The sequence below is a fragment of the Vipera ursinii genome, assembly GCF_947247035.1.
Source record: "Vipera ursinii genome assembly, chromosome: 1".
NCBI classification, from domain to species: Eukaryota; Metazoa; Chordata; class Lepidosauria; order Squamata; family Viperidae; genus Vipera; species Vipera ursinii.
Window position 1 is genome coordinate 24,159,081 of NC_139512.1, and position 144,179 is coordinate 24,303,259.

A 144,179-nucleotide genomic window follows, 5' to 3' on the forward strand; every position below is an offset into this window, starting at 1 on the left:
ACTGCTGTTCCAAGAGGCATATGCTGTGACATAAAGGGACCACCTCCTGAATTCCATCAGATGATTCTGTTCAATTGATTAGACTTGCAGCTGCCACCTTTGTCCAATTGCACAAGATGAGCAGAAATTAAGGATATCTGTCTTATATCTTATGAATGGTGGAATAGTTAAAACCTGGCTTTTCCAGAAGACCTTTGATGATTAAGGAGAAATAACCACTATTGTCTGCTATTGCTTATTGCTTTATTGTTTTTCATGATATTGCCTCTTGTACGGTGTTTTAATTTTATATTGTGTCTAGGGTCTTTATGGTAAAGCAGTCTATAAATCTTGTAAATAAAGAAATAAATATTACCCCAACAATCAAATGCTAAAGAAAAACATGAAAGTCAGTCCAAGGTACAAAATGGAGGCCCATCTACAGGAAGAACTTGGAACATAAAGCTGAGAAACATAAGTCAATAGTGGGCCTGTCCAGTAATCAGGTATGAAGTGGTCTGCCCATCAGAGGTATGTGCACGGGGAGTGGTGGGGGGGGGTCAACAAGAAAAGCAGCATTGTGTCAATAAGACATAACATCAACTCCTTTTGTACATGTATCTGTGATGTCATGGTGGTGCAGTGGTTAGAATGCTGTATTGCAGGCTAATTCTGCCGACTGCCAGCAGTTCGATTTGGGTTGGTAAACTGAGGACCCAGATTGTTGGGGCAATATGCTGACTCTGTAAACCACTTAGAGAGAGCTATAAAACACTGTGAAATGGTATATAAGTGTTGTTGCTCTTGCTATGTCATCATATATACAATACATACAGAAAAAAAATGAGGCTCCTGTTTTGAAGAAAAGGCTGGTTCCTGAAGATATCTCTGATGCCACAGTAACCTAAAGTAACCATTAGAACTGAGCAAATCCCAGCCACTCATTGGGTATAATGGTAGATTCATGTATCATTAATTACATTGTCAATTAAAGGTCCTACATCATGTCTATGGCAAAAAAAATGGATTGGGAGAGAGTAAAAACATTACCTCAAAACTGGAACAACTTAAGTTAAAAAATACACATAGCATGTATTGAAATCATTGGGAGTGGGAAAGAGGAGCTGACACTGATTGAAAGTTTTCATGTAAAGGAGGAAAGAGGATGTGACAATTGTTTCAGCAGATGGAGGTAAATATCTAATGTAAAAAACTCCTAAAACAATAGGACTTGGTCATCTCGAACATGTGCCAAGAACCATAACATAAACAGGAGCATGTATCAGATTAAAAATGACCTCAATAATATATTTCAACCCTGTTGAGCTGATCAGGGATTTTAGAATTAGATTAAATAACAACCAACCTCCACATAGAGAACTGTCAAATAGCATAAGGGGCCAAATTCTATCCCCAAAAATTACTCTGCTCTATCCCACAGATCCTACAAGTGCCAGCAGGTTTTTTTTTCTCACTGGACCAATTAATATTGTTGCATTCATTGCCAAAGTTGAGCTAAAGTACCTTTCTCAGTGGGGTGGGACAAGCAATCTTCCAGTATCAAACATAACTCTTAGAAACCTTTGGGTGATTGCTTTTAAGGATACATTAATTTAGATCTAAATTCTCTGTCTTGCCCTCAATTATGTCATTGCACAACAAAATCTAACTGCCTATGTTATACTATAGGTTTATTATAATGTTCATTATAGGTTCACTATTACAGAATTTCTAATTGGCTGGGGGAAAATCCATATACAATCCAGATTAAGGCGCACTGCCTTCATTCTCCATTTGCTTTGAATTCATGCTGAGCCTCAAGCAATAGCTCAGGCAAGTAGGCACCTAATGCTACATATTGAACAAAAATCAAATCAGAAGCCACAACAAATAGACAAGCCACAATTCAAGATTAAACACTAGAGTTCACTAATAATCAAGTAGATGGTATTGTTCAAGCAAAAAATCACTGAGATAACAGTTGTGTTAAGGCCTTTATCTGTGAACATGTTTAATCACTGCTCTGCCTGGCCAAAGTGTTTTGGGAATAATCCACCTGTCCCATTCCTGACCAATATCTCAGTACATTTTATTTGATCCCAATCAAGTTTCAACCTTAATTAGCCCAAAGCTGATATCTACTTAACTCCCGGCTTCCTCACATTGGCTTTTCTTCCTGCTAGACAAGCAAAAAAAAAATCCATCCTCCAGAGGCCATTATTCTCAGTTGATGCCCTCTTTCTATAACCATCCAACTGGTTGGCTGCTAAAATTCAGTACAAGGAGAAGTAAAATGGAGGGGAGGGGAGGGGAGGGGAGGGGAGGGAAGGGAAGGGAAGGGAAGGGAAGGGAAGGGAAGGGAAGGGAAGGGAAGGGAAGGGAAGGAATACGAACAAATTAGTGTTTGTTGATGGAGCACAGTGGTTGTCTTTGAAATGAAATTAGATTTTATTTTCTCAATCTAGTTCTTTCAGACAAATGGGAAGGAGAAAAGATAACTTGGACTTCATGTGAATTAATTGATTAATGGAGGATGGGGATACAATTGCAAAAAATGGAGGTGTGAAAATGGAGTAGGAAAAACACTGATTGGTTCAAATAGAACTGAAGGACTACTTTACAGCACAGGGAAACTGTCAATGTATGAACACAAATATATAGTGCATATTGGCATATAGTAAATTTACCTGCATTATATGAAGATATAATTCCATTTTTCCCACAATTCCCAAATAAGTTATTGCTAAGAGGAAAAGGCAATCTTGGCACCAGTCTTCCCATTTAAAAATCATTCCTAATAAAAGTTAAAACTGATCTGATTCCTCCATGTTGTTTTTGAAGTGGCTGACAGACCACTCAGAGACAGCAGGCTCAACATCAACAGTTTTCACTCATTGCAGATCAAAAATATTTTCAGGATGATGTTGGTCATACTCACATGAGTTTGGAGCTTGTGAATAGCACCTATTAATCATTGTTCAGCCCAAGATGGGTAATGTTTGGGCATAGAGTGTCAGACAATGAAGGCTCATATCCTTTAAATATTGCCCATAGAGCTTCTAATGTTCTTTGAATTAACCAATAGCTTTTTCCACTTCCCTCACAAAAAGGGATGGTAATAATGCTATAGTTCTCATAGCCACATACCACATCCACATACATGATTTGGTAGTTGTTGTTGTTAGTTGTGAAGTCGTGTCCAACCCATCGCGACCCCATGGACAACGTTCCTCCAGGCCTTCCTGTCCTCTACCATCTTCTGGAGTCCATATAGGCTCACGCCTACTGCTTCAGTCACTCCATCCAGCCACCTCATTCTCTGTTGTCCCCTTTTTCTCTTGCCCTCAACCTTTCCCAGCATTAGACTCTTCTCCAGTGAGTCCTTCCTTCTCATTAGGTGCCCAAAGTATTTGAATTTCAACTTCAGGATCTGGCCTTCTAAAGAGCAGTCAGGGTTGATCTCCTCTAGGACTAACCAATTTGATCGTCTTGCAGTCCAAGAGACTCGCAGGAGTCTTCTCCAGCACCATAGTTCAAAGGCTTCAATACATGATTTGGTATCATGTATATTTTGATATTTACGTGTATTGGTCTGATGCTTTACCAAACATCCTTACTGATAAATCCTTAGGGATGTAATTTCAAGGAAGGATTGTTTTTTGAAAATATTAGCAAATTCACCAGGCCATCCTGAGAAACCTTTATCTCTCCAATGATGCCAAATCATGCCAGATCAGCCTTGTAGATGGCATCAAATTTTAAGACTGTTGCATGGCTGCAAATTTGTATGTTATTAAAAATATATCCCGTGGAATGGATAATGTTTCTATGATTGGACAAATTTGAAAGTATCATCCATTTCTGGATTGAAAGAGAAAAAAGCTGGCTTTCAAGGATTATACTGAACTAGCGTTTTAGAAGATTGTAAATTTCATGACTGTTTGGTTTTAATATTCAGCTTAAAATCACCTTGATTGGAGCAGTTTATTAATTCATGAATGGATAAATAAAATTTTGCGTTGTAAGATTGGTAGAGGCCCTGGCAGCAACAAAGGTGGAGAAGACTGCCATGTAATAATATAATAATTAGAATGAGATAGGGCTAAAATAGAAGAAGGGGAAAAAACAAGGACAAAGTATTTTCACAAAGAGCTTTCCAGATAATATTTGTCTCCCAACTTTTAAAAATAATGATTTTTTGTGAAGTAAAAAATGAGAACAAGGGAGAATAGTACAATTTACTGTTATGACTATAAATGACTCCTGTTTTCATAACTGTATTTTACTGTATTAAGGGATATATTCCATTCTTCTTTTCTCTTGCTTTAGATTTGGGAATATCTATTTCCAAAATTTCTGAACTGTTCCCAAAAAGTCTATACTTTTGATGTGATCTGGAAAAGAACAGACCAGACTACAAAATTATTTTCATATCTTAATTTTTCCCTTGAGGCAAAACTTGCATGTTTGAAATGTGTCAGGGAATTAATTCAACAATAAATTATTGTCTGCACCTGGCAGGTTTTTGCCTTCTGGTGCTTCTCACTCTGTGGGGCATCTTTTCCACTAGCCACAGTCTCCAGCAAATGTCCAACACATGTAGCCTTGTGTTTAAGATATACATCTCTTTTCCCCACTGCTGCTGCAAACCTTACCCTATGCATGGCAAACTCTCTGCCTGTACTGAAGAACAGAACTGTCTGACAAAGTTTCTGAGAAAGCAGGAAAAACAAGCACAGTACCTAGTTAGATTTTCATTTGTGTGAAATGTTTGTGTTCATACAGCTTGATGTTCTCAAGATGGGATGGGGGAGACCACTCACTTTCACTGAAGTTCTAAGTACTCCAAAGCAGGGGTCCCCAACCTATGGGCCGCAGCCTGGGACCGGGTTGCAGGCTCTTGGCCAGCAGGCTGTAGAAATGGCTGGCTAGTGTACGCATGCATGGGCGTGCATTCCCCTCCACTTCCACTAGCACCTCCGGCCCATTTGCGCATGCACATGGACGCAAACAGGACCGCTAGCACCAGGCAGGTTGTGCAGCCCGTTTTGTGCATGCGTAAACAGCTGCACACACCTTTGGCGGCTAGTAGTCCAAATCGGAGACAAAATGAGCAATGTTAGCTTCATTCATTCCTAACTCAAAGATGTAGTTGAATTTTCTCCACTTGATTACTTCATGTTGGGTGGCTATATGTGGGAAATAACTTCATGGGGGGGGAGACTCTGCATTTTGATATGATACAAGAAGTTTATTTTTGATGTAATGTCTGTGACAGCTATTTAAGACATAACTCCTGCTGCATGCCTAATTCTCACATTTACCTACGTCACGGGTGTCAAGCTCGCCACATCACGTGATGTGTCGCAACATATCATGACTTTTTGCATTGCTGGCAATGGGGTGGGCGCGGCTTTGGTATGATGAAACTGGCCCGTGGCCCAGCAGTTTAACACCCCTGACCTACGTGATCACTTGTTCCATACCTATGCTGTATCCAGAAGGATCAGGGCTGAAGCTGCAGTACCCCCAAGCTATTCTTGGTGCTCCCTTATTTTCCCAGTTGCCTCTCTTTTTTACTCACAGTACACTAAAATGTGAACTTCTTGCTACTTTGAAAAGTTGGTGGGCTCAACCATAAAAAGACAATTTATTATAATGCCCAAGTAAAAGGGAGGCTCAGGATAGCATGGAAGAGGAGGCTTTGCACTCTAGAGTTGATCAGACCTAATTAATTATTGTGAAGGATGTCAAAAGGAATGCATGTACCAGCCTCTTTATTTCAAAAGAGAATGCATGGAAAATCATTTGAATTAAGAATAAATTTTAGTGTATTCTTGGGCTAGAAGGGATCTCAGTAGCCCTGCTAGCCACCAAAGGGGTGCACGGCCATTCATGCATGCGCATGGCACCAGACTTGATCTCATGTCTGAAGGCTACAGAAAGTGTCTGGATAGGCACAATAGGCTGACCACTGTCCAAAATTCCTTTGACTTGCTTGTGGGTACTACTTTCATTTTTGGCGGCAGTGCACTCCCACTGAAGGAGCAGGTTCATGACTTGATAGTTTTCCTAGCTAGATTGGACCAGCAGATGGAGTCCATGATTAGGCGATCCTTTACCCACCATAGGTAGTATGCCAGTTGCAGTCCTATTGGAGCAGGAGGCTTTAGTAATAGTAACTCTCGCACTTATCATCTTTAGGCAGGATTACTGCAATGTATTTTACATGGACTTTGCTTTGAAGATTAACCTAAAATGAAAGGCCATCTTTTGGTAAGAGAGACAGCATAAGCATATAACATCACTGCAGTGACTGAATAGGTTTCTAAGTATAATTCTATGTGCTGTTTTTTATTGTATAAAACTTTCATAACGTGATACCAAAATAAATACAGGACCACTTTTACTGAATTGAATCTGCCCACCTTTATGCTCAGCCCAAGTTGTCACAATTCAAGATATACATGGTGAAGGAAGGCAGACTTTCTTGATCACAGCTCCATCCCTCTGGAATAATCTCTCCCAAGATGTCCAAATTGCCTATACCAGTGATGGCGAACCTTTTAGAGACCGAGTGCCCAAACTGCAACCCAAAACCCACTTATGTATCATCGGGTGCCAGGTGGGCATGGCCCTTTGGGTGGGTGTGGCCAATTGGGTGGGCATGGCCAATTGGGTGAGCGTGGCTGCAGTGGTAGCTGCAGACTGGGTGGGACTGAAAAGTTCAATCAATCAATTCCAACTTTGCAAGAACTTTTTTTCCCCACAAGAAGTTGATTAATTGAACCTTTTTTGGGGGGTACATGGTGGCAGAGGGCTAAAGTGAAAAGGTTTTATAAAACCCAGCTGAAGGCCTAGGACTGGGGCAATGGCATGTGTACCCACAGAGAGGGCTCTGCGTGCCACCTGTGGCACCCGTGCCATAGGTTCACTATCACGGGCCTATACATTGCTGTCCTTAAAAAAGCTGTATACTTTCTCAGAAAGCCTTTGGACTGGCTTGGCTGCACTACTGCCTTATGGGGAAAATAATAGTAATAATAATAATAAATAATAATAATATTAATATTAATAATAACAACAACAAGAACAACAAAAACAGCAGCAGCAACTTTATCGTCACTTTGAATGTACACCAATCAGCATACATCAAAATGAAATTTCGTTGCATACAGCCTTCCATCCTTCCGAGGTAGGTAAAATGAGGACCCAGATTGTTGGGGGCAATAAGCTGACTTTGTAATAATGCCACTTGGGGGGGGCGAAAGCCCTAATAAGCAGGCATATACATAGAATGAAGGCTATTGCTAAGCACATTGATTTGTGCTTTAGATTGTAAGCCGCCCTGAGTCTTCGGAGAAGGGCGGGATATAAATGGGATTTAAAAAAAAATGGTCACCACCTCCAATATATACTCCTTGTTCGTGGCCAGCTCAAGTTTCAGATCGTCCATTTTAGTCTTGCGAATGATGGCAAACCAGACAGATGGAAATGGAGCTCTACGTGGATTAGCCCTCTAATTAGCTTGTATTCCTGCAGGACCGCCTCACCTCCTTTCCTTTTTCTGATCCTGACTCTTTCACCTTTTCCTTAAAGAGGCCTTACTTCTTTTTGCCCCTGGAGCATGCTGCCACTGCCACCAACTTCTCCAAAAGCCTCTCTCTCTCTTTCTCTGGGTCTGCCGACAGCCTCATCCAGTTCCTTTGTTCCATAAGGCCCAGGACCTCTCCTCCTCGGCCTCCTTTGGAAAAAGCCCTTATATGCAATAGAACCCATCACTAGCCAGCAGTCAGATCTTGCTGCTGGCAGAACAATTTCAAACAGCGCCAACGACTTTAAATGGTCTCACCAAGAGTTCTGAAACAGCTAGAAACTCACCATGCCAGCAAAGATTGTCGGTCATATGTTACCTTAGTTCCACCATGTTGCTCAAACACATCAAAACCTTCCTGATCATGTGGCCCATATCCCTTAATATTCCTCCCAAAACTTTTCACCTTCTAGAGCCAATGCAACCGCAGCCGATCCAGGCGCTGCCATCTTAGAACAATTGTTTATTTATCTTTATTTTTGGAAGTTTTATGGAATGATTATTCAATGTTTATATAGTGCTTTATTCATGATTGATATTCATGTTTTCAAAGTGTATAAATGTTTAAACTATGTATGTGAAACAGATTTTTCTCTAAGCAGCTACTCACCAAATAATCACCATTTTCATTCTTTCTTGAGTCTCCATATGATATACCTTCTCATCTCCATTCATTCATTTTCCTCCTGGATCTCATTCATTCATAATAATAAAACACAATTTTCCATAAAACTCATTGGTCACCATCTACAGGAATACATTTTGAAACTATCACTAATCATGGATTCCTATTTACATACATACACACAATGTGGACAACACCAATTCATATTAGTCCACAAACTATAGTTTTACTTCCCTCACATATTCAACTCTACGTCCAAAATCAGACTGTTTTCATTCAGACCTATTAAAATCTTCCCCTTTCACTAAGTTTTATAGATCAGTTTATTTTTTCTTTTAATTCATTAATTGATGCTTTTTACCATTATTCTTTGTATATTTCAAGTTGCAATCCTCCATGTGCTATGATTGTCACTAGACTGGACATCAAACCTTTCAATAATACTTTTTAGTAATCTAGGGAAGACATATTCCCAATCTTAATGCACTGCTGCCATATCCAATAGTTTCTGCTAAAGGAAAGGACAGTACATTTTCACCAGCATAAGCATGACCAAGTCCAGTTTACCCCAAGTATGTTTGTGCTAGTCTGTGCAAACTAGGAATTCTAATCTGAAGAATGTCTTGAAAGCTAACATAATGTTGCCTAGATTCCACCAATTTGCATTGCATTGGATCACACTTAAGATATTTTTCCCTAATTCCATTATAATGGCACAGACATGAAACTATGTCTTGAAGAATTTGTATCAATCCTCCAAAGAAAAAAGAACACTAGTGCTGTTTATTTATCATCTTTATATAGCTGCCCATCTCACCAATTTATGACTCTGGGCAGCCTACAATAAAAAGCTATAATAAACTATTTTTTTAAAATCAGCAATTAAAACACAAAATTATCAAGAATGGAATAGCAGTGAGAATTATTGTTAAGGGTAGTAAAACCATCTCACTAATTCACCACTACCTTGAGACCTACAAACCTGTTTGCACAGCCATATTTTAAGGGACTTTCTGAAGGATATCAAGGTTGGGGCCAGTCTCACCATAGGGAAATGATGTTCCACAGAGGAAGTGCCACAGCAGAAAAGGCCTGCCTTCTGTATCCCAGCAGATGTAACTTCTTAGCAAAAGTCTTCTGCTGGACAGATGTGACGGGCAGGTGTAATACAATGGAGGTAGTCCCTCAAACATTATTTTGGAGAGTGACTTTTTTTTTTGCCTCAGTGATGTGACCTACAAATGCTCTGAGTTGAGATCTGCAAAAATAGGGTTAGGGTTTGCAAGCAACCCACAGGTTAAAAATTTTCTTGTCTCTAATATTGGCCAAGATATATTTGATGGACAGAAAATATGTCAACTAAAATAATTAGATCTTTTCCATATTAATAGCTTCCACACACCAAGCTCAAATACTTTTTTTTTTAATCCCATTTATATCCCGCCCTTCTCCGAAGACTCAGGGCGGCTTACAATCTAAAGCACAAATCAATGTGCTTAGCAGTAGCCTTCATTCTATGTATATGCCTGCTTATTAGGGCTTTCAGCCCACCCTCCCAAGCGGCATTATTACAAAGTCAGCTTATTGCCCCCAACAATCTGGGTCCTCATTTTACCTACCTCGGAAGGATGGAAGGCTGAGTCAACCTTGAGCCTGGTGGGACGCAAACCTGCAATAATTACAGGCAGCTGGTGTTACTTAAGGAGGCATTAGCCCACTGCTCCACCAAGATACACAGAACTGTCTTTTGTTGTCACATGTGAAAAACTAATTTAGATTTTTCTTCTCCTTTTGGTCCAGGAATAGCAAAAAAATAAAAATAAATAAAAATAAAATCTATCACCTTGCAGTTCTGTTGCTGTTTGCCAGACACATCAATAAATATCCCCAAGATGTCCCCCACCATTGCATGGCAAAACATTTCTTCACTTAATAACTCTCTACACATGGCAGGCTACTCCACTTCAATCCATTACATCATTATTATCAAAGTCAAAAGGAAATTAATTGTGTTTTCCAAAGGCTTGGCAATGGGTCGGTTCTGTGCATCACCGACATCTGCTGTTTCTGTACATAGGTCATTCTCTGAAGCACAGCTTTTTCTTCTGACTTTCTTCTCATAACAGTTTATCATGCTATGCCGTTTGCCAGGGAAATAAAATGTGCAGTGAGATTTCTCACTGGTTCCATAAAAAAGTGTAAAGCTAACTCTAAAGCTGATAGCCATAATCTATATTTCACTTTCAAAATAGTTTTGCTGGTTTCCAAAAACAGGAGGAGGGGGAAAACTTCTCACCAAATCCTGTTAAGCAAAAATAACCTCTCCTGGTCTCTTTCTGAAATTTATTACCCTCTGCAAGCACTTTGTTTTAACAGATGGGGTTTTATCAGCAGGTTCTGTGGGCAGCTGACCAGTTTTCTTTAAGAATGGGGGAGAGCCTCTATTTGCTTGGGTTCTTATCTCGGTACTTAAAGCTATATTCTGAGCATAGTTTTATAGCAGTTTTATTTTCATTTACTGATACAAAAGATAAAGCAGAGGGAATCTCAAGTGCCATTAAATGTATCCAGCCTTCCTCATGTATGGTCATAGATGGAGAAATGGCTCCCCCCGCCTAGATTCATGAACTCATCAAATACAAAATAATGGAGCTGGAAGGGATCTTGGAGGTCTTCTAGTCCAACTCCCTGCTCAAACAGGCAACCCAATACCATTCCAGACAAATGGCTGTCCAATCTCTTCTTAATAACCTCCCACGATAGAGCACCCACAACTACAACTACAACCTTCCACTGATTAATTGTTCTGTCAGGAAATTTCTTCTTAATTCTAAGTTGGAATCTCTCTTTGATAATTTATCCATTCCTTCTTGTCCTGCCCTCAGGTGCTTTAGAGAATACCGTAGGTTGTCTCCCTCTTCTCTGTGACAACCCCTCAAATAAGCGAAGACTGCTATTATGACACCCTAGTCCTTCGCTTCGTTAGATGTATCTAGTTCCTGCAACAGTTCATTGTACCGTTTAGCCTCCAGTCCCCTAATCATCTTTGTTGCTGTTCTCTGTACTCTTTCTAGAGTCTCAATATCTTTTTTGTATTGTGGTGACCAAAACTGGACGCATAATTCCAAGTGTGGTCTTGTTGTTGTTAGTTGCGAAGTCATGTCCGACCCATCATGACCCCACAGAGAACGTTCCTCCAGGCCTTCCTGTCCTCTGCCATCTTCTGGAGTCCATTAGGCTCACGCCTACTACTTCAGTGACTCCATCCAGCCACCTCATTCTCTGAGTGTGGTCTTACCAGTGCAATATAAAGCAGGACTAATATTTTGGAAATCCTGAAAATTTTCAATATTTTGATAAAATAAAATAAAAGTGACTTTATGTAATTGGATTGTTACATAATCAACCTATTTTCGTGGAAAATGTGAAAAATGTGAGTATTCAAAATCACATGAAATATTCGTCCTGCTTTATATTGCAGTGTGGTCTTACCAGTGCAATATAAAGCAGGACTAATATTTCATGTGATTTTGAATACTGATTTTTCACATTTTCTATGAAAATAGGTTATGTAACAATCCAATTACATAAATTCACTTTTATTTTATTTTATGAAAATATTGAAAATTTTCAGGATTTCCAAAGAACTGACAGTGTATATAATACTAGCAACTTTCACCCCGTGTTGCTACTGCTGAGATCTCTAACTCTTTTGGAGCAAATCTGAAATCCTGTTGGACTAAAGCAGATATATCTGAACATGCTCCTCTATTACTGGACTATTGGTTATTGCCTTTTTCCCAGATTTGTAAAAGCAGGTAAAGCTGACTAAAGTTACAGCTGAGAAGATGATAGTTGCACTCACAGAATATTTTCACACAGAAAAACCAACAAGTTGAAAACTCGGAAGGACTGCAAAAACAGCATGGATGCCAGCCATAGAAAAACTGATCTGGAAGAAGAAAAATAACCGCAGATTGGAAAGGAGATTTAAGATCTTTTCTATACCATTAAAATTCTATATTACAATGTATTTTGTCATTCATTATGAATTATAGCAACAAAAAGGAGGAAAAAGATGAAAACCTCAGATATTCAGAGTGGGAGTCTTGTGTGTACATACCATTTACTACTGAATCTGAGGAACTCCCCGCAATGGATAAGTGAGCGGGTTCAAATAATGTCTCATGACTATACAGTGAGAACTTAGGGCAAGGAAGGGGAATGTGTGGCCTTTCAGATACTGCTGATTTCTAAGACTTGGCAGATCCAGTCAGCTCCTATCCCAGTAGTGCTGTTCTCTTTAGGGCTTTGCCTGTCTCCTTCCAAAAATAAAGATTGTTCTCTCCTGAAATCACTGGAGAGTGGAGCAGACAAGTGGATAGAAGAATTCTGTAATCCTTGCCACATCAGATTTGGCTCTTTGGCTTTATTTTTAATGGGGGAATGAAGGACATATATTTATTTTTCTTTCTTTTCTTCCTTGCGCTAGTGCAAGTGCTAGCTTCACTTTTTTTCCCGGCTCAACCAAATGTTGATCCATTGGTTGTGACAGGTATTGACCAATCAATTTGTCTCCTGAACTTGAGGTCGTGGGCTGAATGAAGAGTCACCCAGCTGGCTCTCATGCCTAAGGCAGAACCAGAATCACAGTATCCTGATTTCTACCCTGGTGCCTTAGTCACTAACTCTCCTACTGAAGAGCATATATATGCAGCAGAAAACACATAGCAACTATTTCAAGGCTGGGTTTAAAATCATAATTGAAACATATCATGCTTGTTGGGAGTGTCACCCAGCTGCATAAAATTCTTCCCATGAAGTCGCTTTGATGGGTCCCCAACCCTTTGTGTTACACTCTGCTAAGGACCACATGCCCTTCTAAAGTATGGCCATGGTTCAATTACTCCATCTGCGTATAAATTTCATAGTTATTTGAAACACATGCAAAATGTGGATACTGAAGTACTTTAAAATTGATTAAATATCTGACTCATTAAAGTCTAAAACCTGCAGCGCAAGAGGCCTCACTGGAGCGTTCACTTTGCATTAAGAATACTAATCTATGCCAACAAAAGACTATTCTCATTTTGCTCAAGCTTAAGGTGAAATATCTACACTGTAGTAGAGCCTGTTTTTATGAACCTGGACTTGCAAAAAGCTTGAAGAGAACCACATCGTCCTTTTATTTTCTTTGAAATGGGGGAACTGGAACTCAGAAGCCATCTCGGACAAAAAGCAGTTGGATGAAGCTCAGGATGAAAACATCATACAAAATACTACGAAACTGGTCATTTGAGTGGCAATTATTATTATTAAGGTTGGTCACATAGTCAGATTGTTAAACTGGATTTAGCATTTTTATCCGCCAATCGAGTCTTTCCAAGAGCCTTGGTGGAGCAGTGGGCTAATGCCTCCTTAAGTAACACCAGCTGCCTGCAATTAGTGCAGGTTCGAGTCCCACCAGGCTCAAGGTTGACTCAGCCTTCCATCCTTCCGAGGTAGGTAAAATGAGGACCCAGATTGTTGGGGGCAATAAGCTGACTTTGTATTAATGCCACTTGGGGGGGGTGAAAGCCCTAATAATAATAATATGAAGGCTATTGCTAAGCACATTGATTTGTGCTTTAGATTGTAAGCCGCCCTGAGTCTTCGGAGAAGGGCGGGATATAAATGGGATTTAAAAAAAATGTTGTTTGATAATATTAAAGATATAGGCACAGGATGCGAGCTGTCACAAGTAAAACTGCCTTTTGCGACTTGACTAATGGTGATTTTTATCAACACCAATACTGTTGAAGTGTTGCTCTAGTTACTTTGCAAACAAGATACCTATTACTACTGGCATTACCTTTGCTTTCTTTTGCCATGATCATTCTATTTCTATTTGCAGGTCTTTGTATTTTGTGATTTTCTCCAATACTTTCTTTTCTATTCTGTTATCCCCAAGTTCTGCAATATTCAGTAGCCAGATTTTTTGTCCTTCTTATCAGCAATTGTTAAGTCTGGGATGTTGTGTGGTAGATACTTGTAGTTTGAATTTTAAAGTCCCAGAGCACATTAGCTTTTTTATTTTCTATTACTTTGTCTGTTTTATGGTCCCACTAGTTCTTGCTTGCAGGAAAATGGTATTTCTTGCAAATATTCCAATGCACCATTGTTGCTTTGGCATGGCATTGTTTAGCCCCTCTGTCTCTTTCTTCAACTTTTCTGCTCTTAGCCAATCTAGGTCTTGTTATCTGCTTTGCCTAGTATTTTTTAAATATAGTGGCCATGTAATATTTTGACTTGCCATGTGTCTTTTTTATTCTTCATTTAGTCTCCAGGCACTACCACATCCACTATCCAGACTTTTTTGTTTCTCTTATTGACAATTGTTAAGTCTGGGGTGTTATGTTGCAGGTGCTTGTCTGTTTTAATTCTGAAGTCCCAGAGCAATTTAACTTTATAATTTTCTATGACTTTCTCTATTTTATGATCCCACCAGTTCTTGCTTACAGGCAAATGATATTTCTTGCAGATCTGCTACTTTGTCCTGCTGCTGCTTGTAGTCAGTCTGTGCGATCTTCTTACAGCAGCTTACCAAGTGGTCCACTGTTTCTTCAGCTTCTTTGCATAGGCGGCACTTATTATCTGTTGCTGTCTTCTCAATTTTGACTTTGTATGCATTTGTCCTTAAGGCTTGGTCTTGTGCAGCCAGAATTAGTCCCTCGGTCTCTTTCTTCAATTTTCCTGCTCTTAGCCATTGCCAGGTCTTCTTATTATCTGCTTTCCTAGCTATTTTCTAATGTACTGGCCATGTAGTGCTTTGTCTTTCCATACCTCTATTCTGTTCTTCATTTGGTCTTTCTTGTAGGCCAGTTTGGTCTCTCCAGTAGTCAGTAAGCCTTCCTGATATACTAATTTCAGTGCATCTTCATCATTGCCCTTCAGATATTCTTCCAAAGCCATTTTTTCTTCTTCAACCATCTGATGTACTTGCAGCATTCCATGTCCACCTATTTGCCTTGGTAGATAGAGTCTGTCAATGTCACTGCGTGGATGAAGGGCATGATTCATTGTTATTATTTTTCTGGTCTTCCTATCCATTGCTTTTAGTTCTGTTTGAGTCCAGTCCACTATTCCAGCTGTGTATCTAATGACTGGAATTGCCCAGGTGTTGATTGCCTTCACGGTATTTCCTCCATTGAGTTTGGACTTTAAGATCTTCTTCACTCTCTTGATGTATTCACCTCTAATCTTCTTCTTGACTTCAGTGTGCTTAATGTTGTCACCTTGAAGGTGGTACTGGTGGTGGTGGTTGTTGTTGTTATTTAGCCACTTTTGGTCTTTCCAGTATTCAGTAAGCCATCCTGGTATACTAACTTGGGTGCACCTATTCTCTGTCCTTCAGATATTCTCTTCAGATACTCTTCCGATGCACACTAAGCAGGGAGAGGATTTAAACTGCACTGGGACGGCTTTCCATTGCTTGAAGCAACTACAACATCTGTCTTTGTGCATTGTAGAAATGGGAAGGCCTGGAAAAAAAACTGGAAAAATTGGGGGGAAAACAGTGGTTTTTTTTCGTTTTTTTTTTCCAAACAGCTTTGGGGAAAAAGGGGGAAAATGGAGAAAAAAAACCCTCCCCCCCAATTTTCCCAGTTTTTTCCCCAGGCCTTCCCATCTCTAGTGCATTGTCAATCTCTATTCTTGATTCCTGGCTTGTTTTGACCTTGGTATGTTCCTTTCCATTGCTTGAAGCAACTACAACATCTGTCTTTGTGCATTGTAGAGATGGGAAGGCCTGGAAAAAAAACTGGAAAAATTGGGGGGAAAAACAGTGTTTTTTTCATTTTTTTTCCCAAATGGCTTCGGGGAAAAAGGGGGAAAATGGAGGAAAAAAACCCCTCCCCACCAATTTTCCCAGTTTTTTTTCCCCAGGCCTTCCTATCTCTAGTGAATTGTCAATCTCTATTGTTGATTCCTGGCTTGTTTTGACCTTGGTATGTTCCTGACCATGTCTCCAGCTTTTCAAGTTATTGTGTGGTACTGGATAACATACTGGCCTGCTTGGATTATGCTTTATTCTTGGACTCTAGTAAGCTTTTATCCCATTTCCACAACTCTTGTTCTATTGCCCTTTCCCTGCCTGTCTGCTGCCATCTCTACAGACAAGCCTCCTGCCTTTTTATAAGCCTTGCTGCATGCTCCACTCCTGCCATGGCATGTGTATTCCTGCTCAGCACCTCTGCAAGCGTCACCCCCAAGCACCTGTCTACACTTGCTGGTCAGTTGCAGGAACGTTTCCTTATCATCTTTGTTGCTCTTCTCTACATTCTTTCTAGGGCCTCAGCATCTAAGGATAATTTGTCATATCATTTGATATTTTCTACAATAATCATGACTCTTTGTTTCAATTGTTCTACAACCTCTGGATTTTTTTCCCTCTTCCAGTTCATGCTTCATACACAGGCATGATTGATTTGATTTTCTTATTCTTCAAATTTTCTTGTCTCAAATTCTTCATATTCTTTAAATCGATGTGAATTTTCTTCAATTCCAAAGAAATTTTCCATTTAGATTTTCCATTCTTAATTACTTCATTTCTTCAATAGTTATATAGACTGTGGTATACATCAACTGGCTCATTTGGGTCAATGTTTCAGTTGAAATAATTTTGACAGCTTCATTAGTTTTCCTCACTATTTTAGCCAGTCTTCTTGTAAATTTGATACAATTTTGGCAATCATAAACCTTCAGTTTCTTTCATTTGATAAGATAAACTTTTCTTAAAATTAACCTTAAAGATGCATAAATTCAGTGTTGAAGAAAATAAATTACACATCATGGCATATCTCAGCTACCAATTCAACTTATTAGAAAGAGAAAAATTAAACATAAAATACAATGCTTTGGACAGATCACAAAATGGAACTTGTCTGTTACAAACAGAGAAGTCTCTGCCAAAAGTCTCCATAAGTAAATGGGGGAGGGATTCAAATGATTACAAATCATAAGAAGATTCTAAAGAAAAAATACATCTTATGATTGAAATATCAATAAAAATTGAGATTATTCCTCATTCCCTGACTTCTACATACTGTTAGAGATTCTTAGGTTACACAGAAAGCGGAAATTAAAAAAACAAGGCAAATTGCTGACTAAAGATATTACCTACTTCTAAACAAATAGGTGGTGAAGCAAATGATCCTCTGCCTCATTTACTGAACTTCTCTGGCTACCTGTGATATTCCAAAATTAATCAGAGGCTATTGCAGACACATGGTAATCCTGTGTTTCTCTTAGCTTTGGTCCATCTCCTTTCTATGATCTATGCTTGGGTTGAAAAGGACAAACCTTTTATACCGGTATCTCCAACAGTGGAAGGGATTGGGGTAATCTGACTTTACATCTGACCCAAAGCTAAATCTATTCAGGGGAATGTCCACTTAGATATACCTAAGACTGCAGACTAAAATCTAGCAAGCAAGCTACATTCAAAACACATCTTTTAAGTTCATCCAAGTTACTGGCCATTGCTATAATTTGCACTAAAATTTCCACAGATTAATTATAACCAGATATCATACTATACAAGAGTAGACATTAATGTTCTTAGAGTTCCCATGAAGAAACTACACTATGAAGGAAGCTGGACATTGCACCATATCTGACAGAATAATTGATTTACTCTTTACTTGATCTCATTTCACCAGTGTCTTAATATTGCCTGCATCTTTTAAAAAGCACCTCCCAACGAACAAATCTGAAAAAGGCTCATATTCTGAGATAGAATCTTGGCAAATGTTAAAGAAGAAAGTAGGAGACACCCATGTAACAAATCAGTAATATAAACTCTTAAACTTTTTCACACAATGGATTCATGTGAATGTTAAAACACAAAGAGGCTACCATCGAGTTCTGAAATGCTCTATAAGTCAAAGGCCAGAACTGTGATCCCTTAGCAACACTTTCCTGTAAAATTCCACATACCTCTGTTGAAATTTAAACTAAACAAAAATTCAGGTAATATTGTTCAAATCCTTAGGAAAAATAATAAGTGGTAAATAATGCATTTCACAAATACTATGAATTATATAACAACCTGAAATCTGAGCTCTTTGAAATCATATTTTGCAGGGAACACAATGCCATTTGTGAAATTATAATCTCAAGAAAGATTTCAAATTGAATTCCACATCCGATTTACTTTCTAAAAAGAGAATTATTGGGATATATATCATAACACAACTGTTTAGTCCAAATATAGAATCAAAGATCTATTTCAATAAAAGGCATACTTAAGAATAATAATAATAACAATAATAATAATAATAATAATAATAATAATAATAATAATAATAATAATAATAATAAGAAGAAGAAGAAGAAGAAGAAGAAGAAGAAGAAGAAGAAGAAGAAGAAGAAGAAGAAGAAGAAGAAGAAGAAGAAGAAGAAGAAGAAGAAGTTGGAAGGGACCTTGGAGGTCATCTAGTCCAACCCCTTCTTTCTGGACATATCATGTAATTTTTTTTCTTCCTAGCATTCTCCAGTGAATGTAGGATGTGCTTTTTTTCAGTTCAACAAACTGTTGATCCATTGGTTGCAACACGAAATGACTAACTGGCTTGTCACCCAAGCCTGACAATGTGGGCTGACAGAGAATGACAGGAGCAAAGGCATCCAGCCAGCTTTCATGCCTAAGACTAAGGCAAGTCTAGAACCCAAAGTCTCCTGCTTTCTAGCCTGATGCCTGCACCACTAGACCAAGCTTGTCTTCCGTGTAAATTGATAAAACAAATGTAAATAAAATGTAAATTGTTAAAACAAATATACCTAAGTGCTGTAATAACATTACATTGTGCTTCATGACTGCGAAGGAATGAGGAATTCCATAAACCTCAAAAGTCAAGAACTCAAAAATATTCTAAGACCAGGAAGGAATATGTTTTGCATTTTAAATCATGGTATCGTAAGCTAAATTGAAAAGAAAAAGAGAAAAAGATCTAAAAATGAAATCCAAACTTATTCAGTGATTTCTTCTCACATAGATTTATTCTTCTGGGAAACATAGGAATGCTTAAACATTAGGATAGATATAAAACATTTTTCATTTTGTTTGTATAACTAAATAGCTATTGGATTTGCAGTCAGAAAATGTAGCAACTAAAGCAACACCATAAATTTAATCTACCATAAATAAAAATGATACTACCGTCTTTCCTGTTTGCCACAACAATGAATAATCTCACTGAGGCAAACTAAGGGAACTTTCAAACAACCAGCTTTTCCAGGCACAAACTCTTCTGATTCCATTCAAAAGTCCACTCTGAACTGTCCAGACCATTTCATGTTTTGAGAAATTGATGCTATGAGTAAGAGTTACACTAATTACCAGCCAATCAGTATTAATTCTTTTACAAAAGAACACATAGGACTGTCAGCCAGATCATGTGTGTTTCTGATCAACATGCTATCCTTTTCAAAATTACTAATGCTGGGATGCCAAGAATCGTGCGTTTGGGCTTATCTGACCACGTCAGCCACCACATCATTATGGATGGAGAATAGGAGGTACAAGTTTAGATGAGCTGTGATTTTCTTCTAATAAGAGCAGAGAGTAGTTAAAGTAAACATAACTAGGTTATTGGAATGGTTGTTTTAATAAGGTAACTTTCCCCAGCTGACAGAAAACCTATGGAAAAAATGATATTTTTCTCTTCTGCAAGCCTCCAGCTATAAGGACACCTGATTGCCTGATTGGAGAGGCATCTCACATTTAATATCAGTACTGCATTTCTGTCTACAATTCCCCTCAAATGGCTTGTTAGGTTTTAATAGTTTCCTATTATTTTACTAAGCAGTGTGTCTTGCATCACAGTTGCAATATTCTTGTGGAATGCAAGCAGAAGAGATAATAAATGTATTTGTTTCATTACAATATTTTTAAAAATGTAAAAACCATATAACAATGGCACCAACTATAAGCTGACCTCTCGCTAAAGTACACATTAATTATCCAGCTTAAGTCAAGCGGATGCTCAAGAAAAGGGGAGATAAAGTTACCCTCAGCTGGATACTTTGTAGTAAACACAAATGTAATATAAAGCGTACCAGAGTTTGTCAAGTGTCTGTCTGGATTTTCAGTTTTCATTAGTGCCCTAATTAAAACCACATTTCTCCACTGTGTTACCTATAACTAGAAAGGAATGAGAAATGAGGTTGTCAAGGTCAGTCACTCTTTGCTCTTTGTGTTGAGGATCTGCAGGCCATGAGCTGGATTTTGGTGTAAGCCAGAGAACTGGGCTGAAATGTCATGTTACAGCTAATGTTTTGCAGTTGAAAAGGCAAAGCTATGAGGTCACTTCCTTTAACTCACCAACAGAACATGTTTATCTGAATGGTATATGTGAGACAAGGAGGGGGACAGGCTGATGACAAGCGGAAATAGCAAGCTTCCTGAACGCATGTCTATGGATATTGTAAGCTCAAAAAAGGAGGGCAGGGCTTATTTTGACTAAGGTTAACCAGAGAAGTAGTTGGGCCAAGCCTGAAAGCTATAAACAAAAATAAAACTTCATTCATAGGTAGGAAGATGCAGTTGTTCCACATGTGTTTATTCCATATGACTACAAGGAAGGCTTGATCCCATTATTTAGCTCTTAAGAATTTCTGCTTGAGCAGGGGGTTGGACTAGAAGACCTCCAAGATCCTTTCCAACTGTTATTCTGTTAAGACTGAAGGAAAAAAGCTAGTGTCGCTACAGACTGTAGTAAAGGTAAAGGTAAAGGTTCCCCCGCACATGCGTGCTAGTCATTTCCAACGAAAGGGGCCGGTGCTCATCTCCGTTTCAAAGCCGAAGAGCCAGTGCTTGTCTGAGGACGTCTCCGTGGTCATGTGGCCGGCATGACTAGACGCCAAAGGCGCAAGGAACGCTGTTACCTTCCCACCGGAGTGGTCCCCATTTTTCTACTTGCATTTTTACGTGCTTTCAAACTGCTAGGTTGGCAGAAGCTGGGACGAGTAACAGGCGCTCACTCTGTTACACGGGATTCGACCCGCCAAACTGCCAACCATCTGATTGACAAGCTCAGCATTCTAACCCACTGAGCCACCGCGTCCCTTACATACTGTAGTAGACTATAGCAAAATTCCCTTTTCATTACAGCTTAATCTTACATTAAGGTTGTTCAACAGCTAGACTGTTCCCAAATATTTACTCTCATCTGAATTTAAATCTCTCAAGGCCTTACTTTCAGGAAGATTAAATTCAAAACAAGTCAAGATGGCTAGCACAATTCTGACTTTATAGGTACTGTAGAGACACATCACAAATTTGATTATCAAAGGCCTTCATGACTGCTCTATCAAATGCTAGTCTGCAGTGTATTTCTTGACTGCTTGTTCCTTTACTCTTGAGGGTTGATCTTAAAAGGAAGAAGCCATTCATCCCTTTGGTAACTTCATTTTCAGTTCTAAGGTTAGTTGTTCTACTTGTCATCTTTAGGAAATCACAATCATTGTTGTTTTCATATATACTGGCACAATATTATAGAGGCAATCTTTAATTATAATAATTTTTTAATATTTCCTATGCATTTCATTCAGAATGATCAAAACAAACTGTGAGCAACAGAAAGTTCCAATGTGTAGATAGGTGCATCTTGGGTAAGAAATGGAGAATTATGGATGCATAGAAGTGGAGATAACAAGTAATTCTGACCGCCATTAAAGTGCTTCTGCGGGCTGATGGCTATGCTTTGATATATCAGTACATTAAAAGAAAGCGTACATCAACAATTTCATTAACTGACTTTTTAGAAAGAAAATATACCTTAAATGCTTGGCATACTAACTGGTAGCAAGCCATGTATATATAGCTGAAAGAAACTTGAATAACATCAATAACAATATGGAAACATGTTCAAAATATAAAGGCAGTTTTACAAACAAAAGTAAAAAATTCAGAAACTATGTCTTCAGATATATTTTGAATGTTTTATGTTTTTGCTTTCATACAATTTCTTTTTAGTGCAAAATATGATTTATTTTAATGGTTGTTTTAAAAAATGAACAGTTTAACGTACATAAAATACAAATTATTCCAGTTTTTACACTCTCAAAATAAAGCAGATAAGTACATCAAAAGTTGCTGAATCATATCAAAGACCTGACATAGTCAATGGTTTAAATAATCTAAATATCTTATTTTTCTGTGTAATAGTAACAATTTTAAAATATGTTTTTAAAGTACTTACACTCATAAAGCAAGAGTGCCCTCTACAGTTGCAGATGCATTAGGCTAAAATGTTCTTCTTACAGCTATTTAATAAATGAAGCAGGACTCACGAAAAATAGTATGATTAATAAAAATATCATTGTAATATTTATAGATGTATCTTATTTGTGTCCATGTATTGATGCTGCAATGTTTGCATCTATGTACTATAATAAAATTCAGTGATAAACATATTGATAGGAAGTCTACAATCCTTTACCCACTTACTGGAAGTTAAGTTTCACTTAACTTACTTGATATATATGAAAATATACAGGTATATTTTGCTATTAATTGTGCTATTGATTTCTGTATTTAATCTAACTATATTCACAATATGTTCAGAAACATACCTTTCTTTATTAAATACATTTTCTGATACCAAATGGATTACACCAGGGGTGTCAAACATGCAACGTCACATGACTTTGTGACTTTTTTTCCATTGGCAGCAATGGGGTGTGCGCAGTTTTGGCATGACACATCCGGCCCATGGGCCGGCAGTTTGACACCCCTGGATTACACTGACTGCTTTAGCTAGTAAGCAGGCGAGACAGCGAGTTAACAGTTTAACTCTTTATTCAGAACCAGGCAAACAACATAAGAACATGACATCTATTTATACTGGCAGCTGTCGGCAGTTTAACCAATCAGGGGTGAGTTTGTTCCCGCGCCGTTTGTTTCCGCCAATCGGGGCCGTCAGGGTTTGACAGCTCGGAGCTGTCATCGGTAGCCGTGTTGAGCTGTCAGTTGGTTGGCGCCTGCGCAGTTCCGCCCGGCAGCTTTTGACAGCTGTCAAAAGCTGCCACGGCTTTTACCTCAGCCCTGTTAACTTCTAATATAACACAATGTGTGAATACATAATACACAACACTGACATTTTACAGGGAAGAAATTATATTGTTCTGACACTTAAGATAGCAATTTAGAGCCATTGGAGGCTCAAAAACTATAATGCAATGTCACTCACTGCCAGTATTCACTTGGTTTCTCTTCCAAGGACAACTACAATCAGGGCTTATTTTATTTTCTAGAAGAGGAAGAGGAAATATAAATTATGGGTTTACATCTATGGAATTTATCTGCAAATTTTAATCAGAACCACAAGCTAGATATTAGAAAAATGGAAAAGGGTTGTTATCTTGTCTGCTTGGGAAACTCAGTCACCAAAGGCTGGGGATGAGCAGAATCATAGCCAACAAGCCTGGATGATACCCTTTCACACAATAAATACATGGATTTTTAGGGCACCCTTGATATAATCTTATCTTGTAAGATGTGCAAATTTCAACTTCCAGATTGTTGCCATGTTTGAAAAATACTGTACCAAAGAAAATCATCTTTTCAGAAATAGGCTGCTTTTAAAATTAAGCACTTTTTAGTATATTCTGGAATCTGAAGTTCACACATCACTCTTTTTAGATTTTTTAAAATCCCAGTTTTATTCTATTTATAAATAATACTCCCTCCTCCTCCTCCTATTCTCCCCACAACCCTGTGAGATTGACTAAGGAGAGAGACAAAACACACTGGCCCAAGGTCAACCAGCAAGCTTTAATGTCTAAAATGGGAGAGAGTTGTTCTAAATCAGGGGTCTTCAAACATGGCCCTTTTATGACTTGTGGACTTCAACTCCCAGAATTCCTCCACCAGGCATGCTGGCTGAGGAATTCTGGGAGTTGAAGTCCACAAGTCATAAAAGGGTCAAGTTTGAAGATCCCTGTTCTAAATCATTCTTCAGCTTTGCCTCAAATATTTTTCTTTGTTTAGAGATACACCTCTACTTAAGTCTCATACCTTTGCTATTCAAAATTTGCATTAAAAAAACTATCTGTCTCTTGAACAATTCCTTCACCAGAAACAGATGTTAAATACTGAACTATTTCCTGCTTTTTATGAAAATGCGAGTCCCTTGGACTGCAAGGCGATCAAACCGATCAGTCCTAGAGGAGATCAACCCTGACTGCTCTTTAGAAGGCCAGATCCTGAAGCTAAAACTCAAATACTTTGGCCACCTAATGAGGAGGAAGGACTCACTGGAGAAGAGCCTAATGCTGGGAAAGATCGAGGGCAATAGAAGAAGGGGACGACAGAGAATGAGGTGGCTGGATGGAGTCACTGAAGCAGTAGGCGTGAGCTTAAATGGACTCCAGAAGATGGTAGAGGACAGGAAAGCGTGGAGGAACATTGTCCATAGGGTCGCGATGGGTCGGACACGACTTCGCAACTAACAACAACAACAACAACATGAAAATTTATCTCCTGACTCTACACATGTTCTCTTCAAAAGAAATCCATCGAGTTTGCGGCACGTGTTCCTGACGCCTAACCGAACTGAACTTCAGCTTCTCATCAATGTCTTTAAAGGTGCCCATTATACTGTATTCCGACTCTCAAAGTCATCATCCAATAAGAATCGTCCTTTCAAATTAAGGAAAGGAGACTCACTAGGGCAGGGGTAGGCAACCTCGGCTCTTTTATGACTCATGGACTTCAACTCCCAGACTCATGGACTTCAACTCCCAGAATTCCTGAGTCAGCATAGCTGACTCAGGAATTCTGGGAGTTGAAGTCCATGAGTCATAAAAGAGCCGAGGTTGCCTACCCCTGCACTAGGGCAGGAAATTTATTTATTTTTCCTGCAGGTTGATTGGCTAAATGAGGAATTTTTCGCGAGGGGTGGAATAGCAGCCGCCTCCTCGAATAAGTTTTTTAAACCGTTGGTGGGGAGCTGCGGCTCTTTGGCGGGAATTCGCTTCGCTGAGGTATGGGGTATCCTAGCAACACAGAGGGAGGGGAAGCTTCTGTTCGGCATTATTTTCTGCATTTTGGAGCAAAAACGTTTTCATTTCCTTTTTCCCCTGCCTCTACTTGAGCCTTTTTGCCATTGGAGTTGATAAGCGGGCCCGAGTCTGTTCTGAGTTTCCTTCGCCCACGGTAGGCAAACGTTATACTTTTTAAGTACTGTTAAATTCTGCTTCATTGATTATAGCAGGGGGTCTTCAAACTTGGCCCTTTTATGACTTGTGGACTTCAACTCCCAGAATTCCTCAGCCAGGCATGCCTGGCTGAGGAATTCTGGGAGCTGAAGTCCACAAGTCATAAAAGGGCCAAGTTTGAAGACCCCTGGATTATAGCCTAGACTAGAGGGTCTCTTTAAAACCATTAAGGTCTTTGTTGTGGAGTTAATGGAAGAAATAAATAAATAAATAAATGCAGGGAAGCCAAATTATAAATATAAATAAATGTAATAAATATATATATATATATAAATGTAATAAATAAATAAATGTATATGTATATGTATAAATATATATATAAATGTAATAAAATAAATAAATAAATTAGCAAGGAAAGTTTGTCTAACGTTTATCAATTTGGGCTAATTATTTGAAACGACTCGGGGACCTGAGGAGGCGTTCCAAGAGGCTCCCGGGCGAACCCAGATTTACCACTTCTTCTAAGGCGCCGCCCCCTCAGTTGCCTAACCCCGCCCCATTACAGGTTAGGGAATACGATTGGTGGATTATTCTCCCGCTAGCACTGACGTTCCAACGAGAGGAGAAACGAAGCCGGGAGGAATCCGCCAATGGCTGCCCTCCAATTGTCCCCTATGGAAGCTTAGGCGAAGCTCCTCATTACAGGCGCCGCATAAGAATCAACCCGAAGAATCAGAACAAGTTGCGAGCTGGTGAAGGGTTATCTTGGCCGTCTCGGTGCCCAGTAGAACTGAAGCATGGCGTATTTTTTTTCATATGTGAAACCACAAGCCAAGTTCCGCTTCTGATGAAAAAAATCCGATTTCCGGGAGCATCTGTTCCGATCATCAGATGCTGTAAGCCAGGGGTCTTCAAACCTGGCCCTTTTATGACTTGTGGACTTCAACTCCCAGAATTCCTCAGCCAGGCACGCTGGCTGAGGAATTCTGGGAGTTGAAGTCCACAAGTCATAAAAGGGCCAAGTTTGAAGACCCCCTGCTGTAAGCGGTGAGCCGTGTTTAGTGTTAGCAAGCTTACCAAAGCTTATGCTCACCGCTTACAGCATCTGATCGTGTGAGCTACCTGAAAATGTATGCCTTTTTATAAAAATGTGTTGGTCGGAAAAGGTGCTACCAGACTCCTTACACAGTATTCCATAAATCTCTTTTTATCACTTTTATTCCCGCAGACTACGGTTTCTAATGGCTTTGGTAATTTTTGTTTTAACGGCGTCTGTTGTTACGATTGCAGTTAATTTTGCATTTTGTGTCTTACTAGCTGCCCAGTGTCACATATGTGAGATAACTAGGGTAAATGTAAATAATGCATTTCTGCCAGTTGCAATTTCTAATGCTCGTTAAGCTGAAAAAGAATAGTATGATGGGAACGCGTGATATTCCCAGGGTAGCTAATTGGTAATAATTTGAGTTGTATTTAGATTTGATTCCATAAAAATGTTTTGGAACATGAAATGCAACAGCTGCATTTCCTCCCCCCCTCCCCCCCATCGTCTGGCTACCTTCTACAATTAATGTGTGATTTCAGGAAAGGCTTTAAAGAATTGCAAACAGGTGGTATGGTTGCAGTTTTGCACGATCAGAAGACCTTTCTGGAATTTATTTTATTTAATTGTTTTTGAAATTTATTTGCAGCTCATCTTGTATCCAATGAATCTGGGCAACTTGAAAGAAATTATAAGGAAGTAAATTTTATGCACAGCAAAGACCTAATTAAATAGCTCATATTTCTCCTGAAATTGAAATTTAGTTATTAGATGTTTGTTTTCTTCTCCCATCTACTATATTCTTACAACTAATTCTAACAAATGATTTATAATTCTTGCACTCCTTATTCCTTTCTGAAAAAGAATGAGCCAAAAATCAAGTCCTTTTATCATTCTCCAAAGCACCTGAAAGCAGGACAAGAAGCAACGGATGGAAACTAGTCAAGGAGAGAAGCAACCTAGAACTAAGGAGAAACTTCCTGACAGTTAGAACAATTAACCACTGGAACAACCGGCCTCCAGAAGTGGTGAATGCTCCAACACTGGAAGTTTTTAAGAGACTAGACAGCCATTTGCCTGAAATGGTATAGTGTTTCCTGCCTGAGCAGGGGGTTGGACTAGATGACCTCCAAGGTCCCTTCCAACTTTATTATTATTATTATTATTATTATTATTATTATTATTATTATTATTATTATTATTATTATTATTATTATTATTATTATTTATTCTAGTCACATACTTAATCTTTGTATCCTTAAGCTGGTTTCAGTGGTTCCTGGATCTGATCCATACTTGTTTCTTTTGCCATCAAATCTCAGCATTGTTCTGTTATTTTTCTCATAACTCGGTATATCCTAGTCTTTGATGCTCTTTTCTTCACCACTATAGCCATTCAAAGGTTACCAGGCAAACTACAACTATAACTTACCTTCTAATGTTAATTTTTGCCTTCCAAACTGAACATTCCTCTCTTCCTGTTCTTATTTAATTTGAAATATTAGAGGAAATCTTAATTTTAGTGGGCTTAAGAATTAAAAATAATTAAACATAGCAGGCCTAATCATAGTTACTTGTGGCCAGTTGTAAAGGCTTCAAGATATTAAAATTCTTGTGTGTGGAAAGGGAAATTAACGGGGTTATCCTGTGATAACTCATGCAGCAAATGTGTTAATAGCATAAAAATATTTTCTTGCAATCTTTCCTTGAGATGTGTGCAATGCAGGTAAATGAGTTTGACTCATCAGATGAGGAGCCCCTGGACAAAGAACAGACACCTTTTCAAGTATCCTGGTAAGTAGTGGAGAAAAAACCACGTTTTAAAATTTTTGGACCAACTTTAATATTCTGGCCATATCTGATTCACAGATTGTCTTTCTTTATTTACTCCATAGTATATAAATGATATGCCACTGTTTAATTTTCTGCCATCTTATTTAAGTGACAGTCTTCTGAACACTATAATAATTTTCATTCTGCTTTTCAGAAATTCAAAGTAATAACTTTGTAACAGAACTTTATAACATAGCCTGTTCTTACCTTTTCTATAAATTGACTAAATATATGGAAAGAATAAATATTTTTTTAAATTTTTTGTTTTTAAATTTTTTTGTACATTTCTTGGTATTCTTTGTTATAGTTCAGGGGTAGGCAACCTTGGCTTTTATGATTTGTGGACTTCAATACCCAGAATTCCTGAACCAGCCATGCTGACTCAGGAATTCTGGGAGTTGAAGTCCACAAGTCATGAAAGAGCCAAGGTTGCCTACCCATTATAGTTACAATTTTTTAATGCATTGCTCTATTCCCAACATTCATGTTAAGATGACCTATGTTTGAATAAGTGTATGCAAATGAGGCTATTATGTGAAAACTGTACCTGTAATGTGATTAGGAAGACTGATTGTGAGTATGGGACAATGATCTTATCCCAAAATAATGGACTCTAGAATCAGGGGATCAGTATAAGTCTTCTATTGGTCTACTATTGGTCTAATATTCTCTACTATTGGGATCAATATAATACTCCCCCATGTATTCAGGGTTCATGTAAATATTAAGATGAAAGTAAAGTTACAGAGGAGAATGCTTAATGGATGATTTCCAGCATTAGGCACACCTGTTGTAATCACAACCTGAATGTTTAAACCTTATCCATATTTTTAGCTCTCCATGTCTTAGATGTTTCTAATGCTTATAAAAATGTGATATACATGGGGGTGAATATTTTCACTAAGCTATTTTTCCATCCTTCGATATATTTATTACTTTTTTCCAAAAATGGAATCACAGAGTGTAAAGATTTCAAAAAATTCTGTAGACTGTCTAGCCCAATCCCTTGCCCAGTGCAGGAGTCCATTATTATTATTATTATTATTATTATTATTATTATTATTATTATTATTATTATTATTATTATTATTATTATTATTATTATTATTATTACAGCATTGGTGACAGATAACCATTCAGTATTTTCCCTTGTTTATTTATATCCCACCTTTATTATTCTTACAAATAACCCAAGGTGGTGAGTTCTTGAGACAGTCAAATTGTTGAAGATATATTTCCATTAGGTGCCCAGCTGAAATCCACTTCCATGTAGTATAAATGCACTGTTTTTTGCCCTGTCTTCTGGAGTAACTCTGAACAATTCTGTCCCATCTTATATATGACAGATATTCAGTTACCTGAATGTCTGTACAATCCCCATGATCATAAGAATATATATCATAAATAGAAAAATAATTGTATTGCAAGCATTTACTTACCTAACTAGATAAACAGAATGATCACAGGTAGGTAAAATAGCAGGGGAACGGGACTTCTGACTTCCTGCTGGCTTCCCCATTGTCTTTGCTTGCGGAAAGCTGGCAGGTAGCATCAGAAGTAATGATCATGTGACTGTAGAAATATTGAAATGCTCCCAAATTTGTAAATAAAACTGGTCTGAAATTTGGGCTAACCTGAGAATATACTGCGATAGTTTTAGTAGTAAACAAAATATGCAGATCAAATAATTACATTTCATATGAAATGTACACTGATTTTGGTTGCATATCTAAGTTTTTCTCTTAGGAAACTCATATGTGGGATTAGTGAGTAAATTTATCAGTTCACTCTTGTATATTTTATTTATTTGATTAAAATTGCCGCACTCTCGGTAGTTCATAAAGTAAAAAAGCATAGGACAAATCATACTTAAACAGTGCATGACATCAGCCACCACCATCCACCCTTTTTCTGGAAGGTGGATAATGTTGGAGACAGACTGAATCTCCAGGGAGAGGTCATTCTAGAGGACCAGCTCCATCACCCAAAAAAATTCTTCTGTGTGTTACAACACCCCAACCTCCTGAAAATGAGACACAATTAACTATTTTTCCTGTTATGATTGAAGTGGTTGAGTGGTTTCTAGTAAGGTAACGGTAAATGTTCCCCCGCACATGCGTACTAGTCGTTTCCGACTCTAGGGGCCGGTGCTCATCTCCGTTTCAAAGCTGAAGAGCCAGCGCTTGTCCGAGGACGTCTCCGTGGTCATGTGGCCAGCATGACTAGACGCCAAAGGCATACGGAATGCTGTTACCTTCCCACCGGAGTGGTCCCTATTTTTCTATTTGCATTTTTACGTACTTTCGAACTGCTAGGTTGGCAGAAGCTGGGACGAGTAACAGGCGCTCACTCTGTTACGCGGCACTCGGGATTTGACCCACCAAACTGCCGACCTTCTGATCGATGCAATCCTGCAGTAACTAGGCATATCAAGCCATAAAGGGCTTTATAGGTAAAACCAGCACTTTAAATTGCATCCAGAAGTTAACAGGAAGCCAGAGCAAACTAATGTTAATATATGCATGCGAGCACCTGGGCCATTGCATTTTGCACTTATTAAATCCCCATGTACAGTTGCCTAGTCAGGTGGTGATGGAGGTGTGTGAGGCATTGTAGTCAGGTCCCCTCATCCCAAGGAAAGCCACAAACTGCCAAACTTCGGCAAAGGTCTCCTGGACACAGCCTCCACTTGCTGATCCAGCGAGACACCTGAAGGTAGAAAGATGCTATTTCATGGGCATTGAAATCCCCTTCATAGAATTATAGGGCTGGAAGGGACCTTGGAGGTCTTCTAATCCAGGGCTTAGTCCGGGCCGCACAAAGCCCCATTCGCAGGATGCAGGCAGCACACAAACCATGCCCCCTCTGATCCATGGAAAAACCTCTCCACCTAACCGGTCCCTGGTGCCCAAAAGGTTAGGGACCTCTGTTCTAGTCCAACCCCCTGCTCAAGGTAGGAGACTTTTATTGCATCTTGGACAAATGGCTGTTCAGTATTTTCCTGAAGACCTCCAGTGTTGGAGCACCAACAACTTGGGGAGGCAAGCTATTTCATGGTGTAATTGATCTTACTCTCAGGAAATTTCTTAGTTCCAGATTGAGTCTCTCTTTAACAAGCGTCCAGCCACTGCTTCTTGTCCTTGTTTATTCAATTTTTTTATAAATGGTTAGAAAAATGGAATAAAGGGTAGGAATGGAAATTGTATTACTATTAATGTTAAACATATAAACCCAGACGTGTTGCTTATTAGATACTAAAGACTGTTACTGTAAAAAATTAATAAACTCTCTATATATAGCAGATTGTATTTACTATTCACATATAAAATATGAGGTGTAGAGAATCCCAATGTATAAACAGCTTCATCGTGCTGGGGTTTATTTGTATGTCTTGGGAGCAAAAGCAGTAAATAAAAATACCAGTTTGTAAAAACTTAACTGCCATTGGATTTTGTGCATTCTTGTAGGTTACCCTTATCACCAGCTTATTCCCAGTTCCTAAGAATCAGCTCACTACCAGGTAAGTGCATAGAAGTGGCTAAAAATGAATCTATGATTGTTTTATATTTATAGTATTTTGTTTTAACAGCAGTGTTTGTTTCTTTTCTTTTCCCTCTTTCGTACTTGATTAGGTTGTCGGTTCAAAAATATTAAAAGAAACCTTCAGAAAGATATAGGTAATTATCTATCAATGGCACAGAGTATATCCTTCAGTAGCTTATTTTCCATAAAACTACTTTTAATGCCTTGGAACTGCAGTTAACCAATTTAATAATAATAATAATAATAATAATAATAATAATAATAATAATAATAATAATAATAATAATAATAATAATAATAATAATAATAATTTGGAAGGGACCTTGGAGGTCATCTAGTCCAACCCCCTGCTAAGGCAGGAAACCCTATACCATTTCAGACAAATGGCTGTCCAGTCTCTTCTTAAAAACTTCCAGTGTTGGAGCATTCACCACTTCTGGAGGCAGGTTGTTCCACTGGTTAATTGTTCTAACTGTCAGGAAGTTTCTCCTTAGTTCTAGGTTGCTTCTCTCCTTGACTAGTTTCCATCCGTTGCTTCTTGTCCTGCTTTCAGGTGCTTTGGAGAATAGCTTGGCTCCCTCTTCTTTGTGGCAGCCCCTGAGATATTGGAACACTGCTATCATGTCACCCCTCACCCTTCTGTTCATTAAACTACACATACCCAATTCCAGCAACCGTTCCCTCTATGTTTTAGCCTCCAGTCCCCCAATCATCTTTGTTGCTCTTCTCTGTACTCTTTCTAGAGTCTCGACATCTTTTTTACATCGTGGTGACCAAAACTGGATGCAGTATTCCAGGTGTGGCCTTACCAAGGCATTGTAAAGTGGTATTAGTACTTCACGTGATCTTGATTCTGTCCATCTGTTAATGCAGCCTAGCACTGTGTTGGCTTTTTTGGCAGCTGCAGCACACTGCTGACTCATATTTAAGTGATTGTCCACTAGGACTCCGAGATTTATTTATTTATTTATTTTATTGGATTTGTATACCGCCCTATTCCCGTAGGACTCAGGGCAGTTTACAGGGAAATTAAAACCATGAATACAAAAAATTAAAAACAATTAAAACAAATTAAATTCAAGCCCCAAGAGTAAATCTAAAACCCAGTTAAATTAACAAGCCCACAGTCTGGACCAAACAGATCGAAGAGCCAGGTTTTCAGGTCCCGGCGAAATGAGCGAAGGTCGGGGGCAGTCCTAAGTTCTGTGGGTAGTTGGTTCCATAGGGCAGGCGCACCCACAGAGAACGCCCTTCCCCTGGGAATAACCCGCCGGCATTCATTAACCAGCGGTACCCTGAGAAGGCCCTCCCTGTGGGGGCACACAGGATGATGGGAAGATGATGTGAGATCTCTCTCACAGTTACTACTATCGAGCAAGCTACCACTTATACTATACCTGTGCATTTGATTTTTCCTGCCTAAATGTAGAACCTTACTTTTTCACAATTGAATTTCATTGTTAGATAGTGCCCAGTGTTCGAGTCTGTCCAGATCCTCCTGTATCTTAAGCCTATCTTCTGGAGTATTGGCTATTCCTGCCAGCTTGGTGTCATCTGCAAATTTGATGAGTTCCCCATCTATCCCCTCATCCAAATTGTTGATGAAGATGTGGAAGAGCACTGGGCCCAGAACAGAGCCCTGGGGCACCCCACTACACACTTCCTTCCATGTAGATGCGGTTCCATTGAGGACCACACGCTGAGTATGGCCTGTCAGCCAGCTACGAATCCATCTGGTGGTGATGCTATCTAACCCACATTTTTCTATCTTATCAAGTAGTAGGTTGTGATCTACTTTATCAAATGCCTTACTGAAGTCCAAGTAAATTATATCTACAGCATTCCTCTGGTCCACTAGTTTTGTCACTTGGTCAAAGAATGCAATAAGGTTTGTCTGGCATGATCTGTTTTTGACAAACCCACGTTGGCTTTTAGTGATGACTTTGTTCGCATCAAGGTGTTCGCTGATTTGTTGTTTGATTATCTTTTCCATACTTTTTTTCTGCTTTCTAAGGGACTTCAAAGTTGCACTGAAGAGTAGAATACCCAATCTCCCAGACTCCTTTGACAATTTCCCTAGCATAAAAAAATACTACTCTAGAATATATGATAACAGCTTATTATGAGAAAGTTGATAAGCACCAGTATTAGTCCTAGAAAAAAAGAGCATTGTATAAAAGTTATACTTTAGAATAGTAGATCCACCTGAAAACATCTATGTATGAAGAAGTGTCATTCACAGCAGATTTTTAAAAATCTTGGTTATGGAATTTGTCATGTTTGCAGCTATTGCAATATATTCATTTTTTAAAATTTCAGTTGCTATGGAGGACTTGGATGATCGTGTCTCAGTGAGGTGCTGTTTATAAAATTACAAAGTATTGCTTTTCTTAATATTACTGGTAATATTCTGCAGCATGAATTCAGCTAATTACAGAACTATTTTCTCTACATACCAGGCAAAATATTCTCCTGCAATACACAAAGACCTATTCTAAAACCAAAGCTCTCTTTAATCTCTCACAGCCAACATTAGGCTCATGTTGACTTTTTCATAGCAACAGATTTTTCTCCCAATTTGAAGGAGATGAAACACATCATTTTTTCTATCAATAGTAAGAACTATTCTTTTTTAAAAAGCTGATCATGAGAAACTAGAATATGAGATACATGTATACAAATTGAAAAAAAGAAAAATAAATGTGCACCATCTGTGTCCTATCAGGAATTCTTTGATATAATACTCAATTCAACTAAAATTGTGAGGGTTTTGGCAAGCCTAAAAGATTCCCACATGTTTTGTGTAGCAAAAGTTTCAAGAGTGAAGTCAAAGCCCTATCATGATAACCATGAGCAATAATGTGACAGCAGACACTTCCCTTAGTGCTTCAAACCACCTACTTAAAAGAAAAATCACGTAAAAAGCATTTCACAGGAAGGTGACATGCAGTAAAGCAAGTGCTAGCATCTCAATCATAGTTTCCAAGAATGTCTGAGTGCTGTAAAATAGGGAAAATATTAAGTATGTTATTTCTGTGCTGACTTCTAATTTACTCTTGATCTCTAGTCTAGTATAGCAAATCTTCATTTTATAGCTTTTACCATATTTTCAGTAACAAGTATAATCAAGGGAAGAAATGTGAGTAATTTCCCCCCACAATCCTACATAGAAGTGTATCGGCCAGGTAGGATAGTTAAAAAATAATAATAAAAATGGTCACAGCTATCTTTTAGGATGGGGCTTGAACTGCATGATTGTGATTGCCATCTTCATTTTCTGACCATCTCTCCCTTCAGGATACCCCTGCTTACATAGAAGCTAATGCTCTCCAAATCCAGCTAGCTCTATTAAAACTATAAACATAGACTTGAATTCTTGTTTCAGGCTCAGGTGTTCCGGCATTTAATATGCCTAATCTGCATAAATGCTGTAACTGATATTTTCCAGAATAGCCGACATGTGAAAACCTGAGAATTCATGAATAAACATAAGAATCTTAATGTTCGGTTACCTTGTTTACCTTTTAATCAAGTGGTTCCTCCTTACTAAAAATTTCTTGTTCATTTAGATTATTCTATGGTTTCTTTACAGTAGTGGCTTGCCTTCTGCTCCAGATATCTGACACCGCAGCCCCGCAGCAGGCAATAGACTGCATGAGGGAGTTGAGAGGTTCAGGTGCAATACAAACTTTAAAGGTTAGACAGGAAATAGAGCTTAAAAGATGCTTCATTTATTTGTTTATTTCTGCACCTCCATATTTCCTAAAAACTTCATAGGATACTGGACTGTAGACATTTTGTTTGGTACTAAAAGTCTTTTCTGGATTAAATACACCCTATTTGACCTCAGGCCATAGACCACATTCCATGGCTGCTGCTGGATCCCCCCTTGATATTGGCCAGGTCCAGCATCAGCTTCCGCTCTCTTGCACATACGAACACAGCCAGGTATTTCCCACAAAGTGGTACATTGAAACACTTATACTTTGCGCTGCATTCATTTTTCCTGCACATAGTCCTGCCCTTATTGTTTAACAAATTGTGTAAATTACACTGCTTCTGACTGATTAGGCTGCTTTTAAGCTAAATAGGTAAAAGTAAGGTAAAGGTTCCCCCGCACGTGCGTGCTAATCGTTTCCGACTCTAGGGGCCAGTGCTCATCTCCGTTTCAAAGCCGAAGAGCCAGCACTTGTCCGAGGACGTCTCCGTGGTCATGTGGCCGGCATGACTAGATGCCAAAGGCGCACGGAACGCTGTTACCTTCCCACCGGAGTGGTCCCTATTTTTCTACTTGCATTTTTACATGCTTTCGAACTGCTAGGTTGGCAGAAGCTGGGACGAGTAACAGGCGCTCACTCTGTTACGCGGCACTCAGGATTGAACCCGCCAAACTGCCGACCTTCTGATCGACAAGCTCAGTGTCCTAACCCAGAGCCACCGCGTACCCTTTTAAGCTAAATACGTAACCGTAAATGATTTAGCTTTCCTTATTCTGTGTAGCTGGGCTTGCAGAACACAAGTTCCTCCATGCTGAAATGGACAGAGTAATTTATAAATCAGCAGGTTATGGGAATCGGAGCATCATCTTAATAGTGCCACCTCTTCTGGGGAACTGCTTGCCCTACATATAAGAACCATATCCTCCTGCTTCCGGTGGCTCCGCGGCGACCGAGACAGCCTTCCCGGGCTGCCCGCGGTTCAGCTGTTGTTTTTTCGCCCGAAACAGCGCCGATCAGCTGTTCGGGCGAATTTGAAGCCCCCTCCTCGGGAGAAGAGGAGGGGGCGAGCTCCCAGGTAGGGGTAGAGTTCTCCAGGGCCGCCTGAGCTTATGGCTTGGGCGGCTGAAGGATTGAACTCCCCCGTAGCCTGGGCTGCTCCCAGCTGGCCGGCGCCTCTGCTCCTGATTCTTGGAGCAGAGCCAGCCGTCTGCGACCACCCCTGCCTGAAGGAATGATTATGGTTTAAAGGAGCAGGCAGAGCGATACAAGAGGAAAAGGTGAAGAGGATTATTATATTTTACTCTCCAGCTTGATGGACTTTTTTGGATTATAAATCTGAAGTGAAAGTGCGTCACATTTGGTAAAAGATGGCGGCTAAACCACCCCCTAAAACTCTTCGGAGTGCTGGAACTTCTCCTGTGCAACAATCATTACTGCAGGCGCTGCATCCTCCTGATGTATTGACATCAAAGGACTTACAAGATGCTCTTGAAAAACACACCCAGGTAATTTTGGAATCAATTAATGATAGATTTGTACAGATGGAGGAGAAATTGGAGAAATTGGAGGAGAGGATGGAGGAGAGGATGGAACAGAAGTTCAGAGTGATGAAGGCAGACATCTTGTCTTCAGTGTGTAAAGTGGCTCGCTGTGTGGAAGAATTGGAGGAAAAGCTAGAAGATTTGACTCAAAAGAATGCTATATTAGAAGCAAAAGTATTGGAGTATGAAGATAAAGTGGAAAAGGAACTGAGTCTTGCTCAATATTACCAGATGCAGTTTGCCATTAGAGTTAGAGGCTTAAAGGAGAATACCAAGGAAGATCTAAAGCAGCTGGTTTCTGAGGCTTTTGAAGTAGTGTTGAAACAGCCAGCATCTGAAATAAAAGGAGGTATGGATAAAGTGTTTCGTGTGAATTCATGGATTGCTAGACAGAGAAAGTTGCCTAGAGATGTGGTGGTATATTTTGCAAAAAGGGAAACTAGAGATGAAGTTATACGAGCTGCTTATGATACTAAAGTTGTGATTGCTAATCAAGAAGTTTTGGTCTTAAAAGAAATTCCTCCAAAGATTTTAAGGAGAAGGAAGGATTTTACATTTCTTGTGCAAGAGCTCAAGCAACGAGATATAAGGTTTAGATGGGAGATCCCAGTTGGGTTGATGGTGACGCACGAAGGTAAAAGGTACCGTCTGGTTACTGTAATGCAAGCGCGTAATTTCTATAATAATGTTCTAAATGCAACGCCATTAACACTTCTGGAAGCTGAAAAGGGATCTGGAGAAGGAGTGCATCAAGAGGTCGAAGGTGGTCAGATAGAAGACAACGGTGTTGGAGGAGATCAAGATACAACTTCATCGGATGATTCTATAGAACAGAGGGTGACGCGTGCTGCTGCAAAACGATCTAAGAAGAGAAAATAGCAGGATTTGCAGAAGTCTATGGAATTTCTAAGACGTATTCATAGTCAAGTATGGGAGGTGGGAAAAGATTTGGGTGTAGACGCAATATATTTTTTATATGTGGTGGTTTTGTGGAAAGGGTGAGTTTTTTTGGATTAAAGTTTGGTGGAATATATAGAAGATTTCCAAATGGAGGTTAAAGTTTTGTTCGCAATCTTTTTTATTGTTTGGAATAATTATAGATGTGGTACTGGAAGAGGAACGGCCGATTACAGAAGAGTGGACTTTAAAGTTTTCTGATTTGGTTGAGGTGGCGAAGATTTTGGTTAATTTGAAAGATTATTTGTAAGAACGTTATATCATGGAATGGATAAAATGGATAGAGTCTATTTAGGACAAGTATAGGGTTGAGAAGTATTATATAGTATTTGAATAATTCTTTTTTCCTTTTTTTCCTGTTTTTTTTTCTCTTTCTATTTTGGGGGTTTTTTTCTTGTTTTTAATGTATATTTAATATTATTAAGGTTTGTTTTATCCTATATAAGCTAGAAAGTGTTTCTTTTTTATTTTAGTTTTTTATATATATTTAATATTGCTAAGGTTTGTTTTATCTTATATAAGCTAGAGAGTGATGGATTTTAGAATTTATAGTTGTTAGTACATGGTTGCTTATGTTTGCCTTTCTTTTTTTCTTTTTATATATATGCCTTGTATTCAGCTCTGGGAAGTCGGGGGGGGAGGGGGGAGGGGGGGAGGCAGGGGGGGAGGAGGGAGGGAGGGAGGGGGGAGGTAGGGGGGGAGGAGGGAGGGGGAAGGGGGGTTTTTTTAAAGGAAAATTGTATTTTAAAACTTTTCAATAAAAAAAAAAGAACCATATCCTCCTTACTGAGTAGTGATAAAGAGCTGGAAGAGAACCTTTGGGGGGGGGGAAATGTGTTTTCTTTCTTAATTTATGTGCTGATTAGGACTATTACGGTATATCTTATTTGTCACTCTTTTGATGTATCTAATGTTTCTATTGTCATATAATATAGAATTATATTTTTATTTACGTCCTAAAAACTTGGAGCCATTTTGAAGTAGAGCAATGTAGAGATACTACTAATAAATAAAAATTAACAATATGATTTGTTTAGATACCGCAGGTAACAGTAAAAGTAGTGTTCAAGTTGCAACTGGTCGCTTAGCAAACCTCCCCAGGGCTACTTATGACCTGTATTTGAAGTTCCAACAGCTGCCCCCGCAATCACGATACATTTTGGTTGCTCAGTAACTAGTCTGCGTTTATGACCATTTACCACGTTTGCTTAACGATCACCATAAAATTGGGCAGTCACATGATGACCCACCTAATGACCGGCAATACTTAGGACTATAATTGCAGGCTCAATAACAGTTGTAAGTCAAGGACTACCTATAGCACAGATATGTTCTATGAAACTAGTTTGCACTTATTTGCTGAGCCTCCTTGCTTTTCTCTGAAGTGGGGCATGTTGGGATTAGGTACTGTGAAGTATTTTTTTTCCTCAGAGGCAGTTTTCTACTGAAGATTACCAAAATCAAGGATTTTTCAGGGGAGTAGGGAGAACCCAGGGGCTAACCTCTGCAACCAGTTCAGCTGTTATTGGAAAATATTACAGAAACCTGTCCTCTTATAAGAACAAATACCTTAAGAGGAGTGGAGAGTAGAGTCTGGTAAGAGTTGAAGAATGGGAATCAATTCTATGTTCCTTTTCTGTGGCTCTCCACTCATTTCAATCCATATCATTAGAAAAAGTTAAGTCATCCTAATGTTGAAGTCCAATCATTCTGAACCATCCTTTTTTCTTTACAGCAGTACAACTACCTTCACGATTTCCAGGAGACCTTGGCTACCTATTTGGCAACAGAAAGGGAGCGACCAAGATCAGTATCCCAATAAAACACCCAGAGTTTAGTTACTACTTGAAACTATATGTTGCATTGTTTTTGATTGTACACATAATGGAAAATAATGTTAACTGCCTGCCAGTTATCTCTTTGACAAGGGATATGTGATTAACTACACAGCACAAATCCCTGAATAAAGTTCCATCTGCGGATTGTATTTTGATAGCAAATTATAGCATATAGCAGAACGCCTAATAAATATTTTTAATCTTTTACTTTATGCCCTTTCCAATTCCTGTTTAGTTTTCTCTGCTGCGATAGAGGCTTTTTTGTTGTACTCCTTTACATGGTTTATGGGAAAGTCTACATAAGACAATCACATTACCTTAATTTGTATTACAGCAATGCCAGCTTTTTGTTGACACTAGCAATAGAAATACTGTGAGTTGTGTTTCATGTGTGTTCACTTTTCAATTGGTGTGTTCCTGAACACATGCCTAGGGGAAAACCAGATGTTTATTCACAAGCAGAGATGTTCATGAGCTTGCCTGTTCCCTGAATAAGCAATTCATATCTCCCTTAAAGCAGAATAACTTGCATTTAAGTTGTCCCACTCTATCATCTGGAAGATCACTCTATCATTACTACAACTACAGTACCAGTCAACCATATTTTCAGTACTAGCAGTCCAACCTGCTACTTAAAACAGGAAATGGCAAAAAAAATCTATATCATACACATAAACTACAAGGAGCATGTTGTTATATTGCTCTTTGCATAAAGAAAAATGTAGGACAAAAAGACTTGCCTCTTGTTTGGCAGAAATTTGAAACAGATATTCTGCAATAGCAGCCAATTCAAATCCAAAAAATTTTATAAGACTGAAGTAGGTCTGCGCCTTGAGGTAATACGGTTGTCCACCTACAATATTCATTAAGTCTATATCCCACCACAATCTAGTGTCTCTTGGCAATCTACATGGTATAGCAAAAAAATTTTTACAATATCCATGTCATATTAAACATCCAAGGTATGATTAGAATGAAATCAATAAAAAACCCTCCAAATGAAAGTTCTAATAAAAAATAAACAATGCTGCAGTGCATAAACTTGGAAGGAAGCTCTCCAAAATAATGTTAACATTTTTAGTCAACAAGGAGCCAATTAGCCTAATTTCTGTTGGAAGGCTATTCCAAAACACATAGCACCTTGAAGAAGCAGTTGTTTCTAGCTTGACCCTTCTTCACAGTTCAGGAACTAGAGATTGTAGTTTATCTCTGGAAGAACCAGTGGGTCAGGCAATTCTGGTTGGAGCAGACAATCCTCTAGATACCAAGCGAAAAATGGCTTTATAGGTCAACCCCCACCTTCAGCAACCTAAATTGTAACCCACAGTGCAAGTATGTTATAGCACAGTAATGTTAATATAGTGTATGATTATTTGCTCCTAAGCCCAAGAACAGGTGAGTGGGCCACTGCCTTCTAAACCAGCTGCCATTTCCAGGTGGTCTTTAAAGATTATTACATTATCAGGTGATGAGAGCATGATATGTACTTGAGTCCTTTGCAACAGATGAAGTTATAATTACATATCAGTCAAAGCTGGGAAAGGGGCCTCCAGCCCGTTTCCACCCACAGTTAAAGCAGAGGCCACAAGTCCAGAAGGACCCCCATATTGTGAACTTGTTCCTTCATAGATAGTGCCTGCCTATGCAGATATTGCTATAGACAGATCTAAAAACAGTCGCTTCATCTTGGTTCCATTTCAACCTGTTATTTTTCATACAGGTGCCAGGATACAGAATTGAAGCATCTCTCAAACTAACATTTAACCTGAAGTGGCAATACAAAGTTACAGCTTGCTGTTGCCACATCCCAGTGGTTCTATATAGCTTTTGAAAAGCATAGGAGAGGCATCCAAACCCTGTAGCATTACACATATTAGGGTCATTGGACCAACATTTCACACACACACACACATACCATCACAGATTGAAACTGCCCAAGAAGAACCATTGCAAAGCAATCCATCCCCATAAATGAATAATCTCTGCCCATAAATGGTCCAATAAGATACCACAATCAATAATATAGAAGGCTAAGAGATCTAACAGGTCTAGGTAGGTGCACTACTCAACCCAGATGATGACATAGGTCATCCAAAAGAGCATTCAAAGCCATCTCTTTCCTATACCAGGGCCTTATCCCTGCCTGAAAAGGGTCTAAATAATCCACCTCAGATGTTTTGAAGTCGGTGCACTATCGGTATCTCAACCTTTGCCCAAAGTGGAAATTGAATACCAAATAATTGGATCCATGATGGCCATTTCAGAAGGCAGCACACCATAGCTTCCTTGAAGATTGGCAACCTGCCCTCTGCAAAGAAGCACTAACAATCGAGACTCAATAGGTTACCTCTCTACCTGCCCCCTTTAATTTCCAGGATACTAGGCACAGAACCACCCAGGCAACACCCTATCCACCCCATTCAGGGGTCAAAAGGAGTCCTACATAATAGGTCAGGGCCCTAATTACCACCAAAGACTATTGCCCAGGTGAAGTCAAATTGGCAAATTGAACCATTTTATCAGCAAAACCTGTTGCAGTGATCAAATGGTCATCAGGGATGCTGATGAAAGCTCACTGACAAAGTTAGGAAGAAATTGGTATGATTTGTTTGACTTATTGCCAAGATACATTCTTTTGCACTTGCTTACATTCCCACAGAGATGATGTAAATGCAAAAAGCATTAGCATGTGTGATTGGTTGGTCCACTGAGGTGTAGAGTTATGTTGTACATACTCTTTAATTCTCCAATGTTGAGATTCGGGATGCCTTTACTCATGCAGTGAATATCTTTGTCTTTGAAAACACAGTGAATGTTCCAGAGTCAACAGATCAAGAGCATGCACAGAATATTAATAAGTACATATAAATTCAACAAACCATTATCTTATTTTTCCAACAATCATTTTATGCTTGTTTTGGTTTGGCTGATGTACTGTGGTGTATATTGCTACAAAGACATAATTGAATTTGGTGGTTTGATCTGTTTGCTATTCTGTCCATTTACCATTTCAAATATAAAATGAGCTATTTGGGTAAGCAAGCGAATATGCAGGACTCACAATTACTCTTTCATTCTGTGGCTATGAGTGCTGAGAATACAAATGTAATTTACATTTAGGATGTAAATGATGGATGTCAGGCAGGAAAGAATTTTTTATGCTTTCCAGAATAGGACTCCTTTTTTCAAGATGTTCCTGCTCACCGCTAATTGTATTACTAATAAACGGCAGGTTTCATATACAACAAAAAGTGAAAGACAAAGCCATCTAGCAAGAAAATATACTTTAAAAGGGGCAGAGAAAATGGAATAGTAATAGAATTTATCTATTACAAATGGCCTTTTTTTATAGAGTAAGCTCTGGAAAGTATACATTTTTCCCCATCTGCAAAGGGGATCTGCCATTTTTACAACTTCATATTTAGTAAACTGACAAACTGATGTATAGGACAAACACATTCATTGCTTAAAATATTAAGCAGATTTTTTGGTGGAGAGATGAAATAGGCAAGAGGCCTTATCGAGCACACGGCTCATTATGCATTCTGCAATATAAGTTCCAATACCACGGGTCATAATATACATGACAATCCATTATTTTTATTCTTAAAATGCTATAGGTCTCCCAAATAGGCAGCACAATAGTGCAGCTAGCATTCAAATTCATGTAAAAATTCAGTACTATTATAAAAGAGAAAATATCAAAAAAATACTTTTCCATGTGAACTTATCAGTGAGGATATCTCCCATATTTAAAGGAGCGATGTGGATAATTTCAGAGGTTTTCCACAGCAACTTGCATATCTAAAAACTGCTGCATCATATGAACGTATTTTTGACATCAAGCACTAGCATAAATACTCTGAAGATAGTGACAGCAAGAAATGTGCACATCTCTCACAACAGAATCTGGACACATTTGTGTTCCATATCAGTTTGGCAAACTCAACTCATTTTAAAGAAGTCAGCTTCACAACTTTTCAAAAAGGTCAGAAATGATTTTCATAGACTTTCTAATTAAAGTTCTCCATATTCACTACTACTTCATCTATTTTTATGGACCTAAATGAAATAAAGGTCTCTTATTTGCTCCTAAAAGAGATCTTGTAATCTAGTAGCTCCCCTGTTCTCAAACTGTGAAGGGAAGTTCCATCATAAATAGATTAAAAAGCTTTTCACAGGGTGAATAAAATTCAGTCTAGTTTAGTATTTTTCTCCAGAGATTATCCATTTTCCAAAGTGCTTTAAATTGGAAAGTACATGATCTAGAAATCTTTCAGAATGAAAACTTAAATAACTTTTCCAAAGACCATGCTTTTGCTTACAAATAGTTATCTTTTAGGACCACAGCAAAGTTTACCAATATAAAACTCCCAGAAATCACCAGGTGTTAAAAACAATCCACTGGAGAATTGTAGCCATGCTTGCTCAACTTATGTCTGAAATATTAATATTTAAATCTCTCTTGGAGATTTTTATTGTGCGGCTTAGCAAACAAATTTGCCAAATCTTATGGATGTATAACTCAAAATATATGCCATGCACTTTCAAAATGATTTTTTATTAAATTGGTTTCAGATATATGGCAGTTTGAGACAATTGCAGAATTTTTTTTAAAATATGAAATAAAAACAAAAATACTTTTCCTGATATCCATCTAGTCTGGAAAACCAAAGCAAGGAATAGTCAGCTCAATATTTTATGTTAATAATGAGCTCTACTTTTCCTAACATCCATTTAGCCTGGGAAATTAAAGCTCAGTGTTTCATATTAATAGGAAAATGTTGATCCATGCATATTACTGGAGAACATCCTAATAGTAAAAATAGAACTACAACTCTTCCTGCAGCTGTATTTATGTATTCATCTACGTGACGCACAGAGATTATCTAAGTTTTAGAAATGTTGACTACAATTGACAGGGGGATGAAAGTCCATTATCCAAATAAGCCACTATAAAGTCCGGTAAACAAAAGGGGGGGGGGACATCCTCTCTTATGCTAAGGACAGTATTTTTCATATTTTACTGAAGGTACAACTGATCCTTATGGAGGGCAGGAATAAAACTGTCCAAAAGCCAGTGGCAGTTGTGTTACATTAATTTATATGTAATTCGTGTAATTCTTTAAATATCCCAATTGAAAAAGTCTGTCCATCAGATATTAAAGACTAGATGCTTTTGGACGGAAGAAAACAATAGAAGAGGAAGGCCTTTTCCTTGTACTATTACTATGATCACCAGATTCCATAGCTAAATCTTTATAGCAGTTTCTTCTTCAAAGATAATCCTTTGCTTTATGGCTTTTCTGCATGCACTTTGCTGGAATCAAGTCTGCTGTACGTCATTCTTTAGGAGCTCACCAAAACATAAATCATGCTGTTGGAAAGAGAAGAATAAGAATAAAATATATTTCTGTTAAATGTTTGTTCTGTTTCATTGGAGATGGAAAACTAGTAACCAACCTTTAAGCTTCACCATTTGGCTCACTAGGCTTATGGCCAGACATTTCTACTGGTGTACCCCTCCTACCACAGAAACCTAAAGCCAACAGTATGTACAACAGTATGATAATAATTGCAGTGCAGCAATTAAGAACTTCTGCCAAGAAAAGGTGACATGTTTTTCCCTCTCCCAAGCTGATACATTGAAAATAGTATTGACAGTTCCCAATTTATGCTCGTGGCCCACATTGGAACTCCAATGATTCACCAAAGTTAATTACTAGTTCCCACCATATCATAAATGGTTTATTTGCAGGATTTATTCTTAATAATATAGAAATCAACCAAGCATCTTTTATATTAAAGAGGGTGCACATCTCCAGAATACATTAACACAATTATTCATTTAATTCTCTTGTTGATGCTTAATGTTATTCTGATATCAAATCCCAAGCTATTATAAAACATTCTAATTATCTTAATATTTTAAATTACTCTGCAATTTTATTTTCATTTCTGAAAGTCAAAGCATGTTTTGTCTAAAGTATCTTCCTCCATAAAGCAATTTAGTAAGCAACTTCTGAACAAATATTTTGTTCTCTAAAAGTCAGTGGTGAGGCTCTTGTTCCAGGATTAGGAATTCCAAAAGAATCAGGAATTCTATATCTCCGTTACTGCTGAATCAACAATATGACACAAAGTGAGGCAGTATGGTATTATATTTTAAGGTACTGGATTAGAACCAGCTAGTCAGATCCATTCTCAATCTATGTTACAGGATTTCTGCTGTGGGGGGAAATGGGAGGAAACAACTAGGTGTGCCACCTTAAGCTGCTGAATTAAGAGCAGGGGTATAAAACAATATGCTGCTGGGCATTCATCAAGGTCCCTTCCCACATTCATTGTGTCTGTGCTTATTTAGGGAAGCCACCATGCAACAAAACGAAGCTAGTCTCAAACTTAGTATGTATTTATAACTAGATCTCTGATGCTCACGGAACACAGAGCTTTCTTAGAAAATAATGTAGGTGAATACAACTGATTATATAATGTATATTATGGTATGCAAATGATTCTTGTCTAGCCTCACCATGGGAACCATTTTATAGAATGTCATAACACAGTCTTATAAAACATTAAATATGCCCAGGGATCAAACAGATTAGGACTCCCCTGCATCAAGAAAATGAATATTAAGTGCCTGAGCATTTATAGCATTTTTAAAAGTCACTGCTGAAATTCAACAAAAGCATCTTTATATTTTTATTTAGCTTTCTTAAACTATATGTTCAACTACTTATCAGAAAGACATTATTTTATTAAAAACAGATGACTTACCCATATAGGTAGTAAAAAAAGGATAGAAGATAGAACGCTAGTTTGCACCACCCTTCCTTCTGACAATATGCTAAAATATCCGCATTCATAATGGTTGTGGGATCATAGAGTCCTGGTCCACTCATTACAGGCCTACTCATATACCTGAAAAGGTGAATTGGTATTTTGAAAAGCCACAGGAAAAATGAGTTTACTTTTCAAGAAACTACACCTATTATCATACTTATAGTGCTTTCCATCCTGTCATTTATTCCACATATTCCAAATTCCTTGATTTAGCATTAATGGGGGAAAAATGATTCCTTCAAGTCATTGTTGACTCTTGGTGACAACCTGGACAACTTCCTGCACTTTTCTTGGCAAGATTTCAGAAATGGCTTGCCATTGCCTGCTTTCTAGGCTGAACTGGCCCAAGGTCACCTATCTGGTTTCATGCCTAAGGTGGGACTAGAACTCATAGTTTCTGTTTATACCCTGGAGCCTAAACCACTACACCAAACTAGCTCTCAATGAAATATACACAATTAAAATGGGAACTCTCTGTTCAGTTTATCTCTGCCAACATTCAGTTTCTGACATCAAACTGTATTGGGCAAAAGGCCAACCTCAAACAAGTTTCAAGAAACATGTGAAATCTGAAATCTAAGTGAAGCATCTTTTACGATCATCCTATGGTCTCTGCAGTTAAAAATGTGAAAGTGGCAATTTCTAGTACCGTATTTTCCGGCGTATAAGACGACTGGGCGTGACGACCCCCTACATTTCCTGTTATAGGGTTTGGGCTATACTCGCTGTATAAGACTACCCCTTTCAACGCACACGAAATAAAAATTAAAAAACATCAGATTTGATTTTAATATGGTAATTTTAATTCAAATGCTTATGACATGCAGGTACTTAGTAGGAAAACTGTCACTTATAAACATAAGGCTGTTTGTCATCAAACATGTAAACATAAAACAGTGCAAGTGGATTAAACTTTTCCTAATTCAGTCTAAAGCTTTCCCTGTGCAGACCAAATGGGAGATCCGCTCCAGGTTTTCCAGCCAGCCAGCCCAGTTCCTGAGTCAAATGTGTCCTTAGAGCTAAGCAGCTGCTCTGGCTGCTGCATTCCCCACCTGCCTTTCAAGTTGGTATAGACTGCAGCTGCTCTTCAACTTTAGAAGGAAAGACGCCCAGACCCCAGCCTGTAAAAAATCACAGGCTGCAGCTTCTTCTCCAATTGGTCCCGCTTTCCCTGCGCAGACCAAATGGGAGATCCGCTCCAGGTTTTCCAGCCAGCCCTGTCCCTAAAGTTTCAGCACTCGGTGTATAAGACGACCCCTGACTTTTGAGAAGATTTTCATGGGTTAAAAAGTCATTTTATATGCCAGAAAATACGGTAGTAGAGATAGTATCTTATAATATATGGCAGAAGGGTAATATCTCTCTGAATGTGCTGACCTGATTCTTCTTTTTTATGTTGCTGAATGGAAGCGTAAACATTAGGTTTTGTATCAGTTTCTTTGGGAGTAAAAGCAGAAAGCAGCTGTATTAAGTATGAGCAATAATAACAAGATCACTACTGATCTCTGATGATGATATAGCAGAAGAATGCAACACACTGTTATCTTTCTCTTGCTTCCCTTGGGATCTTCCAAAAGTAAGGAATGGGGAGAGAATTTAAGGGACAGGAAAATCCCTGCAGAACAATTCATACAGAATGCAATACATGAAAAACAAAAATGAAAGCCACAAGTAAAGTTTTACCAAACTATGTTCAAAATTACCTCCAAATGTGGTAAGCCAGTAATGGCATATTAAGACTCAGTGTAAGCCATTCTGTTGCACACAAAAACATGACACAGAAGAATGCATGGATGAGATACTCTGGAAGTACAAGCTGCAAAAGAAGACAGATAGTTAGATCACCCTCTTTTCAACTTTTGTACACTTAAAATAAGAACATCATTATTTATAGGAACAAGAAGGGAGGGAAGTAAAAGAAGACCATTAGATAAGCCAGAGGAGAAAAGGTCAATCTATTGTGTTATAATAACTGACTTATGTTAGAGGAACTGAATAAAACTTAATAATCTCTTACAGAATTTGTGGTATATTAAAATAATAGCACTATCACATATCTTCCAATTTCCAAGTTTTATCCTGGAGATGTTAGATTTACATAATTTCTATCAGTCTCCATATTACATTACAGATGACATTTAGATATCTTTGAAAGCTGCTTATGTATCTCTAATTAATTGCAAGTAGCGCCTCAGCTGCCTAGAAGAAAAAGTTTCCATAATGTTACTGTGCTATCTCACCATTAAAATATGTGCAAGTCTGAATTACACACTTTTTAAAGAAAGATTATTACCCTCTTAGAATATGTAGATATATCTGACATTTAGTCTGGCCTGTCAGAAAATGCTGAAAGCAATCCTCATCTTTTTATGGGAGAAATAAAGACAAGAAGGTAGAGGGAGGAACAAAAAAAGAGAGAAAGTGGGACAAACAGACCTCACACTCATACAACTGGGAAAAGGTCGAAAAAGAGAGCTGTTTGGTCTAGTGGTTAAGACACCAGGCTAGAAAGTGGGAGACTGTGAGTTCTAGTCCCACCTTAGCCGCAAAACCCAGCTGTGTGACCTTGGGCTAGTCATGTTATCTCAGCCCAACTCACTTCATTGGGTTGTTGTGGAGAAAACAGGAAGAGGAAAGTGTGTTGGATATGTTCACCACCTTGAGTTATTTGTAAACATAATAAAGGTGGTATATAAATGCTATTACTTTGCTATCACCATGCTATCATATTATATAAAATCATAAGAGCACACCTAGAATACTGCAACCAATTTTGGTCTCCGCACTATAAAAAAGATGTTGAGACTCTAGAAAAAGTGCAGAGAAGAGCAACAAAGATGATTAGGGGCCGGGAAGCTAAAACATATGAAGAACGGTTACAGGAACTGGGCATGGCTAGCCTAGTGAAGAGGACCAGGGAAGACATGGTAGTGGTGTTCCAATATTTGAGGGGCTGGCACAGAGAGGAAGGTGTCAACCTATTTTCCAAAGCACCTGAAGGCCAGACAAGGAATAACGGATGGAAACTGATCAAGGACATTCAACCTGGAATAAGGAAAAATTTCCTGACAGTGAGAACAATCAACAAATGGAACAGACTGCCTTCAGATGTTGTTGGTGCTTCAGGACTGGAGGCTTTCAAGAAGAGACTGGACTGCCACCTGTCAGAAATGGTGTAGGGACTCCTGCTTGGGCAAGGGGTTGGACTAGATGACCTACAAGGTCCCTTCCAACTCTGAAATTCTAAATTCTAAATTCTATTCTATATAAAAAAAAATAAAAAGATAAAACAATATAAAGAAAGGAAAGGGGAAGAGAAGAGAGAAAAAGGCTTTCAGGTTTTATTCAAACCTCTGTAGGAAATGAAATACTCCATTCATTTGAATGGGAAGAACAAATTGTATGCTGCTCGTCTCTATTTTTAGCTTTCACTCACTCTTCAAGTAGTGCTCTGTCTGTTGCATACAGAAGTTATAGAGCACTGTGCACCTTAATATATGTACATACACAAAGGCAATGGAAAATTTAGGCCCAAAACTGTTGCACATATATGGATAAAATCAGCAGCAATTTAGTGTGAAGACAGGAGCTAATACGGTAGGGAAAAAAATCTGTATCTATATTCAATTTCTCCTGGATTTTATGTTCTGAAGAAAATTTATTTCCACTTTGTATTTTTTGATATATTCATCTATCGGTATTTTTTTCAATAAACCTAATATAGCAAATTCTGTTATAGGCAGCTATACTGAATAAAACTGTGCAGCTATTCATTTTAACAAAAGCCACTGATGATCTGATGTGCCTTATTTTATCTGAATTTGCAGAAGCAAATGAATCTAGTGTAAAAGAAACACAGACTTTAATCAGTGTACACTCAATACATTCAAGTTGCACTTCTGCTGAACTAGGTTACACTATGCCTATAGAGACCAAACCTTCCATGGAACCACAAGTCCCCACCTCCTCTAATACTGTATTTTTTGGAATCCCTTATTTTTTTAAAAAAAATCAAACAGGACATTGGCGTTCTATAAAAGCACCAACCCTCTAATTAATACCTTGATTTTCAAGGTTACAGAGAGCCTACTCTGCTAAGACATTCTTAGAAAACAGAAACAGCCAGGCCAGTGCTTTGTGTGAAAAACATTTCCAACTGCCCAGAAACAAAAAAAAAAAGGAAAGCAGAAGAACAGAGAACATCTGGGTGGAGAGAGAGTGGCAAGGAATAACCTCATTAGTCTGCCTTCTGATAAGGGATGTTCTGTTATTAGCCATTCCATGAATAGGTAAACCAAGTCTATGCCAGATGTGTATGAGACCTCCAGGGCATGTAAAGGTAAAATAAAAATCATAGTCATTTATTTAAACAATAAATAATTTAGCAATTCAATCATAAGGTATCAAAAACTACACTAAGATTCCTGCTAACTTGCTGGAAATTATTTATTTTTATTATTACTTTTCCCTGCATATATTCTTAAGATGCTACATTCCCACATAGATTCATTTATGGCACACAGTTACAATATTTCAAAAGCTCTCAGCAAATTTCTCTCTATATTAAACAAAAAAGCCCAGAGAAGCATAACATGCATATGGTAATATATTTTTCTTAAAAGTCTGATAAGGGGATGCATAGATGTATTGAAAGTCTGTCTCGCTCACACAACAAATGAGTGATGAACTGAGTAGGGTAAACTGTTCCATGCACAGCTTCTATCTATGTTACTTCTTCCTTCATTAGAAGACATATTTTAGCAGTCACTCTACCTCGCAATACTTTTTTTCATTCACTGGATTGCATTTAGCACTAATGCCAGTTCCTGTGGCTCAATTTCAGCAGAACCTCTGGGATATCTGATATAATTTCTAGAGAAATGCTATTTAGTCAATCCACGTCAAAAATATATGAAAAGAAATAGTCTTTTCCAAGCCTTTCAAGTATTCTGTAATTTGTTAGAGTTTGTCAACAAGCAGAAGAAACATTTTAAAGTAAATGTGGGAATAAGACATATGAAGCTGGAAAATGCTGGTCTGGACTAAAATGCTCTAAGAACTAAAGAATTACTGGTGTAAATATGAACAGAGAATGGTAGCTATTTTCTAAACAGGTAAAAATGCAGGAGATTAGAGTAACTTCTTACCAATTATACAGACAGTGCAGAATTTGGCTCTGCCTTCTAAAAAGCCCAGGGACCGCAGAGTATTCAACACTACAATAAAATCTTCAAGTCAGTTTTGATTCCTGGTGATTTCATAGATATGGGCATGCAATTGTCTTGGCAACAGTACAGAAATGGTTGCCGCTCACTTTTGGAATGCTCTGCCAACTTCCCAGGTTCAGACCATAGCCCTGGTTCCCTCAGAGATCTTTTTAATCAATCCAGATCTATTTTAACTTCCAGGTCCACACAAGGTCAGAGAACTACTGCCACCTATTAGGACTACTTTAAACATTTTGGAAATGGGCACATAACTCATGAACCACAGTTGTACTTGTCACAACATGGAAAAACAGAATTAGTGGTATTAAACGTACCCATGGCAGAAGCTGCAAAAAAGCGTCCCTAAGATCAAGGTGGGACGCGGTGGCTCAGTGGGTTAGGACGCTGAGTTTGTCGATCAGAAGATCGGCAGTTTGGCGGGTCAAATCCCAAGTGCCGCGTAACAGAGTGAGCGCCTGTTACTCATCCCAGCTTCTGCCAACCTAGCAGTTCAAAAGCACGTAAAAATGCAAGTAGAAAAATAGGGACCACTACAGTGGGAAGGTAACAGCGTTCCGTGCGCCTTTGCCGTCTAGTCATGCCGGCCACATGACCACGGAGACGTCCTTGGACAAACGCTGGCTCTTTGGCTTTGAAACGAAGATGAGCACCGGCCCCTAGAGTTGGAAACGACTAGCACGCACGTGCGGGGGAACCTTTACCTTTTAAGATCAAGGTGGGCAATAAGGGAAAGGTACTATTTTTATTATTACACTACAGACACTATTCCCGAGCTATCTCCGTGCAAATAATCCACTGTAAATCAAGAAGCCAGAATATTCCTTCTCCCTAATTCTAAGAATTCCCTTAAATGTGTATCAGCTCTAATCAAGATTCTAACTTAACCATCATTCATGAATTAAATTTGCAAATTCTGATTAAGGAAAAAATATGGCATTTCTTCCATTTAAATAAACATGAAGTTATTGAATTGTTGATGTCATGTCCTGTCAGTAACTGATTTCTTGTAGAAGAATTTAAGCATGTAACAGTTTTCCCCCTCGCTTATTAAGCAAGTGCAAAATTCAGAGAATTATTTCAATCCTTGAACAGACAAAAGACAAGCAAATGAACAGGCACATGGACCAAAACAAGAGTTAACATAGGTCATAGACATGATCCTAATAAATGGAAAGCAAAGAGACTGTGGGATTAAGACATTAAATTAAAAAGCAGTACACACCTTGAATGCAATTTTGACTCTTTTAATCTTTTTAACCTTTTCAACTGTCTTTGTGCCGAAAACGTAAAAAGCAGATTGAAAGAATGTTAGTGTGACCACTGACAAGTTCACCAGCAGATAAATAAGTCAGAATTTCAAGAATGGGGAGTGAGGGTAAGTATGAAAGAGTATAGGGACACAATTATACCTAGAAATCTTAAATCTATTAGATACTGTAGTATCAAATAAAATGCATGTTAAATGGTATGTATGTTAAATCATCATACATTTACCAAAAAAACAAAACTAACTAGGAATTCATGAAGAAAGTTGTCTCATATAAACTTACAGGATTTAGTGTATTACACTGGTCTATGGGATTCTTGTAGTCAGTCTTCAGCTCATCAAAAGCTATAATCTAAAATAAAATTACAATGGTTAAGTAACAGTATAAGAACTCTTACTGTTCTAAAGTCCAGCATTTAGAACAGCCCAACTTCTAAATACAAATTCTTTAAAGTCAGTTCCAAGTAATAATAAATAACTAAGCTCTTCAAAGCACACTTTCAAGAATTCACCCAAACCCCCTACACAGTAGCAGCACCCAAGCCTCCCACTGAGCCTTGAATATTGTATGAATTGGAGTTGGATTCTGATTGAGCAACCCAAAAACCTGATTATCAAATCCGTGCACCTCCAGAATAATTAAAATTTCTTGGGAGATGATGATGATAATGACAGAGGAGGAAGGGACCTTGGAGGTCATCTAGTCCAACCCCCTGCTCAGGCAGGAAACTGAGCAGGGGGTTAGTTAATTGTTCTAACTGTCAGGAAGTTTCTCCTTAATTCTAGGTTGCTTCTCTCCTTGATTAGTTTCCATCCGTTGCTTCGTCCTGCCTTCAGGTGCTTTGGAGAATAGCTTGACTCCCTCTTCTTTGTGGCAACCCCTGAGATACTGGAACACTGCTATCATGTCCCCTCTTGTCCTTCTATTCATTAAACTAGACATACATAGTTCCAGCAGCTGTTCCTTATATGTTTTAGCCTCCAGTCCCCTAATCATCTTTGTTGCTCTTCTCTGTACTCTTTCTAGAGTCTCAACATTTTTTTTACATTGTGCTGACCAAAACTGGATGCAGTATTCCAAGTGTGGCCTTACCAAGGCATTGTAAAATGGTATTAATACTTCACGTAATCTTGATTCTATCCCTCTGTTAATGCAGCCTAGCACTGTGTTGGCTTTTTTAGCAGCTGCAGCACACTGCTGGCTCATATTTAAGTGATTATCCACTAGGACTCCAAGATCCCTCTCACAGTTACTACTATTGAGCAAGGTACCACCTATACTATACCTGTACATTTGGTTTTTCTTGCCTAAATGTAGAACCTTGCTTTTTTCACCAATGAATTTCATTTTGTTAGATAGCACCCAGTGTTCGAGTCTGTCCAGATCCTTCTGTATCTTAAGCCTATCTTCTGGAGTATTGGCTATTCCTGCCAGCTTGGTGTCATCTGCAAATTTGATGAGTTCCCCATCTATCCCCTCGTCCAAATCATTGATGAAGATGTTGAAGAGCACTGGGCCCAGAACAGAGCCCTGGGGCACCCCACTACACACTTCCCTCCATGTAGATACAGTTCCATTGAGGACCACACACTGAGTACGGCTGGTCAGCCAGCTACGAATCCATCTGTCTAGCCCACATTTTTCTATCTTATCAAGTAGTAGTTTGTGATCTACTTTATCAAATGCCTTACTGAAGTCCAAGTAAATTATATCCACAGCATTCCTCTGGTCCACTAATTTTGTCTCTTGGTCAAAGAATGCAATAAGGTTTGTCTGGCATGATCTGTTTTTGACAAACCCATGTTGGCTTTTAGTAATGACTTTGTTTGCCTCTAGGTATTCAGTGATTCGTTCTTTGATCATCTTTTCTAGAATCTTCCCAGGTATTGAGGTCAGGCTGACAGGTCTGTAGTTTCCTGGATCTATTTTTTTCCCTTTTTTGAAGATGGGAACTACATCAGCTCTTTTCCAGTCCTCTGGTAATTCCCCAGTGCTCCAAGATCTTTGAAAAATATAGTTCAGTGGTTCTGAGATCACATCTGCCAGTTCTTTGAGAACCTTGGGGTGTAATCCATCTGCTCCTGGTGATTTGAACTCATCTAGGCTTGACAGGTGCTCACTTACCACTTTCTTGCCTATCTTAACTTGTGTTTCTAGTCTGGTTTTTATGGCACTGTTTTTGATAGGCTGGACTGTTTTTTCCCTTTGTGTAAAGACAGATGCAAAAAACAAGTTAAAATAGTTCTGCTTTCTCCCTGTTGCTTGTCACCTTCTTGCCACTTTCCCCCACTAATGGACCAATCATTTCCTTAACTTTTTTATTGTTTTTTACATGTTGAAAGGAGCTTTTTATTTTTGATTTTGGTCGCAAGCCTTAGTTCATTTTGAGCCTTAGCTTTCCTCACTTCATCTTTGCAGGCACGGGCTATTTGTTGATATTCTGCCTTAGTTACATAGCCCTCTTTCCACTTTTTATACTTGTCCTTTTTATCTTTCAATTTATCAGAGTTCTTTATGCATCCATGCTGGTTTCTTTTGTTATTTTTCTTCTTTGTTGGTATTGTGCTAGACTGGGCTTTTATTATCTCACTTTTCAAAATTTCCCAAGCTTCTTGAGTTGTTTTCCCCTTTAGGATTCTCATCCATAGACTCCTTCCCAAGCTCTCTCTAAGTTTAATGAAATTAGCTCTTCTAAAGTCCAAAACTCTAGTTTGACTGTGTTCTATTGCTTGTGCTTCCAGAATGTTGAATTTCAGTATTGCATGATCACTTCTGCCCAAGGTTCCTGTAGCTTCAACACCTTCTATCATTTCATCTCTGTGAGGATTAGATCCAATATGGCTAATCCCCTAGTTCCCTTCTCTACTTTTTGGGAGACAAAGTTGTCTGCTAGGTTTGTCAGGAATCTGCTTGATCTTCCACTTGGTGCACAGTTTGTCTCCCAGTTGATGTCAGAGTAATTAAAGTCCCCCATTACTATTGTGATGTGCTTCCTACATACCTTAGTTAGCTGACTAGCAAAAAGTTCATCTGTTTCCTCTGTTTGGTTGGGCGGCCTATAGTATACACCTATGGCAATGTCATTTTCCCCCCCTTTTATATTGATCCAAATACATTCAAGACAGTTTTCATCATTGTGCTCTATTTCTATACAGATGTAGTTATTTCTTATATAGAGAGCTCCACCTCCTCTTTTGTTTGGTCTGTTTCTTTTAAATAATTTAGTTTTAGTTTAGTTTAGTTTTATTTGATTTCTATACTGCCCTTCTCCCTAGGGACTTTAGCTGTGTGTTCCATTTGTGGGTTTTATCCCACATTTCCGTAATGGCAATAATATCATATTTGCCCTCATTTACCTGAATTTGGTGGTGAGTGTTGCTATCTTCCCTGAAAAAGGTGGCAATACACCATCTCTTATAAAAGCCATTGTTGGACATAACGGTTCTGAACACCTTTTATCTAACCTCCAACCTTCTGTTTCTCAGGGAAGTAGTTGAGAAAGTGATCAGGTTGCAGTTTCAGAGACCCCCAGATAAAATGGATTATCTGGTTTCTTTCTAGTGTGGTTTCAAGCTGAGACAGCACTGACTGAGCTTGTGGAGGCAGGACAGAGATTGTGTGAACTTGAAACTTGAATCTCTCAATGACTATATAATTAATCATCATATCCATCTGGGGTGACTAGGGGTATTAGGAAATAGTGTTATAGTGGTTCTCTTTTTCTCTCTGGTTGTTTCCACTTGGTGCTGGTGGGCAATCCTTTGAACCCTTATCTGTGGTGATTTGAGAGCTCAATCATCCTCCTTTTCCTGTATGATATCTCCATGAAACTATTGGGTTTGATAATCTACCAATATAGAATTTAATACCATCAATACACTGAAGTTACTCGGTTGTATATATTGATCCCAAGCCAACCAAGCAATGTCATCAAAATGATGTCCCAGTGCCTTGATGCTGTGAAGCTGACTTTATAATAATGCCGCTTGGGGGGGGGGGAGGCGAAACCCCTAATAAGCAGGCATATACATAGAATGAAGGCTATTGCTAAGTATATTGATTTGTGCTTAGAGTGTAAGCCGCCCTGAGTCTTTGGAGAAGGGCGGGATATAAATGGGATTAAAATTAAAAAAAAAAAGATCTGGATGAGGAACAGGTTTAAGGTCAACTACGCCAAAATGGAATGGCAATGGGTTTTTAGCTCTTGCAGTATCAGGGATTTTCCATCTTTAGTTCTGGATAAGGTTGCACCTCTCCGGACAGAACTGGGGACAATTTGGGAATCCTCCTTGATCCTCAGCTCCTGCTCAAGGAGGTGGCAGGTATAACCAGGAGGGCCTTCACCCATTTGTCCACTGCACCAATTGCACCCTTACCTCGACCAAGATTTCCTTTTCACAGTCATTTCTAACTTAAATCACCTCACATTTTACTGCAATATACTCTACATGGGACTGACCTTGACCACTCAAAAGCTGCATTTGGTCTAGAATGCAACTGCATAGACAGGCATGGACACAACATGGCACACCCATGGGACATAGCACCCATGTGCTCATTCCTTCTATGTGCAATTCAAACTGCTGTCCACCTTGTATGCTTCTGCAGAGAGGGTATGCTCCAGGTCACATCAGTGAAAAAATAATAATGTAATGCAGGGGTGTCAAACTCAATTTCATGGAGGGCCGCATCAGCATTGCGGTTGCCCACAGGGGGCCTGCTGGGTGTGGCCAGGGTGGGCGTGGCCTACTGGGTGGGTGTGGCTAGAGTGCGTATGGCCTACTGGGTGGGCGTGGCCAGCTCTACATGGTTCGCATCAAGGGTGCCTATGGGGGCCTGGGCAGGAGTGGGACAGATCTGAGGGTCTCTGGCAGAAGGAGGGTCTCTGGGCCAGGGCCAAGGCAGTGGAGGCCGTTCCCTCACTGTGTCCAGGATGGCTTCGCGGGCCGCATGAAACCACTTCGCGGGCCGGATCCGGCCCCCGGGCCTTGTGTTTGACATGTCTGATGTAATGGGTCCCAGGAAATGTGCCTACCCTGGTGCCAAACCTATCCTCTGGAATATCTATCCAGAGGTTAGGTTGCCCCAACCAGGGGCTTTAAAGATTGTCTCTTCCTCCAGGGCCTGAATAAGGAATGCTTCTCTTTGACTGTTATCAAGACTTGTTCTTTTTAGTTTGGGGATTTTTTTTTTTTACTTTTTTCAGTTGATGCCATCTTACTGGGAATTTTTATTGGTTATTTTTATTGTATGCCATTTAGTCTATAAAATAAGTTTGGTTTTACTTATTTATGTAAAAGGAAAAAAAGAATACACTGTAGATTCTTCAATCAGATAATCCAATTGAAATGTTCGTGCTATCTATTTTACAGCATTGGTCAATGCCGAGGCCAATTTGTCTTCAGTCTTTCAGACTGTCAGCTGCAGTCTTCTCCAGTGCACATCTCAGTGTCAGACAGGATTCTCCAAGGGAAGGATGTTTATCTTAGCACATGCATAAAGGGGATTCCCCTTGGTCTCTACCCCTCTCCGGAGAAAAAGTGTTTGTTTTTAAAAATCTAATAGAGAAGCAACATATGGAGGCTAAGAAGAGGAACTAAGAAACGCTGTTCCAGAGACTCTGATTAAAAACTGTCATCTATTAAAATCTGAAAAATCCAAGGAAGCAACCAGGAAATGTTTGCTGCATCCATCAGTTAATCTCTAAAAGTTGCGTAACAGGTGTGAGCTAGAAATATTGTATCAGACTAGTTTTATTTTGGAATATGTTTTAAACTTTATAGTCTCTGATAGGGCATAGTTTCCCTGTGCAATTTCAGTGATTGTGTATCTTAGTTAACAGACCAATACATCTCATAGTCTGCTTGTATATTTTTTTCCTATTGGAGACTCCCTTGAGATGCTCTCTATGATTTTCACAACTCTCTATTTTTATCTCCACTGATTTTTGTGCATTTTATCTAAAATCAGAAAGGAATTTTTCTTTTTTACTTTTTAAATGTTAACTTTATTTAAGCCACTTAGAATCACCTTTGGTGAGATAGATGGCATACAAGTTTGATAAATAAATAAAATAATTTTTTTTATACCTTGTGAGGGTTAATTTTCCTAACCATATGTCTCCTGTTATAGGCTCTTAAGATGATACTATAGATTCCCCCCCCCCCTCCTTACTTGCCATTAAAACACACAAGTTGTCAGATCCCTCTCTCATACATCAAGGTTGTGGAGAGATCAGTAGATAAAGACATCCCCTGAAAAATGTGATGTTATAGCAGTAATTACATAGTAGCTACCCCAAGCCAAGAAGGTAGGGCCACACTATGTAGTCTCAGAGGGCTTGTAGGAGAAAAGGTTTGAGATTTCTGACCTTTCACCTATACACTCAGCTAGAAAGCCTTAATACATGTTCACACAAAAGCACCCAGATACATTCTATCCTGAGACTATTAAGATAGCATGTTAGAATTCTGTACAGCATAATGTACCCACCCATCCCCCTCATAAATAAGTCTGCCCTATCTAATCTCATATGTTCCAAGATTCTCCACTCCTACAATTCTAGTCCCTTTTATTTCACAATAACCTTTAACAGTCCCTGGCCAAAAGCCATGACGTCTCTTACCCCACAAGTTATCACTCTTTTCATATTTTCCTCTTTATTCTATACATCAGTCCAATTCCAGTTCTTCAAACAAATCCTCAAAAAAGGATGTACCAAGCTAAAAAACCCAACCTGAGTTCAAATTCTTGCTTCCTATAAATACCACTGTGAATTGCCAGGAGCCAACAGGAGTGTGCAGAATGGCAGTGAACTACTTCAGTGGGATAGTTCAACCTTGTCATCATTCCACTTTGACAAAGCAGTGAGACGGGACTGAGCCAACTCAACTGATCATTTCATTTTACAAAAGCGGTTGGCATACACACATGGGAATCCCTTTGGCTGGTCAAACAGAATTGAGGTAGCTGCCTATTTGATACTGTGGTTTGTAGGGATGACTGTTGCTCCTCACAGCAAAGCATCTTTTAAAAGCTGTGCATAGCACTCACATGCTTGAACCTTCTGAATATCTCTTGAAGACATCCAAACAGGGCTGATCACTATATAGGTAGTCCTCAACTTACAACAGTTCATTTAGTGACCAAAGTTACAACGGCACTGGAAAAAGTGATTTATGACCGTTTTTCACAATTATAATCTTTGCAGCATCCCCACAATCGTGTGATCAAAATTCAGATGCCTGCCAACAGGTTCATATTATAATCATTGCAGCATCCCAGGGTCATGTGATCACTTTTTGCAACCTTCTGACAAGCAAAGTCAATGGGGAAGCCAGATTCACTTAACAACCCTGTTACTAACTTATCAACTGCAGTGATTCACTTAACTGTAGCAAGAAAGGTCATAAAATGGGGCAAATTCACTTAACAAATGTCTCACTTAGGAACAGAAATTTTGGGCTCAGTTTAGGTCATTAAGTTGAGGAGCACCTGTATCCTGTATTATGAACTTCCACAAATTACGTAATTATGGGTTCATGAACTCATTTTTTAGTTTTAACTGTCCAATTTTTAATATTTTCTATATATGGCATCTTTTTGAAGCTTAACCACTTCAAATATCCCACAAACAAAAACATGAACAATAAAGCCAATCTTTAAATAGACTTTTAACTTCCCTGAGGTGTTAAAAACACCAAAAAAGAAATATTTTCCCTTATTCACTTTCCCCAAGCTCTGTATCTTTCTAACAAGCTTCCTTCCTTTCTCCTTTTGTAACTTGAGCTTCGGGACGCACTAATATCTTTCTGCCCTTTTTCCAGTTTCACAAAAGGATGCAGAGATGACACTACTGTACACGCCATACTTAAATGTGGTCACGCCTTATAATTGCAGAAAACAATGAGGGCGCCCTTTTCACGCCCGCTGCGCCCAGTGGCCCGCGTTCACACGTTCCCCAAACCCTCCTGGCCTCTCCTGCCTGCTCCGGTCTGGCCAGGAGATGCACAGTACAAATTCGGGGGCTCGCAATGCCTTGCCTGACTCTTCTCTGTCGTGGCGCCCCAACTGCCAGTTTGCAATGCCCGGCCCTCCAGCATTTGTGGCCACTTCGGGGTTCAACCCTCCAGAAGAATTTCGCGACCCAATTGAGCGGGAGCTTCCTTCGCTTCCCCTCAACCTCGGGCAGCCCCGCCTTGTCCGCTGCCTTCAACCCCTTCTTAACCCCCTCTCCCTTTAGGTCCACCGCCCCAGGTTTCCAGGGAATACCAGGACGCTCTCCTGCACTCACATGCCATATAGCGAAGAAGATAAGCGCAGCAGTGAGGAGCAGCGCCAACATATAGCAGAAAGCAGCGAACGTGAACGCCATGGCGGCGGCGGTGGCAGCGACTGACACTAAGGAAGGCCGGCCCGACGGCGAGGCGCGCGGAAGTTTCTGGGCCGGATCATTCAGGGTGGCCGCAGAGGCCCCGGAGGGGGGGGGGAGCGACAGACGCTTTCGACGTCACTGCGCAAGCGCACAGAGGAGGGAAGCCGCCCGCCGCCTCCGCCTTTACAGACCTGAGTTGCGCGCCGCGGCATCTACTTCTGGGCGACGGCGGAACTGCAACGTGACTCCCTCCCGACGGCGAGATGTTTTCTATTCGCATCCCCGGGAAGTGAGTTTCGTGCGTGACATAAATTATACGGAGGTGGCGTCTCAGCGCTCTGTTTCCCCTTCTTTCGAGGAATAGCGACGAGGAGGAGGATGTATCGAAAGGAGAGCATTATTTGCCGGGTGTTCCCCCGGGTGAACGTGGAACTAAATGGACTTTTGCACCGAGGAGAGCGTCACGTCTGTAGCGATGGGCGTGTACAAGCTGCATATCCCACCGTTAGGAAGCACGGAGAAGAGTAGAAGAATAGAATAGAATAGAATAGAATAGAATAGAATAGAATAGAATAGAATAGAATAGAATAGAATAGAATAGAATAGAATAGAATAGAATAGAATAGAATAACAAGAGTTGGAAGGGACCTTGGAGGTCATCTAGTCCAACTCCTGCTTAGACAGGAAACACTATCCATTTCAGACAAATTGTTGTCCAATCTTTTCTTAAAAACTTCCATTGTGGGAAAATTCACAACTTCTAGAGGCAGGTTGTTCCACTGATTAATTGTTCTGTCAGGAAATTTCTCCTTAGTTCTAGACTGCTTCTCTCTTTGATTAGTTTCCATCCTTCGTCTCCTGCCTTCAGGTGCTTTGGAGAATAGCTTGACTCCCTCTTCTTTGTGGCAGCCCATGAGATATTGGAACACTGCTATCATGTCTTCTTTTCATTAAGCTAGATATACCCAATTCCAGCAACCGTTCCTTATAGTTTAGCGTCCAGTCCCCTAATCATCTTTGTTGCTCTTCTCTGCACTCTTTCTAGAGTCTCAGCATCTTTTTTACATTGTGGTGTCCAAAACTGGGTGCAGTATTCCAAGTGTGGCCTTACCAAGGCTTTATAAATTGGTATTAACACTTCACATGATCTTAATTCTATCCCTGTTAATGCAGCCTAAGCACTGTGTTGGCTTTTTTGGCAGCTGCAGCACACTGCTGGGGCTGGGACTCCGAGATCCCTATCACAGTTACTACTATTGAGTGAGGTACCACCTATATTGTACTTGTGCATTGGGTTTTTTTTGCCTAAATACAGAACCTTACTTTTCTCACTATTCAATTTCATTTTGTTAGTGCTCAATGCTCATGTCTATCAAGATCCTTCTATATCTCGAGCTTACTAGCTGGCTCCATTACAATTTGGAATCGTTTTTCCAACCCCAGGAAAAGGACTTGTCATGTATTTGCCCAGATTCCTCAATATGTTTTATTAGGAATGAGTTTATACCCTTCCTGGATGGGTGATTACTAAAGGTTGCCCTCTGGGGTTTGATTACATTATAAATGCAGCTCTATTTAAAAATATAAGATTAATTATATAATTGACATTTATGAGCACATCCTTGAAAGCATGTACTTTTTTCTGAAATTCAGAATTATTCTGGACAATTCATTTTATTTTTACTTTTCATTGTTACTTTTCCCCAGTTTGATGTTTGGGTGTGAGGTGAACTCCCATAACGCCACATTTTGGGTAGGAAAGGTGAGACCCTTTTGCTGTGAATGATCTCCATTTTTTTAAAATTTGGCATTTTCTTACCTAACCAGCAAGTCATAATACTGTAAAGACTGGGGGAAACTTCACTTTGTGTCAATCTGTCTCCTCACTTCCCCCCCAACTTATCTCACTTTAAATCCTGTATCATTTAGCTGTTCCACACATCTGATGAAATGAGTTGCAGCTTGTGAAAAGTTATATTAATTGGAAAGGGTGATTTGGGGCTATCATAGACTAACAGGGCTCTTCTACAGTTTTGACATTGGAGGACCTTGGAGTGGGTGTCTGCCAGGAATTTTCCATCACACAAGGAACAGGAATTGAAGTAGGATTTGTCCATCAGGCACTTGCCACAAATGCAACTTTTTGAGAGTAAAAGTTGATCTGTTGTTTTTTTGAGAGTAAAAGTTGATCTGTTGTTTTTTTCTGAATCAGTGGTACTTCCTCACTATCAATTATTTTGATTTGATATAGCAAATCTGAAGCTCAGTGAGGAAAAAAGATGGTTTGCATGCATGTAAAAGCATTTTTTAAATTACGTACTTAAAATAGAGGTGATCTCCCAGATTTTCTATTTATGGTGTTGGTCACCCAAGTGTTCCAAGGAAGATTATAAAAGATCCATTTGGTTTCTTTGGACATATCTGCTCTTCTTTAGATTTGTTGATGATCACATCCAGTGACCAATAATTTCACGATGTGGATAATGTCTGTAAATAATAAGGTACTGGATTTCCACAAGATTTCTTAAGATGAAGCCCTCAAAGTTGCACAGAATATTTTACTCAGGTGAACAACACAACTCTGAAATACAAGCTTGTTTTAGTTTCTAGATCTTTCACACTGTGGAAAAATATGCTGAGCTGAAGTTTTCACAAAGAATATGCCTCTGTATCTCACAAGATTTCTTTCTGGGTTAGTTACAGCAAATGTAGATCTCCAGTTACATCACTGTGTGATGCTCAGATCTTCCTCAACCTGATATTCACATCCCTGAATTCCAGCATATGTCAACCACATATAAGTCAAATCATTCAGTATCGCTCCTAGATCAGAATAACAGATTAGTCTGATTTGTCTCAGAATTTCTTTAAATGCCCATTTTCAATGCTTGCAACTTGAATAACATTTTCTCCTGAGCATGTGCAGATGAGCCTGATATATACAACTAGGACCATTGCAAGTGAAAAAGCAAGTCTGGTCAGACAGATTAGTTCTGCATAGACTTGAACGTCTGTCTTTTTCTTTTACAATTACTTCCTTCAATGGTTTGGATAGGAGAAAATGGCAGTTTGCATTCAATACAAGCAGAGGCTAACTTCCTTGTTTGTCAGAAATTATCTGCATACCCAAACTGGGTCAGCATCCCATACTATTATTTTATCTTAAACAGTCCAATCAATTTATTGTCAAATGGGAGATCCTGGATAGGAAGAGCTCTTGTTCAAAGATTATACTGTATATTCTTTTTGCCAGACTACCTTTCCACCATCACCACCACCCTCCAGCTTTAAGCTTATTCTACCACATTAAAAATAGAAGACAGAGAGTTTGACAGGTTTTATTAACATTGTATGATCATTGATACCAATACAAGCTCCATGCTTTGCCAAACAAAAAGAAAATAATGATTTAAAAAAACATGCAAAATCAACTAAGCAGAACATTAAAAATACCCCAATAATTGCAACACCTGTCAAGCTGGTTAGTTCCACAGAAATGTCAGTGAACAATAAAAGCACATATTGCAGTTTCCTGTCTATAAAATACTGTTGCTCTTATCTCATACAGAAGAACTTTTCAGCATTAGAAATGTTTACTTATATTAAGTCAGTACAATATGTTATTGTAAAGAGACCAATATTCTCATTAACAATTTGCAGATTTGGGGAAGGGAGTTGAGTGAAGCAAGAGAGAGCGGTCCTCGGTTCAATTGCAGTCTTTTCCAAATTGCCTAGAAAAGACTAGTATTCCAGCAATCACATCGACCTTCTCCAACTTGGCACCCTCCAGATGTGTTGGGAATAGAATTCCAAGAGTCTTAGCTAGTTTAGAAAAAAATGAACTATATCTGTTGGAAATTCAAGGACATTGAGTCTGGATACATCAGAAGGATGCCAACTGGGGTAGGTTATTCTACCAGATATTAGCCATAGCAATAGCACTTAAGACTTACATACTTCCCACTTTACAGCACTCTTTAACTGGTTTACAACATCAGCATATTATCCTTAACAATCTGACCTCAGAAGGATGGAAGGCTGAGTCAATCTTGAGCCTGTCAGGATCGAACTCTAGACTATGGGCAGAGTTAGCAACATACTGAACCAGAACTAATGGCCCACCCCAGCTGGCATCCTCCAGATGTATCCAAACTATATGTCCTTGAATTTCCAGCAAGTATATAGTAGCTAAGATACCTGGAATTGTAGAATTCTATGCCAAAGGCCCAAAAGGAAGGTTGGGTCAAGGGAGTCTGAACTATGGATGCTACAGCTCACACTTTTCAGTTACAACTAGAGGAGATAGCAAGTCAGCTATAATTGGCTTGGTTCACCTTTACCCTCTGTGATTCAATGATCCTTTCTTAATACCTTTGCAATTTTGTGCATTTACAATGTGCACACCAAATTACTGCTCCCAAATTACCGGTAGGTATTAACTTCCCTAAAAGATGTTTCATATAATACTGATCTGATTTCAACATATCAAATGGTGCACAACTACCAGGAATTTAGCAATCTATCCAGTTTTATTAGTAGACTGATTCTCCTTTTTTTAAACCCTGCCATGGTATGAAAGCCTTTTCATATGTTTCACACAAGAACATAACCTTCCATCAGTGAGGGGGAAAAAACCATTCTTCCATATACATAACAAGCTATGTCTATTCACTTAGAACAACTTTCCCTAATCTGGTACCACTCAACACATCTGGAAAGGGTCATAGCAGAGAAGAATGAATTAAATCCCACACACTTTCACAGAAGCTGACTAGTGTTGATTAACAGAAAGCAGAAAAAAATCACAAATGCGTGTTTCACATTTCATCCAGTGAATACTGCGCTATCAATAAAGCATAAAGATATGATGTCTTAAGTTCAAACAAGCTTTTACAGGAAAAAGGGAATACATTCATACAATTGATTCATACAATTGCAACATATGAATATTAGAAGCACATGTATTATGCAATTCTTCCCTTTTGCTCAGAACTTCCTGTTGTTTATATGCTACAACAAACATATGATGTATATGTTATATGTGAAAAGGCTTGAGGGGGGAAAAAAGAAATCAAAACCAAGTATTTGGCCTCGTTTTGAAATACTGGCAATTCTAATCTATAAAAGATTCAAGAGAAATATTACTAGAAAAAGACCAGAAATGGAACCACTGTTAGAAGTTTATCACCCACTGTATTATTACTTTTTTAATAAATTGCTTATTAAAACATCAATATAAAGATTTGATTTAAACAAGTTAGTATTCAAAAAGTTGTTACAGCGATATATTTTGATGGAAATTCTTCAGATGTTGCTCCTTCAATATGCAAATAGAGAGGAAGGGGAGGAGCAGGGGGAAAAAACCTCTCCTCATAGCTGAAATTGTCAATATTTCCAGACTTCAAACAGGAATAACTATAGTTCACATTATACAGTCCAAAAGACATTACAGAATTAATTATTGGGGCAGGGTAGGGACAAACAATTACTTAGAAAAGACGACAGCTTCCAAATTGTGGAGTTTAGTCTCACTCTCTTTAAACCTAAAATCAAGTCTGCAATTTCCTTCACTGTCTTTAACCAAACACAGGGGTAGGCAACCTCGGCTCTTTTATGACTCATGGACTTCAACTCCCAGAATTCCTGAGTCAGCATGGCTCCACTTGGAAACCTCTCCCTTTCCCCTCAGCATAGCTGACTCAGGAATTCTGGGAGTTGAAGTCCATGAGTCATAAAAGAGTCGAGGTTGCCTACTCCTGACCAAACATAATTCCAAAGAGTGCTCAGCTACCTATGTATTTTCAGGCTTTTCAAACAACTGCATGGATATTATAGTATTTTTAATTTTAAAATGCTTCTGACAGATAATTCATCTTCCAGTCTCTCTTTAGCCTCCATTTTATCCTATACCAGAAGGGCACAAATATGGCCCAGGAACACCTTGTAGCACACCAACAATCCTTTTAGCAGCCCTTTCAGACTGAATAGCCTTCCCTCTTTTCTGCTTTCTGGAATATTTAATTGGCAAAATGGATAATTTACAATTTACTTCTTAAAACTCTTGACACTTTTCCAAAAACGAACCTAACCTCACTAACTGTGGAGCATGACTCACAAAAAGTTGGGTACAGTTCTTAAGCTGAATGAGAGTCTCTACTCTAGTAAAAGGGAGGGGAAAAACATTACATTAACAGCAACCAAGGATTATAACCTTAAATGAGGGATTGTACGGTCAATCACTTAAGAAAAAAAATTCCTAGAAAAAACATTTTTTAAAAAAAAAACCTAACAAGAGTGGTAAAAAAGGCAGATAAGCACAAAAGACTCTTCAGACATATTTGGTTCACAAAGAAGGATGTCTATGTATATCCTCCTTCAGCCAAAGAACAAATCTGACCCCCAATATCCATGTAAAACAGCCTCTGTACTATTTGTACTCTTTTTAATAGTTTAGGGATAATATAGTTCAGTTCATTGTAATGCCATTCAAAATGGAACAATTAGACCACAGCCTAACTGATCCCTTGCAAGATCATTTACAGAGGACTCCCCCAGATATGATTCATTGGAATTAATGCCAACTGCTATCAGATTTGGTATATAGAATCTGACATTTTACCCAACTAGGTGACCTAGGATATTTTGAGATTTTGGAATGTTGCAGTTATAATCCACGTATGGTGCATCATGCTGAGGAAAACCCATGTAGAGTTTGATCAACTAAATATCAGTTTAGGGAATAACATATATTTCTGCTTTGTCAGTTCACATTTAGCTACCCCTAGGAATCTCATTCCTAGATAAACCATAAAAACAATAGACAGGAAAGGCCTCACCTGTCTGTGTCTAAGCACTATATTGCCAATTTATTGGCCACATCATGTATGCCATCCATTGAAGGAAGAATCAAGTTTTGCAGCTAAGTAATTCAAGTTGCTGATCAAAGAGGGTAGGATACTTTGATCTATATATGTTATTATCAAGGTCCAGTCAAGGAGAAGCACAAGATGCTAAGCAGGGCACCAAAACACTGCTCACCCCCATGCATTGCAATGGATATTCCTCTGGCTTCTGAGAAAGCATTGGCTACACATTTTTAAAATACAAAAAGGAAATCAAGATAGTTAAGGAAGTCGAATTCTGCATGCTATATATTACTTTTTTCCTGCCCTGCATTTATAAGGATCAAGGCACAGATACAGCCCTGTCTATTGAAAGACAGAATGCAGAGATGTGGTGGACTCTGATTAACTTCAGAATATGTGTTGACTTTTAATTTTCTTTTTTAGCCAGGCTAAGCATTTTGCCTTAAATCATAGCAGTGTAAACCCGAGTGTATGCACCTACAGCTGAAGTTAATGGAAAGAGAGATTAAGCTACCAGACGCTGCTAGGGAGATTCTTTTAGACAAAGTTAACCTGTATCAAATTTAATATTTTTTAAAAACTGGCAGTGTAAGACTTTCTTACAATCATTTGATAGATTTTTTTTTAAAAAAGGCACACAGATTGAGAAGTGCTTGCATAAAAAGTCCAGAAAAGTCAAGACTTTTATATTAATAGATCTACATATAAAGACTTTTGGAATGGAAGTCCACTACAGTATGTGACCAAGCCCTTACAGGTTGCTTTAAATCTACTTTCTATTTGATTAGTAAAAATGCTATCCTTACATACACAAAAATAGTGTTAAACCTTTCACCCAAAGTGGAAATACAAGGTTCAAAATAATTGGGTTTTTTTTAAGAGAAAAGAAAAGCCCCATCTGGAGAAGTTGGGAATCATACTAAAGTATCTATCCTAAAACAGGTTAGGTCCAAATCAAATGTTTTCATGCCAGTGGATTCAGTGTTATTTTCACATACTATTGTGTCCAGTTATTAATTATTGTCCAGTTTCTATTAAAAGAAGATGCACTTGTAGCTCAGGAGGGGGGAAAATCTGCTGTAAATTTCCAGACTACTTGACTGAGTACACCCATAAACACAGTCCATTGATACAAACAAGAGCTGGTGCACAATGTGTCCCTTTGGAGATTCTGCCCCAGAGCTGTAAACAATTACCAGTTCTAATTAGTCCAGATAGAAATATTTGTCATGTAAGTGCAAAAAGGAAAAAAAAATATCCCTGCAGGAAGAAAACTGTTCCCTTTTAGACAATCAGAAGGAAAGGAATAATCCTGGGCAAAGTTTGGTTAAGCAGGACATGCTTCTTCCCCTCATGTATATAAATTTTGCACAGACAAATATATACATATATATGTACATACATACAAACATTGCAGGAAACAACTGTAAGTACAGTGCATTCTTGTTAGGTTTAGAAAGCAGGAGTCATGTCTGGTTCCAGTTTGAATTGCATGGAATGCTTAATCCTTCTTTTAGTGGAAGTAGCCAAGCTTCTCCTGAAGCCATTCCTCAGTGAGATCTTCTGTGTTCCTGATTTCAAATACCTGGGGGGGGAGAGAAACAGAAACAAAAATATTTTCAGCAAGTACACCGAAACATGATTAAAAGGATAAACCACAGTTGACTATGTTGATGCAACCCACTAAGCCAAACCTAAACAAATTACAGTATGGTTTAGCATGCTGTATGTGTTAAGCCAAAAAGACAACTCATCCAGTCCAAAAGGGAGTAAGAAACAGCTATTACATAATATATTTTTAATTTAACTTTTTTAGAAATATACTACTACTGATGCAGGTAAGTATGTCCAGGAAAAAGCACACAATCATCTATCCTTGACCAAGAAACGGCTAAAGCCATTTGGTTTGGGGCCTTCAAAACAGTGTATCAGCAGATCAAACTACAGTACTATTTTAGGACTTATTTCCCACAGAAACAGGATACTCGAGACCAAGACAGAATCTTTTTAGTTGCAGGTAAGTCTTACATGAGAGAAATCCATTGTTTCCTTGGACAGCAGATCAAGGAGAAAGCTAAGTCAAAACCTCCTCCCCAGCATTTTAGCTTTTTCTGTGAATGGGTGTATTAAATATTACTGGGGAGAACACTGAGTCATGCAAAGATCATCTTTGGCTTAAAGTCTAGGATTTTCTCCTGAAGCTCATCAGTTAGAAATGGAAAAAAGAGGAAGGTCAACTATATGGAAGTGCAGTATAAAGTGGCCCATTTCTTTACTGCAACCTGGTGTTCCCTTAAAATACTTTGGACATGCATCAGCACCTAGCAGGAGCAATAGCCCAAGAAAGATGGAATGAACTAAGTTGCCCACAAAGGCCCTGTTGGATACACCAGATTCTTGAAGCATAAAAAGAAACACACAGCTGTAAAGGAAGAGGGACTGCAGCAGTTCTGGTTATTTTGTGATTTCTCTATTCTATAGTCTAGACCAGGGGTAGGCAACCTCAGCTCTTTTATGACTATTGAACTCCAACTCCCAGAATTCCTGAGTCAGCATAGCTGACTCAGGAATTCTGGGAGTTGAAGTCCATGAGTCATAAAAGAGCCGAGGTCGCCTACCCCTGGTCTAGATGAATGTTTCTCAACCTTATGCTCAAAGAGCACTCCAAGGACTATACATTGAGCTACTTGCATCCCGGAACCATTACTTGCCTACAGGAAGCCAAATAAAATATCATTTTGCATAGTTAAAGATCAATATTCACCAGCCAAATCTCCAATGAGCATAGAGCTGCATGTGAACCCATCCTGGAGAACAGCAATTTCAGAAAGGTTATATAGCACATGTTACAAAGTTCAGCTTTCTCTTGAGATAAAATTTTGGTAAGTACCAGATTATGTACATCCTGCAAATATCAGTGTTTAAATTGACAGACTCTAGGGGCAAGAGGAAATACAACAACTTGGCAACAAATGCATCCAAGGTTTGCTTCAGTTTTACCTTTGTGAGTTCTGCTGTTTGAACTAATTTATTTTTGCTGCCAGCATACATCATCTGTTGCTCAGGCTTACACCCTGTAATTGTAAAGGAGGAAAGTAAGTAGAGACAAATAAAACCACATTAGTCAGTCTATTTGGCTATAGCTCCTCAGTCCTTACTGCATATGCAAAAAACAACTGGTCTTTTCCTTATCCTACTTGCCACTTTAAAATTAACATAACAATTTCCCCAATCTAACGATTTCCAGATGTATCAGACCAATTCTCACAATAGACTGGCTAGAAATTAGGGGGGTTGAAATCTTTCAAAACATCTCGAAAATATCAATTTGGAGAAAATTCAATTAGATAAATCTGCACACCAAAAAAGATTCAGTTAGCAGTAACAGTAGTTGCTTGTTAAAAGAAGTGCTTGGAAAATATTGAAAAGGCCAGGCTGCCTTTTGCCCTCTGAATATGCCTATACTTTACAGTCTTTATCTAAAACTATTACATGTACTATATTGGTGGGCACTAGGACGGAACTTTTTCTGTGGCAGCACCCTTAGTCTAGGGATTTAAGTCTTAAGAAATGTTGATTAAGAATGCTTTAAGGGCTGATGTTTTTATTTCTGCTTACTGAGGATAATCTATGTCTGTGAAACTTGAAAAGCATGCTATAGATGTTTTAATATATGCTTCTTAAAAAACAACATTCACAACTTCATGTTCTATAGATGTTTGGGGTTATGACTTCCATAATCTTTTACTAGCAGGAACTATAGGAGGGCACCAGAGGGCCTAGCACTGTACACACATATTTAACAGGAAATCTGATCAACCATTTACTTATTTCACTATCCTCTTCAAGCTAGTTAAAAGATATTTATTAAAGACATCAATTGCCAATTCTATTCATATATATCAAAAGCACTGAACACAGAACATATGTTCCAGAGTCTACGCCAGCTTGTCAGATTGGAAACATATAAGCATCCACTGAATGTTCTAAAATGCACGCTAAAAGTTTACACACATTACTGAGTGATTCTTATTATTTACATTACAGTAGACCATTATTAGCCCTGTGCCGAAGAGATGGTAATTTAAAATGTGAGGGAATATATCTTACACAACTAAGACAATTTGGTATATTAACCCTTAACATTCATATACAGTGTTCACACATAGTGCTAATTTGGCATACCAGCCCTTAATATAATACACACTCAGTGTTCACACATTGTCTTAGGCATATAATGTATTATTTATTTATTTATTTATTTTAATCCCATTTATATCCCGCCCTTCTCCGAAGACTCAGGGCGGCTTACAATCTAAGCACAAATCAAATGTGCTTAGCAATAGCCTTCATTCTATGTATATGCCTGCTTATTAGGGCTTTTGCCCCCCCAAGCGGCATTATTACAAAGTCAGCTTATTGCCCCCAACAACGTGCAACAATTATATTTCCACTATGACATCATAATGTATGTGCATTATTTGACTACTGCAGATGCTAATGGTGTTAAGCCAGGGGTGTCAAACTGCCGGCCCACGGGCTGGATGCATCGTGGAAGCTGTGCCCACCCCAGCAATGGCAAAACCGTCCCGATACGTTGCGCGATGTCACGTGACGTCGTGAGCTTGACATATCTGTGTTAAGCTATTGTTTTATTTATAAAGGTTCTCACATAATGCTAAGCTATCTCCATGACGTGGGAATACAACTCCTAGTTGCTATGCAGGTAATCCCTAGGTAAGTTCAGCATTCAGGGAATGAGAAATTTCCTTACATTTCAAAATCCAATTGCTATCAAGTTATTCATCAACTCAATGTAGAATAAAGCACATAATTGCTGAAGTCTTTACAAATTTCATTAAAGAAGCCTTTAAAAGTTTTCTGCAGTCCTGGTGAGACTGAAAACAACTGCATCCCCATTCGCTAACAAAATTAATTATTACCAAGGTCTACAGCCATTCTGTATTCTCACTCCCTTTTCTGATAACCCCTGTCGCTTGTTGGTCTCTCTTCCTACAACTGTTTTTAATGCTTTGTTGACCCAACATAAGGGCCCTTCTAATGATACTCAGAAGCCAAACAACATAAACTTTTCCCAGCTAATCAAAATGAAAATCTTTAACATATCTTTAAGTACTTTTTATCTTGGATGGCAGCCATCTTTTTATTTCTACTGAAGACAGTTTGCACATCAGTTCATGAGAGTTCAACTTACCAACTGGACTTGAGAAGATAAAGCAGAGGGGGTAAGAGACTCGCCCATCATCATGCTGGTACTTGTAGCTATAGACAATGAATGTGCTCTAAAGGTAAGGAAACTAGAAAACTTAAGTGTGGTTTGTGGAATATTCCACAGCTGGCTTGGTTCACATACACCCTAAACTAAAACCAAATAAACTATAGTCTGGTTTATAGTAATGCATGACTCCAGTATAAAAATAAAGCTCTTCAACCTGCTATAAACCCTTCCTGGACATTTATACAAGAAAGGAGATTCTAAGAAAGATCTGTACACCTTCATTTACCTCTAGACTCTATGCTAAGAAGCACAACATATAGCTCATTGGCTCAGGCACCAAAACATGACAGCAGAAACTGATTTCTATGTACCAAAATATTACTTTGATCACTGATAAAAGATATCGAGGTTGTCTTTCTGGAATTTCATCTTTTAGTTCATCTGGAGATATGCCCTGTAAGAATCACAACAACTAGTATTTTAGCAATGTCCTTTTATAGTCAATATGCAATACATTATTACAGCCTTTACTCACTTTAAGACAGTATTTAAAGTCAATACCAGCACTGAAAAACAAATTATTACAACTTGTTAGTTTAGTGCAAGAATATCCTGTTTTTCTTTGGCTGGATACATGTATAAATAGATGTAAGTAATGTACCTATTGAGACCATGTTTAGCAAAAAACAAAAAGTTTATATATTTAAGCTTGGCAAAACAAAAAGCTACTCCAACTCAGACATACCTCATGTTCTTCATCCAGAACTACCAGCTGTTTCTCTTTATCAATTTTCACTATACAATAAAAGAAAACAAAAAAAAATTCATTTAAATTATGCTATCTGCGGGAGGTGGGGGGAATTATTGTCATTCACTTAGGTGTCTTTGTTTTTTTTACTGGTTCTTTTTCTCTTTCACCTGAACTAACAGTCATCACTGAATACAATAAGACCACTAGAAAAAGTATTTCCTAATAGTCATCAGGCTGCACTGGCTTTTATCACAAGAAGGCTAGTTTTAAATTTAGCCAAAGGAGTACTATGTCTGGTCCGTGCTCATCTAATATGTGGCTGCAAGCATTTTTCCAGGAAAGCTGAAACCCAGATTTATTGAACCATTTATTATTAAAACCTACAAAGACTCAAGACACCAATTTCTCCCTTAATCATCCCACTGCTACATAAAAGATCTTGGCTCTACCTACATTGAAGTAGAAAGGAGTATTAGGTATATACACTGCCTTAATTTATTTATAAAATCAGTAATGGTGAGATTTAAAAGAAAATCTAGTATCTAAATCAGACATGTCAAACACAAAGCCCGGGGGCCAGATCCGGCCCGCGAAGTGGTTTCATGCGGCCCCCGAAGCCATCCTGGAAACAGAGGGAACAGCCCCCACTGCCTTGGCCCCAGCCCAGAGACCCTCCTTCTGCCAGAGACCCTCAGATCTGTCCCACTCCTGCCCAGGCCTCCATAGGCACCCTTGATGCGAACGATGTAGAGCTGGCCATGCCCACACAGTAGGCCATATGCACTCTGGCCACGCCCACCCAGTAGGCCACACCCACCCTGGCTATACCCACCCGGCCCCTTGAGGGCAACCGCAATGCTGATGCGGCCCTCAATGAAATTGAGTTTGACACCCCTGATCTAAATGGTCTTTGCTGGTCTTTGGTGTGTCACATCAGGCAAACAAAGGCAATATGTTATTGTTTCTGCATTAAAATACTATATATGTAGCTTTGTTTGAGTTTTGTGCATTTCATTAAACAAACCATTGTCATTTACAAATGCTAAAAACATCTGTATCACAATCTTAAACATCTTAAATCCCTCCTGAAAATGGGCTTTGAGTCTGGCCAACTTTGAAATGTGGCCTTTGATATGTTGCATAAAGCTGGTGTGGTCCTAAAGCCAAAAGAAATCTCACATACCCCACTGGATGCCAGCCAAAATTAACTTACCTGTATGCCAAAGTCTGCACTATTCAGAATTTTGCATGTACAAGTAAAATTGTACATGTAATTCAAATTCAACTAAAACAATGGAAATGTGGATTTTACGTGATTTTGTTTGCACAATGTACTCAAAATGACTCAAAATAGGGCAAATCTATACAACCCAAATGCTCCTAGATTTGCTTCAAAGACTTAATGGTCTTTTAAAACTTGTGTGTGGGTATTCAGAAACAAAAATCCAAGTTATTTTCCGCCAGAGGAGAGAACATGAGACTGTATTATTCCCCCTTATGAGTGTTGTGAGCCCTCCTTTTCAGCTTACTGATAATGGCTGCATTGTTTGTGTCTTTACGAAAACGAAACTTTCTCAGCTTCTCTACCAGGTCTTCAGCAACATCACAAACCACTAGGGATTCACTCTAAAGAGAAGAGGGACGGGGAGTGAAAGAGAAAAGGCACAGATGAACAAAAGGACTCTTTATTCCAGACATACATATCACTCCAGTCCTCAACTGCTGGAGATGCAATGCTTATTAAAAAAAATCAGGCAATATCTTATTCGGAGAAAAGCTATAGCAAGTATTTTAAAGAAGAAAATATATGATGAGAATGTAGCACAGTATTCTGGGGGTTGAAGTCCACAAGTCATAAAAGAGCCAAGGTTGCCTAGCCCTGCACTAGACCAAACTGGCTCATTCACGTCATATCCCAATGCTTTCCTGCCTGTGGCCACCTCTTCGACCATCCTTGCTGATGAAAGGTTTCTAACTTATTCAAATAATTCCACTTGGAATGTCCTATGCTCTCTGCCAACCAAACATCTCTACCATGCTACTTTTCTTTCTTTCGTTCTTCCTTTCCTTCCTCCCTTCTTCAAATCCTTCGTCTGCTTCTTTTGTAAAGTATGCAACAGAATGCACTATCCTCACGTTCAGCTGAAATGAAACTTACAATTATAAAAATTAAATATTCTCACTTGATTGTAATTCCATTTCCCTAGCTTTCCCATTTTGTCCCTCTTAGGTTGCTTTCCACACCATTTTGCCTTCTGGATCTGCCTTTTTATTATTTTGATAGTGGGTTCCATAGACAATATGTACAATTGACTATTCCCAGTACTGCATGGCAACATCTCCCAACACACAGCTTGTTATCAGAGTTCAGTATGGGCAGCAGTGCTAAATACAGTTCTGAGGAATTACATATACATGTATTCAATGTGATTTACTTCTGCAAAACCTAGTAATAATTCTAGGGTGTTCACATATTTTACATAGCCATAATGTTACTTTGATTTTGGCTTGGAATATGTCTGTAGTGACTGTTTAGTCTGAAACCTATGGTTTAAAAAAATGACTTAATACATGGTAAAGCCAGCCAAGAGCAGCAACTTGTGGATTTTGCAGATATAGCATTGCAGTAGGCAAGGTGATCCACCTCAGGAAGAGGTGCAACACTCAGGACCAACATAACTAATGTATGTTTTACTAAATACTCCCATGTAACACCTCTACTCCGCGAGCTGCATTGGCTTCTGGTTGCCCTCCAGGTGAAATTCAAGGTGCTGGTGATGACCTATAAAGCCCTACATGGCTTGGGTCCGGGATATCTGAGGGAACACCTGCTGCCGGCATCAAGTTCCCTTCGTCCAGTGCGCTCCCACAGGGAGGGTCTTCTCAGGGTGCCACCGGTAAGAGATTGCCGGCGGACGACACCCAGGGATAGGGCCTTCTCAGTGGGGGCGCCTGCCCTTTGGAACCAGCTGCCAGTGGACCTGAGGACTGCCCCCGACCTCTGTTCATTCCGCCGGGACCTGAAGACCTGGCTCTTCGAGCTCTCTGGCCCAGGCTGAGGATTAATTTATTTTAATTGGGGTTTTACTTATACAGGGATAAATTTAATTTTTTTTTAAACTTGGTTTTTTAACTTTTGTATTTTGGTTTTTAATTACCCTGTAAACCGCCCTGAGTCCTCCGGGAAAGGGCGGTATATAAATGTAATAAATGTAATGTAATAAATGTAAATCAGACAGCTAAGAAAACCCAGGTTTCTTTTCATTCTGTAATAAATAAATTGGGGAGATTCCCATATCCAATATAGAAAGCTATGCATTTTTACAAAATGGGTAATTAGGCTACAAAATTTCTAAAATTGTAGCAACAGGCACCAATTATAAAAGGAAACAAGACAATTTATGAAGAATAGTAGTTATTAGTCACAGCTGCTATATATTACTTCCAGTTACCAAGGCAGCAGGCTTTTCAACATTAAGAAAACATTAGTTCATGGGTTTATGTTGAGCTTTGAATTTCTCATATGCACCTGGTTCCAAAAGAAGAAAGCTTCTGCACCTGGTTGTCCAACATGGATATATTAGACTAGGATGCTAAAGTAATTTGGATGTTTTTATTCAGGGACTAATTGGTAAAATTATTCAAAACAAATATTGCAAATGAAGGCAAATATACATGTCCCAAGATGTTACAGGATCCAATTGAGTTAGTCATGGGGACCAAAGGTTTATTCTTTCAAGCTTTGGGGCTCATGCTGGAGCCCATCATCAGGGAACTTCTCTCTCTCCATAATATGTAAAACAGATATTCATTATTCTATATTACACAAATAAACCAGAACAGACAGTATTACATTTCTTTTTTAAAAAACAAATGCTCATAAATCCAATCTGCAATCTATTTTACTGTATGCATACAATACTCACCGTGTATAAATGCTGTATGAAAATATAACCTGGCAGTTACAATTGCACACAATTACATTAAGCCAGAAAAGCCACAAATGAGTTTCCCAAGCAGATTGACTTTCAGGTATTTGTTATGATATGCAAAGCAACTACCGGTATTTCAAAAAAAAAAACCATTTGCTTATAACAGAAGGCTCTGAGCCTGCAAGGAGTCCTTGAGCATGAGAACAGAGTATTGCAATCTTGTTGCCAAGGAAAAAGAATAAAATGGATTCAGAGATCTTCATCTTCTGTATCTTATCGGCCCTGTGCTATATCAGGAGCCAGTATAAAAACCACAGGATTAAAGGGAGATTAATTTGTTGACCTTTCCTTCTCTCCCTTTGCAAAACATTGCAAAACATTTTGGATAAGAACTGTTTCTCTTACATCTATTACTCCAAAGCATAATATATAATGTGTTAAAAATGCATTTTTGAGGGAACATAACATCTAAGGAAAGTTGCTTCAAAGCACATAATTCCTAGTTAGGGGCAGGAAGGAGATCCCAATTACATGTGATGGGTTTAGAAACACAGATATGTGCTGCATTTCTTCATAACAAAGTCTTAAAATCTCTCACAAATACACAGCTTGGGGGTCACAAAAGTCTTGGTTTGTTAGTTAGGCAAAAGTTTCACCAACAGCTTCTGAGCACACAAAAAAGATAAGTCAAATTCCTTAATATTAAGCAATATTTGTAGTTAGGAATTAGATGTTGCAACACAAGGGAATGGATTTGAAGAGAAAGGCAATGAAGAATCCCAAGGCCATTCAAACCAATCTCTCCTTGCAATGTAGGCAAGCTACTTCTATCTTGTCAACATTGGCTATAGATAGAAAACGACAAGAGTTTTTGGATCAAAATAAGAAGCAGTAATACCATTACTTTTACAAATGAAAATGATAGTTCAGTGCTGAACTGAACTATCAGGATTATAAATGTGCCTCAGTCACTCCCAGGATTTAAGCCACTCATTTCTTCACTTTTTCCATCAAACCATGAAAGGAATGACAAGTGCAAATTTAATGCAGATAATTGTCTGTGAGCATGCATTTAAAATATTTGAAGGGGCTTTTCCTATTGACCACTAGGGTTTCCCCAAAGTGGTCAATACCAACCCTCACGGTTCAATAAGACAATCCATTATTATTAGTTTTCATATTACTATTTGTTATTATATATTTAAGGCTCAATGAACAATCTGAAACTTCCTAAAAGGGTTGATGAGCTGAAGAGCATTAGAGGCTAGAGCGTATTTCCCAATCTCAAGAGAAAGAGAGGTGTAAACTTCAACTCCCAGACTTTCCCAGCCAGGTTGAGAAACACTGGACTATAGGAAAAGTATCCATTTTCTCCCCAAGGCAGTGTCTCCAAGATGTGCTGGACTCCAAATCCTTGCCATTTATTTTAATGATAGGAGAACAGGAGAGAAAGAAAACTGCAAATGGAAAGAAATGAGCGCTTGTGCTAAGAAAGAGACTTGCAAAATGGGAAAAGAAAACTGCAATTTGGTCCTACCTTTGCAAGAAGCATTGATTTGTCTTTGAGGAGGCGGCAGGGAGTAGCAATTCCAAGCTCTGCCCCTCCTCCTTCCGACGCGAGGGAAAATTGGAGATAATTTCATTAAAAAGGAGCATCAATCCGAAGATTGGTGGATCATCCCCGTAACTGGAATTCATCGCCTTAACCTTTTTCAAATATTTAGGCAAAGCTTACAGGAATCGGTACGTTGTTTACAAGCCACAATATATCAGTCTAATAAACAAGCGCATTGCATTCAATTTAGGCTGAATTTGTTGTTATGCGGGAGGAGAGATCTCATTCTCCATCCAATCCCCGGGAGGGGGCTATTTATTTAGAGCTTAAATAATCGCAAGAAGGACGGAAAAAAGAAAGATGAAAACCCAAACGCTAAAAAGCAAATCGCAATTCCACGACAAGCGATCTCGTGAACTTACCATCTTGTAGCTGCAGCAGCTGCCTTTCCTAGTGCTGGCCCTTTAAGAGGCCGGGTGGGTCCTCCCCACCTCAGCCCCAATCCAATTCCAGGCCCACTTAGTGCGCATGACCTGAGCATTCCCTGAACCAATCAATTGTATCGCTCGGCTTCGGCGGCGGCCACCCCTTAGCTACGGTGAGCGAGAGGCCATAGCTCTGGAACTCCCTCTCAAGCGGAGATCATTACAGCAATTGTCTCCCTATTCCCTCCCACCTGAGCGTCCATCCATCCGCCCACGCCTAGAGAGGCTGCAGGGTAAAGAGCGTCCCATAGCCGATAGTCCATAATTCCGGGCGGGGCGAGGGGAGTACTTCCTCCTCGCTCTCCCGCCTCTCAGTTAACCAGGAAGCAATGTTACCTTGGTAACCAATATTTTCTTTTCCAAAAAAAAGAGGCCGTACTGCCGCCCCCTTCAAAACCGAAACAAAGCCAAGCTAAACAAAATTAAATAATGTGATTACTCCTAAACATAAAGCAACCATTATTTACATTTTGGGCTCAAGATTTTAAAAGTTTAAGTTTAAAATTGTTAATGAGGGGTCCTTGGTGCTCTCTGAGCTTGCTTGTTTTCTTGCAGACGTTTCATTACCCAAACTAGATTTATTTATTTATTTATTATTGGGACTTATATGCCGCCCTATCTCCCGAAGGACTCAGGGCGGCTAACAACAATAAAATACAATAATACAAAAGTTAAAAAGAAATTAAATTAATAGCCCCAGTAGAATAAATTAAAATTAAGTTTAAAAATTAAAAACATAATTAAAATCCCTGTCAGTCCAGGTCAGCCAGGTGGAAAAGGAGTGTTTTGAGGCCGCGGCGAAAGGACCGGAGATCCAGGGCCATCCGAAACTCAAGGGGGAGTTGGTTCCATAGGGCTGACACTCCCACAGAGAAGGCCCTCTCCCTGGGGGTCGCCAGCCGACATTGTCCGACATCAATGCTAGTAAAATTGTGAATATCTCTACTATAGTAGTCATTTTACACCAAGGAAATTGTTTTTGGCATATGCTGTTGAAGACTTAACCACTTCTGAGATTGAGACACCTCTCACAAAGGCTTATTCCAGCCTTCTCCAATCTGGTGTCTTCATGATGAACTATACCACATCTTCTATCATTTGCAACCAGCATTGTATCCCTATCAGCTCACCTTTGTTTGCATTATAATCCTGATGGATACCCAATTGGGTTTTATATTATAATCAATTTGTTACTGTCAAAAAGTGTTTCTCAACTTTGACCACTTTTAAGATGTGTGGACTTCATGAATTCCCCAGCTGGTGTGAACTTCCAATTCCCAGAATCCCCCACTGGCTGGGGACTTCTGGGAGTTGAAGTCTATACAACTTAATGTGGTCACAGCTGAGAACCACTACTTTGAAAGATACTATCCCAATCGTCTCAACAGTCTCTGGGCACTTTTGATTGGGATGCAAGCTTTGGGATGCAAGAGAAACTGGATTTGGAGCATCTGTCTACTAATGACTGATCATCTTGACAGGTTATGCAGGCTCCATAGAAATCTAGATCAATCACTCTTTTGAAAAGGTTGTTTTAAGACTAAGGGTCCTGGTTTTAGATGCGTGCTGGTGGGTTAGCAAAGCAAAGCATTGACTCAAAGCTGCAATGACCAGGCTCATGTTCAAAAGAACATCACTCTTATAAGTCACCAGGGACCAGTTCCATAGATAAAGGTTTTCCCACAGACTGGAGGGGCGTGATTTTGTGTGCTGCCTGCATCCCACAGATGGGGCTTTGCTTGTTTGTGCGGACCAGTTGCTAGCGTGCCGGTACTGATCCACGGACCAGGGGTTGGGGACCCCTGGATTAAAATATATAAATCAATACCAGCATAAAACAACAGAGTACAATTTATAAACATAATCCTATGGTTGACTACTTGGATGCAAGTCCTGTGGAATTGAGTCAAGTCCAGTAAATGTCTATTGAAATTCTGTTAGCAAAAAACTGAACAAAATTAAATCAATGGAATGCAAATGAAGTGTATTTTTTGTTAATACTTTTAATATATAAGTATACAAGTTATGACAAATATTTGCAAAATGTACACAAATGTTCAAAAATACAAACAGCAACAGCATTAGCACAGAAAAACAGAACTGCAATAAGTTATGTATGCTTCATTCTTAGTTTAATCCATCTAAGGATCTATTTAAGATCATTAAATATGCACGAAGCACTTTACTAAAGTAGTGATGTGTTTTTCTTATTTTTTTTCCAAGATCAGCACATAGTTTGGACCTCCAGAAGCTGCAATTCCCACCATCTCTCCTCGTTAGCATTCTCTAGTTGGAATGCAACAACTGGCTTTGAGTGATGGTTTTTGTATGGTGGTGTGCTTCAGACTAAGAGAGTGACATCGAGTCCTGTATGTACTGACATTTTAAAAAAAACTGTGTGTGGGTATGGCTGCATACTGCCAAAACAATATTTAAATGTTCCAAAGAGACAAATAATATATTGTAGGGGTGTGTTAATGATAGTATAGAGTACCGCTGAGTTGAAAGGGTGGTATGATATACGGGAGGACATCTGCATTAATTATCCCGAAGCGAACCGGTAAGGCGCGACTGCAAAACGCTCTCACCAACCCGATCGGCAATAACAGAGGAGGAGGTGGAAGTGGCAAGTCGGGAAACGCCGCTTCCCGATTTCTTGGCGGGCATGCGCTTCACTCGCGCATGCGCTCCTAGATGAAAACAAAAGGGCAGCGGGGGTTTGGAAGCGGGAGCGTCGCTTCTTTCTCTCTTTCGTTGCCTGATGGCTGCTGCGTTGTTGGTGATGCTGTACGAGTACTCTCCGCTGTTCTACATTGCCTTGGTGTTCGTCTGCTTCTTGGTGACCAGCGGCCTGATCATGGGCTGGTAAGTCGGGTAGAGAAAGAACAGGATCGTGGGAAGGCAGTGGATGGTTAGGGTTTGCGCGGCGGTTTCTCGAGTCGAACCGCGAAGATTCGCCGAGAGGCTTGATCTGAGAGGTGGGGGGGCGGACTGTCCTCTAACCGGGTACCCTCCGCTTGCCATGGACAAGGATTCCCACTGTCAGATTTTCCATCGGATGTTTGCTGGGCATGGTAGGAGACGTGGAGTAATCCAGTGCATCTGGGTTAGGAATGATTCCTGTTGAAAGCATCGGCAATCTTAATTAAATGCTTGTAAAGGGAAGCAGTATTAGGAACCTCATGGGTTGAGTGAGATAGGCCATTTAAATGGGGAGGAATTGAGCAAGATAGTCGGGGTGGGGGAGATAATGATAATGATGATAACTTTATTGTCACTTTGAATGTACACCAATCGGCATACATCAAAATGAAATTTCATTGCATACAGCTCTCAAAGGCTCACCACCTCCAATATATACTCCTTGTTCATGGCCCACTCAAATTTCACATTGTCCATTTTAGTCTCTAGGGAGTGAACGATGGCAAACAGGACAGATGGAAATGGGGCTCCATGTGGATTAGCCCTCAAGTTAGTTTGTATTCTGACAACCTCGCCTTCTTTCCTTTTTCTGATCCTGACTCTTCCACCTTTTCCAAGAGTTTTAAAGTCTGGCTACTGTGGAATAAAGCACGGGGCTTGGTAGAAAACATGTAGGGATAGGAAATGGTTTTGACAGGAGTGATGCTTAGGCTGAGTTGAAAAATGGCTCTGCTTGAATATTTTTAATGGGAGGGGGCAAATAACAGTGGTTTCTATGTAAAGAAAGGTGTAAGGAAAAGTTAATTGATTGACGTAGGGTAATTTAAAGCAAATGCAACAATCTTTGAAGAAATTATTCCTTTAATAGACCTGGGCATTAATACAAATCTTTGTTTACAGTATTTCATTATGCTTTAAGTTACGCTGAAGAATGGATTACACTCAGTCTTTTCAGGTCTCTAATTCTATGATTACAAACATTTTGTACTCCTTAGGTTTGGATGGGATGTTCCTGTGATTCTAAGGAATTCAGAAGAAACTGAATCAATTGTAAAAGTGTCTCAGAAACAGATGCGGCAAGTGAAAAATCCATTCAGTTTAGAAATCAAAAACCCAGAAATCACTTCAGCTTCAAGTCAGTATATTGTATATAATATTTGTTGACATTTTCTGTTTTTTGTTTTCTCCATTTTTGTTTCTATTTGCCACAAGAAGTCTGAAAGCATGTTTATCTTAAATCACTTCTGTTATTATCACTCTTTAAGCAATAAGCACGCAAAAGAAAATAGAGACACTTTTTAAGGAAAATTCTGCCCCTTATTGTTTTTAATTTGCACTATAAACTTAACTGAAATAAGAATCACTGTTTGTGGGGGAAAGAAAACACTCAATTTATCTGTGGATGATAGTTCTCTGTCCTTGTGGATGTGGGAGCTGAAGCACTATAAGCTCATAACAGAGAATCACCAGAAAGTATGCAGCTGTTTCATTGGTTAATTTTACATGACAAGAATTAGGTCATCGTATTAATAGCACAATTTAACTGACAGTTTTAATCTGAATATATTTATAACCTTATATAACCTCAAAAAGATAATGGGTCAGCTTTGGAATAATTTAGATTTTCACTGCTTTTGAGCATGGAAATTTGAAAGAGTAGGAGAATATTAGATAATTTATCTCCTATAAAGTAACATGATATGAAGATAATATTTTGTATCCATTGTGGAGTTTTGAGTAGCACAATTCTTTGTTATACGTTTGTATCATTGTTTTCATTTTCCTCAAGATGGCATTACTCTGGTATCTAATTGCTTGGAAGACTGTCTCCTTACATGCTATTGGGGCTGCAGCGTGCAAAAGGTTCATGATACCCTGCAGAAACATGCATACAGCTTTCGAATAAAAACTCCCCAGTCTTTTGAGGATGCAATGTGTCGTGAGTATCTCTATTGTCAACAGTATTGGTATCCTTTAGTGAAGCTTGTGTATTTTCAATTTTGCACAAATATACAGTGGGAATTTCTCCTCATAAATATAGCATGTACTAGTAAACAATGCTTCATTATAGTTGCAAAGAAAAAATAGAAAAATAATGGGAGCGGCAATGTCCCATGCCCTTGACAAGACATTAATGTCTTTATGCCAATTTTGATTTTAATTATTTATGCTTAAATTAAACTTTAAACACTGCATGCATTTTAAAAGTTAACTTCATTTGTTTTGGGGCAAAATTTCTGCATTTTTTTAATGTATATACTAATCCAGGGAAGTTATGCAGCACGTGCTACCTTCTTAGTGATTATCTTATTTTTGCCCCTGCAGAGTAAAATCCAGTATTTGTAAGACTGGGCATGCTTTGAAAATGATTTGAAAGAATTACATTGGAATTCAGATGATCATAGCATTTCTCTGCTACTATTTTTTAAAGTTGCTTTGTTTTGTTTTCTTATATGCAAGCTTGAAAAATGACACAATTATTGTGATAGTCCCAATAAATCAATTCAACTCATTAAAATACAGGTATATATCCTCAGTTACCACAATTGAAACTGGCAACTCCATTGCTAAGCGAGTCGTGTAATTATTGCCTCATTTCCCAGTAGTTATTAATCAAATTATCTGGGGTGACACTTCATCTGACTGCAAGTTGCAATTTTACTGCTGGGTTCTCTGTTCATTCTGTCTGTAGGAAGCCAACTTTGAAGTGTGTAAATAATGATCATAGGAATGCTGCAGGAATGCTGCAACAATCATAAGTGTGAACACCGGTTGCAAACTTATTTTTACAGTGCCATTGTAGCTTTTTTTTAATTGAAAAGTATTAAAATACATTTTAATAACATAAACTCCCTCCCTCCCCCTCCCCTCCCCCTTGCCCTCCCTAACCCTCCCCCCCCCCGACTTCCCAGAGCTGAATACAGGGTATTAACTTTACAAACTTAAGCTAAAATATGCTACCTAACTAAAAAAAAATATTAAATTCTATCGCGCTTTAACTCCCCTTAAACATAACTAAATTACTAACCAATAATGAATAACTGATAATACATCATGTAAAACTAATACTTATTCAAATGCTAAATGAAACTTTTTAGTCCCATATTTATTCTGAATATATTCGATCCATCTTCTCCATTCCACAATATATCTCTGTTGCGATTGTTCTTTCAAATATGCTGAAATCTTTGCCATTTCCGCCAGGTTTGAAACTTTCAAAGTCCACTCTTCTATAGTAGGCAGTTCCTCCTTCTTCCAATATTGCGTTACTAAAAGTCTTGCTGCTGTAATTAAATTCAACATCAATTTAGTGTCTATGACAGTACAATCTGTAATAATACCCAACAGAAATAACTGTGGAGAAAACCTTATCTTTTTCTTAAATATCTTTTGCATGTTCCACCAAACTTTAATCCAAAAAGCTTTAACTTTTTTACAAGTCCACCATATATGATAATACGTTGCATCCTCACAACCACACCTCCAACATTTGGGCTGGCAGTTCGGATACATGCTTGCTAATTTTTTAGGATCTAAATGCCATCTATAAAACATTTTATAAAAATTCTCTTAAATTTTGAGCCTGTGTAAATTTTACATTTCTGACCCATATCTTTTCCCAAGTATCCATTGTTATAACCTCCTGAAAATTCTGGGCCCACTTTAATCATACAATATTTAACAAGTTCCGTTTCTGAGTCAATTTCTATCAGTGCATTATATATCCTTCTTATATGTGCTTGACCTTGATCTCTAATTTGTTTTACCAAATTTCCATCAGTTATCAAAATACCAACTTTCTGATCTACCTTCCATCTTGCTTGTAACTGCCCATACTGGAACCAAGTTTGTACTATCTTTCCTTCTTTTAAAATATTATATGGCTTTAATTGCCATACATTCCTTTCTATCCTAAGAATTTCTTTGTATGTAATCACATCATGTTTAAATCCCACATTTATATTTTCTATTGCATGTTTAGGTATTGCCCAAATTGGTATTTTATAATTTAACTTATGTCGATATTTTTTCCAAACTCGCAACAGAGCATACCTTAATATACAGTCATGGCCGAAATTGTAGGTACCCCAGAAATGTTTCCAGAAAATCAAGTATTTCTCACAGAAAAGTATTGCAGGAACACATGTTTTGCTATACACAGGTTTATTCCCTTTGTGTGTATTGGAACACAACAAAAAAGGGAGGAGAAAAAGCAAATTGGACATAATGTGAAACAAAACTCCAAAAATGGGCCGGACAAAATTATTGGCACCCTTTCAAAATTGTGGGTAAACAAGATTGTTTCAAGCATGTGATGCTCCTTTAAACTCACCTGGGGCAAGTAACAGGTGTGGGCAATATAAAAATCACACCTGAAAGCAGATAAAAAGGAGAGAAGTTCACTTTGTCTTTGCATTGTGTGTCTGTGTGTGCCACACTAAGCATGGACAACAAAAAGAGGAGAAGAGAACTGTCTGAGGACTTGAGAACCAAAATTGTGGACAAATATCAACAATCTCAAGGTTACAAGTCCATCTCCAGAGATCTAGATTTGCCTTTGTCCACAGTGCGCAACATTATCAAGAAGTTTGCAACCCATGGCACTGTAGCGAATCTCCCTGGTCGTGGACAGAAGAGAAAAATTGATGAAAGGTTGCAACGCAGGATAGTCCGCATGGTGGATAAGCAGCCCCAAACAAGTTCCAAAGGAATGCAAGCTGTCCTGCAGGCTCAGGGAGCATCAGTGTCAGTGCAAACTATCCGTCGACATTTAAATGAAATGAAACGCTATGGCAGGAGACGCAGGAGGACCCCACTGCTGACACAGAGACATAAAAAAGCAAGATTACAGTTTGCAAAAATGTACTTGAGTAAGCCAAAATCCTTCTGGGAAAACGTCTTGTGGACAGATGAGACCAAGATAGAGCTTTTTGGTAAAGCACATCATTCTACTGTTTACCGAAAATGAAATGAGGCCTACAAAGAAAAGAACACAGTACCTACAGTGAAATATGGTGGAGGTTCAATGATGTTTTGGGGTTGTTTTGCTGCCTCTGGCACTGGGTGCCTTGAATGTGTGCAAGGCATCATCAAATCTGAGGATTACCAAAGGATTTTGGGTCGCACTGTAGAGCCCAGTGTCAGAAAGCTGGGTTTGCATCTGAGATCTTGGGTCTTCCAGCAGGACAATGACCCTAAACATACGTCAAAAAGCACCCAGAAATGGATGGCAAGGAAGCGCTGGAGAGTTCTGAAGTGGCCAGCAATGAGTCCAGATCTGAATCCCATTGAACACCTGTGAAAGATCTTAAAATTGCTGTTGGGAAAAGGCGCCCTTCCAGTAAGAGAGACCTGGAGCAGTTTGCAAAGGAAGAGTGGTCCAAAATTCCGGGTGAGAGGTGTAAGAACCTTATTGATGGTTATAGGAAGCGACTGATTTCAGTTATTTTTTCCAAAGGGTGTGCAACCAAATATTAAGTTAAGGGTGCCAATAATTTTGTCCGGCCCATTTTTGGAGTTTTGTTTGACATTATGTCCAATTTGCTTTTTTTCCTCCCTTTTTTGTTATGTTCCAATACACACAAAGGGAATAAACCTGTGTATAGCAAAACATGTGATCCTGCAATACTTTTCTGTGAGAAATACTTGATTTTCTGGAAAAATTTCTGGGGTGCCAACAATTTTGGCCATGACTGTACATGTCTTAAAAACATTATCCACCTTCTTGTCATACAATAAATATGCATGCCAACAAATAACAAATCATAACCCTCAATATTCAATAATCTCCCTTGTGTTAAATTAAACCAATCACTAATTGATAAAGCAGCAGCCTCATAGTATAATTTAAAATTGGGCATTTTAAGACCACCTCTTTCACGTCGTACATCTTGCATTATCTTAAATTTAACTCTTGGTCTTTTCGTTGCCCAAACAAATTTATTAATACCTTTCTGCCATTCCTCCAAATTTGAATCTTTTTTAAGTATAGGTATCATTTGAAACAAAAATAAAAATTTTGGCAAAACATTCATTTTTACTGCTGCAATTCTTCCCAATAAGGTTAATTGTAGTTTTTTCCAACTATCTAACTCTTTTTGTATTTTAAACCATAACAATTCATAATTATTTTTATATAATTTTACATTTGAAGCTGAAAAATATACCCCCAAATATTTAATCTTTTTTACTATTTCGAATCCCGTTAACTCTTCTAAAACAACCTTTTGTTCTATGGTCATATTTTTAGACAATATTTTAGTTTTTTGCGTATTTATCTTAAATCCAGAATCTTTTCCATATGACATTATCTCCATCAAGTCTACAACTGAGTACGTCGGTTGACTTAATGTAATAACCAAGTCATCCGCAAACGCTCTCAATCTATAATCTTGATCTCTTAATTTAATTCCCTTAATTTTATTTGAGTCTCGTATCTTAATAATATTTCCAATGTTAAAACAAACAACAAAGGTGACAACGGACACCCCTGTCTTGTACCCTTTTCAATATTACATGTTTCTGTCAAACTACCATTACCGTATATACTTGAGTATAAGCCGAATTTTTCAGCCCACTTTTTTGGGCTGAAAACTCCACTTCGGCTTATACTCCAGTCAACAAAAAAAAGAACTGTCCCTTCGTTCGGAACAGGCTGCTGAGAGAAGGGAGGGCTGGGCTCCGCACGGGCCGCGGGTCCGGCGTTCGCCCGCCGAACAGCTGATGGGCGTGGGCGTGGCCGGGCTGTCTCCGGAGCCGGCGGGTTCCACCGGCGTTCAGCGTTCGCCCGCCAAACAGCTGATGGGCGCAGGCGTGGCTGGGCTGTCTCCGGAGCCGGGCGGGTTCCACCGGCGTTCAGCGTTCGCCCGCCGAACAGCTGACGGGCGCGGGCGTGGCCGGGCTGTCTCCGGAGCCGGCGGGTTCCACCGGCGTTCAGCGTTCGCCCGCCAAACAGCTGATGGGCGCGGGCGTGGCCGGGCTATCTCCGGAGCCGGGCGGGTTCCACCGGCTGGGCTTCCCACGGCTGCCTCAGCAGTTGGCGCGGCCGCGGGTCCGGCGTTTGCCCGCCGAACAGCTGATGGGCGCGGGCGTGGCCGGGCTGTCTCCGGAGCCGGGCGGGTTCCACGGCGTTGTTCGCCCGCCGAACAGCTGACGGGCGCGGGCGTGGCCGGGCTGTCCCCAGAGCCGGGCGCCTTCCACCGGCGTTCGGCGTTCGCCCGCCGAACAGCTGATGGGCGCGGGCGTGGCCGGGCTGTCCCCAGAGGTAAACTTCGTGACCCATCCAGCCCATGCATAAAACAGAAATGAAAAGTCTTAAAAAAGTTTTGCGCGGTTAAATAAACAGCATTTGCATATTGTTTCTCCACGGAGCACCGACAAAATTCGCTCAAATTAAGGAACGTGGGGAGCTAAAGAATCGGGCTATAGGGAATGTCTGGCATGACGGGCAACCCTGGGAAACACGAGGACTGTAGTGCAGTGGCGTAGCGTGGGGGGTGCAGGGGGGGCCGGCCGCACCAGGCGCAACATCTGGGGGGGCGCGACCAGCGGGCTAGGGCAAGGCTGCTTGCGAGCGAGGGGTATCTGTGCCTGCGCCGACACAGAAACGCTTCTCTCTCCGGGTGGGGGAAGGCTCGGCGGCTCCCTGGGTCTATATACGCCTCTGTATGTGCACGCCGCCTCGCGCTCCCGCAAACGAGAAAGAAAGAACGGCAGCGTCTGCGAGCCTTGCCAGCGGCAGCGTTCCTCGGTGTGGGCGTGCCTGCGTCTTTGGGTGTGAGGCTTTCGGAGAGGCTGCCTTTGGCTCCTGGTACTTGCAGCCGGTTTAAAAGAAATGAATTCTCGCCCGCTTTCACAGACTTGTTCTTTTACACCGGCTGCAAGTACCAGGAGCCAAAGGCAGCCTCTCCGAAAGCCTCACACCCAAAGACGCAGGCACGCCCACACCGAGGAACGCCGCCGCTGGCGAGGCTCGCAACATCTGGGGGGGCGCGACCGGCGGGCTAGGGCAAGGCTGCTCGCGAGCGAGGGGTATCTGTGCCTGCGCCGACACAGAAACGCTTCTCTCTCCGGGTGGGGGAAGGCTCCGCGGCTCCCTCTGTATGCGCACGCCGCCTCGCGCTCCCGCGAACGAGAAAGAAAGAACGGCAGCGGCGGCGCCCCCGGAGAAGCCTACCCCGAGGCTGCGGCCGATTTTTCCTTCTCCAGGCCTCTGCCGCCTGTTTCTGTCTGACACACACACACACACACACACGCACGAGGGGGAGAAACAATGCTCTGGGCGGCAGAGGCCTGGAGAAGGAAAAATCAGATTACCCCTTCCACACGTAAAACTTCCAGTTTAATTACAAAGGAAGAAGAGAGAAACTTAGATCAACAGCTCACCTTCATTTCCTCTAGGTCGCAAGGGGAAAAATAAAAATCAAAGATCCTTGGAAGTAATGGTTGGAAAAGTTTGCAAGTCTTTGGGAAAGTTCAAGAAGTGAAAGGAATACCCTCCTCTTGAAAGACCAGATAAGGCAGACAGGGAGATGAAGAGTTCAACCGAGTTTCCTCTTTTGTTCAGGCATCTGCACCCGCTGCTTTTAAACTCGCCGGGCGCTGCAACGGCACCCGTTTTCCCCAGCGAGTTTTCCCTACCTGGCCCCTGCAGAATCGCGGCGGCGCCCCCGGAGAAGCCTACCCCAAGGCTGCGGCCGATTTTTCCTTCTCCAGGACTCTGCCGCCCAGAGCGTTGTTTCTCCCCCTCGTGCGTGCGTGGGATGAGGCGAGAAACCAACAGCCTGCGTCCGTCTCTCTTTATGTATATTTCTGTATATATCTTATCTCGGGATCTAGACCTTTCGAAGGAGAAGGGGCGGCTGGAGTTCGTGAGTTGCTGTGGGACCCAAGGGTTGGGGGAAGAGAGATGGGAGGGAAAAGGGGAGAAACCTGCCGCTGGCTAGTTCTTTGTCTGATCGGGGAGCCTGAACAAAAGAGGAAACTCGGTTGAACTCTTCATCTCCCTGTCTGCCTTATCTGGCTTTTTGAAACGCACCACCGGCTGCTCCGTCCAGAAGCCCAGATTCGGGAGGGCTGCTTGGCTTCCACTTGAGCCCATCTATGTCCGCGAGCCCCCCCCCACTACCCCTAGACCTCCGCCGCCGGCGGAGGCTGGATCCGCGCTCCGCAGCGGCAGGGCGCGGATCCAGCCAGCGGCAGAGGCTTGTGGAGCACGGATCCAGCCTCCGCCGGCATGCAGGCAAATCCTGCTAAAGGGCTTTCCCCCCCCCCCACTGGATCCGCGCTCCGCAAGCCTCTGCCGGCAGCAGGGCGCGGATCCAGCCGGCGGCAGAGGCTTGTGGAGCACGGATCCAGCCTCCGCCGGCATGCAGACAAATCCTGCTAAAGGGCTTTTCCCCCCCACTGGATCCACGCTCCGCAAGCCTCTGCCGGCGGCAGGGTGCAGATCCAGCCGGCGGCAGAGGCTTGTGGAGCACGGATCCAGCCTCCGCCGGCATGCAGGCAAATCCTGCTAAAGGGCTTTTCCCCCCCACTGGATCCACGCTCCGCAAGCCTCTGCCGGCGGCAGGGCGCAGATCCAGCCGGCGGCAGAGGCTTGCGGAGCGCGGATCCAGCCGCTGGCGACAGAGGCCTGCCTGCTTCTTTCCGCTGCGGAACGAAGCAGCCTGCCTGCTTCTTTCCGCAGCGGAACGAAGCAGCCTGCCTGCTTCTTTCCGCAGCGGAACGAAGCAGCCTGCCTGCTTCTTTCCGCAGCGGAAAGAAGCAGGCAGGCAGGGCGCAGAGGTCCGGAGACCTGCCGACGTTTGGGGAGGTTTGGGGAGGTGCGCGCGCACCTCCCCAAACCTCCCCAAACTTCGGCAGGTCTCCGGACGGCGACGGCTTGGGAGAGGTGCGCGCGATCCTGGAAGCACCGAAGCCTCGGCCGCGCGCAAGTCCTCGGTAAGCTCCGGGCGGTCACTTGCTTCGCGTCTCCTGAGGGAAGGGGGGGCGACTGGAGCGGGCGTGTTTCCTCGCCTGCTGGGCGCCGCGATTTGCCCGGGGAACGCGCGGGCCCCGAATGGCAGCGTGGAGCGAGGAAGCGGACAGCCAGGGCTTCCCCGAGAGCCGCTGCAACACAGGGTATTCAGGCTTGCAAAATGGCGGATCGAGCCTCTGCTGGCGGCGGAGGCTTGCAGAGCGCGGATCCAGCCTCCGCCGGTGGCGGAGGCTTGCAGAACGGCAGATCGGCTTATACTCGAGTCAACAACTTTTCCCAGTTTTTGGGGGTGAAATTGGGGGTCTCGGTTTATACTCAAGTCGGCTTATACTCAAGTATATACGGTAATTATTATTTGAGCTGTTTGCTTCTGATATATTGCCCTAATAGGTTGTAAAAAATTATCCCCAAACTCCATTTTCTCCAGTACCTTAAATAAAAATTGCCAGTCCAATTGATCAAAAGCTTTTCCAGCATCCAAAAAAATCAGCACTGCAGAGACCTGGTTATTTCTTTCCAAAAATTCCAATAAATCTACAATATGTCTCACATTATTCTTCATTTGTCTACCACTTATAAATCCTGTTTGGTCACTATGAATCATTTGCTGCATTACCTTCATTAATCTATTTGCTAAAAATTTTGCAAATATCTTATAATCAGTATTTAAAAGCGATATTGGCCTATAATTTTTGGTTTGGGTAGGATCTTGATCTTCCTTCGGAATCAGCGATATAAAAGCTGTTTTCCACGATGTAGGCACTTCTCCTCCAGATTGAATTGTTCTAAATAATTCTTTTAAAGGTTCCACCATTTCTAACTGTAAATCTTTATAGTAAACGGCAGTCAAGCCATCTGTCTGTAGGAAGCCAACTTTGAAGTTTGTAAATAATGATCATAGGAATGCTGCAGGAATGCTGCAACAATCCTAAGTGTGAACACCGGTTGCAAACTTATTTTTACAGTGCCATTGTAGCTTTGAATGCTCGCTAAACAGGATATCAGTAAGAAAGGATTATGTCTTTTTTAAGGCTCATATGGAAGTGTCTGCTTTTGCAAATGACGGTATGGTGCTTGTATAGCTTCTAACCTTCTTCCAAATCATTTTCAAAGCCTGCTTAACTCCAATTTGTCTACCGCTAGGTAGGCAAGTTGGTAGAATGAATTATATGTACTCCCTAGGCAAGTGAATATTTCAGAATAATTTGAAAGATTAATGATGAAAGGAAAATCCTTATATTTGAACTGAAAGTTACTTATGCAGTGCTGGATGTTGTTTGTAGGAGCTAGTAAAATGAATGCAAATATATAAAGGTTCAATCCTAATTTCTGTCCTCCTGAATAATTAACAGATAGTTATTCGTCTCAGATGAAAGCAGTTGAGATTGTAGAATAGTGGATAATTAGCATAATAGTCTTTATTTGTGACAACAAAGACTGTTCCTTGACACAACAAAGCGTAAAGAAGACAGAAAAAGAGGAGAAGCATAGCCGGTTACCAGAAGTGGCAAAAATCCATGATTTTGGTCTACTGCCTAGATCTCGATACCCACTAGTGGTACTGTTAACCCTTGCTGATGAAGACAACAGAGAAATCTATGACATTGTAGGTAATCTCCACATTTTTTTTTAAATGGAGGAATTTGTGTTGTCCTATACATTATAAAAAATTACCGCTGAATAGAATTAAGATATTTGAGCTTTTTCATTTCTGTTACAGAACTTTCAGTTTTAATAAGAATTTCTTCAGGTTTAAAACCATAACTGTTGGTAACTCTGGAAACTGAAAAAAGTGTAGTTATTGAAAATTATAAAGTTCTCAGCCTGTGAACCAGGAACCACTGATGGTCCTTGGGAATGGTATAGGTGATTATTGATGTAGATACAGTAAGAAGTTGAGTGAATTTAATGAATTGTCATCTTTTTAAAAATGTATTTGTGCTGACTTAGGGCTATGTAGTCATCATTTTTTTAATGGTAATGTAGTGCTCTACTAAGGGACATGGTAGCTCAGTGGGTTAGGACGCTGAGCTTGTCGATCAGAAGGTCGGCAGTTTGGCGGGTCGAATCCCGAGTGCCACGTAACAGAGTGAGCGCCTGTTACTCGCCCCAGCTTCTGCCAACCTAGCAGTTCGAAAGCACGTAAAAATGCAAGTAGAAAAATAGGGACCACTACGGTGGGAAGGTAACAGCATTCCGTGCACCTTTGGCTTCTAGTCATGCCAGCCACATGACCACGGAGACGTCCTCAGACAAGCGCTGGCTCTTCGGCTTTGAAATGGAGATGAGAACTGGCCCCTAGAGTCGGAAACGACTAGCATGCATGTGCGGGGGAACCTTTACCTTTACCTTTAGTGCTCTATATAGAAGAGGGATTTGGGAGCTACTGCCTAAATGACTATGAAGATTCTGAGTCATCCAGGTCATAGTTATCCCAAAGATGCTTTTTCACGAGGCAACTGGAGGCAAGCTTATTGGATGAGAAGCAAAGCCGTCTTCCAAGAAAAACAAGAAAGTCCAGTTGTCTTGTGACAGAGCATCTTTGGGGGAGCAACTGAATAGGTTTCTGCAACTTGCTACTTCCCAAATGTGTTAGAATTTCAACTCCCATAATTCCCCAACTACAGTAGTATGACTGAAACAGAATTTTAGAAATCATTCCAAACATAGTTCTTGACCTCGACATATCTCATAAATTTATAAATTATGCCTGTCTCAGGTATAAAAATTACCAAAAAACCTTTCATTACTTACTGTTTATAGGCAAATCTTAATATTTCAGCAAGCTTTTAACTTGCATAGTCAACTAATGAAGCCAAACTGATTTTCTTAGGTGATCTTAAAATATCACATGACATAAATCACTATCAGCGGGAGCAACAGTTCATTGGAATCTTGTTTGGAAACTAAATGTATTAGATATTTTCATAATAAATAATTGAAATAAAGGTTACACAGTGATTGCCTTTTTGGTTAAGGTAGAGCCAATCTGAATTCAAAATAACTTCAAAAAAATGGAAGCATTTATAAAACAGTAATTATGACCACATAAATCAGTTAAATCATGGGGCATTAATAGGCAAGTATCATAGTCAAAGAAGGTGCTTGATTCACAGCTCTAAAATGAAGTGATTGGAATGATAGAATAAACATAGTCATAATTCTCTGTGTATAGCACAGGCTTAAAAATATATGTGTGGGTTTGAAGCTGTCTCAAGATTAGCAGGTGCATTTTTCATATGTAAAATCTGTAATATGAAACAAAACTGTTGGAGACTCAAGTTAAAATGAATTAACAATTGATATCACCTGTTAACATTTTTAGCTATGCTGTAGTCTGGTTGGGGTTTGCTTGAACTGAAAGAGACTGTGTGCTGAAATAAATATTTCTGTCTCTCTTAAGATTTCAATGCTATCAATAATACATATTCCAGATGCCAGTTACAGGCTTTCCTGCCGGATACTGTATCAGTATCTCCTTTTGGCCCAAGGTCAATTTCATGACCTAAAGGTAAGCTTTCAGATTCATTTTCTAGAAGGGGGGGGAGGCCTTTTGTCAGCTTGCTCTCTTCAAAAAGACAAAAAAGATGAAGTCCCGGAATTGAGAGGCAGGGAGAGACAAGGGATCCCACAGACGGAGAAGTGAGCTCTTCATGAGCCCCCATTGGAATCGCAGTATTGCAGAGAGAAAAACGAGCTTTCCAGGGATTTTGAACCAGGAAACCAGAAAAAGGAGTACGTTCTTTAAACCAGCAGTTTTGTTTGATTACACACATCTAGAACTGATTTTTAATTGCGTAGTGATGCATTAAGTAAGAGCAAAACTGTTTTATACTTCAGCAAATCTATAATCTTTCGTAATTGAAGGCTATAATTGTCTGGATTCTCTGAAGCCAGTTTTTCCGGTCTGCCTCTCTAAATTTCCCCTGTGCATTCATCATTAGGTTTGTTGACAAACATTCTGGGCTCATTTCATACATTAGGTTATCTTAAATTATGGCTTACGTCGTTACTGTTGAATTCCCAGATCAAAATAAGCCAAAAGCAAATATGCTATATTACAGTTTTGCTCCTACTCCTATTCCTGCACTCTAAAAACTAATCATTTTTATATTATCACAGTCTTGTAGATCTCAGTCAGTGCATTTGATAGAAATTTTTTATCTGTTTTTCCCCCCCTCTGGGCTCCTCTTTCAATGGGATTCCAGTAGAAAATAAAGTTATGCCATAGTTAGGGAAGTCTGTCTTTTGATTTTCTTTATGCATTTATCTGAATAGCAGGACTCTGCACTTTTTGCATGTTTCTGACAACATGATGAAAATGGACACCATTCTCTTTCTTATCCACATTTTGGCTCAAAATTACAATCTTACATATTTTGTTCCTAAAGTAGTATTCCTCAATGTTAGCAAACTTCAACTCTGGAACTTCCACACATCTTAAACTTGCCGAAACACTATCCTAAAGTAACATATGGATACCTACTGAATCCACAGACACCTTCCTTGGTGTTTGCCAAGCTTCCAGCCTAATCCAAATGTTTAGATTTTGAGAAGAAACAAATGTCAATATAGTGTTATTTTCAAGAAAGACTCTATGTCTGAAATACACCCCATTTGGTTTATTAGAAAATAAAAATAGGTCTTGTGTTTTGTATAGAAATGTATCCACTTTCCCAGAAAGGGGACCAAGGTAACTGAGCATCAGGGAGTATTCTGTTAAAACTGCCCTTTTTTAACCCCTTACCTGCCAATGCATTTAATTTGGGAAGGGGCAAGGCTTCTCCCAAGAGCCATGTTGCAGGAGTGAGCACAACGTGTTCTGAAATTCAGCATGTATCTGATAGTCCATAAAGGTGAAGATTCCTAATTTGTCGTAACCTAAGGTTTAGAGCAGGCATGTCAAACTGCCGGCCCACGGACCAGATGCATCACGACAAAACCCAGCCCTCCCCATTGCCGGCAATGGGGAAAAAGTCACGATTTGTTGCACAACGTCACGTGACATCGCGAGTTTGACATGCCTGGTTTAGAGGGAGGAAAAGAGATATTTGTAAATGTTGGTTTCTTTCTTCTAATTTTCCCCATCTTTCCTCCACCAGCAACTGTTCATGTCTGCTAACAACAATGCATCCTCTCCAAGTGGCTCTTTCTCCAGTGAAAGGACTGAAGACCACGTCCTGCTTGAAAAGGCTGACTTGGTGGAGACCGAGCCAGAAGTGCTGGAGGAGAACAACAAGGACTGCATCGTCTGCCAAAATCGAGCAGTCAATTGGGTGCTTCTTCCTTGCAGACACACCTGCCTATGCGATGAGTGTGTGAAGTATTTCCAGCAGTGCCCCATGTGCCGGCAATTTGTGAGAGAGTCATTTCCATTACACAGTTAGAGAAAGTGCAGAAGAAGTTCCTGTGTATTGTACTTATGAGGGACTCTGGCAAAGGATTGATAAACACTACTTCAGCTGTTGATTTTGCAACAGTATCTTTGATCTCACCTTTCCTTCTACTTGAATGAAGTTTGGTGCCTGGAAAACTCTGAAGCAGCATTTTTATTTTCCTTAACAAGGCACTCAGAAGCATCACTGTGAAGGCCAATGACATAGGAGCCTCAATTTAGTCTTCAGGAATGGGACAAAGGGGGAAGAACTTTAGGGAACAGAAGCAATGCACTGAACAATGAAGGACATATTTACAGAAAAAGAAATCTTTTTTTAAGTATTTCCAGGACATATTATTTTAGTGTATTCCAACCAACACAGAGCATATGGAGAACAAATATCCTCATATGTAAGAGACATTGGCAATCTTTATTTATAAAGGTGTTAGAGTAAATATCACATAGCTTGGCTTTCAGCCATTAGCAGTGTTGCACTTTTTAAGTTACCGTAGGAAGGGGGGAAAGGAAATACATAACAATTCTCTACATAGGTTCAGATGTCTTTTGTATATTCCAGCCTTTGTCAGCTTTCTGATCTTGAAATGATGCAGGCTGGAAGTTCTAGAGTCCTGACATATCTGGAATTGCCAAGTTGGGGATGGCTGGTATATTCAGTTTTCTTGGGCTTGCTGGATCTAAGTGTTTACATTCATTTGCAGATGCAAGTATGGCATTGAGTGTGAATTGTCCCAACAAAAGGATGTCTACAAGATGCATATACAAGCAAATATTCATTGAACTGTAAATCAGTTTCTGCTTGTCTTGTTCTTGGACACTAAAAATTCATTTGCCTTAGGCAGTTTTAGATATGACATGACATTGGTGATGTCATGAAAGGCTGATGTGGTCCTAGCTCAGTGTGATGTAAATGAATCTTTTGACAAGGGAGAGTTCATTTGAAGACTGTTATGCCTTTGAGTAAAAATGTTTTGCGTGGATCTTGCCTCCTGTCCAAGATGTCACTTCTTGTCAGCAAGTGTTGTCGGCATTTGGACACCTCGCTCTGACTTACCCAAATTCCAGGCATAATTTTAGCCCCTGTAGTAATTGTATGGTTTAGTTGAAATGAGAAGATGTCTGCATTCATGCATACATCGTGCATAGCCATAATTTCATTATCTGTTTTTGGTTGAGAATCTAGCCGATTCTGGTTTATTAAAACAAAACATGGGTTACAATATTAATGTGTGAATCTAAACAATGACTACGTTTCCTACCTCAGAGAGAATTATAATCAGCATTGTCACCCTTTAGGGTCATGTTAGTAACATGGAACACTAAGCCCTGTTGAATGAGAGAAGATGGGCAGCCAACACATTTTACAAATAAATAAATTTACAAACAAATACTAGCTTCTCTGCATTCAGAGTATCAAAAGTGAATATGGAAAAAAATATTACTTTCCACTTTTTCTTTTCCATCTATAAAACTTACATAATCCAGCCATTGTGGATTCACACAGCTTGGTGTGCTGTGCCAAACTATCAAGTTGTTGCTTATTCAGTAAGCAGTAGCTTAATGTAATGGTCAGCAATCACTTCAGGTGCCAGATGTTACCACCATCTTAAATTATGGCACAGCCCACTCTGTACCTTACGTTGGAAGTATTATACAGCCTTGCTATCTCATTCAGAAGAATTTGTGAGATTTTTGTATTCTCACCTAAAATTTCCAAATATGTCGATTTTAAAAAACAATGTTGGGATACCTCTGCTGATCTGTGGCTGAGCACAGTGGGATTACCTCTCTTTCAATCCATTTCAAAGTCTCAATGAGCAAAATTAATTTTTAGAAAATAGAAAAACAAAACAGATACCATATGCTTGATAGCAAACTACTGTACGCTACCCAGAGGAGTTGTGCAGTGGATATGCTATTATCAGTGTCCAACTATGGTCAGTTACTGGCTTTGTGACTGAGGTTATCCTTTTAATTCTGTATGTACAAGAGCTATCATTACATAATAAAGCGAACAATGTACTCTGCATATGAAAGGAACTAGGTTATACTTTTAGAAAGTCTGGTTTTTACTTGTGTTTATTTCAGATTTAGTGTACAAGCTAAAGAACTGGCATCGTCCCCTTTTCTGTCAACCTCCCTCTTCTTCAACCTTGAAATATATGCTCAGTCAGAAATTTATTTCCTTATTTGCAAAAAAAGGAAGATAAAGTCTTTCTGTAATTATTTCAGAATCATCAGAATTTACTGGTCTGTATTCCATAGAGAGACTTATCAATAGATGCCAATATTCCTTGTGCTTGCCAGACACACAGACAATATTGAGTTGGATGGACCAATAATCTAAAGTGGTAGAAAGTAGCTTCTAATCTTAGTCATCTTAATTAAGATGCTTGTCAGTGTGGACACTTTGGGGGGCAAGCGGTCAGCCCCAAATCCTATTCCAGATGGGTAAATCCGAGAGGGATGCTAGGAGAAGAATGCAAGGAGAGGACCTATTGCACAGAATGTCAGTCCTATAATGGTGGGGGTAGCCTTCTAATCTTCATAGTCCTGTTATTTGAGGGGGAAATACTTAGGACAGCAAAAATTCTTTGCTTCTCGCCAATATTTTACCTAACATTTCAGACATGCTGGCTTCACATAACATAGTTATTTAATTAAACCAATGTTCTGATTTAAATCATAAGTCATATTTTATGGTTTTTAATACTGTTGTACACCATCCATAGTCAATTCTTGTGAGATGGGTGGCCATATAAATATAAATACAAATTTTAATATCTGGATTCACACAACATGCTAAGCCATAAGAACTACACCTGGTTAATTTTTACCAATCTACAAAACATAACTGTTGAGTCGCTTTAATTCTAAATAGGTACCATCTCAGCTCCCTATGATCATTATAGGCATCAGGGTAGACCAGGATTCCATCTGTGGCTCCAGAAGCACCCCAAGACTGTACCTATCATTTTCAGTAGCCAAATAGATTATTTTTACTCGGTTGCAGAGGTTTCTGAGAAAGTGAGACTTTTAGAGAGACTTTTGAGATAAAAGGCCTCATTTTAAAAAAAAAAACCTGAAACCGTTGCCATCTTTTTGATTTGCCAGCAAGTATGCCAGCCTGTGATTTAGAAATACAATACTTGCCCACCTTTGATTTTCTCCAGGAATTTCAATTCCCCCATCACCACCACAAGAACAATCAGTAGAACAACCTGCCTTCAGAAGCTGTGAATGCTACAACACTGGAGGTTTTTAAGAAGAGACTGGACAGGCATTTGTCTGAAGTGGTACAGGGTTTCCTGCCTGAGCAGGGGGTTGGTCTAGAAGACCTCCAAGGTCCCTTCCAACTCTATTATTATTGTTGTTACAAAGTTATTAAGTAAGTTGGACTAAGAGCAATTGGCCCCTATTCACCCAGTAAGTTTCCATGGCTGAGGCTGGAACCACACCTCGGTCTCCTTAGCCTATTACACCAGGATTCTTTTATTGTCCATGGCAAAATATAAAATATTATATGCATATAAATATTTCCTTGAGCCTAGATATCAATGTTCACTCTCTGATATGCTCCAGAAATAGCAAAAGGCAAAGAAGTTTGGAAAAAAAATTAACTAATGGTAAAGGAGTGATTATTTGCAGATTGTTAATTATATCTGCTGGCCTTGTTTACATGCAGACATTCATTCCATGTTCATTCCATCTCCAGGGTCTATCTACAGCTGATCAATCCATGCAAACAGTTTTCCCCTGTCAGTGATGCCACCAGCTGATTTTTTCATCCCTACCTCCACTGTCTGTTGTTTTGTCAGCCTCTCAGGGCTGTCAGTGTCTTGATTAAGAAAATCTGAGGCTCCTTGAAATGTGATACCAGAGACAGTGCTGTAACTCCTAACAGATGGCTTCTGTTCTGTTGGCACAATGTATTTCATGTTTGCTTAATTAGTCGCATGTCATATTGAAAGCTGAAACATGTTTGCATGCCAGGCACAAGCACAGAAGAGAAAGACTGGCCTCAGCCTTTAGGTATAGCCTTCTTAAGCTGGATACCCTCCAGGTATATATTTTGTAGAATCAAAGCAATGGCATGAACTTTAGAGGTTATCTCATCCAATGTGCTATCCTCAACAGATAACCATCCAGCCTCTGAAGAACTCCTATGAAGAAGAATCTATCACATGTAGCAAGTTGTTCCACTGGCTGCCAAACCGTATATATGGGAACATATATTAAAATCCCAACACATTTGGAAGATGTCAGCTGACGATTCTGGGTTCAGAAACCATATTAAGCTATGACTTAACTGTGGCTTTAAAAGAAATGCCCTGGTTCATGCATAATACTCAGCCATAAATCATGGTTTACAGCTATAATGGCTGAGTTCAAGCATTATCACACCAAACCAAAACCAAGCACAGTTGGGTAATCTATCAACCCAACCATACAGTATAGCTATGATGCACCAAGCAAAAGCCAATCTTATCTGGAGAAGTATTGCTCTATACTGTATTCTTTGTAATATTTATTTTGACTGGACCAGAAGAAGAAAAAAAAGGCCAAACCTCTCTAGACAAGAACTCATCAGTACTTTTCCACTTAGTGAACTAGAACCCTCAAAATTCCTCAATTCCGCAGCCAAAAAAGTGCTTCACTCAATGTTAGAACATGTATTTTGCATGCAGAAAGTTATTTCTAGCATTTCCATTTAAGAAATGTATTTGGCTGATTGTGGAATTTATGCCCACGGCATGCCAGTCTGTAACATTTTACAGTAAGATATTAAACACTGTTGAGTAACAGCATTGAATAAAACAAATCAATAATAATGCATAAACAACCCCCTCCAAAGTCCTCAAGCAGTAGATTTGATTTGTGCTTAAGATTGTAAGCCGCCCTGAGTCTTCGGAGAAGGGTGGGATATAAATGGGATTAAAATAAAATAAATAAATAAAATGCAAAACAAAACAAACAAAAAAAAAAGCCCTGGATGGGAATGCTTGTTTATAAAAATAGGTCTTTGATTTCTCTTTTAAGATCAGCTTGTAAAGGCAAAGGCCACTTCTCAGGTGCAGGGAGCTCCTGGCCTACTTGTTTCTAACTGGTCTTCTTAGCAATGCCTGTAATAAGAAGCCCAGCTAGTAAGGTGGTAGACAAGGTGTTTCTGAAGGTAAGCAGGACTCAAGACATAAGAGGACTTGTTTGTAAAAAAAAAACATACAAGAAGTTAGTGAAAGAGTCAGATGTTCCTGGAGGGAAACACACAACAAAAGATTGGTTGCTGCATTTTGGACCCACCACACTTAAGTTTCCTTCAAAGATTCCTGTACACAAAATGCATTCTATTTGAGAGGTGGATAGCATATGGATCACAAAGGCCAGGTCACCATTGTCCTTGGAAGGGCAGAAGTTAGTAAGGGAAGCACTCTTAAATGGGATCAAGCACATTTCTCACTACTTTGCTCACATCCAGAGTATAAGCCCTTTCCTTCAGGGGGAATGTCACTCCATCTAAGGTTGGCAACATCCCTTCCAAAGAATGAAATTGTCGCCAATCCTCACACTTTAGCTTCAGCTTTAATCCCTCACCCTGGCTGCCTTCCAGTCCAAGCAGGAGGTAACCATAAATGCCAACACATCTTTTTTTAAAAAAAATCTGAATTATCCACATAAAGATGGCACCCATGATTTTTATAGTTTTATGATTGTTTTTATATATTTGCTGTTTCATTGTTGTACGCCACCCAGTATCACTTCCTATGGGATGGGGGGGAGGCATATAAATTTGATCAATCCTTCCTTCCATCACTACTGTCTCTTCCTTTCATTTCCAGCTATTTCTCCTACTTTACAGCTCCAGTTCTGTCTCCACCACTAACATCTATTACAATTCTCTCAAAGTTCCAGAAGTTGAGTTTCCTATTACCCAATTCTTGGTTAATTCATTATATCCAATTCATTTGTTTCTCATTAATCCAGTTCTCATAAATCTAAAGTAGAAGAGAATATCTGTAGCTCAGGGTTGAACTGTGGAGTCCTTGGTGCTCACTGAGCTTGTTTGTTTGGTTGAAGACATTTCACTACCCATCTAAATAAATCATAAATCTTCAATTAATATTAAGGCAGTATTTCTATTGCAAGCCTGCAGACTCCATGTCATATCTCAACATCTGCCTGCCATATTTGTATCAATATCCAGAGTCTTCACAAGTACTTGATCTACATTATTTGATGTGGGGGGGAAAATAAACCTAGCCAGTTTTTTTAAAGGTTGAGAAATATATTAAACAAAACAAAAAGCTTTGCTGTATGGAAAAAATATTCAAATGTTGGAAATAAAATTGGAAAAACTTTGGGCAATACAGCAGGCAATAAAATAAGATGCAATTGCCATGTACCTTTAAACGCCTAGTTTTTAGAAACAATCGCCTGAAAAGTAAATATTATACAACTCTGAAATTGTCAAACCTGCCTGAAGTGAAAAATTTCCTATAGAAAAATTTGACACTGGAAAATTTCCAAAAACATTTTTAGTTTGCCTATTTTGTCCCATATTCCTGCACAAAAGTATAGGGCTACCAAGTCTCTTTACTGCTCTCTATTGGTCATCCAGACATCTGTAGTGCAGATATGGTATGCCTAACTTTGGTTTGGGACAGCAAGGCCATTCACACAGCTAATATTAGATTGACGTCTGATTCCACTCTCAGGCTAGAACCAGGGAAATATAAATTCAGCTTTTTCTTGACCATAAAATTTGCTGGCTAGCTCACCTACTATATTTACCTATAAAGTAACTGTTTGGCTTTCATTACTGCCTTGTATGAAGTCAACCACTATAGTTAGTAAACCACGTTTTAGTATGAAATATGTACTCAACAATATGTGATATGTTCAAAACACATTAACTCGGTCCCCCACATTCAATTACCTCAGCTACAAATTCTCTTATACTGTATATTGATCTAACAGCTCCACTAGATGGCGCTTCCTTGTTACTTTGCTTAGGTTCAAGGATGATAATCCCCTGTACAGCTGTCAGTATTCATCCCACACAGATTTCAGCATAATTGCTCTAAAGCGGCTCTTTAATCAGGTGCGACTTATTGCAGTCCTGAGTAGCATAACAACTGTAAGGCCAGGCCAAAGTGAAATCATCTTCTTGCCCCATACTGGACTTTTTTTCTACACCTACCTAACTTCCTAGACTGTGGGGAAATTATTTTGATTAAGTTATGATTAGCTTAACCATGTTTTATTGGATAAATTGCAATAGTTAGGTTGATGCAAGAGTTATTTAATTCATTTCTGGTATTTCTGCATTGCCCAGCTCAAAACTGACTCCTGGCAGTTTACATATTTTTTTTAAAAAAGAAAAAGAATGCAAAAGACATTCAACCTCAGAAATAGACTATAATATGCTAAGCCATAAAGTTTCTTAGATGAGAAAGACCAGTTTCCAGAGATCCAAGATGGTGGAATTTTCAGGTTCAGAAAATCCAGTAAAACTGAAATTTAAAACAATACTAGGCTTGCTGAGATTTCTAATTGTTATGTGAGCACACAATGGATAATCGTAAAGCTCAGTTCTAAATCATGGTTTACCAAAGCTTTGCAGCAATTAGCAAATTTGAGGAAATCTACAAGGGGTGGAGGCTCTAGAGTAACCAAAGCAGCAACCGTACACTATGAAAAAAAGGTATTTCTCCTTGCCGCCCCTCTAAATGACCCCCCCCATATTTAGAGGGTTCATCTTGTTCTGAACGTGATAAAACTATGTCCTCCAACCTATTGCCAAGGTGCAGTGGCGTAGCGTGGGTTGTCAGCACCCAGGGCAAGGCAAGTAATTTGTGCCCCCTAACCCGTGGATTTTAGCACTCGAGTCTCTTCCACCGCTGCACTGTCCCTCCCCCAGATAGTCCCTCGCTCTCTCTCCGCACCGCACCGCACGTCTGGCACCCCCTGCTCCACAGTGGGCGGCGACCCGGCGGCTCGGATCGGATTCGCACAGCCAGCACTGCAGTGAGAGAGAGAGAGTGAGCCAGGCAGGGGCAGAGAGCTGCGAGTGCGAGCGCGCCCCCCCCAGATGTTGCGCCCGGTGCGGCCGGCCCCCCCTGCACCCCCCACGCTACGCCACTGCCAAGGTGTGCAGATCTCTTCAGCCCAGAGGGTTGCCAAATTCAGTGATGTACATTTTTTTAAAAAAAAAACCTAATTCAACAGAAGTCAATCTTGTCCTCTCCACCGCTACCATTATTTTTTCTGGAAAATTAAAATTCCAGGCTAACGGTGTCTTTTCTCTGTAAGATACATCAAATTATTTAAAAGCTAAAGTTTTAACTTTTCTAAGGTTCACTTAGAAAGAAAAAGGGTTTGCTGGAAAGAAAAGTGGATCAGGACAGATATGAGGCAACATCAGAGTTCCCCAACTGTATCCCCATCAGGCTTCTGCCTCCAAGATATGTCAGGACAGTAGTAAGTCCCAGAATTGCTAGCTACCATAGCCGTGGACCTCTGGATTCAGCAGTCCCAATTCAGTTTTCAGAATGTTCCTCCTAAATCAGGGAGTTGGTAAGAAGAATGTAGCAAGCAAACCAGACATTTGCACACGTGCAAGCAAACATTTTAAATGGCAGCACTCCTCAGTTTCAGGAAGAAGTATTTTGTAGCAATTAAATAAGATCTTGAGGAAGCCTGAAAGCTTACCAATGCACAGGTATTCTTGCCTTACTTTAGCAGATAGTATTCTCCAGCTCAAGAGAAGGGGGAAAAGCAGACAATGACAATACCTCTGGAATCTGTCTCCTTCAGGGATAAGATTACTTCTGCCACTGAAGCCCAGGAGGATGGGGAACCCTGGAGGTGTACTGGCCCAAGAAACTGCAGGAAAGAAATTCGTATTCTGATGACTGAATGAGGTGATAAAAACATTTATTTAAGTTCTTTTGTTTGTGATTATCAGCCAAAATTGAAAAGTATGTAGAACTCTTTTTTGTTATCCATTGGGACTGCTGATCAATCACAGGAAAGAACAGTCCTGATTAAGGACAAGGTCAGAGAAGAGGAGGGTGGGCCTTGCATTTGTCTTTTGGCTTACAACTCTTATTACTTTTGACTGTTTTGAACACGAGGAACTGAATACCACAAATAAAGCAGCTGTAGGAAAACCACTAAAAATGAAGAACACGCTCAAGCCATTTTCCTTCCATGGATTTCCTACTTCAGGCAAATTAGCTAAAGGGTAAAATATCTTTGTAAAATGGCTAGTGTGTCTCCTTAAAAGCTACAAATTGCATTGCCTCTACCTGGAGAAGATCCTTTGTTAAGCAAATAGTGTGTTTTCTCCCTGCTGATTTACTCAGGAAGCCCCCCTCAGTTTGGAAGGCAACACTTTGTGGGAGGCTTGTTTTGATGCATACTTATTCAGAATTTCCAGGTGATGGAGACATGGCAGAAGATGCCATTTGCTGCATTTAAGGTCTATCCAGGTTTCTGTAGCCAAGAAACATATTTGGCTGTTTCAAAATCAAAGTATATGGGTTACAAGTCCATGTATACATTTGTACATTGCTGGGAAAAATATCTTAGGTATCTGGTTTGCTGAACTTGCTAAATTTTAAGTTATGGTTTACAAACCGTAATAGACAAACCCAACTATAAATCAGAAAGATATAAACAAAGCTCTCTTGTGGCTTAGTTTAAAGTATGAAGCAGCTAACTGCCTTATATTTAGATTATAGATTTCTCCAACATACCCATCCTTTTAACAGAGGTAAAAGGTAAATTTCCTTCATGTCAACCTTGACTTCATGGACATATCCATATAGTTTTCTCAGCAGCAGTATGAAAATAGTTTGCTGTTGTCTTCTTTCAGGATTTTTTTTTTACTTTGCCGCCTAGCCTACACTCCTGGTGTCTCCTGGAGGAACCTATCCAAGTTCTATTAAGGTCCAGACCTGCTCAACTCCCAAGCGTAGATAAGGTTGACCAGGTGGTGCCCTCTGCTGAGATTTTAAATCCACTCCTATACACGAGTTATTTTTGAAATTAAAAGCTTTGGGGCTTATAGAAATGGTCATTTTTCCTGACCACTGGTAATAACATTTCTTAGCCAGAAAATTAAAATAAGACATATACTATACAGGCCAAATGTCCTACTTTGCACATACTGGGTTTTATTGTTTTTTATGTATTTTAACTTAACTTATTGTTCTAGTTTTTGGGCATCTTGTTTAATCTTTTTTAACTTTTGTATTCTTGTTTTTTAACATGTATTGCCCTGTTCACCACCCTGAGTCCCTCAGGAGAAGGGCGGTATACAAATATAATAAAATAAATAAATACTGGTGGCTATCTTGGAAAATGGGAATTATTCTATTTTTAAAAAAAAAAACAACACACGCCTATTTGTGTAAGACGTTGAGGCACAGATAGGTTTTTAACTACAATGGTTGAAAAGAAAACATCGACAAAATGTTATCTGCTAAAATCAGTCGTAATGACTTGACTCTAAAACTACCTCTCTCTACTGATCCTTCCAAGTACCCAGAGAAAACAGTCCAAAAATAATCTAACAGCGAACTATTGCTGCCGCTAGTGCAAATCTGTGTCCAGCAGTAACCCAAGGTCAAATGCCAGCATGGAATCATATGCCATCAACAGAGCTAAGCCCTTTTGCACAAGATCTCAGCCTTCTGAGCAAGTTGACTACAGCTCTAGAGACAGCAGTCCCTCTGAGACACAGGGTTAGAAGTCAGCATCTTGGCTACTAGTGCTCACAGAAAAGGGAGAATGTGAATAGTTTCTCTCTGGTAGAGCTTTTACTCAGGAACTGCACTATAGCTCTATTTTGGAGCTACTGTCACTATAGGGCTTAGAAAATGGGGATGAAAGACATAAGGATGCCTTCATTTGGCAGAAGGATAGGTGGAGGATGTTTCATACTACACTTTATAAGCAAATTCTTCTCCTACTAAGAAGAAAGCTGTATTCTTGGCCCTTTGCCAATCTCTAGTAGTTCTTCCCCAAATGAGTAGCTATAATGCCTGAATCCCAGTGGTAATTGGGAACACCAGGAGTATTTTGTCTTAACTTATCTGGAAAGCAGCTTTTTTTTTTTTTTTGCTCAAGGCCAAACTATCTGCAATACTCTCTTGGCTGCAAAGATTGCCATGGGAGCAAGTGGGGTGGTGGTGGTAATGATGTCACATACATTGCAAACTTAGTTGTGGTTTGTAACCAATGCTTATGGTTTAGCTTGATAGTTGAATCCCAGACAAGTGCCAATTATTTCAGAAGCCAAAATGAAGCAGAACCTGGCTTAGTATGATATATGAATCCAGTTAAATGCGTTTATTTTCCAAGCACTAGATATCCAGGATGAGGATAACACTGATACATGCAAAGAAAGGAGGATTAATACCACTGGTGGGTTTGGTAATTCCCTTCCCTGTTCCTTACAACTTGGATCAAAGAACCCTGGTTCAGATATCACCTATTGTTCTCGTCTAGCCAAGAAGTCTCTACTCCAATTATCTGCAATTGTCTAAGATTTCAGTCAAAGGAATTGAATTAGAAAAGAGCTGGAAGGCACCTTGGAGTTTTTCTATCTAGTCCAACCACTTTCTTGAGCAGGAGACCCTATACCGTTTCAGATAAGCGGCTGTCCAGTGTCTTCTTAAAAATTGATGGAGCACCCGCAACTTCTGAAGGCAACCTGTCCCACTGTTAATTGTTCTCACTGTTAAGAAGTTTCTTCTTAATTCCAGATTGTTTCTCCCCTTAATTAGTTGTTTCTTGCCTTGCTTTTTGTTGCTTTGGAAAATAGGTTGACCCTTCTTCTTTGTGGCATCTCCACATTGCTTATTGCTTTCTGGACAAGAGTCCAGAACTGAATCAAGGTCCAAAGCATGGGCTTTGTCACTGAACTTTATTCTTGCTCCCACTGCAATTAATTCAGTGAAGGAAAACTAACTAGCAACTTTCTATCCAAAGCTGCAAAACAATTTTCATTAGGAGCCAAGCAAGAAGTCCATAGTCCCCACCATGTGGAACTGCAAAAACCAAAATGATCAGTTCTGATTAATCACAATATTCTGGAATCTTAGAACAATCCTTTAAAGAGACATTCCAGGGATTAAATACATTTGTATGCAAAGCATGCACTCTAGCAGTGAACTCTCGTTTCCTAGGAATGCATAGGTGTGGTTTAGTTTTCCATTCTCTTCGTAGGCTAGTCTGACTCAATGAAACAAGCCAAGGTCAATCTGAGAACTCCTTGCAAAATGCATTTCTAAAATCCTGCAGAAGTCACTGCAGTGGAATGTTGAGGAGGTTAACTAACTAGAACCCATTTCTTCTACCATCTGCATTAATCCAAAACACAAAATTGCAGCAGGAAATCTCAGGACCAGGGGGAAATATGTGTAACATTTCCATCTGCTATGGTTCCTTTCTGTTTTATTGAGAACTTTAGTTTTTAGGTTGGTTAAAAATAAACTACAGTTTTTTAAAATAATCTTTTTCAGGAAGTCCTATATAGTTGGGAGGTTTTTTAACTTGGTTATTAGAAAAGGAGTTGGTAAAACTGAAATGAAAGTTAGAGAGTTATAAAATCAGAAATCTTGCCTCAATTTTCAACTATACTTTTGAGTATCAGATGATAGCGATAAGGAAATTATTGTTGGAGCCTTTGCTGGCAAGAATGAGACTAAAAGCACATTGTCCAAATCGTGATTATGATTGAAAGGTGTAAGTCTTCATGAGCTGCTGCTCACTGTATACATCTGATGAAGTGAGCTGTAGCTCACAAAACCTTTCAGTAAAATTTGTTAGAAAAGGTGCTTCTAGACTCCTCCTTTATATTTTATGAGAATTAGTAGCACCGGTTTCCTGGGTTTACATTGAATGCTCATGTTAGGTCTTTGAAAAATTCAGTGTGAGAAACGTGGATCAGGATCACTCTCCAAATAAGAAAGAACATCAGCTTAATTCTGGAGGATTTAAATGAGTCAAATAGCATAGGGATGTAAAAGAGGAATAGAACAGAAATGGAATGGCAATCTACCCTACCCTATTCTTATTCCATTCAGGCCACCAGTTGTTTTTTTTTTAAGAATTACCGTATGTCTTTTTAATTTCTGAAGCATGACATACGAAGCATGGGTTTGAGAAAAAAATACAACCTTTTTGTAAATGTCTTTCATTTTGATTATCTGTATGTGTATGAGATGATACCACTCTAATGGAAGAAAGTGAAAAGGAACTAAAGAGCCTCTTGTTGCAAGTGAAGGAGAGTGCAAAAGTTGGGTTGAAACTTAACATTAAGAAAACCAAGAACATGGCATCCGGCCCTCTCAATTCCTGGCAAATAGATGAGGAAGAAATGGAGATAGTGACAGATTTTATTTTCCTGGGCTCCAAGATCACCGCAGATGGGGACTGTAGCCAAGAAATTAAAAGATGCTTGCTCCTCGGGGGGAAAGCCATGGCAAATCTAGACAGCACGCTAAGAAGGAGAGACATCACCCTGCCAACAAAAGTGCGTATAGTCAAGGCTATGGTCTTCCCAGTTGCAATGTATGGCAGTGAAAGTTGGACCATTAGAAAGACTGAGTGCCAAAGAATTGAGGCCTTTGAACTATGGTGCTGGAGAAGAATCCTGCGAGTCCCTTGGACGGCCAGGCAATCAAACCGGTCAGTCCTAGAGGAGATCAACCCTGACTGCTCTTTAGAAGGCCAGATCCTGAAGTTGAAACTCAAATACTTTGGCCACCTAATGAGAAGGAAGGACTCACTGGAGAAGAGCCTAATTCTGGGATTGAGGGCAAGAGAAGAAAGGGATGACAGAGAATGTGGTGGCTGGATGGAATCACTGAAGCAGTAAGCGTGAGCTTAAATGGACTCCAGAAGATGGTAGAGGACAGGAAGGCCTGGAGGAACGTTGTCCATGGGCTCGCGATGGGTCAGACATGACTTCGCAGCTAACAACAATGTGTATGAGAAAGAAGTCGGGGTACCAAATCTGAACTCCAGAAATGCCGAAAACCAGTAGATGGAAATAAAGAGAAATGGAAAAACTCATTTTTGCAATTCAGATCAAGAAGGCCTTGAAAACCTGGGGTGCACCTAGTAAAACCAATCAGAACCTAGGAAGAGGTCTTTAAGAGCAGTCCTAATAAATGAATAACAATGTACATGCAGTATTTCCTAGCTAAAAACCAGTTCCTAGCCTTTTGCGCAATTTTTGATATGAATGGGGACCAGGCTGACCAACAATAAGTATTTATTTGCTGAATATTTTTACTTTTTTATTTTTTATTGTTTTAGAATTTTAGAATTACAAGCCACCCAGAGCCACTTGGTTGAATTGGGGGTGGTGGTGTAGAAATTGAATGAATAAATTAATTAACAGTAACAACAGACTTCAGCCTTTGCAGAATATTGTAACTCTGCTTCTCTAAAACTCAACAAAACTTTACCAAGAGTACCTACTAAACAAGAATATTTTTTCACAAATATGCATAAGAATTATCTTTTCAGTTTTCGCCCTACATAGGTTTACTGCAATCCAGTTCTTATCTCTATTCTTCAAGAAGAGACATGGCAAAGGCCTTCTCTTGCAGGTCATTCTGGTTTGGGGCTAGCATAGCGGTCAGAGACATTCCTTAAAGCTACACAGAGGTGAATCTGTTCATCCACATGCCTTATAACTAAAAAAAGAACAGTTATCCATTTATCCAAAAGGTGATCTCTCTCTCTCTCCCCCACCCCTCATGTTGCTATGTGAGATGGGAAGGAAACATGTATCTGTACCTATTAGTGAACTGAACATATACTCTTATAACTTCTTGCCTCTTGCCTGCCTTTTTTCACCCTGCAATAATGTCCTATTTGAAGAAATGGATGGCTTAAAAGATTAACGGAGATCTGATCTCTCCCATCAGAAATCCCAAAGGGCTGTTGCAGAGCTGTGTACAGTATCTGAAGGGAAAAGATGTTTAAGGCATGAAAAGGTGTCAGGTTAGCCCTTGTCAACAACTCCTTAAACCACGTATGTGAAATACCATTTTGCCTTCAGATCCAAAATGCTGCAGAGCCCTAGAGTCAAATCAAAGTGACTGATTTAAATGGTTTAAGGAATTGTTCTGTAGGCGCAAGTGTTTTTAATAGTATAATTGGAAAAAGGCTACAAGCAAAACCAGAATTAGTTGTGTTGTGTTTTCCTATTTTAATTAACAGGAAGAGAGCTATCACTGAACCTGCGCAATGGTGCACAATCTTGTGGGGCAAAGAAACATTAGCAGCAAGTTGATACAAAAACTACAATTAATTAAAGAGAATGTAGCCAATTATGTGCAGTTAATATGATCATCATTCCCCTCTCTTTACAGATTTCACCCTTGTGATGTTACATTCACTGGAAACATTTGGTGGTACATATTAAAAGAGACCGAAAGCCACATCCAAGGTGTTTGGAGACTATGTTTGTGCAGTGCTGAATTAATCAGCAGGCACGTAGCTTGTAAGAACATTAATGCATCTTGATGACTGGGAAACATTTTCCTGAAAGATCTAGAAATCCTTCTCCCTTGTCATTGGAACATGGCATAGATCAAGCAGAGAAAGTTGGCAGAGTCTCTGAGGACAAAAGATAATAAAGCAAGAAGGGATTGTGAGCTGGCTGTAGATGCAAGTATCTTGCAGTGCTACAATATAAGACTGTCTTGGAACCTTGACGTAACAGTCTGGTTTTGCAGACGAAAGTCTATAGCTTCTCATAGGTTTCACTGATGTAATTATTACCACTCTAGGTGTTACTAAGGTGGTACAAGTCAGCAGTCCTCTTATCCATCATCTTAGGAAGCTGCTAACAAAACACCCTCTTTATGGAAGTTGTGTGTGACTCTCAGCAGGCACTAAGCTCTCACCTTGCCCCCTACACAGGCATACATGCGCCCGCCCGCTTGCACACACCTGAGGCAGGTGTTCTCTTTACCAGGGCTAACCCATCGCCGTGTGAGGAACCTGGGATAATTTTGCAGGTCTGCGCCAGCCGCTCGTTGGGTGCGTTAGGACGTGTGTGGACTTCTTTGCAACCCCCGCAACATATCTGCCGATCTTAAACCAGAGAAGCACAATCTGCAATGCAGCAACGTTTTAAGAGGAGGCACTCCAATGTTGCTGGGAGGTTCGATGGGATTTCTTTCTCGGCAGGCGCCGAAACTCTCACTCGTGCCTCATTGCAGCTCACTCTTCCAAGACCAGGTTTGTGTAAAGGGGGGAGGTTTTTTTTGTTTTTTTGTTTGTTTTAGCGGCCTGCTTTCGCAAACACCATTTCGAGGGGGGGGGTCGGCGGTGGTACGCGTTAGGAAGAGGGAAGTGGGACATCTCGGAGCCGTGTGCCACCCAGGAGAACCAACCTGTAGGCAGGTATCGGGCGGCTATCCATTTCGAACATAGGTGATTAGCGGGGGAGGGGGGGGCTTTCGCGGAGGGGCGTGTCCTTTGCAAGGCAGCAAAAAGTGCGGGCGCGCGAGACGAAGCGCAACAAGCCTCCTCCCGTTCGCAAAAGGCAAAGTCTCCTCGCGTCGGGGAATGACAGCAGTGAGCAGCTGGAGCCCCTCCTCCTCCTCCTCCTCCTCCTCCTCCTCCTCTGCCGAGCTCCTCGGCTGGGGTGGAATCGAGTTGCGCTCCGCCCCTGCAGCCAATCGCGCCCCGCGCAAAGCCACCCCGGCCTGGCCTCGCCTGGGGCTGAGTCAGCGGCGGAGGAATGCGAGGCGCCCCCTGCTCCTCGGGGAGGGGGCGTTGCACCTCCGCTGCCGAGGCCATGACGTCATGGGCTACGCTAACGACTAGCATGTGAGGAGCGGGGGGCTCCGCGGGCCGCGCGGCTCACTAGCGCCGGAGACGCCGGCGGGGAGAGGCGCGGCGGGTCCGACGGCGCGGCCGGACGCAGCGCGGCTCTTTGCTCCGCGTCGCCGGGGTCGCCTTCGCTGGTGCGCGGGCTCGCCATGGCCCTGCCCGGGCACCGCCAGACGACGCCTCCTCCTCCTCCTCCTCCGTCGCCGGCTCCTCTGCCTCCTCTGCCTCAGTAAAGGGTCAGCCGAAGCCGGTGAGAGAAGCCAGAGGGCGCGCCAACAGCCAGGTGGGCGCCTCCGTCCGCATAGCGCGAGAGGGAGGCGGGCGAGGCAGCGGGATGGTCGTGCGGAAAGACGGGCGAGCGCCCTTAACTCCTTCCTCTTGGGCCAGCAGGAGCGAGCCCGGCGTTCTCCCGGGCGCGAGGGGATTCCCGGCGCGAAGCCGGGGACGCCAGGCTGTCGCTGGGCTCGGAGGACGCAAGAGCCGGGGGGCGCGGCTGGGAGGCGGAGAGGAGCTTGGCGGAGGTCCGCGGCCAGGAGTAGAGCAGCGTTTCCCAACCTTAGGAACTTGAAGATGCGTGGACTTCAACTCCCAGAATTCCCCAGCCAGCATAGCTGGCTGGGGAATTCTGGGAGTTGAAGTCCACGCATCTTCAAGTTCCTAAGGTTGGGAAACGCTGGAGTAGAGAGCCGCCTGAGGGCGCGGGCAGTGCCGGCTGAGGTGCCCGGGTCCCTCTCTTTGCGTTTGGCTGGGGAGAGCTCGTGCAGTCCCGGGCTCGAAGTTTATTTGGGACCGGTGCTTGCCTCCTGTACAGGCGGAGGGGCGGGGAGGGAGGAAGGGAGAAGGGCAAAGGTTGTTGCTTCTCCTTCTGATACCCTGAAAGTTTCCGGGCAGGTCGTTTGGGGATGATGGGGCTACCCCCTTCTAGAAGGCATCTAGTTCTTGAGGACTCCCCTACTTCGACAGTATCGAGACCCATTACAGTAAAATGCTTTGGTGGGACAATTATTATTCTGCACCCATCTGTGCTTGGGAGATGCCGGCTCCCCCATTGCCTTTCCTGGCATAGACTCTCAAGTCTTCACCTTGGAACTCTCCAGAAGTGTAAGGGTGCCAATGGCTGCCTCCGTAGCCATTGCCGTCCTGGCTGGAGAGATGGGAGTTGTAGTCTGGAGCATCTGGGCTAGGTTGAGGGAAGCCTTTTTCCGTAGATTTGCAGCCTTCCCACCCCCCCACCCCCACCCCCCGCCCCGGAAGAAGCTGCCCTTGCTAGAGATTTCAACCCGCAGAGAAGATGAGAGATGGATGCCACCTTGTGAAATAGGTGTGAATATAAGTGCGTGAAGTGCATGCAGGACAGTCTGTGAGTGTGAAGGCTGATTGGAGAAAGGGGGAGAGCTGGTGTTCGTCCCATTTTTTTTAAAGCAATATGAAAACGAGCATCTATACTAGTGAGTTTCCTTGGGTCGCCACCCCCCCTTCCCCCCCTCCCTCTCCCGTTTCTCTGAACCGTGTGTGCTGTGGTCTTGGGGAAGGAACGCGGTGTGTGTGTGTGTGTGTGTGTGTGTGTGTGTGTGTGAGTTTATTTTTGTCTCCTGCCTGCTGCTTCCTTGGAGCCTACATCCAGCGGGGGCTGGTGGTGACTGGTTGGGAGATGCTTGAATTCTGTAGCTGAAGCAGCAGCCCTTCTCAGGAGGAGGAGGAGGAGGAAGAGGGAGGGAGGGGAGAGCACCAGAACCTGGGCTGGTTTGCATTAGCTATCTATAGCCGCAGTGTTAAGTTCTCTTCCCCCCACCCCGTTTTCTCCTTGTGCATGAATGATCAGTTGCAGTCCTGTCTCTCCCAGCCAGGTACATTCCTATCTTGGGGGGGGGGGGAGAGACTGGTTAGAATGTACAATAAGCAACAGGGAGCTCTGTCCTCACTGCTGTGTAGCAGGGAGGTTCATTTTAAATCTCTCTGATGTGAAGCCCGCACCTCTCCATCACTCCCTCTGCTGCCTGTGTGTGGGCTGCATTTTTAGCGTCTCAGTATCTCTGTGCTCATCTCTTCCTTTTTCACAGAACCTGTTATTTCTTGGGAGGGTGGTCTTTAACAAAAAGAAGACACAACCCTTTGCTGCCCCCCCCCACACACACACACCAAGCCCCAAGCCGTTGTCTCCCTCCCTAATCCACCCTCTCGCTCTCCGTGATTGCTGATCCCAAATTTCCCTCCTGTCATATTAGGAAGTGAGAGGCTTGTTTGTCATGCTGAATCATAGTGTTGCCTTTCAGAGTATCTCATCTCACAGCAAAATTCTTTTTCTCTCTTTCTCCATCCCCTCCTCCCCTCCAACAGTTGTGAAGGCTTCTATTTTCTCCACTTCCTTTAGCAAGGAATGCTGTGACTGTGGATGGTCCAGAAAGCTGCCCGAGGAAGGAGAGCCGTTGCCAGCCCTGGGCTAAAATAACCAGACTGGAAAACAGCAAAGAGGGAGGGGGAAGCAAAACACGCAGAAGAAAACAGCTACACAATCCATATCCCCTCAACAACATCTTCACACATTGCTGTGCCTTGTTGAGAAATACAGCTATATAAGTCCACACAGAGAAACCACGCAGTGTGTCTGTTTTCCCTTGCCACCATGTGACGTCGTCCTTGGCAGAATTAAGAAGCAGCCACTGGCATTTTGGACACGCGAGGAAGAAGAAGAGCAAGCGAACCTCTGAATCTTGTCTTCGAACGAACGTCTGTCCTATTTCTGCAGTAACAACAGTTGTAAAATAGAGGTTGAAAAAAGGGGGTGGGTGGGGAGAAAAAAAGGAACTTCTAAGGGATTCTCCTACTTTTTCTTCCTTGCAAAAAATATATTAGGGAGTGCCCCACACAGATTTTTTTCCCACCTGTTCTCGATATTGCATGCAGACATTCACTCGCACCAACCATGATGTTTCGAGACCAGGTTGGAGTATTGGCAGGTTGGTTCAAAGGCTGGAATGAGTGCGAACAGACAGTTGCTTTGCTTTCCTTATTGAAGCGAGTGACCCGGAGCCAGGCCCGTTTCCTTCAGCTCTGCCTTGAGCATTCCCTGGCCGACTGCACAGAACTGCACGTTCTGGAAAACGAAGCCAACAGCCCTGGTGAGTTTCCCCCGCCTTGTCTCCTCTTTCTCCTCTCCTCCCCTCCCCTTTGGTGCATCCAGACCATTTTGAATGCCACATTGTTCTCTGATGTATATGAGGATGCATAGTCATATTCGAAAGGTGGGTTGGATGGTTTTGGGTTTTTTTTTATTTTGGATGCTGTATAGAAATCGCTCTTCCAAAACAACACTCTTAATGGCAACAACTGGGAGTAACTTCCTGATGATACTTTTTCCTCTGCAAGCTCATTCACTGTAAGCTTTGCTATAACTCCGGGTAGCATGAATGATTGTAAATGTCTTTTCCTTCCCTCCCATAAAACCTGCTGTCAAATAACTAAGTCAGGTCACGTAGAGTCTGGATTTCCTAGGCTTTTTTGGGGGGGGGGAGGGAATAGGTTTTCCTCTGTCTGTCAGCAGTGTGCAGAAGAAGCGTAATGTTACCTTGTGAAGGATGTTGAATAAATCTTGCCTTTGCTTCTCTGAGGGTGTGCATGTGTGCTTGTGTGCTTGTATTTATATGGCATACATGAGTTTTAGCAATTTTGGGAAGCCCATTCTTTCATAAGAACTTGGGACTGATGTGTTTTTCAGCAAAAACCTGTGGTAGTTCTTTGTGGCGTTGCCAATAATTGGTTGAAATATTCATTATTTTACTATAGAAAATATGTGCATGTTTACATTGATACTTTAGAATTTATTTATATTGTATTTCTCTTATGAATAAGGTTTACATTATTGGAGTATCCATGTAGCAAGCCCATGATATGCGGCAAAAAAGAATTAAGTGTTCATCGTGCATGTGTTAGAGAAGAGATGGGGGAAATTGATTTTTTAGAAACAATTGTTTTTCACGCTACCTGTGATTAAAGAGTCTGGAAGTTCAACAGCACTAGAGGACTACAAATTGTTTGTCCTCTGTGTAAGAGCAAAAAAATATATCATTTTTTTCAACAGTGAAAAAAAGTTTTGACATCCATATATAAAGTTTCTTTTTGAGTTCTCTGGAGCCCCCTTGCAAAATCCTTGTGCAGATACTGACAAAAATTTAAAAGACGTGACATTTATATAATGTCTTGCATTTTAGATTATATTATTTATTTTATTTTTTCTTCACATATATTATCCCAATAATTTTTATCAGCCCTGTTATGTATTTCTATGTTATTATCTCTTTATTGTTAACAATGAAGATTTAGCTTAAGAGAGAATGGTAATTATTGGCTAGTCACATAACCATGCACATTTATTTGTTATTGGCATAACGTGCTATGCTGATCGAGCTATTGTGATTTGAAAATGATAGTTTATAGAGAATTGTGTGGTACATTTCTAACAAGTTTTGTCTCATCCATTAAACCATGGCTGAGTAAAGCACAACTGCTTAGAACTTGCGACTTATGGCCAAGGGAAGTTTTGAACTGGAGGCTTTGCACACATCCATTTAAACCTTCTTTTATATGTGCATTGTGTGATAGGCTAAACCAGAATTTTTCAATCCATGGCAACTTTAAGATATGTGTGGACTTTCAATTCCTAGCATGCTGCCTAGGGAATTCTGGGATTGAAGTCTCTACTTCTTTTTTCTTTAACAAGTCTAAAGAAAAGAAGAAACGGGCAACATGATAGCAGTATTTCAGTATTTGAGGGGCTACTACAAAGAAGAGTGCATCAAACTATTCTCCAAAGCACTAGAGGGCAAGTAAAAGAAATAATGGTTGGAAACTGACCTAAGAGAGAAGCAACCTGGAATTAAGGAGAAACTTCCTAACAGTGAGGACAATTAACCAGTGGAACAGCTTGCCTTCAGAAATCGTGGGCGCTCCATCACTGGAAATTTTTAAGAGACTAGACCAGGGGTAGGCAACCTCGGCTCTTTTATGACTCATGGACTTCAACTCCCAGAATTCCTGAGCCAGCCATGCTGGCTCAGGAATTCTGGGAGTTGAAGTCCATGAGTCATAAAAGAGCCGAGGTTGCCTACCCCTGGACTAGACAGTCACTTGTCTGAAATGGTATAGGTTCTCCTGCTGGAGCAGGGGGCTGGACTAGAAGACCTCAGTAATACAAACTAAAGGATATTGGTTTTGTAATTTGATTATTAATAGGGGTGAGATATGGGAGGAAGAGACTTCTTTAAAAAATTAAAATATGAGAGGTGTTCACTTATCCAAATTCTTTATACTTGTGTAGAGTCCACACATCTTAAAGTTGCCAAAATTGAAAACCACTGGGCTAAACAGTGAAGCAGTTCAAGAATGATAAAATATCTGCAAAAGCTGCCAATGAAAATCTTACACTGATCTAAATATATACACAATACACACTTAGTTTGCCATATAATACTACTATATTATATATTGTAATGTATTACTATAAACTACTAATATGTTCAGAGTACTAAAGTCTGTAGTCTTGTACACTAGCTTTTTCCAATCTGGCATCCTTCAAATGTTTTGGGTTTGCAACTAAGGAATTTTGGACATTTTGTTCTAAAAGAGTGCCAGTTTGGAAAGGCTGCTATATTTTTTTAGATCAAGTAAGTGTTTGAGGTTAGGCAGAAAGCAACCTGAAAAAGAGGAGGTATGTTTTCTGAGATAATACTCAATGTGTGGAATCATTGTTACACGATAAAACCTAGGTTTCAAACATTTCTAGAGTGATATTTTAAGATGTTTTATACTTTACCTAGTTTGTGTAAACTGTGTTGGAAGCAATGCTGAGAGGCAACACATTTTTTCTTATATAAATAAACTTGGGCTCACTTTTGAATAGACCTGCATAAGATTGCATTGTGAGTAGCAAATTGAGAGGCTGCTCATTCAAGCTTCCTGTCTGCCTTGGATTTATTACACAAACCACACTCTTACTTTAGCCTTAGATTTCCTATCTGAAATAAAGAACAGTAATTTCCTTTCTTAAATGAATGGGGATCATGTGTGCCAATGCTTTGAGCACTCTAGGACATTACCAGGGAATGGATTCTCACTTGGCTAAAACCCTGGCACTTTTCAATCTCCTATCAGTTGAAAGCATTAGACTCAGCTTCAGGCCGGTGGTGGGATTCAGCGAGTTCGCATCAGTTCAGCAGAACCAGTAGTTAATCTTTTGTTGCCCAGGCCCAGAATGCACTTCCGGAAGCGGCATCCACACTGAGAACTGGTTGTTCACATATTTGAATTCCACCACTGAGCCACGGATAAAGCCTTCCCTAAAAGATTCTTAACAATGTCACCTAGGGAATTTTCAGGGAAAAGATGCAGGACACCTGGAGCAGGAGTGCTTTGCAGATGTTCATAATACTGCAAATGTTTCTTTGGTTGGTGAGGGAGAGAATGGCCTTTGGGTTCAAGCCACAGGACCAAGTTTCCCTATCTCAGTTCAGTATAAAAGTTCTAATACAGTTAGTCAGGAAAAATGCATTGCTGATTTCAGAAGGATGTTAGTTTTTTTTTAATCACAACAACTGAGCATGCTCAGTGTAGCTTATGAATACTTCAAGTGTGCAAAGTGCAGCTGAGTCATGAGGGAGAAAGCTTGTGGTGGTGGTGGTGGTGATGATTTCATCTAGAGATTTTGACAATAGAGAATCAAGCTTTTTTAGTGGATTCTCACATTGGTCTTTTTTGTGAATGAACTTTTTGATTTAGTTTCTTTATCCTTCATAAGACTGAGTCAGGATTGACAATAAGAACTGAAAAATTGTGAATATGAGCAATAAAATGCTCTTTTCGAGAGAGATGAACCTAGGAACTGTTGATATATGAGGGGTGTCAAACTTGCAATGTCATGTGACATGTCACGACGTATCGTGACTTTTTTGCCATTGCTGGCAATGGGGTGGGCGCGGTTTCGCTATGATGCATCCGGCCTGCAGTTTGACACGCCTGATATATGTCATTTCCTGGTTTTCTTCTGGTATTAGTAGTGTATATCTGTTTGAGGTAAAGTTCATCTATGTAGACCCAACGGGCTCTTTGTTCATTGGCACACTCTGGAGTTATGTCCTTCTAAAGATTGGGGATAGACTGTTTTTAAATCTATACATTCCAATTCTCTTAAAAACAGTTATACTATAAATTAGGTATGGTTTTGCAGTAGGGTAAGAAGTTCTATTAAATGTAGCTTCCTGGGGCAAAAATCACAAAATAAAAAATTCTGAATATTCCTCCTCCTCTGAGGACTGCATACAGGGCGGAGGTACAAAAACTATCCATATGGTGTTGTAACAACCACTTGCACCTGAACATCGGCAAGACGAAAGAGATGGTGTTAGACTTCCAGAGGAAAAAGGAGGAACCTGCCCCACTTTACATCGTAGAGAACTGTGTGGAGAGAGTTTCCTCCTTTAAATTTTTGGGAGTCTACCTCTGCGAAGTTCTTACCTGGAAAGTTAATACAACCCAGGTGGCCAGTAAGGCCCAACAGAGACTTCACTTTCTCCGGGTCTTGTGGAAGAACAGGGTAGAATAACGGCTTATGACCCTCTCTTACCGGTCTACTATAGAGAGTGTCCTCTTGTACTGTATTGTGGTTTGGTATGCTGGTCTGACAGCCATGGAAAGCATTACAGAGGGTGGTGAGCACAGCACAAGACATTGTGGGCTGTCTCCTGACACCACTGGATGACATCTCCAGGGCTCGCTGCCTTGGAAGAGTGAGGAAAATTCTCAGGGATGACTCACACCCTGGATGGTATCTCTTTACTCTCCTACCATCGGGTAGGAGATATAGGAGTATAGCCAGCCGTACCAACAGGCTGAAGAACAGCTTTTATCCATGGACTGTTAGGCTTTTGAACGGGAAATAATTTTATAAACTTTATGCACGATTGACTTGCGAGGCCGGTGCATTGTGCAATTAGCTCACATGGTGTAATAAGATGGAGGGTTTGTGTCACTGTAAGTTGGGGGTGGGGGCACGAAGGGAGGTTCAGCCAATCTCAATGTATACATGATTGTACTTTGACAATAAAGGTTCATTCATTCATCCTCCAAATAAAATATCCTGAGTGAAAACTGAACAAGTAGCCCCCTGTCAACAGAAGGCATCCATTAGTAGATGGGAGTAATTGTCTTTCCTCAATTCTGCTTGAAAATGGGGAGAGAGGAAGGGAAATTCCATTGCAGGAGCTTGAAGGAAGCTACGTTAGGCACTTGGTTTGGTTTGGTTTTCTACTGATGGGTTTGAGCTAGATCAGGTAGCATATCAAGAGATTAAGAAGCTGGACTATGTGGCTGCATTTGTTCTCAAGGGCTTAAAGAGCTCTTGCTACTGCCCTTGCTTGCAAGTAATGCTATGCACTGTATGTATGGAGCTAGTCTGTTGTATGTATATGTATGGTGTTGCCATCTATGAAATGCTGGGCATACATTGCTATTCCTGGAATATTTGAATATATCAAATATATAACCTTTGCTTCTGCTTTATGTGTTAGTTTATCCTCAGACTTTTCAAAAGTAATTCCTTTGAGAACGAAGAGTTGTAATCTGCTAATAGATTATTTAGTGGTAACAACAACAACAATATAGTTGAAAGGGATCTTGGAGGTCTTCTAGTCCAACCCCATGCTCAGGCAGGAAAACGTATACTATTTCAGACAAATGGTTGTCCAGTCTCTTCTTAAAAACTTCCAGTGTTGAGCATTCACAGCTTTTGGAGGCAGGTTGTTCTCAATTGTTCTAACTGTCAGGAAATTTCTCCTTAGTTCTAGATTGCTTCTCTCTTTGATTAGTTTCCATCCATTGCTTTTTGCCTTGCCTTCATGTGCTTTGGAGAATAGCTTGACTCCCTCTTCTTTGTGGCAACCCCTGAGATATTGGAACACTGCTGTCATGTCTTCTTTTCATTAAACTAGACATACCCAATTCCAGCAGCCATTCCTTATATATTTTAGCCTCCAGTCCCCTAATCATCTTTGTTACTCTTTTCTGCACTCTTTCTAGAGTCTCAACATCTTTTTTACATTGTGGTGTCCAAAACTCAATGCAGTATTCCAAGTGTGGCCTTACCAAGGCGTTAGTAAAAAGGTAAAGGTAAAGGTTCCCCCGCACATGTGTGCTAGTTGTTTCCGATTCTAGGGGCCGGTGCTCATCTCCGTTTCAAAGCCGAAGAGCCAGCGCTTGGCTCAGTGGGTTAGGACGCTGAGCCAGTCGATCAGAAGGTCGGCAGTTTGGCGGGTCGAATCCCGAGTGCCGCATAACAGAGTGAGTGCCTGCCTGTTACTCGTCCCAGCTTCTGCCAAGCTAGCAGTTCGAAAGCACGTAAAAATGCAAGTAGAAAAATAGGGACCACTATGGTGGGAAGGTAACAGCGTTCCGTGAGCCTTTGGCGTATAGTCATGCCGACCACATGACCACGGAGAAGTATTAACACTTCACGTGATTTTGTATGCAGAGATCCAGGTTTCCAGCATTCTTGGGTGTTTTTCCCCCCTTTATTCATATAGCTGCCCTGTGCAGATGATGCACAGTCCAGAGGAGAATTTGGTTTAAGGTGTTCATAAGCAGGACTGTATGTTTGTGTTAATCGCATTCCACTCTTCAGATCTGGATTTGTTGCACAGCTGTACTATTTGACTCCATTATCACTTGCAAAGTAAACATCCACTTTATTATTTATTACCAATTTTTAAAGAAAATAAAACAGTTTTTGCTCCCTGTGAATGAAATGTTTATATCCCACTGCTAGCACATGTTTTGTTAAGGGAGGGGGATGATGGTGCTAAAAATGTGTCATTTTCCCCCCTCCCCTTTTTGTCCAGTCTCAGTGTAATTCTGAACAGAGCCCCCAGTGTTCACTGTGGAAGAGAATGGTGTGTGTTCTTCCAGTTCACATGAGAACATAAGGCTTGCAGGGTTTGAGGGCAGCTGTTGCTGGGGCCATTTGATGGTAGCTTCCTGCTGAATTTTGCAAAGCATAGAAAGCTACTCTGAAATTTGTTTTTAGGAAATCACTCCAGGGCTCAATTCCAAGACAGAGAGGTTTCTCTGTTTGAGTTTGTGGTGGTAAACCCTGCTGGGAATTAGGCTATTTCCTTATATAGTCTGTGAGGGAACAGTGTTGTGGTGTCTTTCATGAATGCCACCACGCTGCTTAAAAGAGTTTAAAGTGATCTAAATCTTATGAATTTAGGCAAGAAAGCAAAGCAGGATTAAAAATAAATTATCTGCACTGGGGGCTGAAGGGTTGAAAGGTAGATGAAAGGGCTGTTCTCTGTCTTAGTTACTTCATAGCTAGAGTTTGTAGTTCTTTAGCTGCATTGGAGAGACTTAACATATGGGATGGCTGCTTACTTCTCATGTGATAACATTCCTATTCACCTTAACTTTGGTTAAATGTGATATGAGCATGGCTTGAATTTATTTTAAGGTAGCCTGTTGGAAAAGTTATGCTTCAATGCTCGCTTATTTGAAACAAGTCTTCACAGGAAATACTTTTATGTCATAGGATCACAGAGTTGTAGACTGAAGTATAAAAAAATAATGGATAAATATGTGTCCAACTTTCATACAGTTTCGTTTTGGAGTAAATGTTAGCACTGAAAATAAATTAGCAATAAAGGGTGATTAAAGAAAGCAAAACTGATTTACTCTACCACCATTCAGTTTAACTCTCCATACCATTTTCTGCCTTGCAAGACATCCTTAATTTCAGCAGATCCAACTACCGCTTTATACACGACCGTTTAAACTTCTCTCCTCTTTCTTTTTGAAGAACTCATCAACCGCATCCAGCTATACTGTAGCTTCCGTCATTTCTTCCTTTTCATCCCATTTCTTCTTCCTTCCTATGCTAGTATTGCAGTTTGAGCTTCATTCTCTCTGTAGGACCAAACCACCTCAGCATATTTGTTTCAGTATTGGCCATTCGTTTTTGTATTCCTTCCACATTCCTTCAGCATTCATTTCTGTCTTAAGGAAACCATTTCCACTGCATTTATCTTAGTTTTGTCTCCCTCCTAACATGGCTATCTGTAAAGGTATTTAGAAGAAGGTATGTGAAAACTACGAAGAGGAGGAGGAAAAAGGGGAGCAGTTAAGGGAACAGGGATAAGAAATTTGACAACCCAGAGATGGAAGGAAGTGTGAGAAAAATATCACAAAATAAGCCTTAATTTTGTTTAGTATTAGATGGGATAGCAACAATAAAATAGCATTTGTACAATTCTTGTATCTCTTGTTTGGTCTGGCCTGCCCTGAAAAACTGATAACTTTACTCATTTTCAAATAACAATGAAGGCAGAAACACACAGCTGTTTTGTTTGTTTCAACAAACATTCATTATTCACAGTATACTACCCCTATCTACCAGCATTTTCACATCTTAAAATGTCTCCATCCATTTTCCTAACTAAGGACGAACATTTTACTGAAATATACAAATGTATTTGCTTTTCACCATTTATGTGATTGTTTACTTCTACTTTCATGTCAAACAAAACTACCTTGATCTTTGATAAATAAATTTTCAAATCCATACTCTTACTGGATCATTTAGGTTAACATTTATAGGAAATCATTTGGGTTCTCAAGTAACACAGCATCATTTTTACACAACAGTTCACATACATTCACATTCACAACCATTACAGTCTATGACAATACAAGCTTCCCCAGTGTATTTATAGATAGGCCTTGACTTATGACCATTCATTTAGTGACTGTTCAAATTTACAATGGCACTGAAAAAAGTGACTTATAACTGGCCCTTGCACTAACAATTGTTGTAAGCGTCCACATTGGTGACATGATCAGAATTTGAGTGCTTGGCAACAAGCATGTATTTATGACGGTTGCTGCATCCATGGATCATGCAGTCTTCATTTGTGACCTTCTCAGACAGCTTCCAGCAAGAAAAGTCATTGGAAGAAGCAGGATTCGTTTAACGATGACATGATTCACTTATTGACTATAGTAATTCATTTAAGAAATGCAGCAAAAAGGATGTAAAATCAGTTGTGACTCACTTAATGATCATCTCGCTTAGTGACAGAAGTTCTGGTCTCAATTGTGGTTGTGAATCAAGGACTGGCCATTGGGAATAGCATACTTGTCTTATTTCTTGTTCCTTGTTGAACCATTCACCAAGTATTCTATATATTTTCAAACACACTTACTCAAATTATTCAAAGTCCAACACAATACCACTGAAAAAGAAAAACAAGAAATCCAAGAAGAAACCAGCATGGTTGCACAAAGCTCTCTTTGATAAAATGAAAGACATACAAAAAATGAAAAGAGGGACACATAACTAAGGCATAATATCAGCAGACAGCCCGAATTTGCAAAGATGAAATCATAAAAGCAGAGGCTTAAAATGAACAAAGAGTTGCAACAAAAGTCAAAGATAAACATATAAATAACAAGAAAATAACAAGAAAAAGGTCAAGGAAACAGTTTTGGTCCACTAAAGAGAGAAGATAGCAAGGAAGTAACAGGCAGTAGAGAGAAAGCAGAGCTGCTTAACTCATTCTTTGCATTGGTCGTCACATAAGAACTATAGCTCAACCTACCAAAAATATAACTGTAGAAGACAGACTAGAAATAAAAATTAAAATAAGCAGGAAAATGGTAAGAGAACACTTGTCTGACCTTGATGAATATAAATCACCAGGACCCAATGGATTACATCCCAGAGTTCTGAAGGGGCTGGCAGATGTTATCTCGGAACCATTGTTCCATATCTTTAAAAAATCCTGGAGCATCAGGGAACCACCAGAGAATTGGAAAAGAGCTGATGTGGTTCCCAGTTTCAAAGAAAGGGAGAAAACAGACCCAGGAAACCACAGACCAATCAGACTAATATCAATACCTTGGAAGATACTGGAAAAAATAATCAAAAACAGCTCTGTGAACATCTAGAAACAAATAAAGTTATAAGTAGTAGCCAGCATGGTTTTGTTAACAGATCGTGCCAAACCAATCTTATTTCATTCTTTGACAAAGTGACTAAATTAGTACATCAGGGAAATGCTGAGGACATAATATACTTGGACTTCAGCAAGGAATTTGACGAAGTAGACCACAACCTACTTCTTGGTAAAGTAGAAAAATGTGGGATAGACAGCTTCACCAGCAGATGGATTTGTAACTGGCTGACAAACCATACTCAATGAGTAGTCCTTAATGGTACTACATCTGTATGGAGGGAAGTGAACAGTGGATATTGAAGGCTCAATACTCTTCAATATCTTCATAAATTACTTAGATGAGGGAATAAAAGGGGAAGTCATAACATTTGCAGATACACTAAGCTGGCAGGAATAGCCATCATCTCAGAAGACAAGCTCAGGATCCAAAAAGATATTGATAAACTTGAACAATGGGCTCTATCCAACAAAATGAATTTTAATGTAGAGAAAAGCAAAGTTTTATATTTAAGCAGGAAAAATCAAAGGTATAAGTACAGATTAGGCAAGACCTAGCTCAAAAATAGTAACTGTGAGAGTCGTACTAGATGATCACTTGAATATGAGTCAGCAGTGTGCAGCCGCCGCCAAAAAAGCTAATACAATCTTTGGTTGTATAAACAGGCATAGAATCAAAACCATGTGAAGTATTAGTATCACTTTATAAAGCCTCAGTAAGATCACACATGGAATACTGCATCCAGTTTTGGTCACCATATTACAAAAAAGATGTTGAGATTTTGGAAAAAGTGAGAAGAGCAACTAAGATGATTAAAAGCCTGGAGACTAAAACATACGAAGAATGGTTGCAGAATTTGGGTTTCGCTAGTCTAGAGAAAAGAAACTAGCGGGGGAAGACATGATAGCAATATTTATTTATTTATTTATTTATTTATTTATTTATTTATTTATTTATTTATTTATTTATTTATTTATTTATTTATTTATTTTTGGGACTTATATGCTGCCCTATCTCCCGAAGGACTCAGGGCGGCTAACAACAATAAAACACAATAATACAAATGTTAAAAAAAAGATTAACAAGCCCCAGTGATAAAATATTAAAAACATTTTCTTTTTAAAAACTCCTTATCAGTCCAGTATTTGAGAGGTTGCCACAAAGAGGAGGGGGTAAAGCTATTTTCCAAAGTACCCGAAGGCAAGACAAGGCACAATGGATGGAAACTAATCAAGCAGAGAAGCAACCTAGAACTAAGGAGAAACTTCCTAACAGTGAGGACAATTAACTAGTGGAACAGCTTGGCTTCAGAAATTGTGTGTGCTTCAATAGTGAAGATTTTTAAGAAAAGACTGGACAGCCACCTATCTGAAATGGTATAGGACAGGGGTGTCAAACTCAATTTCATTGAGGGCCGCATCAGCATTGCGGTTGCCCTCAGGGGGCCGGGTGGGTGAGGCCTGGGTGGGCGTGGCCTACTGGGTGGGCGTGGCTAGAGTGCGTATGGCCTACTGGGTGGGCATGGCCAGCTCTACATTGTTCGCATCAAGGGTGCCTAGGGGGGCCTGGGCAGGAGTGGGACAGATCTGAGGGTCTCTGGCAGAAGGAGGGTCTCTGGGCCAGGGCCAAGGCAGTGGGGGCCATTCCCTCACTGTTTCCAGGATGGCTTCGCGGGCCACATGAAACCACTTCGCGGGCCGGATCCGGCCCCCGGGCCTTGTGTTTGACATGTCTGGTATAGGATGTTCTGCTTGATTGAACTAGAAGACCAACTCTATTCTGATTGATTATCGTGGGAGAACTATTGATGAGAAAACATGCTACTACTCAAAGGCAAGAAGGTCCTCCAAGGCAAGAAGGTCCTCCAAGGTCCCTTCCAGCTCTATTCTGATTGATTGATTGAAATCAAATACTGTGGTACCTTGGTACTCAATATTAATTGGTTCTGGGAGGTGTGATGAATACCAAAAACGAATACCAAACAAATTTAGTCCATAAGGAATAATTTATTTATTTATTTTTATTTTAATCCCATTTATATCCCGCCCTTCTCCGAAGGGCGGCTTACAATTTAAGCACAAACCAATGTGCTTAGCAATAGCCTTCATTCTATGTATATGTCTGCTTATTAGGGCTTTCACACACACCCCAAGCGGCATTATTACAAAGTCAGCTTAATTGCCCCCAACAATCTGGGTCCTCATTTTACCTACCTCGGAAGGATGGAAGGCTGACTCAACCTTGAAATATAGTGAGTTACAAGGTAGCCAACACTGACAGGTTCTAGCTTGTGCATTGAGCACCAAACAAATTTATTTATTTATTATTTAGATTTATATACCGCCCTTCCCCGAAGGGCTCAGGGCGGTTTACAGGATGTTTAAAAAAAATCAATACAAAAGTTAAAACAATTTTAAAAAAGATTAAATGAAACCCTGAGAGAAAATAAAAACCCCAGTTAAAATTAAAAATTAAAAATTCTCAGCCTGGGCCAGAGAGCTCGAAGAGCCAGGTCTTCAGGTCCCGGCGGAATAAACGGAGGTTGGGGGCAGTCCTAAGCTCCGCGGGCAGCTGGTTCAAAAGGGCAGGCGCGCCCACTGAGAAGGCCCTACCCCTGGGTGTTACCCGCTGGCAATCTTTAACCGGCGGCACCCTGAGAAGACCCTCCCTGTGGGAGCGCACTGGACGAAGGGAGCTTGATGCCGGCAGCAGGTGTTCCCTCAGATATCCCGGACCCTCACCATTTAGGGCTTTATAGGTCATCACCAGCACCTTGAATCTCACCCGAAGGGCAACCAGAAGCCAATGCAGCTCGCGGAGTACAGGTGTTACATGGGAGTATCGGGAGACCCGCAGCACAAAAACTTAGAAAAGGAGAACAAACTTCATCCGTGGTCCAACACTTTGAAGCCACGGGACATGAAATTGATTTTAAAAAAACCAAAACTATCGCCAAAATTGAACATTTTAACAACAGAATAATCAGAGAAGCCATTGAGATAGAAAAATGCCCCCACAGCATAAACAAACGAGATGATACCTCTCGCCTACCAACCATTTGGAAACCCGCCTTGATTGACAGACGAGTCCCAACCACCAAGAATGATAGACCCAAAGTCATGATAACACCACAGGACATCACCACCACACAACCATTCAAAAAGCAAATCCGAACCCACAATGATAACGAGGCACAACCACAAAACAGAAACCTAACTACAGCTGCAACATCAGCCACTTTAAACCCCTCCAAACCACACAATAAGCAAACTGACACCCACTATAAAAACATGGCACCACCACAAACACAAAACCGAACAAAAGCAGCACAACTCACCAGCTCAGATCTAAGGCTGGCAGCTGAGACCAGCCCGTCTACTCAAAACACACCCCCACCCAATCAGAACACACCCACCATTCAAAACACACTCCCACCCAATCAGAACACACTTACTCCCCCACCCAATCAGAGCACACCACCCACAGAACACACCCCCTCTGGCAGTTTAAAAAGAGGAACAAACAGCCACATGCTTCTCCCAGAAGAAGGAAGCAGAAGCCACCAGCCTGATGATGACGGATGGGATTCCAATTTGGCAACTTTAAGGCATCATGCTATAAATCAGGAGATTATGAGTTCTAATCTTGCCTTCAACATAAAAGCTGATTGGGGGACTTTGGGCCAGTTTCTCTCTCTCTCAGCCCAACTCACCTAACAGGGTGTGGGGAAAATAAGAGGGTTATTAAGTACATTTGTTGTTTTGGATTATTATCATCTGGTCATCAAATGAATATCACTAAAGCCTAAAATTGTATATTTTCCAGAGAAACAAGAATGAATATGGTCATAAGGAATGGATAATCCAATGTGGGGTTCCTTTTTTTGTATGTTTTCTCTACCATTTTTAAATATGAGTCAGTTGCATGCATCTAAATTTTGATCACATGACCATGGAATGCTGCCTCGGTTATAAGTGTGAAAAACAGTCATATGACACTTTTTTCAGTGCCATTGTAACTTTGAACAGTCACTAAATGAATGGTATTATGTCTAGGATTAACCTATTTTTTGGCCTCTCTACAGTCCTTTGAGAAAGACAGGGAAAATAGCAGGCTAAGTGTGACTGCCCAGGACTGTGTTGATCAGTTCTGTGATGGCATAAAGGTTAAATATATATTCGCACTGAACAAGTAAGGATGTGTTCCCAGTTCTGAAGAAGCCTTAACCATCTTTTTTTTCATACCAAAAATCCTTAGTTTTTGTCCTTGGCACTCTCATTAAGGCAAGGTTGACAGGGTAAATGGGTTGTATAAGAATTTTCAAGGGGCCAAAAAGTGCAATGGGCATGGCAACAATAATAATAAGCTAATAAGGGCCAGTCTTTTCTGGATTTTCTTTCTGTTTGGGATGGAGCTGGGAGGTATTTGCTTTTTAAAAATGTTAATTGTATTTAAGAATTTACTTCATAAATTTGGTTCACTTCTCACTTCAACTTGGCAAAATACAGTAATCAAGTTTTAGCTGTTTTGTGATTAGAGGGGGCTCTGACAGCTGGAAGAAAGGGCCACGTGTGATCCTGGGACTTACTGCCACCCTTTCCCCTACAAACACACCAAAAATAATTTGGAAGGTTGTTTCTCTTCCTACAGCCTTTAATGTTATTGCCATTTGTAATATACTATTGTTGTTAGTTGCAAAGTTGTGTCTGACCCATCACAACCCCATGGACAACGTTCCTCCAGGCCTTCCTGTCCTCTGCCATCTTCTGGAGTCCATTTAAGCTCACGCCTACTGCTTCAGTGATTCCATCCAGCCACCTCATTCTCTGTCGTCCCTTTCTTCTATTTCCCTCAATCTTTCCCAGGTAATATACTGTACTTGGAGAAATAGTACAGTCAACGAACTTCCCATGTTTCAGTGCGGTAAAGATTAAATGTTAGAAGCAAGTTGGGTTTATTCATGTATTTGTCCCACATCCAAATAGTTATTACAACCTGCCACACAAAGTTTTGTTTTTTCAAAGAAAGCAAAGCTTTTTTTAATCTAATTATTACTGTATTTGTTCCTTGTGATTTGCTTCCTGTTGCAGAATCTTTAGGCATTTCTTCTGGTTGTAAAGCTGATATAGGAGAAGAGAAAATCTACAGAGGATGAAATCTTACCAGGATTGAATTGAGTGACACTGTGGATTTCTCGACCTAGTAAAAATAATACTCAGCTGTTTCTAGGCCTTCCTCCCCTTTCCTGTCAGCTTTGCACCCACCTGTTGCCTCTTGTCTTAGCTTTATCTTGTTGAAAGTTGAATTCAGTCTTTTAAGTACAGAAATGGACCTAACTATACAGTATGAAGAAGGCGACCTTGTCTTAGATTTGTGGGAACCCCCAAAGCTTCAGTCTTAAGTATTCTTAACTGCATGATGCTTCAGTGGCTAGTGAAACATGAACCAGAAAAGGCCTCTGCCCCAAAGAGCTTACAGGGAAACTTCCAGCTATAGCAGAATGAAAGGAAGGAACAGGAGGTGTGCTGAGAGATAAACATAGGCAAATGCAATTCCATGGTTTTGGCTTTCATTTTAACTGAGTGTGCAGATGGAGAGTTTAAGTGAAAGTCTGCGGGAAGAGTGAGTTTTAAAGAGGAATGATTGTTTCCTTGATTTATTTATTAGATTTTTATCCCATCTTTATTACTTTATAAATAACTCAAGGCAGTGAACACACCAAATACTCATTCCTCCTCATCTTTTTCCTCACAAAACCCCTATGAGGTATGTTAGACACTGAGAGAGTGACTGGCCCAAAGTAAACGAACTGGCTTTCATGAGTAAGGCAGGAATAAAGCTCACAGTTTCCTGGTGATTGGCCCAAAATCACCCAGCTGGCTTTTTCATGCTTAAGGCAGGAGTAGAACTGACAGTCTCCTGGTTTCTAGGCCAACATCCAGCTTCCAATAAGCAAAGTCAATGAGGGAAGCTGGATTTGTTTAATGTCCGCATGATTCCCTTAAGAGCTACAGTGATTTACTTAATAGCCATAACAAAAAGGTAAAAAAACAAAAACAAACCCTCAGGTGCAACTCACTTAACAACCTCTTTGCCTAGCAATAGAAATTCTGTTCTCAATTATGGTCATAAGTTGAGAACTGCCTATAGACAGATTTTCATTTTAGGCTTTTCAATTGCTGCAGAACGTCCATATCAAAGAAGGAATTATCTGCCATTCCCATTACTTTTCTTATATCTAGATATTGGGGAGCAGGGGGAAATTGTGATTTGTCATTTTTGTTAGGCTTTGTTTCCACAAATCATGGCAGGAAGCCCTTCCATACTATTATTGCGTAGAACTTTTTTCAGGAGAGAGAGTTGTGTTGAGATATGAAAATAGTTCCCACATGCGAACATGAAAAGAGCATCTACACCTGTGTCAACCACACTACTCAGCAGGATGCCTCACCAAAAACCCACAAATTGGACATGATGCCCTTTCTGTTTGTTATTCTGCAGAACTGGTATTCATACACATGAAGGGGAAATGCAGCCAGCATGACTGTTAATTGAATGTGTAACCAGTTCCATGAGATGGCATATCTCAGTTCCTGCTTCACCTCTTGCCCTAGTAGTCTGCTGATTCACATGAGTTGATCAGTGGCTGAAACTATCAAATACAGTCCAGTGAAATATGCAAGGAATAGCAGTGTGAGTACTAACATTAAAAAAACTGACAATAGTGAACAAGTCTCAGATGCAGTAAATTATTGTGAATCCATATGTGCTTTTCAAACAGAGCTCAGCCTTGCACCTGAAACTACAAGAAAAGCATAAATAGGCAATAAATTGAATTGCATTGGGTTTAGAGATTCATTTCATTCCCTAGCATTTTAATAACCAGAAGTTTTTGTTAAAGATTCTTGACAAAGTAGATTTATTATTATTATGGGAGAGATGCATAATAATTTTATAAAGTTTTATTTTGACTAAGTGATAAATAATTTTAGATTAATTTTTGGTACAAAATTCAATTTTAAAAAGTTTTAAACATAGAATATATGAGAAGGCAATTATGGTCTTTATTTCATTCACCCAAAAGTGAATTCTGATATTCTTAGGCAAAAACATAGGGAATGGAGCATTTGTTGAATTGGGTAGTCCCTTCATTTTCAAAATGTTTATTTCGTGGTCTGTGATTGCAGAAAGCTTGAAAAACATTAGCTTTGCATTCTAGTAAAATAAAGGGAGAAAAAAATCCTATTTTTTCTCCATATTATATATATCATTATATTTCTAGATGCCTTTCCTCATATTTTTGCTAATCTAAAATCCTGCAGCATTGCAGTGTTTTTGTTAGGAAATTGCTCCTGTCCTCCAAAATTGCCATTTTCTTCTTCTTTTCCAGCTCTACAATATACTTTCAAAAGGGCTGTGCTGTAATTATATAGGTAGTACTTCTTTAGCACCTGCAATTGGGATTGGCAACTCTGTCACTAAGCAAATCAGACACTAAGGGGGAGGTACCTAACCAAAGTTACGTTTTCCTTTTCTCTCTTCCCTTCCCTTTGGAACGCTCAGCTACACTTGAAATAGCTGGCTCAAAACAGACACAATTAATTAGTTTCACACCTTTGGTTTTTGTTTACCTTCTAACTACTCCCTTGCACTTTAGAATACTCACCTCAGTGCTGGGATAATTAATAAGGAAATTAATGTTTGTATTTACATTCATTGGAGAGGAAGGGATTGCAAGAGAGCAAGCAGGCACACAGTAGGAAATACACATCAAAAACAATGCACTGGCACTGGCAGCCATGAGTACGCTACATAAACAGCCTGGTGTATTCCCCATGGTGTGCCTGCTTATTCTCTTGTAATACCTTCCTTTCTAATTTTTATGCTCTGCAAGGGAGAGGAGAGAGAAAAGCAGCATGTCAGGCACTGGATAATGTGTACTGACTGTAATGATGATCAAGTGACTGGAAGATGTTGCAAAAGTTGTAAACACGGGCATTGGTTGTAAATTTAATTTTTCAGCATCATTGTAATTTGAATGATTGCTGAACGAGGCAGTCAGTAAGCATTGACTACCTGTATAAGCATGGATTTTACTCTATATTTGCAATTACACATTCATTGTTTTACTTAATGATCCCTAGCTGAGAACCTACTATTGCTCAGCTGCTTCTACAGCATTTCCACTGAGCTATCCTCATATTTTCAGAAATCTTTCATAGTTGTTTACAGTCACTTCAGACCCATATGTGAGGCCAAAATATTTTTGTGTGAGTTTTTACACTTGTTTCCACACATCAGTGTGACATTATTAGATTAGCTAGATTTATTGAATGAATGGTGAATGGCTTGATTCATGTGATATTTGCTCAGCCAACAAAATAATATTACAATTCAGCATGTATATGAACCCAAATTATGTTTCCCATCCTTCCATTACCTTCCCCAAATTCATGGAAAATACACAAGGGTATTCTTTGTTTTTCTGTACCTGTACTCCAGATGGCTCCTTGATTTGTGTTTGCAGGAGTTGTTTATTCATTTGGTTTGGATATACCGTATTCAGTGTTTGCTAGTAGAAGAATAAACTTCTACTAGAAACCATAAGGATGAAAAGTATGTTTCAGGAACACAGCACAAACCCCATTTTTCACATTTATGTCCTGACATCAGGCAAGTATACAAGTCATGGAGTCTCTGTCATGATGTCACAACACTGTTTCAGCCCTTCTTCCCACAGCAGACCCCTATAACTTTGGCTGAATATTGCTTTGCTAGGTAGAGACTTTGCCTTTCACTCTTCTTTGCTCTTTCAGCTTTGCATGGTCTGCTGGAGTTTCTTTCAGAACTAATAATAATAATATAACAATAACAATAATAATAAAGTTGGAAGGGACCTTGGAGGTCATCTTCTAGTCCAATACCCTGCTCAGGCAGGAAACCCTAGTGTTTTGGGGCATTGAGATTCTGTGTAGACAGTTTTGTGAATATTACAGATTTATACAATTCGAAGATGTAGATCTTTGGAAGGAAGAGATTCACTGTTTACATCTTCACCCATTTGACTTATTAAATCAAGAAAGAGCTTGTCTCTGGAGATAGATCCCATTTGATATTTATAAACATTAAGAGACAATGATACAGTCCATAATGAGGTTGCAATAAGATCTTCTTTGGGATGGGGATCAGCAGAAAAACCTGCTAAAATAATTTCTGTCTGGCCTTAAATTGACTTTTGGGGGCCAGCATGGCTTGGTGTACCACTACCTAGTCATAAAGTAAACACTGTCACACGTTTTGAAGAGGAGATTGATAGGAGCTTTATCCCTGTTGATTCCTGAATCTCCTCAAGCACACTCCTACCTTTGGGACAACCATGACCTGGATGACTGAGAATCTCCATAGACCTTTTGTGTGGAAGATTATTATTTAATTGGGGCATCATGAGTTATTACTTTTATTATGGTTTTAAATTTGTTTATGTCCACCAGTGTCACTGCTGTGAGAGGGACAGCTCTGTAAATAGTTAAAATAAATAAATAATCTCAGACTGAGTAGTTTTAGATAACTAGATAAAAATAGTGGCAGGTCATAGTGGCAAGAGGCACATTTTGTTGACTTGATTTGATATTACAACGACATTTCTATTGCCCTGGTCATTCATACTTTAGCGAGGTTGCATTACTCTGTTTAATGCTGCTGTGCTTTTAAAAATAATTTGCAAACTGCAGTTGGTGTAGATTTAAGTTATTAGGGTCTTTCTGGGATCAGCAGATCAGACTGCTCTGCTTAGTCTCTTCTGCTAGTACACTGTTCATCAAGTTATTTCGGCAGTCTTTGAAAGGCAGCTTTTATTCTTTGAAGAAATACAGGTAAGTCTTCAACTTAAGACCACAATGGAGGCCACAAATTTGGTCATAAGTTGTTACAGTTTTAATGCAATTGACCATGGTTGTAAAATCATATGATCATTAAAGAAACCGTATGGTTGTTTAGTAACTTCAACATACTCATTGCCATTCTTCTGGAAAACACCAAAAAACATTGCAAATTTCAGTCATGTGACCATAGAATGTTGTAACTGGTCCTAAATGTGAGCCTGTTCCTGGAAATAGCACAGGAAATGTGTTCCTGTCACCAGTGGGATGCAGTAATTGTAATTTCAAGGATGGGCTGTAACTAGCTTTTTAAAAGTCTGTTGTTATTTCAGCCATTAAACAACCAGTCATAGGTTGAGGACTGCCTGAAGCATGGCTTGGAGCCAGAGTATCTCAAGAACTGTTTCCTACTGTAATTTCACCACTAAGATCAAGCTCCATGTTCCCTTGCTATGTGAAATGCACAAGGGGCAGCGTGCTGGTTGCTTTGGTACCCATTATGTGGAATCCCCAGATGAGTTTCCTGGTTGTGTTATTTTAAAGCTGGTATGAATTTAAAATGTAATATCTTCACTTGACTAGATGTGATATGGGAATAATAATGTGAATTTTCTAGCACTGATAAGTATTAAAGCGGTGACCTCATTAAAATTATTTGATTTAATCAGGCTAGTTTTATTCAATGAACTAAATATATTAAATTTGCATTTTAGTAATAATAAAGTTGGAAGGGACCTTGGAGGTCATCTAGTCCAACCTCCTGCTCAGGCAGGAAACCCTATATCATTTCAGACAAATGGCTGTCCACTCTATTCTTAAAAACTTCCAGTGTTGGAGCATTCACAGCTTCTGGAGGCAGGTTGTTCCACTGGTTAGTTGTTCTAACTGTCAGGAAGTTTCTCCTTAGTTCTAGGTTGCTTCTCTCCTTGACTAGTTTCCATCCGTTGCTTCTTGTCCTGCCTTCAGGCGCTTTGGAGGCTTGACTCCCTTTTCCCTCTTTTCACAACAGGGAGGAGGAAGAATAGCTGTCGGTCACTCATACTAGCCTATGAGACCCTTCCCTGCATCTGTATCCTACCGTGTTTTCCCCAAAATAAGACTGGGTGGTATTTTTTATTATTATTATTATTATTATTATTATTATTATTATTATTATTATTATTATTATTATTATTATTATTATATCATCATCATCATCATCATCATCATCATCATCATCATTATGCCTCCAAAAGAGGCACCAGATCTTATTTTCGGGGGATGTCTTACTCACCTCTGGCTCCAACAGTCCCGCCCAGCAGGCCCACTTTTTCTGGGGCCCGAAGGAGCAGCTTCATTCTGCAGCTGCATTCTGGCCTGCATTTTGCAGTCAGGCCTTTGCAGAAGCCCTCTGCAGCCGAGTACCGAGTGCTCAGCTGCAGAGGACTTGCATAATCCATAGCTTGGTTCTTGGCTGCACAGGCCTTCCAGAAAGGCCTGTGACTGAGAAATGCCGGCCCAGCTGCAGAAGAAGCCGCAGAAGAATTGGGCCAGCGAGGAGAGGCCTGGCTGTGAGGTAAGTGGGTGCGGGGTGCATGGGGCAGATCTACCCCCCTCACCCCCACTCTAGCTTGATTTTTAAGTGTGTGTCTCATCCCAAAACTAGGGCTTATTTTTGGGGTAGGGCTACCCTCAAAAATGAAGCTAGGGCTTATTTTCAGGGTAGGCCTTACTTTCGGGGGAAACATGGTACAGCCCTTCTATCAAGTTCTATCTATCTAGGTTGTCTGGATGTAGTTGATGAAAAAGTTTTACTGATGCCACCATCTGCTCTTGAATGGAGAGGTGCCATCTGGAACTTGGATGAGCCAGAAAAGGAAATCCTCTTTTCCCAGGAATAAGCTTTCAAATAAATGACTTCAGGATTTCTCTTTTTGGAGCACATGGTGCTGGATTACATACTGAATATTGAAGTAATTAAGACAAAAAGGATGTTTATTTTAATAATGGCAATAAGGATTTGAGATAATTTAAATTGTCCTGCATTACACAAAGCTGAGATCTGCAGATCAAAGCTAGCATTCAGTAATCTCTAAACATACCGAGCCAATGGATAAAGAGATGTATTATTTCTTTATTTAAAAGATTTATGTGGTTGCCCATCTTAAGCAACTCTGGGTGGCTCACAACCACCATATAACCAATAAATAAAACAATCATAAAAATAATACAATTAACAGAAATTCTATGCCATACCCATCATCCTTGGGATGCCTCACACCAGGCTTGGCTACCCTCTTCCATACTTTCTATCCATACAATTCCAGCACTCCAATAAAAAGTCAAGTCTTAATGAGCTTCTAAAAAGCTAGAAGGGTGGGGGCCTGTCCAATCACTGGTGGGAAGGTATTCCACAAGGTAAGAGCAGCCACTTCTGTGATCCTGCTAGGTCAGGGGTGTCAAACTCAATTTCATTGAGGGCCGCATCAGCATTGCGGTGGGTATGGCCAGGGTGGGCGTGGCTAGAGTGTGTATGGCCTACTGGGTGGGCGTGGCCAGCTCTACATCGTTCGCATCAAGGGTGCCTGTGGGGGTTTGGGCAGGAGTGGGACAGATCTGAGGGTCTCTAGCAGAAGGAGGGTCTCTGGGCCAGGGCCAAGGCAGTGGGGGCCGTTCCCTCACTGTTTCCAGGATGGCTTCGCGGGCCACATGAAACCACTATGCGGGCCAGATCTGGCCCCCGGGCCTTGTGTTTGACATATCTGTGCTAGGTGGTAAGATTTCAGGAAAGGAGACGTGAAAATTCTTAGGAATAGACAGCCCCACCAATAATTCTCCATGCCCCAAGCCCCAGTCCGCGACTCAATGCTGGGCTGCTGTCCATTTGGAACCGGGCTACGGAAGTGGTGGGCGCACATGTGCAAAGCTGTATTTGTGAAGGTGGTGCATGCATGGCAAGAAACCACGCCCTCTCCCACCCCACCTTGGCGTCACCACTTCCGGCCCGCCAAACTGAAAAGGTTGGGGACCACCGCTTTAGGGGACTACAACCAAAATTTCCCAAAACAAAGACATTTCCTTCTTTCTTTGATCCTGAGTGGTATCCTTAAATTCTTACTGGAAATGTTGCTGGCTATTCTGAGAGAGGACTTAAAGGACCATAGCTAACCAGCAAGCTTCTCAAAATGAAGAGCCCCCTTAATTTGTTGTATTGCATTTTTTAAAGAATAAGTTTTGATAGGGAGATATGCTTACAAGTAGCAACCACTGGTATACAATAAATTTTTCTTTCAGTTTTTAAATGGAGCATACCTAAGCCGTATCAGTAGACAGTATCTGCTGTTTGCTGTGTTTATAACAGTAGTAGTTAATGTTTCTTATATACAGTAGATTCAAAGTAAACTTATGTAACTAAATGAAAAGTTACAGCCATAACTATAATTTATTTTAATAACTATTATTTTTGCTCTCCCTACTTATGTACTAAATCATTTCTGTTGGAATTCTTGGATTTCAATTAAATAACTAGAAATATTTCTTTTCTAGTTCTTTTTTTAAAGTGGTCACTGGAGAATTTGCACTAGTATTAGCTTGCTGTTTATATAATAATTCATTAGATCACTAATATATTGATGCCAGATTCCAGAGCTCTGACATGCAGACTGTAAGAAAAAAGGCATTTGCTGGATTCTTATGTAAACCCCTTTGATGCTCAGATGTTTTAGATCATTGTGGTATTTGTTTAAATTTTTTCCACAATAATTTTTGAGTCTATGCCATGGATAAAATAATAAAGATTTGCTTAAGTTGAGCTCAGCTCTGGGTAACTAACTGTAAACTGTTAGTTTTCTTGCCAATAAGATAGATGTAGTTTGCCATTTTCCTGCCATTCTTGCAGGATGATTTTTCAGTTTCAAATCTCTCAGCTATAGCCCTAAGAGTTTCTAAGTATCTCCTACGCACAAGTCATGCTTAGCTTTTTTTTCTTTTTCTTTTTTTGAGAATATAATACTCAGTTTTGGTGGACATGGATTGAAATCCCTCTCTGATCTGCCAAAAAGGACACAGTATTCCACATATGCAGATAATCTTAATTAATTCTCTGTCCTATTTACTTGTTCATATATTCAAATAAAACCAGAAAATATAAAAAACCTGGCAAGTGCAAATCATGGATCAATCAGTACAGCCATCTAGCAGGCTTCAAATGAAAATTAAATCCCCAAGCACATTGGTACAAACGTGTTTTCAGAGCCTTTTAGAAGACAAGCAGGGTTGGGCCCAATATAACACCTTTGAGGAGATGAAGTTCTGGTTCACTGCGACAGAAAAAGCCCTTCTCCTAGGCCCCGGCAGATAACCCTCCTTAATAGATGGGAACCCTAACATGGTTATTCTGCTGGACCTGATGAATAAGTAGATGTAACTGGGAAATCTGATCCCTGAAATAACTCACCCTGTGGCCTGTAGGGCTTCGTAGATTATTACTAGCACCTTGAATTGCAACCAGAAACAAACTGGCCACTAATTCATTTCATAGAGCAGAGGTTTAATGTTAGTTGAATGAAAGCACACATAGCTGTTTGTGCCACTGCATTTTGTACCAGTTGAAGCTTCTGGATACTCTAAGGGCATCCCATGTAGACTCTGTTAGAGTAATCTACTGGGGAGGGACCAGGGCATTAGTGACTGAGATTACAGCATCCCAGTTCAGGAAGAGGGGCAACTAGTGCACAACACAAATCTGTGCAAAGGCCCTCTTAGCCACAAGCAGGAGATGTGAGTCTAGATTGGGCACAGGGTCAACCCTATCCAGTTCCATAGATAGTACAGGTAGTCCTTGACTTACAATCACAATTGATAGCAGAATTTCTGTCGCTAAGCAATGTAGCCATTAAATGAGTTGTATCCAATTTTACAATCTTTTTTGGCGTGGTCTTTAAGCAAAGCTAGTCCGCGCCCCCCCCATTTATTTTACTTGTTGGAAGCTCTCTGGGAAAGTTGCAAATGGCAATCATGGAACCCCAGAATGCTGCAATGCTGATTGTGTGGTCTTTGATCATATGATTTATCAGGAAGTTTGGTTAGTTTTTGTCAAGGTCAGTGTAGTTCTGATGTTGAATTATAATAAGGTTTGAAAGAGAAGATAGCAAATTGCAATAGAGCTGGTTGAATGCTGACTTCTTGATGCTGTTTTTTTTTGTTAAAAGGTGATGCTTTAGAAGGAGGCAGCAGTGAAAGATCAGAAATCAATGGTTTTTTCAGATGTGAACTGATATTGCATCCAATTATTTCTATGATTAATGCCCATGTGAATGCTCACCCCTTTGTTGCCTATTAAGATGGGAAAACAAAGTAACAATTACAATGAAAAGTTGTTTTGTGGTACCTGAGTGCCTCAATGGAAAGACCTGTGCAAGCTATTTTTATTTTATTTATTTATTAAATTTGTTTCCCACCCATTTTGCTGCGATTCAGATTTCTATAGGCAAAGCTGTGAAGACAGACTTGGGAATTAATTAGGTGTTTTACTTTAATTGAAAGTTGAGTTTCTTAGTTATACTGAGTACAGTTATGTCAATCATGATAAGTTGCAAAATCACATCAAATTACTTATACATTAAGCCTGATTCTGTCCTTCAACTAGAAGCATGTGATTCCATCTTGAAACAAAAATATTTCCCATTTTGACTATTAATGTATTTTTTTTTCATGCTGGGAGATGAATCTGTAATCTCACACCAAGCCTGTACAAC

General features: G+C 40.1%; 5 protein-coding genes across 6 annotated transcripts in view; 3 read left to right on the forward strand and 2 right to left on the reverse strand.

Annotated features, from left to right (window-relative positions):
* Positions 1 to 28,150: 28,150 nt before the first annotated feature.
* Positions 28,151 to 39,854, forward strand: CDKN3 (cyclin dependent kinase inhibitor 3; the record flags this gene model as incomplete). Its single annotated transcript, XM_083349595.1, is given in 8 exon segments — positions 28,151 to 28,233; positions 31,740 to 31,792; positions 31,905 to 31,973; positions 33,917 to 33,959; positions 34,135 to 34,153; positions 34,157 to 34,166; positions 35,408 to 35,511; positions 39,768 to 39,854. Coding segments are annotated over 8 exon segments (468 nt in total).
* Positions 39,855 to 44,412: 4,558 nt separating this feature from the next.
* CNIH1 (cornichon family member 1) lies at positions 44,413 to 61,728 on the reverse strand. Its single transcript, XM_083378492.1, has 5 exons — positions 61,506 to 61,728; positions 53,495 to 53,563; positions 48,420 to 48,532; positions 46,651 to 46,794; positions 44,413 to 45,247 (listed from the first exon to the last, which is right to left on the reverse strand). The coding sequence occupies exons 1-5, from the start codon at positions 61,584 to 61,586 to the stop codon at positions 45,220 to 45,222; spliced, it is 435 nt and encodes a 144-aa protein (XP_083234618.1). The 5' UTR covers positions 61,587 to 61,728; the 3' UTR covers positions 44,413 to 45,219.
* Positions 61,729 to 64,908: 3,180 nt separating this feature from the next.
* Positions 64,909 to 80,562, reverse strand: GMFB (glia maturation factor beta). Of its 2 annotated transcripts, none has more exons than XM_083379054.1 (7): positions 80,352 to 80,562; positions 75,972 to 76,068; positions 74,437 to 74,486; positions 74,094 to 74,145; positions 73,668 to 73,748; positions 71,453 to 71,526; positions 64,909 to 70,037 (listed from the first exon to the last, which is right to left on the reverse strand). In XM_083379054.1, the coding sequence occupies exons 1-7, from the start codon at positions 80,352 to 80,354 to the stop codon at positions 69,966 to 69,968; spliced, it is 429 nt and encodes a 142-aa protein (XP_083235180.1). In that variant the 5' UTR covers positions 80,355 to 80,562; the 3' UTR covers positions 64,909 to 69,965. The 2 variants fall into 2 exon arrangements, with proteins under 2 accessions (XP_083235180.1, XP_083235179.1); XM_083379053.1 differs by lacking the exon at positions 80,352 to 80,562 and adding an exon at positions 79,912 to 80,057.
* A 2,572-nt stretch (positions 80,563 to 83,134) lies between these two features.
* On the forward strand, positions 83,135 to 99,994 carry CGRRF1 (cell growth regulator with ring finger domain 1). Its single transcript, XM_083378433.1, has 6 exons — positions 83,135 to 83,279; positions 84,332 to 84,471; positions 85,126 to 85,303; positions 94,774 to 94,921; positions 96,719 to 96,826; positions 98,418 to 99,994. Exons 1-6 carry the CDS (start codon positions 83,176 to 83,178, stop codon positions 98,700 to 98,702), a joined length of 963 nt encoding a protein of 320 aa, XP_083234559.1. The 5' UTR covers positions 83,135 to 83,175; the 3' UTR covers positions 98,703 to 99,994.
* A 15,483-nt stretch (positions 99,995 to 115,477) lies between these two features.
* Positions 115,478 to 144,179, forward strand: part of SAMD4A (sterile alpha motif domain containing 4A) — a 139,680-nt gene continuing 110,978 nt past the window's right edge. The window contains exons 1-2 of the mRNA XM_083352689.1: positions 115,478 to 115,859; positions 117,914 to 118,695. Coding sequence (XP_083208815.1) covers positions 118,500 to 118,695 — 196 coding nt within the window. The 5' untranslated portion in view covers positions 115,478 to 115,859; positions 117,914 to 118,499. The remainder of the gene's footprint in view (positions 115,860 to 117,913; positions 118,696 to 144,179) is intronic.

Bases quoted from the DNA above. Each gene is read 5' to 3' on its own strand.
- CNIH1 (XM_083378492.1), bottom strand. From the start codon at position 61,586: ATGGCGTTCACGTTCGCTGCTTTCTGCTATATGTTGGCGCTGCTCCTC. The intron at 48,533-53,494 runs GTAAGTTTATAT...CTTCTTTTGCAG, and splicing joins AGTGTAATACACTAAATCCT to CTTGTACTTCCAGAGTATCT. The intron at 45,248-46,650 runs GTAAGTCATCTG...TCTTTCCAACAG, and splicing joins TTTTTTTACTACCTATATGG to CATGATTTATGTTTTGGTGA.
- GMFB (XM_083379053.1), bottom strand. The intron at 71,527-73,667 runs GTAAGTTGAACT...TTACAATTACAG, and splicing joins TATCTTCTCAAGTCCAGTTG to GGTGTAAGCCTGAGCAACAG. The intron at 70,038-71,452 runs GTAAAACTGAAG...CTCCCCCCCCAG, and splicing joins AAACAGCAGAACTCACAAAG to GTATTTGAAATCAGGAACAC.
- CGRRF1 (XM_083378433.1), top strand. From the start codon at position 83,176: ATGGCTGCTGCGTTGTTGGTGATGCTGTACGAGTACTCTCCGCTGTTC. The intron at 84,472-85,125 runs GTCAGTATATTG...ATTTTCCTCAAG, and splicing joins AGAAATCACTTCAGCTTCAA to ATGGCATTACTCTGGTATCT. The intron at 96,827-98,417 runs GTAAGCTTTCAG...TTCCTCCACCAG, and splicing joins GTCAATTTCATGACCTAAAG to CAACTGTTCATGTCTGCTAA.